Source organism: Oncorhynchus mykiss, chromosome 19 (assembly GCF_013265735.2).
Source record: "Oncorhynchus mykiss isolate Arlee chromosome 19, USDA_OmykA_1.1, whole genome shotgun sequence".
Classification (NCBI taxonomy): domain Eukaryota; kingdom Metazoa; phylum Chordata; class Actinopteri; order Salmoniformes; family Salmonidae; genus Oncorhynchus; species Oncorhynchus mykiss.
The window spans coordinates 35437748-35542413 of NC_048583.1; the positions used below are offsets into that span (position 1 = coordinate 35437748).

Here is a 104666-nt window from a genome sequence, read left to right on the forward strand (position 1 = left end):
ATCTCTACTTGCATTTTCATTTTCTGCACATCTATCACTCTTGTGTTTAATTGCTAAAATGTTATTTTGCCACAATGGCCTATTTATTGCCTTACCCCCCTAATCGTACTACATTTGCACCCACTGTATATAGATTCTTCTATTGTGTTTTTGACTATACATTTGTTTATCCCATGTGTAACTCTGTCGCACTGCTTTGCTTTATCTTGGCCAGGTTGCAGTTGTTCTCAACTGGCCTAACTGGTTAAATAAAGGGGAAATCAAATAAATAATTCAGTCTCATAGCAAAGGGTTTGAATAGTTATGTAAGTAAGGTATTTTATTTTTAATACATTTGCAAACATTTCTAAAAACTTGTTCTCTCTTTGTCATTATGGTGTATTGTGTGTAGATTGAGGGAAAACATTTTAGGCTGTAACAAAATGTTGAAAAAGTGGAAGGGGTCTGAATACTGTATATTCCCCTTCATGAAGACAGTCCGGATTTTCCATCCGAAGGCTTTGTCATTTCTCCTTGTCATGCTGAGTCATACGAGTCCCTCTTAACCCCCATTGGGGCGCTTTTCTGAATTGCCTGACTGCCCCTCTGTGTTTCCTGCTCACTTAGGGCTTTGAGGGAGTATGCTATGACTAAATCATTTGCCTTCACTTGCAGAGGTTTCTTTGAGAATATACCACTGAAAAGTAGAGCGACGGGGGCAAAATTACTCATCTTTGTAGTATCAACACTAGTAGCTCTATGGTAGAATCCCGTGAGAATTTTAGCATGTACAACCACACTGGCACTAGTATCAGATTTCTAGCAGTTTGTTCAAACACGCAGTTAGTTATGCTGTATCTTCCTCATCACGTGACCATAATTACATTGGAGAATCCCTTCTGACTAATTGTAAGAGAGGAATTCCGTGAAGTTCCTCATGTCTGGAATAGCGTGTCTGGGAACTATGACTCCCCAGCGGAATTTTCAACGCTGCCCATCTTGGCCCTTCCCTTACAGGAAATTCCATTTTACTCCGCTATAATAATAATAATAATATAGATACAGACCTCTACAAGTCTATGAATATATGTTACGGCTCTTCCTGCCTGCGACTCATTCTGAAGCCTGATCACCAGCATCCTTACACTTCAGTCCCTTATTCTGTTCAGGCATTTGTGGTTTGCCATTATATCTTCATAATAATGTGTGTCTTGAACACTAACTTTTCAGGATCTGTTTGATATATTTAACATAATTAAATAATTCAGTCTCAGAGTTGGTCACATTCCAAATAGTCCATTGGGCATGTTGCCTGCACTTTCAAGTACTGGAAAAATAAAAAAGCTTTTTTTTTTCATCACTATCTCCCACACTGATGGAAAAACACCAGAAATCAAGGCGAAGTTAAATGTCATGTTTTAATTTACTGGAGTTTGTGGTTTGCTTTACCTTTCCTCACGCAATGGATAACATTTACAGTAATGTCAAACTTTATACATTTACAGTTATAAAAAAATATATGTATTTGTATTCACAGCCATTTACAATATAATACATGCTGATGCTATTACATCGTTGGTTGGATGTAAGCTTTGTGATAATGAGTATCTATCAGAGAGCCATAAAGACCATTATTTATTGGCATCCATTTAGTTTATTTGGCATCTTCCATTGGTTCACACTGTCCATCATCACTATGTCAGTCCTAGCGTGTACCCCAGCCTTCTGCCATCCTCAACCTCTGAGGTTGGCACCACTGCTGGGCATGCCACTGTACCATAGCTAGAGCCTGTGGGCAGCAGAGCTTCTCCCTGTCTGTACTACTGTTCTCTACAGGTTCTTCGGTCGACTTCCTACTTGTGCATATTCCATTGAATGTCATCATACCAACATGTTACCTGCGAAAGGAAAGAAGGTGGATTAGAGCCAAAGTTTATGACTGTCTAAAACATCCAATCTGCTAGGTTCACTCATGATGTACAGTTAGATATGCTGAACCGTTTTCACAGCCATTTCACCAGAGAATATGGAAAAACCCTACGCTGCATAAACAATCACACACAGTAGAGATGCCTCACACACCTACAGTCCACATACTCGCATCAGTTCAGTCACACTCACCTCTTCCTCATCAGACTGTCCCTCTTCTTCACTGTCCTCAGACTCACTGTCTGGCAGTTCTCTCAACTCCTGAGCCGTCAGCTCATACAGTTCCCTTTGGATGGCGGCGTTCTGGCGACCGTAGGTCAAGTGGTACGGCGTGTGACCTCCATAGGTCAGGCTGTTGACGTTAGCACCGTTATTGACCAGGAGCCGTACCAAGTCCAGGTTCTGTAGGTCCACAGCCAGATGAAGAGGGCTGCGGCCATTACACTGCTCCTGGAATGCCAAATAAGTTAATGGGAAATACACAGCATTTGGGTGCTTTTTTAGGAAATGTGAATGACATAATCAAATGGACTATTGTGAGGGTGGGGTTGAAAAAAGGCTAACTTGCTGCATAGCCTACCTGTGCATCGATGTCAGCTCCGAGAGCAACAAGGCTCTCCACAAGCGAGAGAAAGCCATGGATAGAGACCAGATGCAAACAGTTCTGACCTGAATCAGAGAAAGACCAATGGTCAGAGAACAGGGTAATACTTTACATTAAGTTGCTCTTATACCTGTGTAATTACTACAGTAACATTGTTAAACATTTTTGTAATTGTTTAGTTCCAGTAATGGCCACAGGTTCCCCACAAGCTGAAATAAGTAACAGAAAATAAACTGTTTTTCAGTGTCTTACCACTGTAGTTTGGTGTGGCCATGATGGCTGGGAGCTGGGTAGAGCAGCCCTGGGTCTGGGTGAGTACACTGAAGCAGGTGAGAGAGCCCTTCCTACAGGCGATGTGGAGGGCTGTATTGCCACTGTCGTCCACTAGCATTGGGTCACAGCCAGCCCTCAGCAGACGCTCCACTATCTCAGCCTGCTCTGTGATCACAGCCAGATGGAGCGGAGTCTGTATAGGGGAGCAGGACGGGTATGGTTAGGAACTGGAAGTACGAGTCTCTCGCTGCCCCACTCTCGATCTCTCGCACACACACCTTTTACTGTATTTGTGCATCTACTTCATTCCCTCTCATACACACACCTTGTATTCTATCTAAGCATTTACTGTACTTGTGCAGGTCTTAACTATATGTACCTGTCTCTGGTAGTTCTGTTGATTGAGGAAAGGCTCATTGCAGGACAGCTCTATCAACTTCCTTGCACAGTCCTTGGCTTCATGGATAATGGCAAGGTGGAGAAGCCTGATTAGAAGAAAAGGGGGAATTATTAACTGCTCAGACTACTCAAAAATAAGTGAACATGATTCATGAATACGACATAAGGTTAAAACTTGGAATGAAAAACAGGCAGCACTTCATAGTCGTCACACCTTTCCCTCAAGCTATTTCTACTAGTGGTGGCTTGAGGCACTGGCGCACGTTGCAGCGTATCTGGTTTCTGGCACGAGGCCCGGGACTTTCCAGACCAGCGGAGTGTGAGCGCCGCCTACTTTGACCCCCAGCCATAGTACATTCCGTTCTGAAAGGTTTGTTTACGTAAAGCCCACAATGGCCATAATCACTCTCCCCCAAATACCTTCCTTGTGCATTGTTTAGATTGCAAATGCAACTTTTGCACACAGGAAGACAACCATAATTGCGCTATAATTAGTCGACTACAAAAATGAGCTTATTATGTAACCGAGAAATAACAGTCGATTTAACTCGAAACAAAACTTGAATGTCTTGATTTGATTAAAGTATCTCAACATACGTGTCTCCGTCCTCTAAAACGTGTTCCTTCCAAGGTTCATTGCCGTATTCGTCTCTCTGCGGTGAGGAACAATCCACACGAAGACACTCGAGCTCACTGGCGACAACTTCATATTCCTCGTCTTTGAGAGAGTCAAGGCCGCTGTCCAGCCGCTCTTCGTTGATAGATTGCACTTTCCTATCCTTAGAATGTCGAGCATCAGTGTTATAATCCATGTGGTTGAGGATACTAGCTCGATGAAGGTCCATTGTTGACACTGGCTGCAGTGCTGGTAGTAATTCGGATCTTGACATACACCAGCTTTAAATTCTCAGTAGTGCCGGAGGGGGAGGAGTCAACACAGGGTGGGGGATTTCCAGGCGGTACGCAGGACTCCAAACGGTCTCCATGGGGAAATTTGGGCCCCACATATTTCAATTCTGCATTTTCATACTTGTGGCCTCAACAGATTAGGTTTATGTTAGAACACTGCAAAGGGGATTGGATATTTTTGCATAATCCTACATAAAAGCAAAGAATAGCGAAAAAGTGAAGTGAAAAACAAAACAAATACATTCACTCATGAAATTAAATTGTGTCAAGAAAACAAAATACGATTTTGTGCATAGAGATTATAGGCTATGATCTAGTCGGCTAGTAGCCTACTGGCTGAGTAGACCTATCAAATGTTTTTATTTTTAAATATTTTGTCCCTTTGCAATGATATATATATATATATATATATAGCTCAAAAAAATAAAGGGAACACTTAAACAACACAATGTAACTCCAAGTCAATCACACATCTGTGAAATCAAACTGTCCACTTAGGAAGCAACACTGATTGACAATAGATTTCACATGCTGTTGTGCAAATGGAATAGACAACAGGTGGAAATTATAGGCAATTAGCAAGACACCCCCAATAAAGGAGTGGTTCTGCAGGTGGTGACCACAGACCACCTCTCAGTTCCTATGCTTCCTGGCTGATGTTTTGGTCACTTTTGAATGCTGGCGGTGCTTTCACTCTAGTGGTAGCATGAGACGATGAGTCTACAACCCACACAAGTGGCTCAGGTAGTGCAGCTCATCCAGGATGGCACATCAATGCGAGCTGTGGCAAGAAGCTTTGCTGTGTCTGTCAGCGTAGTGTCCAGAGCATGGAGGCGCTACCAGGAGACAGGCCAGTACATCAGGAGACGTGGAGGAGGCCGTAGGAGGGCAACAACCCAGCAGCAGGACCACTACCTCCGCCTTTGTGCAAGGAGGAGCAGGAGGAGCCCTGCAAAATGACCTCCAGCAGGCCACAAATGTGCATGTGTCTGCTCAAACGGTCAGAAACAGACTCCATGAGTGGGGGTTGTGCTTACAGCCCAACACCGTGCAGGACGTTTGGCATTTGCCAGAGAACACCAAGATTGGCAAATTCGCCATTGGCGCCCTGTGCTCTTCACAGATGAAAGCACGCTCACACTGACCACGTGACTGACATGACAGAGTCTGGAGACGCCGTGGAGAACGTTCTGCTGCCTGCAACATCCTCCAGCATGAACGGTTTGGCGGTGGGTCAGTCATGGTGTGGGGTGGCATTTCTTTGGGGGGGGGCGCACAGCCCTCCATGTGCTCGCCAAAGGTAGCCTAACTGCCATTAGGTACCGAGATGAGATCCTCAGACCCCTTGTGAGACCATGTGCTGGTGCGGTTGGCCCTGGATTCCTCCTAATGCAAGACCTCATGTGGCTGGAGTGTGTCAGCAGTTCCTGCAAGAGGAAGGCATTGATGCTATGGACTGGCCCGCCCGTTCCACAGACCTGAATCCAATTGAGCACATCATGTCTCGCTCCATCCACCAACACCACGTTGCACCACAGACTGTCCAGGAGTTGGCGGATGCTTTAGTCCAGGTCTGGGAGGAGATCCCTCAGGAGACCATCCGTCACCTCATCAGGAGCATGCCCAGGCGTTGTAGGGAGGTCATACAGGCACGTGGAGGCCACACACACTACTGAGCCTCATTTTGACTTGTTTTAAGGACATTACATCAAAGTTGGATCAGCCTGTAGTGTGGTTTTCCACTATAATTTTGAGTGTGACTCCAAATCCAGACCTCCATGGGTTGATACATTTGATTTCCATTGATCATTTGTGTGATTGTTGTCAGCACATTCAACTATGTAAAGAAAAAAGTATTTAATAAGAATATTTCATTCATTCAGATCTAGGATGTGTTATTTTAGTGTTCCCTTTTTTTTTGAGCAGTGTATAATATTTCCTAATTGTAATGCAGTTCTAAGGGAAAGTCCTGTGTTTGCTTATTTATCCTGGGTGCCAATTTACTTTACTGTTCAAATTGTGCGGTTCTGAACAACACAGGGTATTCTAGGGGTCTTCCTATTTGCATAACACAGGGGATGAAACGCAATCACACATATCAAGGTACATTTCTCTTCAAAGCAACAGAAACACAGCAACTATCTCCATGTTACCAGACCACACTGGCAGGAACATACGCACTCTAGTGGTAACCACTGTTCATCTGACTTCATAGACTGACAAAACATGACTAATACCTCTGATAGGACCCAACTGAACTGGGGGAAGAAAAGAAGAAGAACCATTTGTTGACATTCTAGCCCTGTGTATACCTGGTGCTAACATGGGTCCTGATCTACTCTACATTCTGATCGTGCCCACATTTCCAGAAATGTGTCTACATATGGTATTAAAATGTGTCTTATCTACTGGGTCTGCATTGTGACCCGGTTTCCTGGTTCATTCCTTTATGCAAATTATTTCACAACTATTCTTTCTAAATCCTATTTATTGTAAGACGCATTTATGTTATCAATGGTGCCACCTGTCAATGATTTTAGAGAACCGAATAATGATGATTTAAATATTCTCTGTTCAGTTCTGTCTACACTTGTAAGATATCCAGACACAATGAGTGTCTGACTACTGTACCTCGGGAGGTGGGAAAGATGAACATTTCACAATCAGATCACAATGTTCCTTTTGATTGTCTCCACCTGTCTAAAAACGTGGGCACAATCAGAATGTCGACAAGATCAGGACAAAAGACACAACCAGGTATAAATGGTGCTTTTGAGTCTGTCTGTTTGACTAGGGTTGACCCAGGATTTGATCAATAACCAGTATAACAAAACAACTAATCATTTGACAAGGCAGGTGGCAGAAAAATACCTGATTTGCAATAAAGGAAATAAGTCATGTTTACTTCCCTGTAACACAAGACTTAAATCTGACTTTAAAGTCTAGGTACGGGAGGCCATCACGTTTTTTATCTCCTATTATGAGAGGCCTTGTATGGAATGTTCTCTTGAGATATTCTATTGAGACACATGACTGGGTGGACCAGACGTGGTAGGAAACTCCCGGGACATGGAGTACTTTTTGAGGAACAACAAGAATGTCTGTCTCTTGCTAACTGTGTGTAAACAACAAGGGGGATGGGAGACTCTCTTGTTACACTAATGAGTGTGCACGCAGAAACACACACACTAAGTATAAGAAATGCAGTATATTCATTTTCAAGAGAAAATGTCTCACCTGACATTGTAATAGAAACACTTAACAACAAGCATTGCTGCAGGAATAATGTGTGATGGGTGGATGGGAGTTTCCAAGGAAACTCAACCTTGTAAAAAACAATGACATAAAATACACTTAATATACCAAGGAAGGAGACAGAACGCGTCTCCTTCCTGAGCGGCATGACGGCTGCGTGGTCCCACGGTGTTTATACTTGCGTACTATTGTTTATACAGATGAATGTGGTACCTTCCGGCGTTTGGAAATTGCTCCCAAGGATGAACCAGACTTGTGGAGGTCTACAATTTTATTTTTTTTTTCCCCATGAAGTCTAGCAAAGAGGCACTGCATTTGAAGGTAGGCCTTGAAATACATCCACAGGTACACCTCCAATTGTCTCAAATTATGTCAATTAGCCTATCAGAAGCTTCTAAAGCCATGACATAATTTTCTGGAATTTTCCAAGCTGTTTAAAGGCACAGTCAACTTAGTGTATGTAAACTTCTGACCCACAATTGTGATACAGTGAATTATAAATGAAATTATCTGTCTGAGAACAATTGTTGGAAACATTACTTGTGTCATGCACAAAGTAGATGTCCTAACCGACTTGCCAAAACTATAGTTTGTTAACAATAAATGTGTGGAGTGGTTGAAAAACGAGTTTTAATGACTCCAACCTAAGTGTATGTAAACTTCTGACTGCAGTGTATCACTGCATCACAGTGCTAGCTGTGCCACGAGGGATCCTGGTTCAAGTCCTGGCTCCGTCGCAGCCAGCCGCGACCGGGAGACCCATGGGATGGCGCACAATAATTGTCAATTATTGGCCCAGCATTGTCTGGGTTAGGGGAGGGTTTGGCCAGCAGGGATATTCTTGCAGTGACTCCTGTGGTGGGCCGGGCACAATGCACACTGACACAGTGGCCAGGTGTACAGTGTTTCCTCAGACACATTGGGGTGGCTGGCTACTGGGTTAAGCAGCATTGTGTCAAGAAGCAATGCGGCTTGGCTGGTTTGTGTTTCAGAGGATGCATGCCTCTTCCGAGTCCGTATGGGAGTTGTATCGATGAGACAAGACTGTAACTACCAATTTGATACCACAAAATTTCAGAGAAAAATGGGTAAAAGTAAAAAATTAAATACAAATACACACTGTTCAGAGGAGATTGTCTGAATCAGGCCTTCATGGTCGAATTGCTGCAAAGAAACCACTACTAAAAGACGGCAATAAAAAGACGGCCAAGAAACACGAGCAATTAGACCAGTTGAAATCTGTCCTTTAGTCTGATGATTCCAAATTTGAGATTTGTGGTTTCAACCGCCATGTCTTTGTGAGATGCAGAGTAGGTGAACGGATGATCTTCGCATGTGTGGTTCCCACTGTGAAGCATGGAGGAGGAGGTGAGATCGTGTGGGGTTGCTTTGCTGGACATTGTTGGTGATTTATTTAGAATTCAAGGCACATTTAACCAGCATAGCTACCACAGCATTCTGCAGCGATACGCCATTCCATCTGGTTTGCGCTTAGTGGGACAATCATTTGTTTTTCAAAACACATCTCCAGGCTGTGCAATTGGCTATTTGACCAAGAAGGAGAGTGATTGTGCTGTATCAGATAACCTGGCCTCCACAATCAGCTGACCTCAACCCAATTGAGATGGTTTGGGATGAGTTGGACAACAGAGTGAAGGAAAAGCAGCCATCAAGTGCTCAGCATATGTGGGAACTCCTTCAAGACTGTTGGAAAAGCATTCCTCATGAAGCTGGTTGAGAGAATACCAAGAGTGTACAAAGTGGCATCAAGGCAAAGGGTGACTACTTTGAAGAATCTAAAATAGTTGTGATGTCTTCACTATTATTCTACAATGTAGAAAATAGTAAAAATAAAGAAAAACCATTGAATGAGTAGGTGTGTCCAAACGTTTGACTGGTAATGTAAGTATCGCAATTAATAGTGTAGAAAATGTACTTTTTTGGTCTATCTTGAGACAGACCGCTCTGAACTCCTGACGGCGTGTGGTACTGTGTAACCATAGCAACGCATGTAAGCAAATGTCCATGTATGCTATTCTAGTTTACAAAATGATAGCCCATTGTTGATATGATTAAGCCTGGATGAAGTGGTGATACATAACAACAGAACTGTTCTTATGGATTTTGTAATAGTCCTTTCACAACTGTTGGAACAAATAGTGCATTGGCAATGAATGTACTGTAGTTAACGTTAGCAGCAACCTAGCATGAAATTATGTATACAAAAAGGCCATCAGTGAAGTAAGTGTTTTTTACAGTCTGAGTGAACAGTTTATTGTATTAAGAGTCGTTTATTGATCGTAACTAATGCAATTAATGTTTTACTGGCTTCACGGGGGAGTAACAATATGGATCTTAAATTGGTCAGCAATATTAAAAACATATTATTTTGGTATAATGCAAGAACTTCTCCACCTGTACATGACAGTAATCTACATTGTGTTGCTTTGTAGTGTATAGAGATGAGCTACATGTTTTCGTTTCAACAGCTACAGGTTTTGGAAGAGGAATACGTTGTTTTGTTTTTAAATTCATTACAGACACTGTAATACGTATTTCTTAAACAATACACAGTACTGTATGAACTGAATAGAAGCAAATATTGTATGAGCTGAATAGAAGCCAATCCTTTCTCAAAATAAAATAGTTTTATTTTTATATAGTTCTTATGTTGCAGTCCAAACTAGATCAAAAGAAATGCATGTATTTTTGTCCTTGAAACACTACGTTGAAATACTGTAAAATCCCATAAAACCTATGGAGGTTGTTCCTTATGAAGAGTTTCGTAATGGTGGATGGCGTCTTCGAACAGCGCCCCCTGTCAGTCATCTAGTGAATACATATCATTGGTAAGAACCTATAATCTGCATCTCACTGGTAGAGGAGGAAAATTATGGGGGTGGGCATTGATGGAAATACCTAAAACTCCGCAAGACAAGAGTTTCTGAAACACTGAGCAAAGGCCGAGAGCAGACAAGAATGGTGACTCATAGTTAATACTAGTGAATTACTGAATCAAAATACAAAGCAAATTGTACAGTCGTGATGAGTGTGCTGCCTTGTCAAACATTAACCCAATACAACCCAATGCAAAACAATAAAGTGTGTTAATGAAATGGATGACTGTGTATTTTGTGTGAACTTTGTCTTTACAGCTTGCATTGCTTTCTGATATAATTGTGGCATGTTAACAACAGTGACCAAACATTTTCATACCATCAGCTCTCAAGTCAGACATGGAATAAGTGGAAATGCTTCATTTTCTTAATTAAACTTTATTTTAACAGGGAGGACATATTGAGACCTAGGTCTCTTTTCAAATGTTTCCTGTATAATACAACATACATATGCACATTATAACCAAAATATATACAGTGCCTTGCGAAAGTATTTGGCCCCCTTGAACTTTGCGACCTTTTGCCACATTTCAGGCTTCAAACATAAAGATATAAAACTGTATTTTTTCGTGAAGAATCAACAACAAGTGGGACACAATCATGAAGTGGAACGACATTTATTGGATATTTCAAACTTTTTTAACAAATCAAAAACTGAAAAATTGGGCGTGCAAAATTATTCAGCCCCTTTACTTTCAGTGCAGCAAACTCTCTCCAGAAGATCTCTGAATGATCCAATGTTGACCTAAATGACTAATGATGATAAATACAATCCACCTGTGTGTAATCAAGTCTCCGTATAAATGCACCTGCACTGTGATAGTCTCAGAGGTCCGTTAAAAGCGCAGAGAGCATCATGAAGAACAAGGAACACACCAGGCAGGTCCGAGATACTGTTGTGAAGAAGTTTAAAGCCGGATTTGGATACAAAAAGATTTCCCAAGCTTTAAACATCCCAAGGAGCACTGTGCAAGCGATAATATTGAAATGGAAGGAGTATCAGACCACTGCAAATCTACCAAGACCTGGCCGTCCCTCTAAACTTTCAGCTCAAACAAGGAGAAGACTGATCAGAGATGCAGCCAAGAGGCCCATGATCACTCTGGATGAACTGCAGAGATCTACAGCTGAGGTGGGAGACTCTGTCCATAGGACAACAATCAGTCGTAAATTGCACAAATCTGGCCTTTATGGAAGAGTGGCAAGAAGAAAGCCATTTCTTAAAGATATCCATAAAAAGTGTCGTTTAAAGTTTGCCACAAGCCACCTGGGAGACACACCAAACATGTGGAAGAAGGTGCTCTGGTCAGATGAAACCAAAATTGACATTTTTGGCAACAATGCAAAACGTTATGTTTGGCGTAAAAGCAACACAGCTGAACACACCATCCCCACTGTCAAACATGGTGGTGGCAGCATCATGGTTTGGGCCTGCTTTTCTTCAGCAGGGACAGGGAAGATGGTTAAAATTGATGGGAAGATGGATGGAGCCAAATACAGGACCATTCTGGAAGAAAACCTGATGGAGTCTGCAAAAGACCTGAGACTGGGACGGAGATTTGTCTTCCAACAAGACAATGATCCAAAACATAAAGCAACATCTACAATGGAATGGTTCAAAAATAAACATATCCAGGTGTTAGAATGGCCAAGTCAAAGTCCAGACCTGAATCCAATCGAGAATCTGTGGAAAGAACTGAAAACTGCTGTTCACAAATGCTCTCCATCCAACCTCACTGAGCTCGAGCTGTTTTGCAAGGAGGAATGGGAAAAAATTTCAGTCTCTCGATGTGCAAAACTGATAGCGACTTACAGCTGTAATCGCAGCAAAAGGTGGCGCTACAAAGTATTAACTTAAGGGGGCTGAATAATTTTGCACGCCCAATTTTTCAGTTTTTGATTTGTTAAAAAAGTTTGAAATATCCAATAAATGTCGTTCCACTTCATGATTGTGTCCCACTTGTTGTTGGTTTTCTTCCAGAATGGTCCTGTATTTGGCTCCATCCATCTTCCCATCAATTTTAACCATCTTCCCTGTCCCTGCTGAAGAAAAGCAGGCCCAAACCATGATGCTGCCACCACCATGTTTGACAGTGGGGATGGTGTGTTCAGCTGTGTTGCTTTTACGCCAAACATAACGGTTTGCATTGTTGCCAAAAAGTTCAATTTTGGTTTCATCTGACCAGAGCACCTTCTTCCACATGTTTGGTGTGTCTCCCAGGTGGCTTGTGGCAAACTTTAACCGACACTTTTTATGGATATCTTTAAGAAATGGCTTTCTTCTTGCCACTCTTCCATAAAGGCCAGATTTGTGCAATATACGACTGATTGTTGTCCTATGGACAGCATCTCCCACCTCAGCTGTAGATCTCTGCAGTTCATCCAGAGTGATCATGGGCCTCTTGGCTGCATCTCTGATCAGTCTTCTCCTTGTATGAGCTGAAAGTTTAGAGGGATGGCCAGGTCTTGGTAGATTTGCAGTGGTCTGATACTCCTTCCATTTCAATATTATCGCTTGCACAGTGCTCCTTGGGATGTTTAAAGCTTGGGAAATCTTTTTGTATCCAAATCCGGCTTTAAACTTCTTCACAACAGTATCTCGGACCTGCCTGGTGTGTTCCTTGTTCTTCATGATGCTCTCTGCGCTTTTAACGGACCTCTGAGACTATCACAGTGCAGGTGCATTTATACGGAGACTTGATTACACACAGGTGGATTGTATTTATCATCATTAGTCATTTAGGTCAACATTGGATCATTCAGAGATCCTCACTGAACTTCTGGAGAGAGTTTGCTGCACTGAAAGTAAAGGGGCTGAATAATTTTGCACGCCCAATTTTTCATTTGTTAAAAAAGTTTGAAATATACAATAAATGTCATTCCACTTCATGATTGTGTCCCACTTGTTGTTGATTCTTCACAAAAAAATACAGTTTTATATCTTTATGTTTGAAGCCTGAAATGTGGCAAAAGGTCGCAAAGTTAAAGGGGGCCGAATACTTTCGCAAGGCACTGTACAGTGCCTTCAGAAAGTATTCACACTCCTTGACTTTGTCCAAACTTTGTGTTACAAAGTGGGATGATAATGGATTTAATTTTCATTTTTTGTCAATGATCTATGCACAATACTCTAATAAGTCAAAGTGGGAGAGAAATTCTAATGTAAAAAATGGATGAATAATAACCCATACAGTGGGTGGTTTAAACCATACAATTGATTACATACAGTGGGGCAAAAAAGTATTTATTCAGCCACCAATTGTGCAAGTTATCCAACTTAAAAAGATGAGAGAGGCCTGTAATTGTCATCATAGGTACACTTCAACTATGACAGACAAAATGAGGAAAAAAAATCCAGAAAATCACATTGTAGGATTTTTAATGAATTTATTTGCAAATTATGGTGGAAATTAAGTATTTGGTCAATAACAAAAGTTTATCTCAATACTTTGTTATATACCCTTTGTTGGCAATGACAGAGGTCAAACGTTTTCTGTAAGTCTTCACAAGGTTTTCACACACTGTTGCTGGTATTTTGGCCCATTCCCCCATGCAGATCTCCTCTAGAGCAGTGATGTTTTGGGGCTGTTGCTGGGCAACACGGACTTTCAACTCCCTCCAAAGATGTTCTATGGGGTTGAGATATGGAGACTGGCTAGGCCATTCCAGGACCTTGAAATGCTTCTTACGAAGCCACTCCTTTGTTTCCCGGGCGGTGTGTTTGGGATCATTGTCATGCTGAAAGACCCAGCCACGTTTCATCTTCAATGCCCTTGCTGATGGAAGGAGGTTTTCACTCAAAATCTCACGATACATGGCCCCATTCATTCTTTCCTTTACATGGATCAGTCGTCCTGGTCCCTTTGCAGAAAAACAGCCCCGAAGCATGATGTTTCCACCCCCATGCTTCACAGTAGGTATGGTGTTCTTTGGATGCAACTCAGCATTCTTTGCCCTCCAAACACGACGAGTTGAGTTTTTCCCAAAAAGTTATATTTTGGTTTCATCTGACCATATGACATTCTCTCAATCTTCTTCTGGATCATCCAAATGCTCTCTAGCAAATTTCAGACGGGCCTGGACATATACTGGCTTAAGCAGGGGGACACGTCTGGCACTGCAGGACTATCCCTGGCGGCGTAGTGTGTTACTGATGGTAGGCTTTGTTACTTTGGTCCCAGCTCTCTGCAGGTCATTCACTAGGTCCCCCCGTGTGGTTCTGGGATTTTTGCTCACCGTTCTTGTGATCATTTTGACCCCACGGGGTGAGATCTTGCGCGGAGCCCCAGATGGAGGGAGATTATCAGTGGTCTTATATGTCTTCCCTTTCCTAATAATTGCTCCCACAGTTGATTTCTTCAAACCAAGCTGCTTATCTATTGCAGATTCAGTCTTCCCAGCCTGGTGCAGGTCTACAATTTTGTTTCTGGTGTCCTTTGACAGCTCTTTGGTCTTGGCCATAGTGGAGTTTGGAGTATGACTGTTTGAGGTTGTGGACAGGTGTCTTTTATACTGATAACAAGTTCAAACAGGTGCCATTAATATAGGTAACGAGTGGAGGACAGAGGAGCCTCTTAAAGAAGAAGTTACAGGTCTGTGAGAGCCAGAAATCTTGCTTGTTTGTAGGTGACCAAATACTTAATTTCCACCATAATTTGCAAATAAATTCATTAAAAATCCTACAATGTGATTTTCTGGATTTTTTTTCTCATTTTGTCTGTCATAGTTGAAATGTACCCATGATGAAAATTACAGGCCTCTCTCATCTTTTAAAGTCGGAGAACTTGCACAATTGGTGGCTGACTAAATACTTTTTTGCCCCACTGTAAGTATTCAACTCCCTAAATCACATTTAGCGACCATTACAGCTGTGAGTCTTTCTGGGTAAGTCTCTAAGCTTTCCACACCTGGATTGTGCAAAGTTTTCCCATTCTTCTTTAAGCTCTATCAAATTGGTTGTTCATCATTGCTGAAGAAACATTTTCAGGTCTTCAAATAGATTTTCAAGCAGATTTGAGTCAAATCTGTAACTCGGCCATTTAGGAACATTCACGGTCTTCTTGGTAAGCAACTCCAGTGTAGATTTGCTGAAAGGTGAATTAATCTTGCAGTGTCTGGTGGAAAGCAGACTGAACCAGGTTTTCCTCTAGGCTATTGCCTGTGCTTAGCTCCATTCTGTTTATTTTTTTATTCTGAAACACTCCACAGTCCTTAATGATTACAAGCATACCCATAACATGATGTAGCCACCACTATGGTCAAAAATATGGAGAGTGGTACTCAGTAATGTGTTGTATTGGATTTGCTCCAAACATAACACTTTGCATTAAGGATAAAAAGTGAATTGCTTTACCACATTTTTTTTTATTGCAAACATGATGCATGTTTTGGAATATTTGTATTCTGTACAGGCTTCCTTCTTTTCCCTCTGTCAAGTAGGTTAGAATTGTGGCGTAACTAAAATGTTGTTGATCCATCCTCAGTTTAATGGCTACGATAGGAGAAAACTATGTAACTGGTTAAAAGTCACAAATGGGCTCATGGTGAAATCCCTGAGTGGTTTCCTTACTCTCCGGCAACTGAGTTAGGAAGAACACCTGTACAGTTGAAGTCTGAAGTTTACATACACCTTAGCCAAATACATTTAAACTCAGTTTTTCAGAAGTTTACATATACTAAGTTGACTGTGCCTTTAAACAGCTTGGAAATTCCAGAAAATTATGTCATGGCTTTATAAGCTTCTGATAGGCTAATTAACATAATTTGAGTCAATTGGAGGTGTACCTGTGGATGTATTTCAAGGCCTACCTTCAAACTCAGTGCTTCTTTGCATGACATCATGGGAAAATGGTCCCACCATGTCAAGTGAACAAATAATCTGTTTGCATTTATAAACTCCTACCGAAATGTTATTTATTTTTTTAATGTTTTTTTTTTTATCACAGCTGTCGTCATTTTTTTTTTTTTTTTTACAGGTATGACTGTACTCGCATTAAAAAAAACTGTGGATGGAAACATGGTTTACGTCTCAGCTTGGCAACCCTTTAAGCCCAATGATGCGTTTTTACAACACTTACCTCTCTAGCTGTAGCTCAGAATGTTTGTTTCTCCATCTCTTCATCCATCTCTTTAAGTCATGTACTTGGCATGGATGGCTTACAACATATGCTTGTGTAGGGGACCAATGTGGTGTCAGACAAGTGGACAGGTTCTAATGTTTCAGAGGCTACTGATGCCACAATAATCATATTGACACACAACAAATATTACTAAGAGATACATCTGGGTCAGAAGAGATGCACTATGTAGTGTTTGACATAATTTTTTAGTTTAGGACCTGTACGGAATGCAGTTTAGGACAAATGCAACCGTGGGTCACACAGGGTTAAAGGCAGTCTGAAAACACCTGATTTGGATACATGTGATGTATTGGGTTGAAACGATATCACTAGCTACACAACAGCAACATCCCAGTTCAAGCACAGCACAAGAAACATAAGAATCTGACATTCTGAAATAAAGTGAAAAATGTAACCTACATGCACTAATTTGAGCACGAACTAATCACAAGGCACCAGAAGATGGCGACAGAGGACAGACATATTCCTTTAGTTCATGAAGAAGAAAAAAAGCCTATGCATGTTCTGAAGACTTTGATTTACCAGTCGACCTTTACAGCAGTAGGCCTATATTATTCTAGCTAGGTAGGACTGCATGTAGACAGAGATAAATAATGTAATCATGAAAAGAAAGAAAGAACGAAAGATGTTTCCATTTAAGTCATAAACAAGGTTGTCCATGTCTTCTTTCTAGCGGGCTGGGCAGAACATGAGTGCTAATTAAGAACAATCAAAAATGTAATTACTGAGCAATCTGTCGGTCAGGGAGCTGCCAAATCTTGCAGGGCTGAAGCTGAGGCTGGAGCTGTCCGTCTCCCGCGGTGCTGAAACACCACCGCACCACGCACTAACAAGAGAGCCGACCCTGAATCCAACACACACACTTAAACATCATATAATGCTTAGTAGTACGAGGTCCCCAACATCGATTAAATAAAAACAAAGAGCATAAGAAAAAAATGCATATTATTATAAGGACTAAGCGATTATAGGCCACTGTGACCACATGCCAGGCTGTAGTCCAGGCTGTAGTCCAGTAATACTTTAAAACGGATGAAAAAGAAAAATCAATAAATTCATTTTCAGCAGTCTGTGGGATTAGAGGAAGGCATTGATCACACAGATGACATCTCAATAATCTGACATCGGGGCTAATCTTGTCAAAGCCGTAAGTCTATCTAGCAAGAAGAAACGTTCAAAAATCCGGCCAAGGTCGAAACAAATGTTGTTTACATTTTGACAATGAAAAATATTTCAAAAGTTCAATTTCTGAACGAAGTAGCATAGGCCTATGAGTGCCATGAACAAATAGTGTTGTAAATGTTTCCCTAATGTTGATTAGATTTATTTCATTAAACAGGACGTAGGCTATGCATGACATAGCCTGCTAAAATAGACTAGAATAAATAATGCAAGCGTAGGCCCACAATTAAAATATATTAGATGTTTTTAATACTACTTGGTGCAAAGCCTAATTGTGATTTCTACTGAATTCGCATCGGATGTTATAACACTCTGTACAGGGACACCTCTTAATTCCCCAGGTGGCCCTTGTCAAGCGCACGTCAAAAGGAAGTGCCGGTTCTCACGCTCATCCGCTTTGATTAATTTCCAGGGACGCCCCCTAACCACGAACCAACTCGGCACAACATATTGTAAACCACCAGGGCCAGAGCGATACGCTCCCCCGGGATAAAAATGTATTTGCTTCTCTGATCTCTTATCTGCGTTCCCAGCTTCGCAACGAGGGCAGGAGAAACGTAAATGCCCTCTTTCCCGCTGGCAGGTTATCGGTGGGTTGGGTCTCCGCCACCAATTATCTTCTCTTGTCAGTGCCGTGAGCATCACTACTTCTGCAGCGGAGATAGCGCGTTGGTCTCACTAGGGAAAACGGACACGGAGATATTCTGTTAGATATCTGATAGATCCCATCGATAACGCAACAAAGAGAGAACAGATAGGGTGCTACGTCCCTAATGAAAAAAGCAATGGCACATCTCATTATCTTATGACCTTAACTGATAAAATAGCCTACAGGTTTATATAGGCTGGTTCTGAATGCTGACAAATTAGGATGGCCATCTGTAAAAGCACAGTAGACCTAAAGGCTGAATAAATGAACATGAAGGACAGGCCTATCGATAAACGTAGGTATACTTACCATCTTAGGCACTACCTAGGCTATATCATTCTGATAAGGGGATCTGTTTGAATCAAAACCATCTGCATTCAGGCGACAGATTAAAAGGTGTGGAGAGATAACATCTGTGTTTTATTGTTGATAGGCCTAATTGGGCTCCTCCAATCCGTGTCACTGTACCCAGTTTTAATGACAGTTGGTAAAATCACGCACACATGTAAAACATGAAGATGTCTGTCAAGGAGACGTACATAGGCTACTCAAGGGGAGCATTCGTAAATCTAATGGATGTTTCTGTAACATTGTTGGCTTAGGTTAGGTCCTACTAATGGCTGTTGAAAGATTGCATCTGGAAGAGCTGCCTCTCAATTTAAACGGCTTAATCGCGCGGTTTACATTCGTTACTGCGCGCACAGCTTGCAGCCCCACAAAACAAATGAGAAAGCAGGTAAAGTGCATCAAATGGACAGATTAAGACAACAGACTTTTCATAAATGCTATAAATTACGCGGCATGCCAACAGAACAGAAAACCAAAACAATCATGTCATCTTAATTGCTAGTCGCTTATCAACAGCAGGATAATTCAAATCCGAATAAAGAATTCCCAGAAAGGTTAGGCGCGTGAGGAAGCAGATCATTCATTCATTACGCACTTTGCTTGGAGAGAGGGAGTCACTCTATTATAATCAACATGATTTAGGAAATAACGACCTATCCTTGTTGTATTTGTGGCATAATATTAATATTAGTCATATGCAATGACATTATTAGGATTAAATAAAAATGTTATGGGCTATTTTTTATTTTTTGTCATTTTCAACAAATATTTGATCAAATTCTGGAGGTCAGTCTGCTTTTTCTTGCATTTGATTAGTTTATTAAATACATGCTGTCCATAAAGGACATTAATTAATGTATTTGCATAAACTTGACTGTCTACGAGATAGGATCTAGTATTACGCATCTCGATATCACAGAGAAAACATTGAAAAATCACAAAACATATCGTAATTGCATGGTCAGTTTTATAAATTGTTATACATTACTATTGTCAATGTAATATGGATAGCGTAACATTTAAGGTTTTAGGACATCTTCTGATTCGATCTTGCAAATCGTGAATCACTAGACAAGTTGTAACGTTATTGATGGGTTATTAAGGAGAACATGGAAAACCAATGGGATGATAAAAGGTTAAGTGTGTAACTGATTTATAATAATCCACTCCACATTAGTAATGCCTTTGTAACTGGATAGTCTCTTAAACGCTCGAGCGTCGCCCACTCCACTGTCCGTGCTGATTGGACAGGGCTTGGCCACAAACAGTGACTTCACAAAAAAACAGAAGGCGACCCCAAAGATAAAAAACAAGCCACGCTCATCGATGTGGCAGTGTCCTCCGTCCCTTTCACCGGTCAGTAGTCACCTCGCCTATCAGAAAGCGACCGCGAGCGCTCCTTCACGAGTAACGGCACTTCAAAGTTGACCCAGGAACCGTTCCGTTCCGGCGTTAAGATGCCCAGAGGATTTTTAGTGAAGAGGAGTAAACGCGGCTCAGCGGCTTCTTACAGAACTCGTAATGACAACGAACTGCCAAAAGTGGACATGCCTGTGCATACACCGGAGGAGCGAACTGGGGTGCCAAATGCGTGCCCAATTGTGCCGTTATCCGAGGATGGTACATTTGGAGAGCCATGGACCAGCGACCCGGCTGAAGCGGATCAGGTTCAGCTGCCGGAGAGCGCAGGCAAGGTGGAGATCAGGGAGGACTTTGGGAAATACCCCCTACACTATCCCCTCACTGAACCGGACCATGACGGGTCTCCTGGCCGGGCTGACCTCTCCTATAGCCCGATAAAACCAGTTGGCACCGAGCTGGAAAAATCTTTCTTCGACCGGTGTATGAGTTCACCAACCGTGACAGAGACGTTCCCGATGAGCACGCCCGTGTCCTCAATAGAGAGACTTCTACTAAATCACGCGCCCTTTGGACACTCTGATATGAAATTCGACCCACCTGTGCACCTCTACCCATCTCTCCATCATGCTATGAAACGCACGTACATGGAGCCGGAGCGAAAGACCAAGCCAACATCCAAAAAGCCTAAAGTGATTAGGAAGCTCAGTTTAGAGGATGAAATCTCCACCTCACCAGTGCTTGGGCTGAGAATTAAGAAGGAGACCCCTGAATTTAAAGCAGCAACAGCATCTTCTGGTAATAAGAAACCGTTGGGAGAATTCATCTGCCAGCTCTGCAAAGAGGAATATCCTGACCCTTTCTCCCTCGCGCAACACAAGTGCTCCAGGATTGTGCGCATAGAGTACCGCTGTCCCGAGTGCGACAAAGTTTTCAGCTGTCCTGCCAACCTGGCCTCTCATCGCAGGTGGCATAAGCCTCGTCCTGTTACCAACGGAGAGGCACAGAGCGCAAAAAAGTCACAACCAGAGGCACAGTTGCACGAGAGGACATCCGTGGAAGGGAAAGAGAATGCGAGCGAGTTGAGAGTTAACAATCAGCACCACGTCTCTCCGGACAGCTCCATTTGTCAGCGGTCCATCACGGTGGACAGCTCCCACAGACAAGAGCAGCTACTCAGAAGGGCACAGGAGAGCCCGCCGCCCTTCGACCCGCGCTACCGGGTCACAGAGAAAAGCATTGACCTGCACATCAGAGCGGGTGACAGCTCAAGCACAATGCATTGTCCGGAGACTGACGTTGCCTCTCCCTTCTTACAGAACTCCGTGACAGTTGAGGAGATTTACGAATGTCGCTATTGCAGCAAGAAGTTCCGAAGACAAGCGTATCTGAGGAAACATCTTGCGGCGCACGAGACAATAAAAGTCTCGCCCTATAACCAGATAGAGAGTGGGCAAATCACGTTTCCCTGTCACTTGTGCGGTGCCCATTTCCCATCCGCTGAAATTCGGGACAAGCACAGAGTTTGGCATGCAATGAGAGACGACATTCTAATGAATCCAGGGAAGAGTGCGGGTAGACCAGAATTAATAAGACCAGACCTCACACAGGGAGATCAACAGATATTCACCTGTAAGCACTGCCCCTCTACCTTCTTCAGTTCTCCTGGGCTCACGAGGCATATCAACAAGTCTCACCCTACAGAGAACCGGCAGGTGATGCTGCTACAGATGGCAGTCCGGCCCGGCTGCTAGTAGCCTAGTCTACTGTAACACTGTAACCCATGAGCAACAAGTGGATTCATTCATTACTACATATGAAAGTATGAATGCGTTTTCTTTGTACTACATGTGATTGTATTGTAACTTATTATACTACCTGATCAGGTCAAAAACATTAGCCTATTTTCATCACAAGATAGTATTTTTTTGTTTGTTGCAATGACAGATGAGCCTACAGCCCACTAGGACCACATTTTAACACTTGCTTTTGGCCTATATTCACTAATGTACATTATTGATTGATTTACAGTGTAATGATTGTTGAAACATTTAACAGTGAAAATGGGTATATAAAATGTTTTAAATAGTCAAGAGCTGTCATTTTAAGCATGTAATGAAGAGGTTGATCTTGTGAATGGGCCATCTGAAGTGTACCAGACCTCACCACCTTTATGTTAATGTAGTTCCTATGGAAATTGAATGTGCTTGTTCAGTATAGTTGTGGAATTGATTTCTAAACCAGCAAGGCTATCAAGATGTATTTTCCTACAGAAAATCAAGCTTACCTGTTAGAGTATAAAACTGTTTTAGTGAGTTTAAAAGTGTATTTATTCTATAAAATGTAATTGCTCAATAAATTCCTTCATGGCGACGATGGTTACAATTACATTGTATTTTGATATGTAGCCTAGTGAACATGGAAAAAAAAAAAAAAACTTACTTTGATTGTCAATAAACACAAGTCTGTGTGCATACTAATGATGGCTACTATACAGTATTTGATGAGATTTTCACAAGAGCTATTCCAATAACAAGCAGGTGGTAAGAATACTTTTTATTGTCAAATTCCATTGCACACCCACTCTCTTTCTGGACAGCCATTACAAACGTATAGATAGATACAAGTATGCCAATACCATTTCATTTTGTGTGATTGTGTGTGCGCGTGTGTGTAGATGTTATACCAACACATGCAGTTAGTAGGCTTACTGGCATCATGCAGTATTTGGTCAGTAGTAACATACAGTATAACTCCATAAATGAGCAAGTCATTTTTTAAAAAACTTTACAGTATGTACACGTTTCAGTCCGGTCTGAGTGTAGGGAGAGAGCAAACCAATCTTATCCAATCTCCTCAGCTTTAAGTAAGGATGCAGCATGATTTCCTCACTCTCTCTGGCAAGTTTTTATTTCTCATCCTTGGTCATCTTATAATAATAATAACTATCGGAACGGACTTCAAGCTCATATATTCAAACGTAACACAAAAATAACATGAATTTGACCTTAGACATGGCAGCAGTTTTTAAAAGATATTACAACCAAAAAGGTCCAAAAAAGGTATTTACAATCCCTTTCCTCTCTAGCAGAGAACCTATAGCTGAAAGCAAATAACGATAAAGTATAACAAAAAATAATAGCAGAATTCAAAGATAAAAATGCAGTGTTTGCTCTGTTAGTGTGTCGTAAAGTTGGACACAGTTGGCAACTGGAGTGACAAAGGGGTGGGTCGTTCTTGAATTGCAGTGGGATTTGCCTCCCTTGCCTTCGCAACCACGAAACACACTTTAAAATGACAAAAAGTTACACATCATACATGTTTTTTTGTTTATAGGGAACAGTTCATCAATACTAAAACATAATGTAAGTCCTTTATACTGCAAAACGTTATGTTTATGCATTGTTTAAAGTACAAAGGATAAGCTAATGGGCTTTTTCCAGTAGTGATGTAGAGTTGTATTGACATGTTTTGGGGATTTAGTGATCGATTATTTTGAATACTAGATAGTGAACAAAAGTATTTAATAGATTGTATAGATCAGGGATAGGCAACTCCAGTCCTCGGGGGCTGGAGTGCTGTCACACTTTTTCCCCCATCCCTATACCTAACATCTGATTGAACTAATTGCATTCTAAACTGAAGATCATGATTCTTTGATTAATGGAGTTAGGGGTGGGGGCAAAAGTGTGACACCAATCAGGCCCCCGAGGACTGGAGTTGCCCATCCCGGGTATAGATCAATAAAAACAGGCTATTTAAAAATAAACTGTCCATCAGTTTTATGTCATTGGTGTTACCGCCTTGAAAATCACTCATTGCAAAGATATACAACGACCTTGAGCATTCCCTCCAGTGGCAAACTTATCAGGGAGGGGTCTGTATTAAAGAAAATGTTTAGCTAATCACACCCTTTAAGTATGTCATACATTTGAGGATTTCAGTGATAATTTGGTGTTTAAATCCAACAGGTGTTACTCAATTTAAATGAAAGGAAATTACATTGTGAGCAAAATTATTAATCATATCACTTTAGTAAATTATTTATATTTTTAATGACTTTACAAGAAAATCCTCAACCTAAAATGTCTCATCAGTGCTACTACTCCTACGGGTGGCACAATGCTATCATAATGGTAAACATGATTTAAAGTCATTAAGCTGCCATATTAGCTGATTTAGACAGGAAGATGTACCCAAATACATGTAAATAAAAAATATAAAAAATGATTCCCCCCCAAAACGCCATCGGAACTCAAGAACGACCCAGGTACAGGTGTTGTTGGAGAAGCAGGCCAGGGTGGAAGACCACGATGAAGACCTGCTACAATACATGAAGGGGACAGTAGAGGAGTGTTCACGACAAATTGGCTTGCTGTGAAGCCCACCCGCAGAGACCCTAGCGTGAGTTTCAGTAGAACCCAAATAAATAACAGTGGTGTCAAACTCATTTTGCCCCAGGGACGGCATTCGGTCTTCAACGAGGTCCAGAGGGCCACACTGAAAATGTTTTATATTTCCTCAAAGTCCAAATTTGCAAAAAATAGACAACCGTCTTGCTAATTGTTTCGATACTTCCTGACTGTCTAGATTTAATTTAGGTGATTATTGGCGAGCTGGACAGTGAAGAAACGGTATATGGTTGTTTAAGCTCCTATACAGTACATACTGTGTTAATACCAATACTTTACAGGAGGGAATGTCTCCATATCATAGGAGATGGTCCTCTTTCATTTGTGTTGTTGCACAGACAGACACACGAACCTTAACAGCAATGAGCTTTTTCTAGCTGTGGACAAAGCTACAGTACAGTGTTGTATTGGCCAACTTCAGCAGGCAAGCTTTGTGATGATGTCCGAGTCAGAAGACCTCTTATATGAAACACAAGCAGAAGATCTGATCACACATCCAACCGTTGGTCTACGTATCTTAAAGTTAATAGACATCTAGTTTTTTTTTTGTTGGCAGCTATATTCAAATCTGTACACAGACCAGATATGGTCCTCAACACTATACACCTTAAATATGTATTCTCATATATATAATATAGTCATCATAAGTGAAAAAAGGGCTGGTTCAATACAACACATTGTATATGAACAAAAGTAAATCATCAGTAACATTCTTTATCAGGTGAAAAACTACTTTACAATCTCGATTCAAAAAAAAAAAAAATACACGTGACCCTCAAAAGAACTCAGAAAGTCAAACTCAGTCGCACGTTTAGCGTGAAAACCAAAAACCAAAATGTAAGTGCTTCACTTTAACCAAACAATTTCCATCTCAGAATTCTAGAAACAAACTTTTCCAACTTCAAAACGTTCATCTCATCTTTGAACACTGGCTGACATTGCTTCAGTCCAAGCATAAAGAAAGTGACAACTCCTGTATATACAGAATATAATACAAATATATATATAAATTTGTCTCACGGTGGACACAGTGACCAAATATGACAAATTAGCTTCTTACTTTGTGTTTCTTTGTTTTTTCTTAGAAACTCTTACAATCCCTTTCCTAGTGGGTGCAGAGTCAGGTGCCCAGAGAGCAGGGAGGACAGGATATTAGCCACTCTGCTCAGCTACAACAGCAGAGAAAGACCACACTATAGTTCATCATCTCAGTCTAATATCAAGTGATTTCAACCATCAACAATGCTACTTACAATGAACACACATCTCTCATGTTGCCTTTATGCTTTCTGTACAAAACCAAACCGATGCTGCTTCTTTTATATATCTAAGTATATTATATTTTGTGTAAAGTTTGAGGTGGTAGTGAGCATAGTTAGCTAACCTTGCCCAGGGGACTTGTTTATTCTGTTGGAGGCCCTGCTACCACAAGCTGAGTCCTGGGTGCCCCTGGGCTGGCCCCTGAGGGTCTGGCTCTGTTGAAGGCCTTATCCTGCATCTTGGAAGGGTGGTGCAGTAGGGTTGATGCTGATTCTGACCCTGCAGGGCAGGCGTGTCCATGTCCATATAGTGGGGGTACATAACATGCGATGCAGCGCTGTTAGCAGGTAAAGGCTGGTAGTTGCAGTGCAGTCCTTTGCTATACAGTACAGAGAGTCAGTCGGTTTGTCTGAAGGCTGTGACCTCATGCAGGGCGTTGCATGGAGGACGATCAGCGGAGGGAAAGTCCGATCAGGTCTTATTGGCCGAGCCGGAGGAGCGTCGGAGCTTCATGGACATGCGGCTCTTGCTAGTACGAGGGGACATTGGCGAGGCTAACTGGTCGGCCCCGTCTAGCTGCAGTGCTGCTGGACTTTCTCCCTCCTGACTCTCGAGGCATGAGCCTTTGGAAGGAGAGAGAGGGAGGGATGAAGGATAGGGGAAGAAACAGAGGGAGGGAAGGAGAGCACAGATATTAGAGTCCCCTGCCCAGCCAACCCACTACATTCAATAATAAAACAGCAATGCTGAAGGCCCCCCCCCCCCCAATACTACTGGATCTTACTCCTCCAGTCTACACCCTGCCTTTCTGAGGTTAGTCCCCAGCTCATATTAGCCTTAGTCTAAGGAAAGCGAGGGGAAAGTCAGTACATGCACTTCAATTTCTACTATAGTGGTAGAGGTGTTACATCTCTTTGAAAATCATTGTTTTGACTTGTGTTTTAGTGACTGTATTATACAGAGAATACAGTTAGCTCTTTTTTAACCGTGATGAATCAAAGCATCAATGTGCATGAAATGAATCCAAACAACTATGGTGGTAATATTAAAACACAGGGATATGACACCTAGACCGTCAGAGAACAATGCACAGGACACTAAAGAAGATGGAAACAGGTTAAGAAGGAACAAGAAAAAAGGTACTTTGCCGTGTTCATGTTTCAGCGTACCATTCACAGCTAGCATGAAAGACCTTCCGTTTCAAGCCTTTGCCCTTTACCTTGCCGAGCCCAATGTTTTCTAGTGGAGTTTTGGGAAGGAGCAGAAATATCAAGCTCTCTTTGGTGGGGAAGATGAAGAGAAGCCACAAAGCCACAGGGGAGAGAGAGGGGAGGAGAATAAAGTAGAAGAGGAGACAACAGGACAAAGGAGGTCAGTAGAGGTGAATTGGAAAATGGGTAAGGAGAGGAAAAGGGAAGAGGAAGTAATGAAGCAGTTTGAAGGAGTAGGCAGGGAAGGAGCGGTACAGCGGGGTAGAGCAAGCAAGGAAAGGATTGGAAAAACGCAAAAAGAAGAAGACAAAGACCACAGGAGAGAGAAAAGATAAGAGGTGTGAGCAGAGGGGGAATCAATAGAAGGTGCACAGAGAACAAAGACAGCAGAAGCACCACCTAAACATCATCACACACACACACACGTTTGACTGGCGCATTAATGCAATGATTACACTTACTTACCAACGTTTATGCTGTTTAAATATTGATCTTCAGGGCCAGCCATCTTCAATGGCTACATAACGTGTGTGCGTCTGTCAGTCCATGAGTAAAGAGAGCAACTGTACTGTGCTCTGACTGGGCTCATAAAACAGACTTGACTGCCTAACATTTACTGAACACATGTAAAGAGGTAAAGAAGCAGAGCTCCAGTAAATTCATGCTCAGGAACACACAGAGGAAGATGGTGGTTAGAATCAAACACAGGATTGAGAGTGGGAGTGATGAGGAACAGAGGACAACACGAGAAAAGGCCTGTTATGGTGGAAGCATGCAAGGTCTGAGGTTCAACGTTAAAGTTAAGACACTCATCTGACAACATGATGGAGAAGAAACAAGAAACGGGGAACGATTGAAATCAGCAGATTTGGTCAGTGGAGAGAGAGAGTGACAGATAGGTATGGGTGCTCATAACATTGTTACACGTGAATCAGAAGGGAGCGGGGGTTTCAAGGAGTCTTACCTTTAGATATACACAAGTGATAGATTATGATCTAAAGGGGGAAACAAAGGAAAATAAAACAAAAAAATAAAAATGGAAAAAAGGGGAAAAAAAATAAAACAGAAACAAAACAGAAATATGATCATTTGGGGTTAAGAGGAACAGAGTCCATCGTGGACTGGTGTTATCAACACAAAGGCAAGAATTAAGGCAAGGTTTTAGGGCTGAAAGATACTCATCACATTCTGTACTAGGAGGCTAATGTTTGCTGAAGCACAGGTCAATGACATAATTACATTACCATAATATTATTGGGGTATTTTTCAGCCACAAAACATGCTTATGTTTCTCACTGTGCGGAACAAAAACCATGTACAATACACATGCATCTTTTTACAAATGAAAGGGTCACAAATTCAAACTGTCAAAAAGCAACGTCATGGACAGATTGAAAATCTTTAGGGATTTTTGAAAAAAATTCTAGATTGTATTTATTTTACTCTCTTAATGTAAGCTACTGCTTTTAATAAGCACACACCTTCTTACATCTGCGACTAACATTAGAAAGAAGAGGACAGAGAGAACTGCTCTGTGTCACAGTAGAATGCCCTCCTTTAAGATTGGATATAAGGACAAGTCTTCCGGGTGACTGACCCTTTCATTTCCGGCATGCATGTGATGTAGCCTGTCGCCACAGAGCAGAGACAATGAAGCTGGAGAGATAATCAATGTGATGTAGCCTGTTGCCACAGAGAAGAGACAATGAAGCTGGAGAGAGAATCAATGTGATGTAGCCTGTCGCCACAGAGCAGAGACAATGATGCTGGAGAGAGAATCAATGTGATGTAGCCTGTCGCCACAGAGCAGAGACGATGAAGCTGGAGAGAGAATCAATGTGATGTTGGACCATGAGACCAGGTGTGTCAGCCAAACAAGCCCAGGTCCTGGCAGAGCACTTATCACTCCATGAGGGGCCCTAACTGGGGAGGGAGAGAGGGCACTACACTATGGAGGGGAGTGTGAGACGTGGCTAACTGCTCCATATGCGTGTGTGTGTGTGTGTGTGTGGGGGGGGGGGTCTATCCAGGGGAAACACAGTGTGCATTGTTACAAGAATACAGAAAGAAACAACAGGTGCATCGACAGAACTAGTTAAGGTTATTGCAGTAAGTGAAGGAGGTTTTCAACGCCAATACCTCCTAACTCGTAACTACACAGAAGAATTTGCTGATAATTTCTCAAACAGGCCAAACTTCTCTACTGCTAACTGACACTACAAGAGTACTTAAGTAAAAACACTTTAGTATGTATATTTTTCACAACTTTTACTTCACTACCTTCCTAAAAAAGATTGTACTTTTTACTCCATACATTTTCCCTGACAACCAAAAGTACTCGTTACATTTTGAATGCTTAGCAGGACAGGAAAATGGTACAATTCACACACTTGTAAATTATGTCTGAGTGTTGGAGAGTGTCCCTGCTATCCGTACAATAAAAATAAAAATAAAACACGGAAATGATGCTGTCTGGTTCGCTTAATATACGTAATCAGAAATTATTTATACTTTCACTTCTGATGCTTAAGCATATTCAAAACCAAATACTTTAAGACTTTTATTCAAGTAGTATTTTACTGGGTGACTCACTTTTACTTCAGTCATTTTCTAGTAAGGTATCTTTACTTTTACTGCAGTATGACATTTGGGTACTTTTTCCACCACTGGTTGCAGTATATGAAAGATGGACTGTGATGGGCTACAGACCGAGTAGAGAGTGTGTCATACCTGGGTCTGAGAGGTGGTGGTGGTAGGGGGCGGGGCAGAAGACCCTCGCTGCATAGTCCTCGAAGGTGGTTGGCTCCAGGTGGTGCTGGACGATGGTCTCCAGGTAACGGGCTCTCTCCTCGTAGCTGGTCCACAGGTCAAGGGTGAAATGTCATTCAGTATGGAAGACATTAGGGCACAGGACCTCTCTCTCTCAAAAGGGTGGTACAATCTTATAGAAAATGTGAAACTGACCAGGAGGAAAAAATAAGGAGGTTGGCAATAATGCCCTTCGGGACTGCATTACCTGCGCAGCATTGTACCCACATACTTATTCGACAGAGTTGTGATCAAATCTTCCCCTCTCTACCAGTGTGTGTGAACCAAATAAGTCTCCCTAATCAGACTCTCGGGTCATAATGACAACCATCCACTGCTATTAGAAGCTCCTAGGTAAAAAGAGACGAAAGACACAACCATCTCCATCCAACACAAATTATCAAAAGTGTGTTAGGAACCCAACATCGGCTTTTCAATATCATGACATTTGGCAACAGTGGCCTTTTTACTGTCTCTATTATCCAGTTAGGTAAAAATGATGATATTCTGTTAATGGATAGGATTGGATTAGTTAGGATGTTGCATATGGCTTTCCCACATGAATATGGCAGGCAGAGGGGCTAGAGAGAAGTGGAGAGAGAGGGAGATAAAGACAACCAGAGAGAAAGAGAGAACATGGGAGAGAGAGCATGTGACAGAGAGAGACAGAAAGGGTGAGGACCCTCTCCTGCTGGAGTGAGGAAGGGGAGAGGATATTTTGGGAGCAGCCGAGTGTTTCACTGCGCAGGGTGAGGAGCCACCTGGCAAACGCTGACACAAGGAACAGCAGCAAAACATTGTTAAACGGTAACACACACACAGTTTGACGTCTAACATGGTAAAGTGTGATAGGCTGCACAGCAGGGGGAGGACAGCACTCCAGTGGATCTGCCACCTGCCTTTCCCAGAACCCCACTTCCTGCTCACAGTTAAAGCTATCAAAGATGCCGCTCAGGGCTGTGAGAAGGCCTTGGAGCAGGGTGTGTGTTCTGTGTGAGTGCCTGTGTGTGTGTGTCACAATAGAATAGGAACAAGTTAATGCAGCCAGCAGCCACCAGATGAGACGTCAACACCTCACCTCTTCATGCCACTTAAGAGAGAAAGAAGCCCCACACGGCTCCAACACAACACGTCACTCTGCACCAGGGCACACAAACACGGAGGAAAACAACACAACCAATCACCACTCTGGATGGATGTCTGAGATGGAGGGAAAAGGCAGATTCTGCAACACAGTGCTTCATCAAGTCAACAGGTTTTCTACAGTTTACCTGCTCCAATGAAATGAAAAACAGTGTGTGTGTGTGTGTCAATTGGGTCTTGACATCAGTGCATCATCCTTCATTCAACGACACCCAGGCAGGTTACTGTATGAAGTACGTTCCAACCCAGTAGCAGAGCCTGTGTTTAGTATCAGTACTGTACATAACCCTCATTCACTGCACACACGTTACAGTGTGAAGTGCTGCGTTGGGGGACCTGTATGTAGCTAGCCCAACATGCATCGTCAGACAACAGTAGCTGTGGCTGACCTCAGTTTTGAGAAGAGGAGCGAGCCATAGAAGCGCCACTGCTGCGTTATTTAATGGTAATCATTTCAGCCTCCTTGTCTCCTCTTCGCCTGTCCCTGCTCTGCGTGTGTCCGCCAACTCACCCTGGTGTTGCGTCACTAATGCCACCCTGTCACCACGACAACTAATCCTCTGCACTGTTGACTTGGAGATGCTCTTTTGTGTCTTCAAAAAAAAAAAAAACGAGGTGAAGAGAAAAACAGATTTTTGCATTACACATCTTTCAACCATCAAACATGCCCTGGCCGCCTACAAATATACTGTAATTGAATTTGATGGGCATTACTTTTAACAGCTTGTTAAAGAAGAAAAGTGTCTTTAGAGAATGTGCATGGTTCTCTCTCCAGCCTTCCAGTCTCTCGAGAGGGGAGTGGAGCAGGAGAGGAGAGAGTGGGAAAAGAAAGGGGGCTTTTGTGTATCACCAGAAACTCATTTTCCCTGTGGATGAAAGGCAAAAAGGCAACAAGGGAAAAATGCACCTGGCTTCTCCCCCCCCTCCTACCGAGCTTGTCATTGTCACCGCGCTCAACTCCCGGCTCTCGGAGGAAAGAGGACAAATTGCCAGTGAAGAGACACCAGAAGCGAGCTTGTTAGCACATTATCAGTGGTGGAGAGTGTGTGTGTGCGTGCGTGGAGGAGGCTGTGTGTGTGTGTGGGGGGGGGGGCGTGGTGGGCTACAGGAACAGTTCCCTGGCGTTGTGTTAATTCAGCACACAGAACATGCTGCTGCTGATAGCCTCCAAATTGATCACTTTTTGTTGTTGTTGTTGTGCCCTGCCTCCCTCCCCCTCTGTTATGAAGGAGTGAGTGTGCCAGGAGGAGGAGAGAGCTGCCAGCCTCCCCAGAGCACTGTGTTGCTCTAAACAAGCTGCTGCTCTCCTCTCCGCTCCATTTGGAGATTCAGGCCAAGAGCGTCGGTCTCTCCACTGAGCAGAGCAGAGCAGCACTCCAATCACTGACCTGCTACAGAGAGAACTCAGGCCCATCATTGACCTGCTACACAGAGAGAACTCAGGCTCATCACTGACCTGCTACACAGAGCGAACTCAGGCTCATCACTGACCTGCTACACAGAGCAAACTCAGGCCCATCACTGACCTGCTACACAGAGAGAACTCAGGCCCATCACTGACCTGCTACACAGAGATAACTCAGGCTCATCACTGACCTGCTACACAGAGAGAACTCAGGCCCATCCCTGACCTGCTACACAGAGAGAACTCAGGCTCATCACTGACCTGCTACACAGAGCGAACTCAGGCTCATCACTGACCTGCTACACAGAGCAAACTCAGGCCCATCACTGACCTGCTACACAGAGAGAACTCAGGCCCATCACTGACCTGCTACACAGAGAGAACTCAGGCCCATCACTGACCTGCTACACAGAGATAACTCAGGCTCATCACTGACCTGCTACACAGAGAGAACTCAGGCCCATCCCTGACCTGCTACACAGAGAGAACTCAGGCTCATCACTGACCTGCTACACAGAGAGAACTCAGGCCCATCACTGACCTGCTACAAACCTCAGAGCTCACACACAATGACAATTGAACATGAAAAAAAGAAGAAGAATCCAAAACACACACTTCATCTGTAAAAAAGAAGAGGAGGAGTCGGGAGAATTGACCCATCAGTTAATGCAGACAATACGCATGAGCTGTACAGAGGGCACATATCAGATGTTCGTGCCCAATGAGTCAAATAGCTAACATTGAATTGTTTTAACGCGGCACTATTCCAAACCGCATGGACCCGAGAGGGGAGAGGTGTACGCCTAGCTAGGGGACAGAACTGACACCTACAGGGTGTCAGACACACACCAGCTGAGAGAGGATTTTTTAAATTGTACACTTGCTCATTCCTCTTCTCACACCACATCTAGCTCTATTATTTTAACCTAGCAGTCCTCAGCGGGGTGTTGCACTGCTGGCATCTTCAGAAAGAAAATGCATGCAGAATGTGGAGAGCCCACTGCTCTATTGTGAGACGAGAGCATAGCTACAGAGAGAGAGAGGACACATTTCCCAATGTCTCAGTGACTGTCCCTCTACACTGCCTCAATACAGCTCTGCAATGTGCCAGCCAGGCCACTGGGGCCCCACTAGAATAGAAGAGAGACAATATGGACATGATCATCAACCCAGTTTAGAACGCACATTACATTCAACATCGACTAACAATTAGGCTCATTGACTGAAGCATCCCGAACAGTAAAACGGCCCAACAATAGGGTTTTGGTGAAGGTCGGGGTTAATGACACTACATTTCCTCTGGGCTCTGGTCAAAAGTAGTGTACTATATAGGGTATGCCATTTTGGACGTAGCTCCGGTACTTTGAAATAACCACAGACACCTGCGTGACTAGCGTTAGTCATCGGACCAGCGACTACAAGAATCCTAGGACTCCAATGCTTATCTCACAGCACGAGAATTATCAAATTGAATGATGGTAAAAAATGATAATATGGGGTAGCAGAAATGGGCCCAACATCAGTGATTCTGACTGGCAGCGTTCGATTAGCTACCTGCTTCATTCTGCGCTACAGGGCAACGGTAGAGAGAACAGAGCAGAAGAAAAAAACACATCAATAATTTAATTTAAGGACTTTTACAGACTATGATTACAGAAATCTGTGTGTGCCCTGAAGTGCAGGGTAATCGGTTTATTCCCCCATCTGATGGCTGTGATATCGAAGCCCTAACAGTGATTTTATTACTGGGAGGAGGACGGAGGGAGCTGCGGCTGGCTGCCATAGCTCTCCTTGTCATTACAGCCAATGCACCCCTCGCTCCACCCCCAGCCACCAGATGAGAGGAGAGATAGCCCAGCTAATGCTTCTCCGCCTGGGGCCACACAGACATAGATCTGGGGCCCTCTGGAGTCAGATCCACTCCTATTAATCTCCTACCAAACCCAATTGGAGGCCTGGCCTGCCTGTGAAATATTGCTTGCGGACCTGACCCGCAGCCCTGATTTATCTGTCGCCCGTTCTGCCCCTCTCTCTCCCCCCCGTCCGATGGTGAGACGGTGCTCACTGCTCGCACAGTGTGCCTGCTGACGCAAATTCAACGATTATGTAACATTTAAGGGCACAGAGGGAGTGTTAATGTTATCCCGGGCATGAACAAATGCATATACACGCACAAACCTGGAAATTATGATTCATGAATTGCAGAAAGCGGGGCAGTTTACATGCTTTTCTGTCAACCCCCCCCCCCCCCGGACTGTGCTCTGTATGTAGGAGAATCAGTTATATATCGTTTTATACAGCCAATACATGTATATATTCTATTCATTTGAACTGTACAGCCACAGATCAGATGATACATTTCATTATTATAGTGCAGTTCTCTATTGGTTTAAAAACACATTCCTAAAGGATACAACAGTGAGGACTCAACAGCGTCACGTTAACCTTTTGAATTATTTTTGTTGTTTGGGTTTGAAAGAAACTAAGAGGAGATGTGTGCTCTTAAAAAGCCAGTCTTTATAATGATATAGGACAGTCAGCTCTATAGTAGCAACAACAGCTACTGGGTGAAGACTGGTTCTGTTCTGATGTGGTTCTAGTGTGTTTATCCAGGCAGCTGGTGGTCTTGGGCCTAGATGGGTCACAGGTAGTTTGCATTGATTCAGGCTGTGGGCTACCAGTCAGACAGCTCATCTACGAGCATACAGCATGCAACTGACCCGTGGCCAACACACACACACACACACACACACACACACACACACACACACACACACCTCATCTCGGCGCCTGTAGCCAACCTGCGGCGAATCCTAAACACCTTGTCAGAGAGCCCGCTCTCCACATCCGTGCCTCCCAGCCCCCCGAGGGGTTAGCTTGTTTACCCACTTTCCCCAACAAGGAGGGGGGGCTGAAAGAACAAACCTTCTTATAAAAACAATCCCCATTATGCCTCTAGCTTATGTGTGAGCACAGTTCTGATGCTGAGGCACGAAAGAGACAACACAACAACATAGCTGGAAAACCAGAAAATGATTAACTAGGAGATAAAACAACAAGGTTGAAGACGTTCCATAAACACTGACTGATATCAACTGTATAAATAGTACGGCATTAAGAAAATAATTATGCATAGGAAAATAATAATGTGCTCATGGATGCATCTTGATATATAATTTCACATTAGAATGCAATTAGATCGATAACCAGATCTACTTCTTATCTAAATTCAATTGGCTGACAATGTACGAGAGAGCACGGTAGTCGAGAGATATATTTGAATTAGTGTACAGATTATGTTGTCTGTGCTAAATTAATAAATAAGTAGATTTCCATGCAGCCAGAGTCATCATCAGCATCACAGAGGTCAGGAGGACAGAGCAGCTAGGGTCAAAGCCAGTCAGAAAATAAACAAAATCGGAGAAGAGGAGTGGGAGAAAGCGATTAGTTGTGACCCTGCCTATGTTTCTTTATTTACTCCCCCCTTTTATACTTCGACAGGAAACAATTAGCGAGTAGCTAACCCCCTCCCCCCATCACACACACAGTCCAGCAGGCCGCAGTGCTACTGGGACACAATGGGGCCCATTGTGGGAGCTAGCTGTGTGTGGCTGCGCTGCTCGTTAGGCGTTTGGCTGGGCCTGGTTGTGTGTGGGGGAGAGTGAAGGGACAAAAGGAGCCCAAGCCCAAAGCTTTCATCAGCTCGGTTGCCTTTGGAAAAGGCAGAGTCAGAGCAAAAGGAGGAAGGCACTGACCCAACGCTCCCTCTATCCCACCACTATCACGATCCACCATATGCTGACCCCAGCAGCAGGGCAGTGATTGCTGCCAATCAGAAGCCAGTGTGTGTGTGTGTGTGTGTGGCTGTCCCTACCGCCATACTCTCACTGGCTCGCACACAAACCACTGGACTGGCAGGGCCAATGGGGAAGCCGCTTAGCAACTCTCCTCTCTCCCCTCCTCCTCCACAACCAACATTGTCTCCCCGGCTACACAATCGGCCACTGACAGATGGAAGATGGCCGTGGCTCACACAGTTAAATTTTAGTCTGCCTTCCAAACAGCTTGACAGTCCCCTATTCTCCTAAACACACATACCAGATAGGCAAAAACAGAGGGAGACCAGAGGCTGTGTTGTTGAACGTTATCAAGGGGCCTTACCTCGGACAGACCACATGGTCCACTGGCTGTAGAGGTGGTCTAGAGGGGAGATGGTCGAGCCCCTGGCCCTACGGCCAGAGAGGTCAACCTAGCTCTAATCACACCCAAACATTCAAAAAACTAACCAACCAGCATGGTCACGCGGTTTGCCGCGCCGCTCAGGCATATGGTTAACTTATCCTGTGCAATGCGAGCTAACAACTTTCCAAGCCGGTACGCTAAAAGCATTTTATTGCACTGCCCCCAAACACACTGGGAGGGAGTGCATTTGTGTGTGTGTGAGACTGCCACAGAACAGATCTCCAAACTGGCTGTTTGAATGACCCTTGGATTACTCTTAGCGATGTAGCAACAAAAGCCTGATATCTGCGATAGGATAGAGGCCTGGGTTATGCTGCCTGTGTTACCCTGAGCCTCTCTCTGGCTGTGTTTGCCCAGCAGCTCCATGACGTGCCATGATTCGCAGCGCTGCCTGACGCCAGGTACTGTAGCAGCTATCTGCTATTTGAGTCCACCAGACATTAAGACCAGCAGCAGAGAAAGGGGGCCATTTTTTCCCTTCCAAGCACTGATTTCACAGTCATGGCAAATGAGGGATCAGTGAGTGGAGGCAGATGGACGAGCCCCGGGGCCAAGAGCATGAACTGAAACTTAGTGTGGAGGAGAGCGGGGTCGACGGGCACGTGCAGGAGGAGGGGAGAAGAGGCAGAGGAGAGAGAGAGAAAAAAAGAGGTAAAGGGATAGATGGCGGACAGAGAGTGTTCGCAACATCTAAAACCACAACTCAAACAAAAAGGCAGGCTTCATCGCCTGGCGCTGCTCCGTTCAGTAAAAGGTACGCAGAGGACGAAGAGGAGAAGAATAAGAGGAGAAAAGGCTCTTTTGATGTGGTTTCACAAAGCAAGGCGGTCGGCAGGCGGGCAGCCTCTGGAGGAGATAAAGAACCCAGTGTTCTCCTTTATGAACAGGATCACTTAGCCGCTCCGGGGTTGGGCACCGCTGCACTCCAGGGGGATTGTGGGGGAACTAACCTACGTCACACCATCACTACCAGCTCCAGTTTGCTGCTGTAACGCAGTTTGACCTGATTTCGAGTCCACTCACAGAGATCATACATTATTAAATAGGGACTCAATATGTAATTCTATGAGTCCACTATTCAATAGTATATCAGTCGAGTCTTCAATTTCCAATCCGCGGCACCCTGTTTCCTAATCGAAAAAGGAAAATGACATCACTGAATGCTAAATTTGTTCCATAAAACAAAACAAGGACTCATTCCAGAACACAGGAAATAACCAATCATCCTTAGAGGAAGACAGGAAATCCTTTGCTCCAGTGGATTTCACTAATAATCCCATTACAATCATCATAATCAATCATGATGTTTGGTCACATTGTACAAGAACGATCAGTCAGAGGTGGTGGTGTGGGGGGTGTTGTTGCAGAACCATTGTACACCTACTGTTGAGGAATGAAAGGAGAGAATAGCCCGCCCACCCACCCTCCCACCGACCGTTTACTGGCTGTGCTCTGCTGCTCTATCAACAGGTAACTAAGTACTGCTCAGTGACACAGTGTTGCTGGTCCAGTGGGGCCACTCAATTTTTTCTGCCTCAGTGCTCCCTAAAAGCCCCTCAGTGGAAGGCATTTAGAGAACATCTCCCTTAACACGCAAACACGAAAGCAGCAACCGCGGGCGCACACACACACAGGCTTAAAACATCGCTATGAATCATCCCTTACACAGACTTCAATTAGCTGCCTGCTGAAAGACAAGATCTCTCTGTCCCCCTCTCTCACACATTTCGTCAAAAGAGTAAGAAAACCTGAAGTAAAAAGAAAATAAAAAAAAGAGTGGAAAGAAACAAAACAAAGAGTGTCTGGAGGCAGATAGAGAGATAGTCTGGAAAGACATCCGTCGATAATGACAGATTACTGTAATTCTGGCTGTCAGGCCCATCGACCGGTGCAACTCACGCCAATCAATAGCCCAGTCCAGTATCGAGCCCTGCTCTGCCACCCCCTCCACACACACGGGTGAGATTGCTGCGAGCAGTCTCAAGCCGAGCCAAACAATCATTCGCTCCGAGGACATGGCAGATGCGAATGGCTTTTCACCCCCTTATTTTTTGCTTTGTTTTCGAGCAGTATTATCCTTTTTTGAAAAGAGGAGAGCTTGAAAAGAGGGGTTAGAGGGTTGAGATATTTAGAGGTGGGGATTGAAGCATGCGAGCTTGAGTGGTCAACATAGTAGCACTTTCCAGGGAGGAATAAAATAAATGACAAATGGGGAAGAAAGTATAGGTGAAATTACACATTCACCTCAGTACCTAGAAGCAAACTGGACTGGAGGGCAAAGTGGTATTTGGTTATAGATTTGAGTTTATTTCTACATTGCATAGAAACTGCTGGAGGCTTTTCCTATTGAGTCAAGGTATAATATACTGAAGCATTAACGTTCATACTGACATTACATACATTGTTACAGCGATATTATTATTGGACAATATTGACACTATTTGGCAAAAATATGCTACTATTCAAAAGGATCAACATTAGTGACCGAGTTTAAAAGCCATGTTATTAGTGATGGACTGAGTTTAAAAGCCATGTTATTAGTGATGGACTGAGTTTAAAAGCCATGTTATTAGTGATGGACTGAGTTTAAAAGCCATGTTATTAGTGATGGACTGAGTTTAAAAGCCATGTTATTAGTGATGGACTGAGTTTAAAAGCCATGTTATTAGTGATGGACTGAGTTTAAAAGCCATGTTATTAGTGATGGACTGAGTTTAAAAGCCATGTTATTAGTGATGGACTGAGTTTAAAAGCCATGTTATTAGTGATGGACTGAGTTTAAAAGCCATGTTATTAGTGATGGACTGAGTTTAAAAGCCATGTTATTAGTGATGGACTGAGTTTAAAAGCCATGTTATTAGTGATGGACTGAGTTTAAAAGCCATGTTATTAGTGATGGACTGAGTTTAAAAGCCATGTTATTAGTGATGGACTGAGTTTAAAAGCCATGTTATTAGTGATGGACTGAGTTTAAAAGCCATGTTATTAGTGATGGACTGAGTTTAAAAGCCATGTTATTAGTGATGGACTGAGTTTAAAAGCCATGTTATTAGTGATGGACTGAGTTTAAAAGCCATGTTATTAGTGAGAAGAAAGAGGAGAGGCCACGCAAAATAAATTGCTACTGAAGCATTTCATTATTGGAAAACATTGAAACAATTGGGCAAAAATTAAGCTACGTAATCACCCCAAAAATGTGCCATTCAAAGGGATCAAGTAAAATTCATGTTTTTAAGAGTAGCCATGATATTGGCGCTGGTGTGAGTCAAAGTAGAGGAGGCAAAATAGAAATCACTAGCAAACCATTTCAAAAGCAAATTGCTCTGAATCATCGTTAGGAGACGATGGGCAATGATCAGAGGCTCCTGCGGTCTATTGGAGAAAAATGCTGTCACCTCTTTGCACCAAGCAGAATGTGAAGCTCTACATGTTGAAAATACAGTGCAGAAGGGGATGAGACATCGATAATTATCGAGCGAGAGAGCCGCTGTTCTATCATTACGTCTCTTTAGCTTGCAGTGCAGTCAGGAGCTGGTCTGTCTGTCAACCTATTTCCTTTGCCCGTCGCTACAGCAAGTTGACACACACACACACTCTACTGATTTCCCTTGCTAGTGAAAAATTACAAGCTCAACAAACAACACGTTAACGTGACAGCACTAGCCACAGGCGAGGATAGGCGTAACAGATCACGCAGTGTATTGTGGTTTTATCTCCCCCCTACAGGCAGTGTGCTGGACGGCTGAGGTAGGCAGAGTCAGGGTAGAGATGGGGAAGGATACAAGTTCTGGTAGAGGGGGATGAGGGATTTTAGAGCCCTGCTGGCATTGAGGGCTGTAGCCCGGACCATGGTGGGAAGGATCTTCTCATCCACTATGGCTCCATCAAACAGCGGCCCGAAAAATGGGACCTAGAGCGGGGATGGGATAGAGTGAGAAAGAGGGACGAAGAGAGGGCAAGGGAAAACAACTATGGAAGTTACCATTGATTAGATAAAGTCAAAATGATATAAGAAACTTTATAAACCAATAACAGTAAATAGTGGTCTTCATCTATCAGATCCCAGGGAATGCAATGTTCATTTGATAAAATAACATAAAAGCACTTTATGGCTGATTTCGTTTCAGTGCCAGAATTGACTTTCATGAAAGCCAGACCTCTTTTTTGTCCTTATCTGGCCATCTTTCCACATTTCCCCAGACTCTGAAGGGACAGACCCATCTTCTAGCCATATCCATACCGCAATTTAATTCTAAGAATCATGTTGACCCGATTAGTCCGGACATAACTGAGCAGGAAGCAGGAGTGCCGCGAGACATGTTAATTTGGTTTTTATATATATATATATATATATATGGAATAGCTGTTATTGTCCATTGTCATTTTTCAGACCAAAGACATTTGTATTTTTTTGCTTTTAACCCAACCCCCCATGAGGAACACACAAAAAAGAGAGTTTGGAAGCCAGGGTCAGTCAAGATGCAGCGCCCCTGGAGCAATTTAGCAGTTAATTAAATGCCTTGCTCCAGGGCAATGACAGGAAATGGAATCTAGGATACCTTAATGTTAATGTGATGAAAACATCTACAGACATGGGAGTTTCGGGTGGATCTGGGACAGATCTGAACCCACCTCTGGCTTCTTGAGGATATGGATGCTGTACATGCGGTTCTTCATGGGGTAGATGATGATGAGGACGTCTCCAAACTCCGTGGGGATGATGCCTCTCCTGTAGTCTCGGGAGTGCTCCGACCAAACGATGTGCACCTCGTCATTCCCAAGATGGCGTAGCTAGGAGGAAATAGGTGAGAGGAGGAGAGGGGAAGAGGAGAGAGCAACAGGGTGAGTGTCCCCGTCTAGTCAATGTCAACGTTTTCAAAAATAGTGTTGAAGTTCATGTAATTCATACACATGGCAGAGGACGATTGGATGCAGTCACACTTTAAGTGAGAGCCTGGAGCTCGGCATCCCCGATGAATGTCAAATCTTAGGCCGTCTTTGTCTGATACTCATTCTCTCAGGGCCCCCTATTCAAAAAGCATCTCAGAGTAGGGGTGCTGATCTAGGATCAGTTTCCGCCCCCTGTTCATATAATCTTTTTCATTGTGTTCTAAAAAGCAACTGAATACAGTGTCTAAGGCTCCTTCATTCATCCAGGATCTTCTAACACATTGTGTCCTGTGTGGGGCAGGCAGAGAGGTCGCTGGATGCCTAAGACTCATCTATCATTAACCTTGAAGAGTGACAGGAGCCGCCCCCCGCCACTTTAGACCACAGCTCCCTCCATCTTTCCAACGTTTTCTCCATCTTACCGTTCACTCAATCACTGAGGGCCACAGTGTGTTCACTAGGTACAAAAACTGACAAAAACAGGAGGGACTACATGGACTTATCTAATAAGAAAAGCTCATAAAATGTTTATGTTGTTGTGTGCCCTAATGAACATGACCCTGGCCTGTATAGCACCTTGTTCTCATCCTCTGCTCTCAATAAATAGGAAACTCTTTTTCCTCCCAGCAATTCATAAAATGTCATCCTCATCCATTGCAGAGCAGATCGCTGTTAGCTGCTGCATGAAACATCTCCCTCTTCACATATCACATCAGCAGTCCTCATTCATAAATCTTAAGACCCAGAGGGTGTGGATGTATTCTCAGCCTTCAACCTTCAATACGCCTGTCACTGTCTGTGGGGAGATGGGGGAACGATACTAGTCAAAACAACAAACAAATAAATATGCGGGGCTGGAGTGTGTATGTGTGTGAGACTGACTGTGTGTGTGTGTGTATGTGTGTGTGTGTGTGTGTGTGTGTGCGCCTGCTGGCCGCTCTCTTGCTGGCTGAGCTGACACGCTTTAGTGTCTGGTTAACATGGTTTAGTGTCTAGCTGCAGATTGCTCTGTTGGATAGCATCTCCTCCAGCCTCTCCAAATCCAATCAGCTGCTGAGGAGTCATGATATGAGTTTAACCAGGGGGACAGCAACGGCCAGATCTAATTTGGCTACATTATGGCCATGTGCAGCGTGGACTGCCGGGTGAAGGAGGAGCAGGAGCGAGAGCTACGCTCCAGGCCCCTCAGTATGACAGACATGTTATGGGTCCAAAATGGTACCCTATTCCCTATACTGGGCTCTGGTCAAAAGTAGTGCACTACATAGGAAATGGGGTGCAATTTGGGACAAACAAGGGGGTTTGGGGGGGGGGGGGGCCCACCACCCACACATACACTACATGACCAAAAGTATGTGGACACCTGCTCATCGAATACCTCATTCCAAATCATGTGCATTAAGAGAGAGTTGGTCCCCCCTTTTTTGACATAACAGCTTCCACTCTTTTAGGAAGGCTTTCCACTAGATGTTGGAACATTTCTGCGGGAATTTACTTCCATTCAGTCACAAGAGCATTAGTGAAGTCAGGCACGGATGTTGGGCAACTAGGTCTGGCTCGAGGTCGGCGTTCCAATTTATCTCAAAGGTGTTCGATGGGGTTGAGATCTGGGCTCTGTGCAAGCCAGTCAAGTTCTTCCACAACGATCTCGACAAACCATTTCTGTATGGACATCGCTTTGTGCACTGGGGCATTGTCATGCTGAAACAGGAAAGGGCTTTCCCTAAACTGTTGCCACAAATTTGGAAGCACAGAATCGTCTAGAATGCTGTAGCGTCATTATATGCTGTAGCGTTAAAATGTCCCTTCACTGGAACTAAGGGGCCTAGCCCGAACCATTAAAAACAACCCCAAACCATTATTCCTCTTCCACCAAACTTTACAGTTGGCACAATGTATTGGGGTAGGTAGCATACTCCTGGCATCCCAATAACCCAGATTTGTTCATCGCAATGCCAGATGAAGAGTGATTCATCACTTCAGAGCTCGTTTTTCCACTGCTCCAGAGCCCAATGGCGGCGAGCTTTACACCATTCCAGCCAATGCTTGGCATTGCACATGGTGATGGTGATCTTAGGCTTGTGTGTGGCTGCTTGGCCATGGAAGCCAATTTCATGAAGCTCCCGACAAACAGTTATTGTGCTGACGTTGCTTCCAGAGGCAGTTTGGAACTCTGTAGTGAGTGTTGCAACAGAGGACAGACGATTTTTACGTGTAACGTGCTTCAGCACACGGCGGTGACATTCTGTGAGCTTGTGTGGCCTACCACTTCATGGTTGTGCCGTTGTTGCTCCTAGGCATTATCACTTCACAATAAAAGCACTTACAGTTGAAAGGGCAGCTCTAGCAGGGCAGACATTTGACGAACTAACTTGTGGGAAAGGTGGCATCGTATGACGGTGCCACGTTGAAAGTCACTGAGCTCTTCAGTAAGGCCATTCTACTGCCAATGTTTGTCAATGGAGATTGCATGGCTGTGTGCTCGATTTGTCTGAAATAGACGAATCTACTAATTTGAAAGGGTGTCACATACTTCTGGCCATGTAGTGTACAAACCTTGCTTTGCTGCCATACATACCCACCTAAATTGCAGCAACGAATTATGAGTAGAGCGGTGAGGACTGGTGCAGTACATGAAGACAGACAGGCATTTTGGGGGCTGGAGGATGGAATGAGTGATTTGAGCAATGAAATGGGAGGCTCTTACGTGAGATACGGTGGTTAGAATTTTCCTTCATTTTAGGGTCAAATCTTAGAGGTCATCTGACGGACTGGATGCATGTTAGTTCACATTATCCGCAGTGTGAGTGAGGAACCAGACAGTGCTCACAGGAAGCAAGCAATCAGTGGTGTTTCAGGTCGTTATTCAACCCCTCAAATCAGACTGTGATAAAAGACACTCCTCCTCTCTCTAAACCGCTCATCTAAGCCACTGCAGAACAAAAGGAAGAAAATTAAAACTCACAGCTAACGATCCATCTGCTTATTACAGGTCATTATACACCACAATGTTCCTCTGGTACAATCCCAATCCTCTCATCTACTATACTCAATATGAAAACACTGCAGCTATGCGTGTGTATTATTGGCCATCACTGTAAACCAATTAGAACCCCCCCCCCACCCCCCACCCCCCACATGAACGTCTTTCTCAGGTCAAACCAAGTTCCTCCCAAAACACACACACCCCATTTCAATATTCCCCTCCTGTCGGTCTGCGTTCATTAATGAGTCTGTTGTTGGTATTAGCAGCACCTTAGTGTCTGGCCAGGGCTGTGTGTGTAATGCCACTGTTGAAGACGAATGCTAGGGGAAGTGAGGGGACAGCTCTAAGAGATACTTCATTGTTCATCCTGCATCGCTGCGGCCATCTATGGCTACAGGCTGTATCATGAGCCGGCCTCACAGACAAACTCATTTACAGCCCAAGCCCTCTGCGCTCTTATTCCATTTCTGCCTGCTGAAAAATAATACCAATGCAGATGGACTTTCATAGAAGAGGACAAAAACAACGGAGAGAGGTGAAGTCTGAGGTAAAAGTGACGGAGGGGGAAAGAGAGAGAAACGCTGCCGTGTTCCAACGGGAAGGAGAAAATATAGATAATTAGGTGAGTGAGGTAAAGGGATAGGAGGCTAGACGGAAGGAGAAAGGGCTTCATGAGGACATTTAGGTGAGAATATTGTTTCTCCCCCATTCCCCCTGTTGCTAGAAGGACATTTCATTTCCTCTACTCTTCTGTTGCAAAACATGGCATGTTTCTCTGTGGGGCTCAAGTTCACACAGAAACAGCTCTCTGCAGGTAGAAATGTGAGCCACCTGAGAGAGCTGGTCATATAATGGTTAGTAGCGGACTACGAACAGCGCCGTCTGAGACTGTCTTTTGTTCCGCATTGTAGGAGTCGGGTGGCTCAGACAAGCACTACAGAGTGATGTCTGTGTAAGAGACACAGAGCAGACATTGGGTCTCTCTCTCTGGTCATCTATCAGTGGTCATCAGTGGTCATCCAGCCTGCTGACTGGGTGAAAAGGGAGTGAGCGGTACAGACAGATTGTGTGCATCTCAATAAGAGAGCATAACAGGGTTGCAGTCGACATGACTTTTTTCCACAAAGACATTAACTGGTATTTCCTGGAACATCATAACAGACCTTTTTGGTGAGTGAGTCGTCAGAGTCGGGAGGCATGCGTGTGGAGACGTGGAACATGACCTCGACGGTAGAGGTGGCGAAGTAAGGCGTGGTCAGACCCGTGCTCTTGTTCCTCTGAAGACCTCCCATGAAGCCACAATGACTGGTCAGATTCACCTGTTACACACACACACACACACAGGACCATCAGCACTGGACACAACCAAACATAAACCCTAACGAACCACGTCAAAGTCCCTCCAAGAGGCAGAAAACAATACAACGTAATATTAATATAACTCACTATTAATGATACATATAAGGCTTATATAAAGTGATGCTGAAAGGTTGTAGTGCAGAGAGCAGGGGTCTGTCTGTCTTACCTCCCAGCCCAGCCCAGAGACAAAGTCCTCGTAGGCCTGACTACCACTGGTGTTAGACAGGATAGAGTGCTTGTCCTCTTGCCCCTCCGCCACGTAAAACACGGCTATCTTGTGAGTCTCTCGACTAGAGGAAAAGAGGGGCATTGGAAGAAAAGACGAACAAGAGAAAGATAAGGACATATTTTTGTTGTTCCCTAAAAGTAAAACAGTCACTTTTTTAGTCTGAAAGAGAAACAGTAACTTACCACTGCCTGGAGTCGAGGTTCTTCAGCTCTCTAAGCAGTTTCTCGTTCTTCTTCAGGAGATGGAAGTTGCTCCTATGACCGAAAACAAGTGTATATGCCATTGGCATAAATAATTGTGGCATAGATTCTACATAGCCTACAGATTATATTTACAACACCGTGAGGTCTTGGTATAGATTCTAAAGATTATCAAGCTTGACTGCAACAACAACAGAGTATGGACAAAGTATCTATTCTAGTCTATTCTACAACAACAAGGACCTGCACCCTCACTCCCTACAGGCAGACAGTGATTAGGTGATTAGGGCTGTAGTCCACATACATTCACTAAGTAGCCCCAGACCTCTCCCTCCAGACTCTCTCTCCAACATTAACAGGCCCACACTCCTAAATGGCCACCACTTTGTTTTAGTCACAGTATTTCCTGGAAAATCTGACCAATCGAGTCAAACCACAGCCAAACAAGACACATGCAGTGGTGAGAACCCCCCCCACCCCCCAAAAAATCATCACTCACAATATTTTAGCTAAAAACACAACTACTCTGCTACTTTATAGCAAGCAACGCACAGATGATCCTGAGAAATCAATAAGCTTAGATCTTGGTTACCAGCGTCACAACATGAGATATGGAGTTTTTAAGATTGTGCATTATGTTCTCCCATCTGGAGCTTGAACATTAGCAGCTTAGTGTAGGCGAGAGGTCCTCAAGTGGGGGGTGTAAAAGCCACGACTACTTTCATGAAAGGACTTTGTTTCGTGGTGTTTTTCCTCCTCCCATCCTTTCACCATTTGAGTATGGGCCTCTTTATTAGCTTGTTACAACGTAATGGTCTTCATTTTCTCCATTGAAAGTGAGCCATTTCAGAGGCGGCAAGCGAGAACAGCATGAAAGGCCGTTCTTGCAGGCTGTGTAATCTCGCTACCCCCAAGAGTGAATTGCAATATATTAGTCTAACGAGGAATAAACGGCAGTGTTTCCACTATAGTCAAAATAATTTTCAGGACGGAAAATGCTGTCAGTGTAAACTTTATCTGGTTTTAGTAGTTTAAGTATGTAGAAAAGATAAAAGGGAGCAATATATTTTTGATACGATCATCTTTGAAAACTAACAAATCACCAATAAAAACTAGACAGAGTCTAAAGGAGCTAACAGACAGCGGCCACTAGAAAGGCTGGCCCATTAATTTTCAATGAAGCCTAGACGGGGGCAAAATTCTACCCAGGCGGAGCGGTCAGTGGTGCTCATGCCCATGGAAGCAAAGCAGCCGAGGGGGAGAAAATAGGATTCTGCTCTATTTTTGAAGCAGTGCTGTCGTTGTTGACCAATCCCAGTAGAAAACGTTGCCTGCGTGGTAATACGCATGTCCAACAGCAGCACCAGCTCACTTACCCACTCTAGCTAGCTAACACTATCAGTTTACAGAGTCACGTTTGAACAAAAATAATTGTTTTCTAATCCATTTGGGATGAATAATTTATGTTGCATGTAAATACGTTTTCATGCATTCTTATAGTCTTATACCGATGATTTATTCGCACGTTGATAATGTTTGTTGCTATGTTCACCGGTGGCTGTCGCCCTCGTGTGTGAAGGCACTAGCAGCTTTGACTAGAGGCACAAGTGGTGTACTACGCGGGGTACTATAGGTGATATTCCGCTGGCTGTCTGAAAAGGGTTAAAAAACGATTTATTTTTATTTTTAAATAATGCTTGAGCCACTCATTTTTCAGGAGATTAGCTTTAAAACAGAAAATAACAAAATATCTGCAGCCAAGAGGGCGTTTAAAAACTTTAGTTAAGACCCCGCAATTGGCCACGCCCACTACCGCCCCTACGCTAACCTTTTTTATTTTACCTATATTTAACTAGGCAAGTCAGTGAAGAACAAATTCGTATTTACAATGACAGCCTTGGAACAGTGGGTTAACTGCTTTGTTCATGGGCAGAAAGACAGATTTTTTCCTTGTCAGCACAAGGATTCGATCTTGCAACCTTTCGGTTACTCGTTCAACACTCTAACCACTAGGCAACCTGCCACCCCAACATTGCCACAGCTGCTGAAAACAACCCAAGGGGAAACACTGAATGTGGTATGAATGCCAGGAGAAGGAAAGTGATGCATTTTTTTCTCCATTTAAAATCATGATTTAATAAAATATTTTTTTAAAGGAGAGAGAGGCAGGGTCTGTGTCCTTTTATTCTCCCTTTGTATGATGGGAGTACGCTAATAAATGTATATGTTAAGATGAGATCTTTCATATAAACCCCCCCATCACACTCATAAAACCCCCCTCCCCCATTCAAAACACAAACCTGTTAAAGATATATTTTCGGACGAGTAATGAAGGGGAGAAATTAATGGAAGGGGCTATTTTTATGTCGAGCACTGCTCCTGGATAGATGGATGGAGAAAACATGTGTTCACTGATAAACACGGCCATTAGGGCTCGATGTGATGCGCAGTTTCCATTTAGCCCAATTAGTTCTCATCAATAAAGACCCAGCATCCATCTCTCGTAATACAATGAGATAATACTTCAAAGACATCAATGCAATGGGAAAAGCCATCAGAAAAAGCTGCTTCGGAAATGAATCTAAGTAAAGTAATTTAAGTGAAGTGTTGTGAAAATGAGGTGGATGAGATTATAGAGAGAGAAACAGAGAGACAGACAAACGGACACAGAGACAGAGAGAGAGAGATGAACAGAGAAAGACAGAGAGAGAGGGAGATAAACAGAAAGACAAAGAGAGAGAGTGCGAGAGAGAGAGTGAGATAGCTGGACTATCTAGTCTAAGCTGATTATACTAAATCTGACGGGCTGAGAGACAAACAAGGCTTGTGGTAGCAGTGACACAGAATGCAGTTTCCCACTATCTGAATTTAGCACAGTACCTAGAACAAGCTAGGAAAACAAGCCAAAGCCGACAACAAGCTAAAGTTAAATCATCACATACCCATCCTCTACCTGAATCTACTGGATCTCTAAAACATTGTCATCAAATGTCACAGTTCTCTAAAGTAATACCTACAGAATAAAGCTATTTCATTATAAAAACTTAAAATCAACTGTAAACTATGATTTTGGTTGTTCAGTAGGGCACACTGTAGCAAAACTTTTTGAAACGGTTTGAAATGGAAACTGAAAATGGGCTTTTCATCTTGGACAAGGTAGTACAGCACCTCGCTTTCACTCAGTTTCAAAAAGTTATCTCCTGCTTCATGCCCTACTGAAAGGACCCTAGTTTGTGGTGTGGTTGGTCTTTCTTTCACCTCTTCTCCCAGGAGTTCATGCCCAGGATGTTGAGTAGCAGCCTGCAGTAGTAAAAGGCGGACTGGGGCCTGTGGGGCTCCGGCTCCCCCTGCTCCACAGCCCTCATGTTCAGCCCATTCCCCCTGTGCACCGCAAAATCCCTCTCCTCAGCACACTGCTTCAGGATGGCATTGATCACGTCGTTCTCCTGCTTCTCCGAGACGCAGACAGGGGGCGGGGCGGGGATGTTGAGGGGGGCACCGGCACGCTGCAGACACTCGGGGCTGGAGTAGCCCAGGTACTGCAGCATCTCATCTAGAACGTCATCTTCTAGTAGGGAGTCCCACGACGGAACCACCTCCCGACACACACGCTTGGCCTGCGGGGCCATCAGCTCCAAGGCACCTTCCTCCTCCCCCTCTTCTTCCTCCTCCACAGCCTCCCCCTGCTCCTCCTCTCCCAGTTCATCCTCTCCCAGCACCACAACCACCTCTTCTTCTTCCTCCTCCTCCTCCAGTGCAGCCCCCTCTTCCCTCTCTCCAAGCTCCCCTGCTCGGTTCTTCTCCCCATCTGTATTTGTTCTCTCTGTAGGTCTTTTACTGTAGAGGTGCAGGGGCTGGTTAGGAGCACCACAGTGAGGCGGGCCGTACAGTACAGCCGAGTCCCACGAGTGTTTGCCGGAGATATCCCTAACAATAACCCTCACACAGGCGCTGGTCGTGGTGAGGCCTGCAGACATCCCACCTCCGGGCACACCGTCCTCAGCCCGGATCTGGAGACAGGACAGGAGGGTGGTACCATTCAGGACAAAGAACTGTAGGTTGGGCCCATCGAAGAGCTCTGGGGCGAGGTCAGGGCTCTCGCTGTAGGGGTTGTCCATGTTCTCACAGACATGGCTGGTCAAGGTGGCAGGGCCTCCAGACATGGGGTAGTGGCCAAGGTGGTTGACGAGGTGGGTGATGACTGTCCTGGCTGCGATGGAGATCAGACCATGCTGGATACGGCTCCGCACTACAGGGAGAGAGGAAGAATAAGGAGATAAAGAGAGGAAGAGCTCCACAATTAGAACAAGGGGTATGTATTGGAATCTGTTTGATGTTGACATTTCAAGGCCAGTGTCAATAAACAGAAGAGATAGAAAAAGAGAAGTCAGCCAGTCAGTCAGCCAGTCAATAACATGTAGGTATCAGCTCATCCCAGTGGGACCAGGTATTTGTAGTGTCAGAGTTTATCTCCAACAGAGTGTAGAGGGATGAGGGAGAGGACTCTGTCTGTGGAATCTAGCCAATCAAAGCGCATTTAGGGTATGATGAAGAAATCAAGGTCTGTGTAGTAGAGCGCTAGATTCCAGTTAGAACACTAGATACCTCAATGGCGCCAACTGTGTGGCACCATGCAGAGAACAAGCCAATGCCATCACACTCAGTGTGCTAGCAGCCATCCCTTTGCAATAAGCATAATTACAGTCCCACAGAGCTGCACAAACCCTGAGCGAGCCATTACAGGGAAAAAAAGAATGTGCCTATCGACAGAACATGATGATAGGTTTCTCTCCAACAAAATCGAAGGTGCCCTTTCAGGTACAGGTCTCTCTTGCATAAGCTATTTTGATCTCAATGGAGGCAAACCTGTATAAATAAAAAGGTAACATCTTCCCTTCCCTCTCTCCATCCAGCCATCCTCGGCCACACCAAAAGAAAAGGAGTGAAATAAACAAATAAATGGATAGATAGAGGACCGGAGAGAAAGACAGTTAGTTGCTAACAACTTTGGAAGGAAAGCAGCATGCCTCACAAAGTGCTCCAATGATTAGTCATTTTCTACTGATGGAAAAAGCTGCAGGTGCCCAGGTACAGAGGCTCCCTGCTGCTCTGAATCTAACACAGGAGTCAGGACACAGAGGAACCTAGCTGCATTCACATCACATTCAGTCCTTAGCACCGCTACCTTTAACAAGCCAGGCCACACCTAGCACTGATATAGTGGTACCCTCCATTAGTCACCATGATGAAGAAGGCTACAGACATAACAGGGCTAGGCCAGATCTGAGGCAGAGCAGCCACACTGACTGGACTCAGGTCATCCATTTTCCCTCTCCTCATCAGATAGTTGGTACGATTTCAGTGGGGCGACAAAAATGTCAGGATCGGAATAATGGTAATAACATGGTTATAGTTACTTTGTAGTGTAAAGTGCAACCAAGACATTTCTAAAAAGGGGCTTTTGAATATCCACGAGGTTATATGGACTAAAACACGAGTAGGATATGTAGAGATGACAATGTGACTGAGAAAAGGAGAAATAGCAACAGAACAGGTAGTGTTCTTACCCTCGGTGACCGGCTGTAGTTTGGAGGAGCGTTCTGAGTCAGGGGAGTGGAGGGGCTCTGGTTCCTTCAGACTCTCCAGCAGCAGGAAGGGGTCGTAGTCAGGACTGGTCAGGTCTGACAGGTTCATGGGGAAATACCTGGGGCTGTTGAAGTTCTGGGCCCCATACACACAGCCATGCAGCACCTGAGTAGAGAAGGGAAGAAAGGGGAGATTGGAGAAAGCCCCAAGAAATCAATCAATTAACACTACCGTATTTCACACGACTGTAGTATTCTATAGAGAGAAAAAGAAAGAGAGAAAGTAATTAAATTATCTGCCAATCCCGTGCGTTTCCATGGAGACAGAGAGGGTGGTAATGGGAAGAGAGAATGCTGTGATTGAGTGCTGACTACCGAGGACTGACTACTGAGCAGTGAGTGAGTCTGGGTGCACTGAGTGCCAGCTGTGGCATGCATTAGGAAGGAGTCCCCCCAGTCTGTATTAAAGATGTAACGAAGCAGTCCTGAACTGTTCCACCATTAATGACTTCAGAGAAAGACAGACACCCTGCCACAGAAAGCCTCTGCTAATAGCTCCATTACTAAAAAAAAAAAAAAAAAACTAAACACAGAGAAATACTACTACATGGTTTGTGTTCAACACCCCCACTATATGCTGCTGTCAAAGTGAAGCAGAGATCCCTGCTAGCATATGTACAAATCAAATCGAATACGTCAACATTACAGTTGAAGTCGGAGGTTTACATGCACTTAGGTTGGAGTCATTAAAACTTGTTTTTCGACCATTCCACAAATTTCTTGTTAACAAACTATAGTTTTGGGAAGTCGGTTAGGACATCTACTTTGTGCATGACAATTGTTCTCAGACAGATTATTTCACTTATAATTCACTGCATCACAATTCCAGTGGGTCAGAAGTTTACATACACTAAGTTGACTGTGTCTTTAAACAGCTTGGAAAATTCCAGAAAATAATGTCATGGCTTTAGAAGCTTCTAATTTACATAATTGGAGTCAATTGGAGGTGCCTCTTTGCTTGACATCATGGGAAAATCAAAAGAAAATCAGCCAAGACCTCACAAGTCTGGTTCATCCTTGGGAGCAATTTCCAAGTGCCTGAAGGTACCACGTTCATCTGTACAAACAATAGTACGCAAGAATAAACACCATGGGACCACGCTGCCGTCAGACCGCTCAGGAAGGAGACGCGTTCTGTCTCCTCGAGATGAACGTACTTGGTACAAAAAGTGCCTTGTGAAGATGCCGGAGGAAAACAGGTACAAAAGTATCTATATCCACAGGAAAACGAGTCCTATATCAACATAACCTGAAAGGCCGTTCAGCAAGGAAGAAGCCACTGCTCCAAAACCGCCATAAAAAAGTCAGACAATGGTTTGCAACTGCACATGGGGACAAAGATAGTACTTTTTGGAGAAATGTCCTCTGGTCTGATGAAACAAAAATAGAACTGTTTGGCCATAATGACCATCATTATGTTTGGAGGAAAAAGGGGGAGGCTTGCAAGCTTAAAAACACCATCCCAACCATGAAGCACAGGGGTGGCAGCATCACGTAGTGGGGGTGCTTTGCTGCAGGAGGGACTGGTGCACTTCACAAAATAGATTGCATCATGAGAAGGAAAATTGTGGATATATTGAAGCAATATTTCAAGACATCAATCAGGAAGCTTGGTCGCAAATGGGTCTTCCAAATTAACAATGACCCCAAGCATACTTCCAAAGTTGTGGCAAAATGGCTTAAGGACAACAAAGTCAAGGTATTGGAATGGCCATCACAAAAGCCCTTACCTCAATCCTATATAAAATGTGTGGGCAGAACTGAAAAAGCATGTGCGAGCAAGGAGGCCTACAAACCTGACTCAGTTACACCCGCTCTGTCAGGAGGAATGGGCCAAAATTCACCCAACTTATTGTGGGAAGCTTGTGGAAGGCTACCCGCAACGTTTGACCCAAGTTAAACAATTTAAAGGCAATGCGACAAAAGAAATAAAAGCTGAAATAAATCACTCTACTATTATTTTGAAATTTCACATTCTTAAAATAAAGTGGTGATCCTAACTGACCTAAGACAGGGAATTTTTACGAGGATTAAATGTCAGGAATTGTGGAAAAACTACGTTTAAATGTACTTGGCTAAGGTGTATGTAAACTTCCGACTTAAATTGTATATATTGTCTTGAAGTCAATCAATTCACAACGCTACTTCAGAAAGCTCACATAGAAAGTTCAATTTTTGGATTGGGCATACCTTATAGATACAGCTGAGGACAGACTTGTCTGGCTTGTCCTTGTGAGGGCTGAGTGTTTGGACTGGCTGCAGCAGAGTCTTAGGAGGCAGGGCCATCACCCAATCCAGGAGGCACAACAGCAGAGACACCACCAACTAGGGACAGACAGGCCACAACAAATACAGTTTGATTACATCAATAAACAGAGAACAAAATACTGGATCATGACAGAAAATGAATTGTGCTTCTGCAAAAAAACATGTCAGGCCAGTGCTGTAAACAGAAAACTAGCAGTAACGTTGTATTATTAATAGGTCTCCTTTTGACTAGGAGAGTTGTGTATGAGGTGAGGTGACATACCCTCTTGTCTGGTTCATGAGGTGAAGATTCTGTGGTGGGGAGCAGGTGAGTGACGGTCGCTATGAGGATCTGAAACAAGAGTTAAAACAAAATTGAAAGCAAAAAGATACGGTATTGTTTTGTAATTTAAGAAGGATACTCTTGAAAAGCTCCAGGAATAATTTCCATATCTTAACGCATAAATAAAATGGACACGCAAATTTACCTCAACTATTTTCTTTGGAGTGTCTGGGGGGAATTTCTGAAGGTCATCGACATAGTTTATGAGCAAGTGCAGAATGTCGGAGGCCACCAGCGCAACAGTTTTATTTGGAAACTGAAAAACAAAAAACAGACAAAAACACACTGACTACTCTCAGCAGATGTAGTGTGGGATGGGCAACTTGCGGTCCGCGGGCACCCCCCCCCCCCTTTTGTAGGTCTGCGGATCAATCTCCCCCTGCCAAAAACACATAAAAAACATCTCAACTTACTGTTGAGAGTTAGAATAGTAGAATACACAATGTGCCATTTCGAAATGTGGCTGCATCAGCATTTTCTCACTTGTTTTGTCAGTAAATGACAGCCACTTAATAAGCCCTTGTCAGCTAACATTTTGTAGATTGTAGTGAAAATGGTTGAATTAGTGAACCAGCAGCCATTGATTTTGTTAAGTCACTCACTTAGATATCATATTAAAAACTGCAAACATTTCTCTCCACCCTATGGCATAATTTCTAGAATTGCATGAAATTAGTTATAAAACTGCTAAATCTTCTCTCCGCTCATTGGCAAAATGGTAGAATTGCAGCAAACTTGCTATAAAACTGCCTCCCCCAACACAACTTGACTTAGGGCCCCCAAAAGTCTAAGGCTCTGACTGCATATGTGGGTATGGATGTGGGTACGCAGACCCACGAGCCACTGCAGCCCCTCATGATGAGTTAGATTTTTTTGTGGCCCCCACCCCCCATCAAAGTTGCCCATCCCTGGTGTAGAGCCAAGCTGACAGGAGAAAAACAGCACATTGTGTCAGAGACTGTCTTGATCTGTGATCAGGATTAAGGTGTGGATGAGCCTAATTCTGCTGACTGGAAGAGGCCCAAACACTCATTGAGAGGAAGGGTGGGGGACTCGACCCTCCTCTCACTGTGAGAGGTGTAGGCTGAAGAGGCTCTGCTATTCCCTCCTCCTCTTTCTGGCACCATCTTAATTGCTTAAAAATCTCCTCCCTTTCATCTTCACCAATTGGAAAAGACTTGATAGGTGAAAAGGTGACAGGCTTTCACCTGGTCAGTTATTTCAGATCAGTGCAATAAAGGAAAGGAGGTGGAGAGGACAGACATTTTAGACAATTGAGCAAGAGCCATTGTGACTGTGTGAGGGTGTGTGAGGGGCTCAGGGAGACGACCCTCCTTTCCTTCTCATTGTGACCCTGGCTCAGGAAGACTGCAGAGTGCTTCTCCAGACCAGCAGTGCCAATGCCCACACAAAACAATGGGCCGGATCACCAGCCATCCCATTTGATTGGATAACAGTATGGACAGGAGGAGGGAGAGAAGGGGGGGCCGTTTGGCAAGCGCCCTCATTTCAGACGATAGAAATATAATAATTCCTTGAGGTCGGTGGAGCATGCATTCTTCACTGGATTAGCCTTCTGTCTGAGGAGAGTGGAGCGCAGTGGAGAAGCCAAACATGTTGACAGTCGGGCCAGATTTAGCTGGGTTAGAGTTGGGTGGTGTGAGTGTGTGGGGGGGCCCAGACCAGACGGTAGTGTCAGTAAGCTTCTTCTGGCTACTCAGTGCAGCCCATCGCTCTCTCTCTCCAGGCAGGCTAAAACTAAGTGTGCCAGTAAACACCACACAGACCAGGGCAGGCCACAGGGAGACTGCTGCTGCTGTGCTACTTCTAACCAGGGACTGCAACAGAACACTTCCCATGGCAAGGGATGAAGGCAAGGCAACACATTTCAAAATTCAAGTCATTGTGCATGGCAGATGATGCCAAAAGCACCAAGGTTATGGGTTCAATTCCTGCAGCGATCACATCACAGAACTATTAGTCACTTTAGACAACAGCGTCTGCTAAGTAAAGTGGCATATTATATATAGCTACCTTCAGAGTGACACAGATGACGTTGAGGGCTTCTTTGATCTGAGTGTGTTGGGTGCCGTGGACCAATTCCTCACACAGCCAGATACCCAGACTGCACAGGGCCACACACCTGACGGGGGCAAACAACATGACAACTATTCATTTCCTATTGGGCTGTTTTTTTTAAACAGACATCTTAGCCCATTATAAATTATGTCACATGTTAAAGTTGGTAACCCATAAACCCACATTAACACATACATACAGTGCATTTGGAAAGTATTCAGACTTCTTGACTTTGTCCACATTTTGTTACGTTACAGTCTTATTCTAAAATTGATTAAATCATTTTTTTCCTCTCAATCTACAGACAATAATGACATGTTTTAGAAATGTTAGCAAAATGTATAAAACATTTTTAAATATCACATTTACATAACTATTCAGACCCTTTACTTGGCACAACTTCTCCGCAGATCCTCTCCAGCTCTGTCAGGTTGGATGGGGAGCTTCACTGCACAGCTATTTTCAGGTCTCTCCAGAGATGTTCGATCGGGTTCAAGGCTGGGCCACTCAAGGACATTCAGAGACTTGTCGCGAAGCCACTCCTGCGCTGTCTTGGCTGTGTGTTTAGGGTCGTTGTCCTGTTGGAAGGTGAACCTTCGCCCCAGTCTGAGGTCCTGAGTGTTCTGGAGCAGGTTTTCATCAAGGATCTCTCTGTACTTTGCTCCGTTCATCTTTCCCTCGATCCTGACTAGTCTCCCAGTCCCTGCCGCTGAAAACATCCCCACAGCATGATGCTGCCACCACCATGCTTTACCGTAGGGATGGTGCCAGGTTTCCTCCAGATGTGACGCTTGGCAATCAGGCCAAAGAGTTAAATCTTGGTTTCATCAAACCAAAGAATCGTGTTTCTCATGGTCTGAGAGTCCTCTAGTGCCTTTTGGCAAACTCCAAGCGGGACATCATGTGCCTTTTACTGAGGTGTGGCTTCCATCTGGCCACTCGACCATGAAGGCCTGATTGGTGGAGTGCTGCAGAGATGGTTGTCCTTCTGGAAGGTTCTTACATCACCAAAGAGGAACTCTGGAGCTCTGTCAAAGTGAACATCAGGTTCTTGGTCACCTCCATGACCAAGGTCCTTCTCCCCCGATTTCTCAGTCTGGCCGTGCAGCAAGCTCCAGAAATTGTATTGGTGGTTCCAAACTTCTTCCATTTAAGAATGATGGATGCCACTGTGTTCTTGGGGACCTTCAATACGGCAAACGAAATGTGGTACCCTTCCCCAGATCTGTGCCTCAACACATTCCTGTCTCGAAGCTCTACGGACCATTCCTTGGACCTCATGGATTGGTTTTTGATCTGACATGCAATGTCAACTGTGGGACCTTATGTAGACAGGTGTGTGGCTTTCCAAATCATGTCCAACCAATTGAATATATAAGGTGGACTCCTGTCAAGTTGTAGAAATATTTCAAGGATGATCAATGGAAACAGGATGCACCTGAGCTCAATTTCAAGTCACATAGCAAAGGGTCTGAATGCTTATGTAAATAAGGTATCCGTTTATTTTTAATACATTTGCAAACATTTCTAAAAACCTGTTTTTACAGTCATTAAGGGGTATTGTGTGTAGATTGATGAGGAAAAACATTAATTTAATCAATTTTAGAATAAGGCTGTAACGTAACAAAACGTGGAAAAGGGGAAGTGGTCTGAATACATTCCAAATGCAATGTAAACGCTTAATCAACTGGTAATGTCATTGTCAGTCTGACCTTGTATGAGACGAACAGGGACAATATGCTATGTAGACTACAGTATAACCAAGGACTGTTTTAAATGTCACCACAGACAAAACAGTGACACCCTCCTCCCCATTCCCTCACGTCCAGCCCCCCAGGTCTCTCAGTATTTAGCTGTCTAACACCGTGGCACTGACACCCAAACTAGCACCTCTTTCACCAAGGGGGCCAGGTCCTGCAGAAGACAGAGACTGTCCACCAAATAGAACCCTACTCCATAGAAAAGTGTCAAATTTCTGACCAGGGCCCATAGGGATCTGGTCAAAAGTAGTGCACTATATAGAGAATAGGGTTCCATTTGGGACACAGAAGGCGGCAAGGGGAGAACACTACTACTCACTCCCCCATAAGCCTACAGTCAGTGGATTACTTCAGATGACACTTGGCTTAATCTGTCTGTCTGGCTAGGTTATAGTATGGATGACCAGACAAATCTGACAGCATTGATTATTTCCCCCTCCAAAACCCGAGCTCTCATGGCCTATTGTCTGCCACAACCATTATCACCATTATTATTACATTAATCTACTGGGCAGATGTCTTCCTCAGGTCAGAGAGACAAACACTGCTTTACTGTCATATGCTAGTAACCTACCTCACAACTGTCTATGTATGTTTTCGTATAATCTATGTCAGTGATGTAAATGTTGATTGTCGTTTAATTCAAGAGCTCGAGACGTGAGAAAAAATACCTGGCTGGGGCTGAAGGCTCATCTCTTGCTGAACTCAGGATGTGTTTGATGATGTGTTCCTAAAACAGAGAACAGAGTCAATCAATCGACAGATGAATGTACGAATCAGACGGTTTTATTCCCCGGGCTCCAGCAAAATCTGTAGGTCTGCTGAAAACACAGATGCACACACATACAAAAGAGACTCCCTATTGGCTGAATTAACCAGTGCTTTGTCATTCATAGCCAGACCCAGGCTATCAGATGCCATCGTGTGAAAGTCTCTGTCCAAATATGAAACGCTCTCATGCATGGAATTAGCTCTTTAACCAGCAATCAACCAAAAGCGGCCCAATAACAACAAGGTCCTGTGAATGGGCGCCTGTGGCATAGCTAATCACCCATTAGAGAGTTAGCTAGGCTGGCGTTGATGCTCCCTCAGCACCACAGGGATAGAAAAAAAAAAAAAAAAAAGGTAATTAGGTTTAATGTGTGTTTGATACAACATCAAACAGTATGTGGGTTAGGTGGTCTAACGGTTACTGGTGATTAGTGATGCCACCTCCAGGTCATTAATGCCCCTGTCAGTATTGGTAATAAACTCAACGCCCACTGCCCTTTGACAAACTCTGTCCCCCTCCTATCTTTTCAATATACCCCTCTCTCTGACCATCTTGTAAAATGGTACAAAATGACCACTTCTCTGGAACCGGTTACTACAGGTTGAAGACCAGAGTTAAGCAACCACCCCACATGAGGACAGTTACCTTGACGTCTCTGAACTTGGTCATGACCACGTCAGCGGTGGTGGGGTGCAGGGCGGGCAGCTCCTCATACAGGTTAGGGAAACACACCAGAGAACCCAGCAGGATCTGAGCCTCCACCCGCGGGGCCTGACAGACGGACAGACGGGGTGTCAACTCACATCCACAGTTTAAATCCATATCACAACACTATCCTTTGCAATCCAGTCATGGGCAAACAGAAGATGACGGTGTTGAAACAGACTATCGAACTGTACTGGGGGGGGGGGGGGGGGGTCAGTGTAGCGTGGTGCATTCAGAAGTGTGTCCAGATCACTTTTGCAGTCAAAAAGCAAGCCGAGATCTACCACTCAGATTTATATATTTTTTCATATATACTTAAAAGAAATGTAACATGAACCTAATAGAAACAGTTCTGTAGGAATGAGGTTTGGGCAGTAGGCCAAATAGATTATCACAGCATATTGGCTATACGCCTGGCCTGACAATATTGTTATTCTCAAACCATATTATATTTAAAAACTAGAGCTTCGATAGCAACATATAATTCCCAGTTGGATCTCATCACTAGCCTATGTCAATCTACTATCACCAATCTACCATGCTGAAGACAGCCTACGGTTTCCTATGCACTTGAATGAGAAGCGCGCTTCAATTACCAAAAATTGCTCTATTTAATTGTGACCATCAAAACTGTTTTTAACACGCGATTGCATTTAGAATTGTTGCGCAATGAGTGGGCTTATAAAAGTACGTTTCACTTCACAATAACAGCACTTACAGTTGACCGAGGCAGCTCTAGCAAGGCAGAAATTTGACAAACTGACTTGTTGGAAAGGTGGCATCCCATGACGGTGCCATGTTGAAAATCACCGCGCTCTTCAGTAAGGCCATTCTACTGCCAATGTTTGTCTACGGAGATTGCATGGCTGTGCGCTTGATTTTATACACCTGTCAGCAAGAGGTGTGGCTGAAATAGCCGAATCCACTCATTTGAAGGGCTGCCCACATACTTTTGTATAAATAGTGTACTACATAGCCTACTCCGGCTGTAAAGTGGTGCCATTAACTCAAAATTGAGATGTGATAAATTATATATTCACAGACAGCTGTAACTCCCCTCTGTCAGAATGTCATAATAATAATGTTTTGTATTTTTATTGTGAACCAAAAACTAAAGTGACCAACTAAAAAAAACAATTCATTGGCGCCCAAGCTAAGACTTAAAAATTGGTGTCGCACTGCCAAGTCAAAGGGTCGCAAATGAGTATGTTTTGGTGACAGTTTTGAGCCCTGATCATTTGTGTGTATATGGAATCAGAGAGGGTGAATGGTGGTGATGTTCTCACGTTGAGCGAAGAGCAGGCTGTGACTCTGCTGGCTGCGATGATAAAGTCCAGGATGAGCATGGTGGCCCCAGGAAGGCCGACGCAGAAGAACCGAGGAGAACAGTGCTTAATGATGGTATTCACTATGTCCTGAGAAACACAGAGTGAGAGTGTTACAGAGAGAGAGGGAGACCAATATTCACCATGACGCGAGGAGATTGGCAGATTGCCACACACACACACACACACCTGGTCGACATGCATGAGGCCACAGTGCATGATGTTGTAGAAGTGTGTGAGGAAGTCAGAGTTGGGCGATACGTCCTGCCTCCTCTTCATGATCTTACAGATGAGCTTGTAGGCGTGCAGCTTTCCCTGTTTGTACCTCTCAGTCAGCATGGTCGCCTGTACAGTGAACAACAAGCAGTCACAGATACAAAAGTAGAAGTATAACTTTGTTCACTTTTACATCAGGGTCATGGTAAAAAGAATGCTCGCTTGCATCTGCGCATTTGTTTCCCTGAAATTCAGAGGATAACGCGTGAAGAAGTGAAGTGACTTTTCCAGAACGGATTATATAAGGGAACGGTGAGAGGTACGAACTTTGAAGAGCCAGGGGGTGAGGATCCGAAGGGGAGGGATGAGGACCGGGGGAGGAGGAGACGACTGGTTGTCCAGAGAGATCCCCAGATTATCTCTGATCTGATGCGAGAGAGAGAGAGAGACACAATGAATGATAAGAGGCGGAGAGAGAGAGGGGAGAGAGAGAGTGTGAGTGTCTTGTGTGAACCAGTCTGATGTGTGACGCGATCTAAGGGCCTGTCAATGTATGGAGTACACAGTCGGATTGGTACCCATATGATTCCCTACCTTGGCCAGGTTCTGCCACAGCTCACAGAGGTAGTCAAAGACCTGCGCGTGGATCTCTGGGTCCTTAATGGTGTTCACATCTCCCAGAATGCCTAGCATTCTCCGCCACATCACCGTGGCAACATCAGCGTGCCAACCGGTCAGCGAGCCACCAGCCATCACACTGGAGTCCTCTGTAGGGAACTCACTGGTTTCTGAGAGGATAGAAGAGGGATGGTACTTTTAGTATCCAAAAAGGCTGAGTGTGTTGTGCGTTAGGTGATGAGAGCAGTGTGTATGTGTATTACCCAGGTCATCTGGAGTCTGTACTACAGAGCGATGTAGTTTCTCATCCAGCTGCAGGTCCTTGTGCTGCAGAGCTACATGTTCAGAGGTCAGCGTGGCTGGGGACGGGGTCTGAGAGCGGGAACCCCCCAGGGAATGCATCGGGGACGCACTCTCTGAACCTGGAGGGAGTCAAAAACAAAGGAATGTAATTAATTAGGTAGTAATAATAGTTGATTGGATTTAATCCATATTTTTCCAGATGATTCAAGTGATTTTGTTAAGTAGGAAAGTCACTAAGATGTAGAAAAGGATGAGAGATGTGGACATTGAAAGGTGATGTATTCTGATTTGTTGATCTGCAGCTCTGACCTGTGATGGTGACGGTATCTGCAGACAGGCCAAGCTGGCTCAGACTACTGGTCTCTGAGTCAATGTGCAGGGTGGTGAGGCTGGACAGCTCCTGTTCCTCTGCAGTCTGGGGTACTCCTGCCAGGCTAGTGTTATCCTGGTCCAACGACCCCGCACCAACGCCATCTGGACCAAAGCTGAAATCTAACAGCGCCACAACGGTCAGAGAAAGTAGTCCTCCTCCAGCATGTCAAGAGCAAGCTACAATCCACTGCTATGTTACTTAGTTACACCGCCATGTTTTTTTACACTGTGAGCGAGCAGCAGCCGTGGTGATGTCAGACTTACTTTCAAACTTGCAGTTGGCATACTGGAAGGCGCTAAATGAGTCCGATTGGCTGTCGGAGCTGATTAAGTCGCTGCTGCTGCCACTGGCGGGGGAGGTCCACTCGGAGGGCACGCCGGGGTCGTCCACGGGTCGTGTGGAGTTTTGACGGTTCAGGAGTTCTGGCAGGTCCTTAGGGATCTCCAGACTACCGGGGCTGCTGCCACGCCTGGTCATACCCTGCAAAGAGAGGTAGATAGGACATGTGAGTGAGAGAAAGGGGTAGAGAGAAGATAGTACTCTGATGTTAGGAATAAAGTTAACACTCAGGGAGTATGAGCTGAGGACATTCACTTGCTCACTCAGCTGATAAACTAAGTGTGCGTGTGTGAGAGCATGAGATAAATAGAGAAAATAGAGAATAGAACGGCGACTTTACAGAGGTGCCTCCCGCTCGCAGACGCTCTTGGATAAACTCGTCCATCAGGTCGCCAAAGTTTTGGCTGCTGTTGCCTGCGTCACTGGACACAGGCCGCATCTTCTGACAAGTTTCCTCTTTGTTGGCTGTGTTCAGGCAGAGAGCAAAGGACATGCACGTCACCCCACCGTTCTAGATACTGACACACACAGCACGACAACTACTAGCATCTTCATCTCACTAGCATACAGATCAACACAATAGCATTGGGGAAACAAATCTTGAACGCATGTCCTTCCTATAGGCTGTGGAGAATGTTAAGTTCAGAAATGTGTGCCTGTGTAAAAGTATCGGTCCATACAGTAAGGTGACGGTGGTGTTGTATGTGATGTTATATAGAGAATAAGAATTAAGGTAACTGATGCACAAAGCTCAACAGAACAACCTTAAAGAAAAGCCAACCAACACAACAGGGTACAACCAGTGAAGCAATGCAGGAGTTACTCACATGCATTCCCAGAGAGAGGCCATGAGTACAGCACACCACAGAACAGAGATTAGTCAAGCTACGTTAACTCAACTGTGGTTAGGTGAGAGGGTAGCCAGTGTGTTAACTGGGTAGCCAAGAGGTACTGAAAGATGAGGCAGCATACACAAAAAAAAAGCCATGACACATTATTAAAACAGAGTGGTAGTGGTTATTATATGTACTTTTTCTCTCCGTTGGGCTGGATTGTCAGAGAGAAGCAGAGAGCAAAGAGTTTGTCCCCATCACGCCCTGAGACTTTCTCTGGTTAGTCTGAGCTTCCAAATTGGTTTTAGTTCTAGTGACCTGCCATTTTTTTTAAAAAGTGTCTACTGCCCTAAGAAGCCACTAAATCTTTCCGTTAACTGTTAAAATAGTATCAGTAAAACCAAGGGGAAGAAAAAAGAAGAGACATGGTACTTTGCAGTAGTGTGTCATTGAGGTGACTCAAGAGGACCCAGCTTAAAGCTTTCCTGCCAGTTGGTGGTGCTGAAATCCTATTCTCCATCAGAAGGGCTATACTGCCTCCACCTGGTTGGAGGTATAATGACATGTCAGAGCATCAGCGCAGACTAGAGGACAGACACATTTCCCAGGCTAATGTTCCTGTATAAATGAAAGAAATGACTTCAGAGGACATTATAATGCTACACTGTGTGTGTTATATGTCAATGTATTATTGTAAATTAGTTAGCCTGTTTTGGCCTGATGAGATTGTAGAATTGACCAGTGTGTGTGCGCAGTGAATGTGTTGTGCTGTATGGTGTTGTGTGATCTGAGGAGGCTGAGGGGGACGTGTGAGGCCGCATGCAGCATCCAGGGAGGGAAGGGGAGGGGCAGCAGAGATTTAGTCCCAGAAGCTGGAGGAAGAAGAGGAGGAGGGGGGAGCCGTCCCAGGAGGAGAGGAAGGGGGGCCTTCGGCCGGGCTTTGGTTCTTTTTTTGGATTGTGTCAGCTACAGTACTTTAAAACAGGAAACACAAAAAAAAGCTTCAATTCAATCCACATTCAGCAAAAAACTGTTAATTAAAAACGGAAAAGACGGAGGAGATAGAACGGTGGTGCTTTGTGTTTTTGTTTTGTCGTTTTGTTTTCCATGTTGTGGTAGTGCCTTGGAGCACAGCAACGCAACTGAAGTCTCACCTGGTGCTTTTCTTCCAAAATAGCCCAATACATGAGTGTACAGGTCCCTCAGGGGCGCCTCTGTGGCCCCGCCGGGGGCTTTGCTGTGCCGCTGGGGAGACGCTGAGCCGGAGGCGTGGGCCTTGGGCTTGGAGAGAGCATGGACCACAGATTTATACACACCGCCCAACAGAGCCCCCTGCTGCTGTCGAGAGGGACTGATCCCCGATTCCGCATCCTGGGATCTGGACCGGGTCCCACGGGGCCGAAGGGCAGAGCGCCCAAGACGGACACGCCCTTGCCCTGTCGCATGACCCCCCACTCCACTGGCCTCCCCATCAGGCTGCTCCCCGTTTCCGCTCACCCCCTCCCCTCCTGACCTCTCTTTACCCTTTGACCCACCCACTCCTGCCCCTCCAGACCCCCCCACTCCTACAGAGTGGCTGCTGAAGTGGCTGAGGCGGCGCAGCCTGGTCCTCCAGTGGGCCTCCTTGGAGTCTAGAGGGTTGTGGAACTGGACAGACTCTGTGGAGGGCCGGAAACTGACGTGCACCCCTCCCCCGTGGTGCTTTTTGAGCCTGCCCCGGACCAACCTGGGCTTGAGGGCATGGTGGAGAGAATGGGACTGCTGCAGGGGCTGAGGGGCTTGTAGGCCTGAACCTCCTGTCTCGTTATTATACTCACACTCTGTGGCATTCTGCCTGACCAAGTGGGGCTCCCCCCTATTCTCTGTGCCCTGAGGAGTTACCTGCTGGTCTAGACTAGAGCACCCCCTGCTGGCCAGCTCCCAGTCATCACTCTGCTCCAGACACTCATAAATGCTCCTCTCAGGAGGCTGCGGCTCTGCCTCTGCACTGTCCTCCTCTGCTGAGTCCAAGCTGCTCTGCTGCCTTACCTGGACCTGTCTCCTGACCTGCTGTGACCCTGACTGTACCGTCACAGCCACAGTGCTACCTTCCACAGCCTCACTAGGACCACCCCTCTCCCCCCCTCCACCTCCCTCCTCCAGGCTTCTTTGCATCAGATACTCCCTGAGAGAGCTAAGCAGGTCCTCCTCACCCTCAGTCCCCCCGCCCTCCTCTCTCTCGGAGGACTGGGTGAGGGTGGAGGAGAAGGAGGTTCCACCACACGTCCAGTCAGGGGCAAGGGGGCGGGGGCCTATCATCTGCCACAGGTGGTCATAGATGCTATCCCCCACCTCCAGAGAGGCCACGCTGCTACCTAGGGTAGTGGGGGGTTTGGGGGGGTGCAGGGCGTGGTGGTGGGGGACAGAGACAGCAGTGGTGGGGTGAGAGGGGGGGCTGTCAGGGACAGGAAGTGCACCTTTGACCCTCTCGGCGATGAAGGGCTCCATGATGTCGGAGGCGCTGCTGCTGCGGGGGAGCGTGGACCCCTGGGGGTCCAGGTCGCCAGACGCCGAAAACAACTCTGAGGCCGGGGTATCCTCGCTCTGGGAGCAGTGGCGGATCCTGGGGGTCCGAGAGGCCATCGGGGGATCGTCCATGTCTGGACAGAGAGGGGGGGGGGGGGGGGGGGGCACAGAGAACAGCTCACTGGAGATGGGTCCTACTAACTCTACATGCAGGAAATACAGCGATGGGAATGGAAACAGTAACATACACAACAATGTGGTCCAGCGATATGATCTTATATAGTTTGCAGACATGTCCATATGCAGCTTCTGTGGGCATTGCCAAATCAAATCAATTGCATGTCTATAATTGCCTATACATCTAATATATGTGTATAGGATTAGAGGATCAGGTGGTAGAAGGTAGGTGAGCTTGTATCAATGGTTTATTCTAACCCAATATCGCTGGAACCAGGAGCATCAAACGTGTTATGTATGCATGTTCACGGATACAAAAACAATGGTACACAAAATATGGCAAAAACAGCATTCCTTTTCATGGTTACTAAATGAATTTTTCAGTTGCATCAAATAATATCCATATCAAAAGACAAAACAGCTGCCACAGAGGAAAAAGACTAATTAGAATACATCAATAATAGCAAATGAGAATTCATCCAAAAAAATCAGCTCTGGGTTGACAATATCTGTCATTTGGAGCAGATGTCATCAAAACCATACAATGATAGGGAATAGGGAGGCACACCAAACCACATGCAGGACAAACACTTACAAAAAAAACACCCCCAGAGTCTTGGCCTGAGAGAAATATCCTTTCAGTTGTTTATGAAATGGTGTGGCAGCAAACAAGAGCCCCCCCCCCCCCCCCCCCCCCCCCCTCAAGACGAGCAGGCTGTGTGGAGTCGCAAGCATAGAAAACATTGCATACACACATATGCAAAGACAGACAAGAAGTACACACAGATAGTGAGTGAAGAAGTGAAGTTGGTGGAGATACAGATAGAGACACAGGTACAGGCGTAGAGTAGTGGGCTCTACCTGCCAGCTTGTCAGCTAGGGGAGTGAGGACAGAGTCAGGCAGGAGAGGGTGGTGGTGATGGACGAGGACAGGGGCACTTTTAGCGCTGCGGATAAAGGCTTGGGACAGGAGGCTGTCGCCCGTAGAGCAGCTACGCAGGGCTGAGGGACGGATGGCCGCCAATAGAGAGGAGAGAGAAGGGAGGGGAGGAAGGAGAGAAAGGAGGAGAGGAAGGAGAGAAAGGAGGGAGGAGAGGTGAAGGACCGGGGGGAAGGAAGAGAATAAAAGAACGGTAGGGGTCATCAAATAGAGGGACAGAGGAAATGGATAGAAAAGGGTGGAGTTTAGAAACAAGGGGAAGTTAAAAAGGGGGAAAGGAGAAGGAGAGAAGGTGAGAAAGTGAGGGGAAAAAGTGAAGACGGTGACAGCAAGGTAGAGAGCAGTGACCTTCAGAGAGAGGAGGACAAGGAAAAGGCAAAGGTGACAAGCTGCTGTGTGGAGGCAGGTGGCTGTCTGTCTGTGTGGTTGTCTGTGTGGTTGTCTGTCTCTCAGGAGCCAGGTAACAGAGCCCTCCGTAAGCCAACGCAATCCTCCTGCTCAGTTTAACGATTCTTCACTGGAGGACGCCTACACAGTACCGATTTCCCATTTCAATGATTATGTATAAATATCTAAAATAGGAATAACTTGCCTTGGTCAATTTGACGACAGTTAAATGGCAACATTGATCATCCCACCAAAATCTTACAATGTACCATGTATAGATATACTGGAACCATTACATACAGTATTTTAAACATAAACACCTTGACATGAGGTTAAGACAACCAACCCTCCAGTATATAGACATGTAGTATGATAAATATGATGGCTGTGAAACTAACCCCCAGTCTTCTGGCGTATGGTGTTCCTGGCCTTCTCCATGCCCGGAGAGCCAGCGGTGGTGGCACTGCGCTGCCTCATGGCTGCTGCCTGGCCGCTCCCACTCCCAGGCTGGTCCCTGCTCCAGCCCTTAGAGAACGAACGGTCCACAGCCATTTTCTGGCCCTCGTGAGCTCCCCCTAGTGACCAACACAGAGAAGGGAAAGATCGGGTACAGGTTGGTTCGTCTCTGTGGTGTTCAATAGAAAGGGAAAGAGAGGAAGAGCCAGAGAGAGTGGAAGCAGTGATAGAGTTGTACCTTTCCCTTTGTGTTTCTTCTGTTTCTGTTCGCTCAGCTTGTCCAGCGGCAGCTCGTTGAGGTCCAGACTGCAACATTTAAAAGGGGCCAGCACTCACTTAGATTCGGTTACAATTTCAACCTCTATTTAATATTATTTTATTTTCAACATGTCATAACAAAACCCTTTGGCTTTTGCCTTCCTCAGTGCGTGTGTGCGAGCACACGTTCTCTTCTGTTTTTACCTGTACAGGTTGCGGGCCAGAACCTTGGTGAGTGTCTCCATGGTGAGGGACCACTCTGTGACCAGCTCCTCCCAGCAGGTGAGCGAGGACAGCACGGCCAGCAGGTCGTCCCACAGCTCCCTGGAGATGTACACGTTCAGGTTCCCCTTGATCCACGCCACTATCAGGGTCTACCAGAGGAAGAGGCAGAAAGACTAGCATGAAAAGGAGAAACGTAATTTACAAACTTCCCTTTGTTAGGTTTCATGCGGAGGAAGTTTGTTGAGGTACCATGGCTCTTTCTCAAGTCTTTGCTCGATTCCTTGTGTCCTCCTCTTCCGTCATTTCCACAATTATTTTCAAATTGTCAGTGGGAAGCAAGGAGAGGATTCAAGGAATCAAGAGAAGACCATTGAGAAAGCACCCTCATGTGGTTAGTCACAGTATGTGTCCCGAATGGTTCCGTCTTCCCAATATGGTGCACTAGTTTTGACATCAGCCCCATGGGCCCTGGTGAAAAGTAGTGCACTATATAGGGAGTCATTTAGGGCACACAACTGTATGTTGTGAGTGCTACGCTGGGTACCTGAAAGACTGCCCCGGCCAGTCTCCCTGAGAGGGTCATGTTCTTCTTGCCGTGGGGCATGATTGAGGGAGGTCTCTTCATCACACATTCGGTTACCCTCAGCAGGACCAGCAGTATCTGCTCCCTGCACAGACAGACAGTCAGACGCACAGACAAGCAGATGCACCACAAGTGAGAAGTGGTCACATAAGGATATGTTGCACAAAAAGTAGAAAGGCCCTACCTCTCCACCTTGGCCCTAACCCTTCTGTAGGTATAAGGAAAAACATTTAAGCTCCCCCACTACACTGCTTATACCTGTCTAGTCCCCTCAGATCTGCAAACATTGAAGGGTTAGGGCTAATGGGAGTTGTGGGGAACAAATTGGGTCTGGCTGTAAATGTATGCTATGCTTCCTCATTAAAACCCATGGGCTGCTCAGTTAGTGTTGTGCTATACCATGTCTTCTGGTCCATGGTTTCATGCATGACCAGGCTGCGGTAGATGTTAAGGACTCTCTTGCACATGTCAACATGTTCCTCTAGCAGCATCTTCAGCTCGTTGGCTGGTTCCAGCAGAAACACATTGGCCGAGTTGGTGACAAACACCTGGGGTGGAAGAGAGAGGGAGATGGTGTTGAAGAAAGGCATGGAACTGGACAGTACCGGATGGAAGTTAGTGATCGTTACATAATTACTTAATATGGTTGCCTATTGTGCATAATGTGTGAGTTGGCCAATAGAACATACCTGAAGAGTGGGCTGAACACCTGCATGCACACTGTACTCCAGCAGCTCTTTCTCAGACACTTTATTCACCCTCTGAGAGGACACAGAAAGACGCGCAAAGACACAACATGTTAGACTGAGAGACCATGAAGACATGATGTAGCCTGTCTCCTCCTTTGTCTTGAGGGTCGTGTTCATTACCAAATGTAAGAAAACGGACTGAAACTGACTACCTGGACTCATTTTTGTCTTTAGTGTGCCCTAATGAATAGGTCCCTGGTGCATCCATCCTCACCCACCCATAGCCCTAGCTCCAGCCCTCACCTCTTCCTTCTCTGGGCCCTGCTGGGTTACAGGCTCCAGGTTAACCTCTCCGGCGGTGGAAAATATCCTCTCCTCCTCCGGCTCCCTCATAAACAAAGGTTTGTCCTCCTGGGCAAACCACTCCTGGTACACACGCACCACCTTCCTCATGGCTGCAGCCTCACACATTGGCAACAGGAAGGCCTGACGACAACACAACAACGTCACTGTGCTGGATTCAAATAGAGCAGACTTGTTTATCCTAGTGGCTCTCTGTGGAGCATACAGACCCACAATAACAGACCTTTACAGGGATATTTAGTGTGTAGAAGTACTAGTATATGTAGGGTCGTTCCATGAAATGAGTCCCTTTTGTGTAGTGTAACTTGGTGAAAACTTTGATTTCACCTAATTTCAACATTGTCATGAACAGCACGTTCAACTTATTAAGAAAACATGTTGATTTCCCAATCTCAAGGAGGTTAAATAAATACAAAAATATAATATGTGCCTATTAAGTGTTAAATAAAGTAACCGGGTTGGCGATTTCATCTTAAATCTGCCATAAACCCCCTTGTGACATGGAAAGGAAGCTTGTGTGCAACAGGGAGGGGCAATTGAATGCAAGCTTCACAATAGCTTTTATTTAATTATTTTTTTTTACATTTCTAGCCTGTCTATCTATGAGTAATAGAGTTTACATTTTATGCTCGACCCACTCAGTTTTCCACCACCAAGAAAAAAACAAAGAGTAGAACCAGCTAACCTGCTTTTACACTATGATTTGACTATTAATGTTCAATGTTTTTTTGAAAACATATTTTTTTTAAAAATAAAAAAAAATGTTTTAATCAGTTCACGTGACCTTAAAATGAGGGACAGGTTTTTGTGACCCTCCGATGAAGCACGAATCACATGAAATAAATCTTTAGAAATGACTTTGTCAAAGCAACAAACAAGGGCTTTCCACTAACCTCGTTTCCATCCAGTTTTTATGCGAATAAAGTCATACCGAAAAAAGAAACAAATCTGTGATGGAAACAGGAAGAGAAAGTTAACTTGGAGTCACGCGATATGGTGTGTGTGGTCCTCCCACTACAACTTGGGGAAACCATGCAGTTTATTCGGCTACAGAAGAAATAATTTATGATGAACTTCACAGTGTGGTGAAAGTGCACAGTGATCTTGATGCTCATTTGCAAAAGAATATTGAGGGTCTGATTCTGGTGACATGCTTGACTGACGATTGACAAATAAAACCCTATAATAATATAATAATCTCATTATGGAGACAAGCCTACCTGCACAGCATTCTCACACTGCATCTGCGAGCTGAGCGCACATACCAAGACCAAAGCAGGCACATTTGCTATATGCAGATTGACAAAAAAAGTAAATTTTGTGTGCACTACGTAATCACGTACAGATTTTTCTTCTGCAGCAAGTCAGTTTGGTGGAAACAAACCACTGGTGGGAAAATGCACATATTTTCTTTATTTGGATTTTAGAATAGTTGCATGAAACCTAGCTAATGGTGGTGAACATTAAGACATCTGGGGGTTAAGTATCTTAAAACCTTTCTAGAAGTCACAGAAAGGGCACAGAGGTACATGTCAAACTGCTGAATTTTGGCACTTTCGCAAATCCTCATTCATATAAAGAAATCTGACCTACTGAATTTTCCATGTGGTTCATATTAAACGGCACTTCATTTAAAGCTGCAACATCTAACGTTTTGGGTGACATGAACAAATTCACATAGAAATGTGAGTAAAAGATCTGTCGTTCGCATTGATAGCAGGTCTAAGAAGCAGTAAATCTATTCCTATGCTTCCCGTTCATAAATAGATTTTTTACAATTCAATATTGGTGCACAATTTCTACTTAAAATATAACAAGGGACCAAAAGGGGATTTTGTTGGAATGACCCAGTAGTAGAAGAAGAAAGGTATTGATCCAAAGGACTAAAATGTATTTTTTACAAACAGCACCAGCCAAACACAATGTACTGTGTGAGTAGGTGTGCTGTACCTGTCGGAAAATCTCAGTGATGAAGTTGACATTGGTCCTGGAGGAACAGAGGACTCTTCTCACAACCTCCATGTCAGTGAGGTGCTCCTCGTCCATACTACACAGGCTGGAGGAGCTGGGCTCCCTCTCTGTCAGGGTGGAGGTGTTGGAGTGGGACTGCTCCTTCTCACAACCTATCCCTCCATCCAGGCTGTCTGCCCTGGGGCCCAAGTCATCCCCTAGCCCATGTCCCCGCCCTGCCAGCCCAGCTGCTGCCCTCTGGGAGACAACCAGAGAAACACAATCATCAGTGAACACCGTACAGCTTCGATAAGGCCTGGCAAATATATATGTAACAATGCATGTGTTGGAGATTCACTAGTATAACCCACAGACCGAGCAATATCACAACTCATAAGCTGTCCCAGAGCCCGCGTTTAATGTGAAGATTTAATTATGCTAACTCTTCATACCTCTTAACTTCCCTCAAGTGTGATGCCGGCATGACCTACATAGACGTTTTTTGGCACGCTCTCTCTATGATAACTAGACAGGGATGGAAAATATCGCATGGCATCAATTGTGGACCCGGGCTAGTAGAAATTGTTGTCCAATAGCCCGGCTGCCATGTGCCCAAACGTTCCATCCATGTACCTACTATACATTGTGCTAACCCTGGCGAACTCTCCCCTCGGGTGTGTATATATAGTGATTACCTGGATGTTCTTTGGCACGCTCTCCCTCTCTCCGTCCACCCCGGGGATGTGTGTTCCAGTGTTGGAGCGTGGCTCCAGCCAGAAGGACACCAGCCAGCGGATGAAGATGACCCGGGCGTTGAGGAGGCTCTCCTTGGTACAGTACACTGCCTCGTTGGTCTCTGGGTCTTTCTTCACCACACTGTAGTAAGGCTTTGGTCTCATTGATGGAACCTCTGGGGGGGGGGGGGGGGGGGGGGGGACAGACAGACAGAGAGGGTGAATAGAGAATAAGGATGTAACGCTAGTCCCCTTCTCACACCATTGTGCCACCCGTACTGTGCTGGCACTGATATTTTCTTTCCAGCATGGTTTAAGCATATGGTCATATCAAATTGTATTGGTCGCATACACATATTTAGCAGATGTTATTGCGGTTGTCGCAAAATGCTTGTGTTCCTAGCTCCAAAGGTGCAGTCATATCTAACACACAACACAAAGCTAAAATGAAAAGAATGAAGATATGTATTAGGACGAGCTACATTGAAGAATGTATGTATAACAAGGCTCAGTAGTGTCAAAAAGGGTATCAATGGACTTTTATGCACACTGCACCACTATAGTATAATGCAAAACTAAAAATAAGCTTCTGTTTGTTTATCTCATACTAATGCAGATATTCTCCTCACCCAGTATGGGATGGTACAAACTGGTCTCCTTGGAAAAGTTAGGGAATATGTGCGGCAGGTAATATTTCTTGAAGTTTCCAAACAGGAATGCGAAGCCCTTCTCGTGGTTATCTTTGCACTTCCACTCCAGACTTTTGGCCTGCAGGATGTAAGACAACAGGGTGATTCTCATGAAATTGGCACTTGACAACAAAAAAAAACAAAAAAAAATTCCTACCATAATACCTCGTGGATCACGATCTGTATTTATCGAATTCATAACTATGGTTGTTTGCTGATCAGATATTATGCATTTTACAACAATTTCTACAACTACCGACGCCAAAATTATCATTACCACAACAGTTTTTGAAGTCCAAAAAAGTTATCCGAATCAATTTCTAATATTTTTAACATTGCTCACCTTATGAAAATGCCTGAGTTAAACAAAAGTGAAAACAAATATACTGAACAAAAATATAAATGAAACATGTAGTGTTGGTCCATACTACCAAATATTATTTCTCTCAAATGCACAAATTTGTTTACATCCCTGTTAGTGAGTATTTCTACTTTGCAAAGATAATCCATTCACCTGACAGGTGTGGCATATCAAGAAGCTGATAAAACAGCATGATCATTACACAGGTGCAGCTTGTGATGGGGAAAATAAAAGGCCAATAAAATGTGCAGTTGTCACACAGTATACTGAGGAGTATTTCTGTCTGTAATAAAGCCCTTTTGTGGGGAAAACCTTGTTATTGGCTGGGCCTGTCTCCCCAGTGGGTGGGCCTGGCTCCCCAGCGGGTGGGTCTATGCCCTCCCAGGCCCAGTCATGTGAAATCCATAGTGCATTCGGAAAGTATTCAGACCTGGACTTTTTCCACATTTTGTTACATTACAGACTAATTCTAAAATGGATTAAAGACAAACATTTCTTCATCAATTTACATACAGTACCCCAAAAAGACAAAGCGAAAAAAGGTTTAGAAATCTTCGCAAATTATTAAAAAATAAGAAGCAGAAATACCTTATCTACATAAGTATTCAGACCCTTTGCAAAGAGACTTGAAATTGAGGTCAGGTGCATCCTGTTTCCAATGACCAACCTTGAGATGTTTCTACAACTTGATTGGAGTCCACATGTGGTATATTCAATGGATTGGACATGATTTAGAAAGGCACACACCAGTCGATAAGGTCCCCCCAGTTGACATTGCATGTCAGAGCAAAAACCAAGCCACCGAGACAGGTTTGTGTCGAGGCACAGATCTGGGGAAGGTTACCAAAAAATGTCTGCAGCATTGATGGTCCCCAAGAACACAGTGGCCTCCATCACTTACATGGAAGAAGATTGGAACCACCAAGACTCTTCCTAGAGCTGGCTGCCTGGCCAAACTGAGCAATCAGGGAAGAAGGGCCTTGGACAGGGAGGTGACCGAGAACCCGATGGTCACTCAAACAGAGCTCCAGAGTTCCTCTGTGGAGATGGGAGAACCTTCCAGAAGGACAACCATCTCTGCAGCACTCCACCAATCAGACCTAAATGGTAGAGTGGCCAGACGGAAGCCACTCCTCAGTAAAAAAAAAAAAAAAAAAAAACCTCTGACCATGAGAGACAAGATTCTCTAGTCAGATGAAACCAAGATTTAACTCTTTGGCCTGAATGCCAAGTGTCACGCCTGGAGAAAACCTGGCATCATCCAAAAGGTGAAGCATGGTAGTGGCAGCATCATGCTGTGGGGATGTTTCTCAGCGGCAGGGACTGGGAGACTAGTCAGGACCAAGGGAAAGATGAACGGAGCAATGTACAGAGAGTTCCTTGATGAAAATCTGCTCCAGAGCACTCAGGATCTGCAGAGAAGAATGTGAGAAACTCCCCAAATACAGGTGTGCCAAGTTTGTAGGATCATACCCAAGAAGACTCAAGGCTGTAATCACTGCCAAAGGTGCTTCAACAAAGTACTTAGTAAAGGGCATGAATACTTATATAAATGTGATATTTCCGGGTTTATGATTTGTCATTATGGGGTATTGTGTGTAGATTGATGACAGGAAAAAAATATTTAATCCATTTTAGAATAAGGCTGTAACATAAAATGTGGGAAAAGTCCAGGGGTCTGAATACATTCATTAGGCCCTAATGAATGTATTTATATTGACTAATTTCCTTAAATGAACTGTAACTCAGTTATAATTTCAAATCTTTTAAATTGTTGCATGTTGTGTTTACATTTTTGTTCAGTGTACATTTAAAATGTATTTTGCCATTTCTCCATTTACAAAAACCTTTTGTGATTCTTGTCTGTTATAATCGCTTGTGTATAGATGTCATTTTTAATGGTGGGGTTGCTCTTTGCTGAAAACACAAACTCTAGATTGTGGCTTTATGTCAATTAAAATGGGGTTTAAATACCCATACTTATTGACAACCCTTACTTAATCAAATGATTTTTTACAAAAAAATCTATACAATAGGTGTAAGCAGTTCTTGTAAATAATTGAGGTGACCAGCACAGTACACCCACTGACTATACCTTATTAGAATTAGCTTATGGACCTAAAAATTATCCAGTAATGAGAAAGTTGTGTTTCAGTAATGAGAGGCCCTTAGCTCAATCTGAAAGTAACAGGAGACAGCCATTATCAGTCAGCAAACAGTTGACCACATTACTAAAGCCCATTCTGTTGGTAAGGTAATGGTTCTCTTTTTCCCCAAGTGGGTGTTTGAGAATAAGATACTCATTCTGGAGACATAAGTGAAGAAATGACATTAACTTGTGCTCATCTAAGGACTATTTCTCTAGAAGATGCATCATGGATAAAACTTTATTTTAAAAAATAAAGCAACTTGAAAAAGTGTTACGGTATTGAGAAACACGACCAGACTTTTTTTACTTAAAAATTATAGTTAATGTAAACTTCAACTAGTATACAATTTGTATGATTTATGGACAAAACACAGCAACATTGTGTTTTTCTAAAGTAAAATTGTGTAAAATAACTGAAGAATTTAATCAGGACACATTTCGGTAATGAGAATTTGGGGTGGAAATTTACAAAATTGGTGTATTTAAAATAAGACACTGTACCATAAACTAAGCATCTTAGCCTTCAGAATGATAGTTGATTGTTGCAGATGCATCATGGTTTTCTAAATCTATTTGCTACTGCCATGGTTACAACTGGTTTCATGAGAACACCCTCAACACAACAAGAGACTACTGTAAACAAAGAATAACAGACAGGATAAGAGACATGCAGGGAGAGGAGGCATTGTCTGGGAAAGCCACGGAGAGAGAAAGCAGCACAGCCATTAGCTCAGTGAGTGTGTGTCAGCGTACAGTACACTGCAGCGAAAGCATGCAGATGCAAAATGTAATGGCGGTCAGTGTGTTGCTTATTCCACTGTCCAACCTCCCCAAACTGAGGTTGAACCAGTGATCCTCTGCTTCGCAACACACGTGACCGTGCTCCTTGACAACGTTGTAATGGGTTGAGCCACCCAAAACGGTACTGATTGGATGGCTCCATCCGCAACATTTCCAGCTAGCAGTAGCGGGCCTTTACGGCACGTTCTTAACTCCGTTACACAAGCTTATTTAAAATGACGTAAGCCACTTTTCAGGGGGTTACCACCGTTTGCGCTTGCAAACAGACAGAAGGCCATGTCAAAAGGCTTGCCGGTCGGTAGTAGGTAATGCTGCATCCACGCCAAGCATGTTAGCAGTGTTAGTAATAAAGGGAGGAGTACCTGGTTTACCATGTATTTCAGAAGAGCCTCCAGAAAGTATCCTGTGAGGTCTTCCTGGCCCTTATCCCCTGACTGTGGAGGAACCAGGGGACTGATCTCTTCTGGAGTCACTTGAGCTGAAGGAATGGAAGAAGGGAAGAGAAAGGAACAAATGCAGCAGAATCAACACCTTGAGAGGTACACCCACAGTTACGTGTTCAATAATTTGGTACCTGTATGACCATTACATTTGAAATTGGCCATATCAGTTTGAATATGAAGTACTTGTTGGGTTGCCCTCAAGCTTCTTCCTAATAACATGTCACGAACAAGGTAACAGGTTTAGAAACAAAGCATTAATACTGACTCTCCTGAAGGCTGAGAGGAGGGTTCACCAGGTTGTCCAGGGTACGGGGTCCCAGCTCTGACTGAGGGGATGGGAAGCCTGGGATCAGACAGGCAAATATCCATAGCTGCTCTCTCAGTGCGTTACCCTGCAGGGCCTGCATCCATAACAGGAACAGACGCACACCCTCCCTTCGGATCTACAGGGGAGAAAGAGAGAGACAGTCAGGGACATACTCATAGAAATCGACTCTAGCCAGTCTATTTCTATGAGCATACCATTACCAAATGCCCACAGCAGTCAACACCATTGCAAAATAGGAAGAGAACAGAAAAACAGGAAGACTATTACAAAAACAAAAGTTGTACATCAATCAGAGGCAAGTTGGCTACTGGCTATGCTACTGACGAGTGAAGGACCAATCTGATATACCTTTAAAGAGTTCCCAGTGTGCAACAGCTTCTTTAGGATGAGGCCTGTGAGGGAAGAACAATTCACATCAACCAGAATATGAATAACCAGCAAGCCCCCCCCCAGTACTACAGCACATGTCAGAGTACTCGGTCAGACCTAGGAGACCCTAATCCCCAGGTCCATGGCATTCTCTGTCTTTCTCTGGGTGGCCTTTGTATCCAACTGCACAGTGGTCTCAGTGCAGTGGAAAAGGAGAGACCACCTAGTGGAGGGGTGAGGAGAGGGCAGCGCTGCTCTCTACTCTCCTTCCGTTCTCACTCCAAACGCATGTTACAAATCATGTAGGAAATCAATTTGCTACAGCCAGAACTAAGAGACATTGGCAAGGGAGGAGTGCGTGGGCCCAATACCCATGTAACTGGCCTAACCTGATTTCAAACACATGGGACAAAATGTCTGATTAGGTCAAATCTAGAGACAAAAAAAACCACGCACTCCCACACGCGGTAGCTGATAAAAACGTCCACACTCACAATGGCACAACATGTACAAGGGCCTAGTATAAATGTACCTATGCTGTGGAACTGCCATCGTCCGTGTATTCGCTCTGGTAGGAGTTGCAGAATCTTCTGTAAACAGAACATAAATTACAACAGTCAGAAACGGTATTTAGGCCAGTGTCGGTATTACTATCGTGTTGAAACAAAAATAATCTATCTTCGTTGTGGAATATATGGGCAATTATCCAAGTAGTCTGTCAGACGCCTCGCCTCTGTTATGGATGAGGTAACCAGCTAAGCGGTAGATATCTCAAGAAGAAGACCATGAGGCAACCTGGGAGAGGTGAGTTGAAGACACACCTTCCCATGGACATCTTTGAAAGAAAGACGAGGGAGGGGTGAACATAAACCTACATTACAATAGTTTGTCTAATCCCACACATTGCAACACCCGAAACAGGCAGCCTAACGGTTAAGAGGCCAGGACAGTAACTGAAAGGTTGCTGGTTCGAATCCCAGAGCCGACTAGGGGACACATCTGCTGATGTGCCCTTGAGCAAGGCACTTAACCATAATTGCTCCTGTAAGTCGCTCTGGATAAGAGCGTCTGCTAAAAGACTACAATGTAAATGTACTTTTAGCCCTGTCACTCTGACACTCAATTCTCTCAGGGAATTGGCAGTGATCTTAGTTGTGAGGTTTATTTGTCATGTGCACATGATACAGCAGGTGTAAAACAGCACAGTGAAATGCTTACATGCAACTGCAGCATGTGGACTTGGCCCTCCCTGTAATGGCACTATGAAGATGTAATGCCACATGACTCATTCACACCCCATGTCAACTGATAAAAGGACATTCGATGTTTGGCAAACAGACCCATTTTGTTTGGACCAAACACCAGCCTCTCAGTTCAACGCATGTGTCTATAAATATCACACACGTGCCTTAAACAACGAAGTCATCTTAAATACTTATTGTCAAAGTGTGAGTGAGAGATGTGAGATCATGTAGATCCTTGAAATCTAAATAGAACATCTCGCTACAAGCCTCGAGGCCTCAGTGAATGTAGCTTCCAGTCTAATAACATCCCGTGGCCAGGCATATGCCTGTATGTGTGTGTGTTTCAATGGCTCCACACTCAAGGTCTGGGGGAGATTTCACACATGGGGATTGAGGAGTTGACAAACCAACTTTAGAAAACATTCAGAAGCACCCTAATCTCTGATTTACAGTAGCCTACACACTAACCTGCTTAGTCTAACCCTCCGTTACACCTACTCCATTCTACTTTCTAGGAATTCTGTGTATTATCGACCAATCAAATCAAATGCCATCACTCAAGAATTGTGACATTTAAAACAACCCCTCAATATTTCAGAAGTAACAGTCTTACCTCAAATATGAATAGAATGGAGTCAAGTTCTTCCCTTTGCGATTTGTGACCTACAAAAGAGATGTGAATGTGAGGAAGTGGCTTAAACAATACCGGTGTCAGGCCAACAAACCACAGTATTCTTGACCTTGTATTCTCACCTTTTTGTTTGAGACTGACTTCAATGGTGACAAAGTTCTCAAAGAACACATAGTAGATGTGAGAGTAGTACTGGTCAAAGAAGTGCTTCAGATCCCCCGACTCAGCATTTTCTGCAGAGAAAGTGAGAGAAAAAGCAAGAGAGCGCGAGAGGGGTCAGGTCACATGGTCAGAACAAGCTTGTGGCCCTACTGTAGCTATAACTGTACTTCGAAGTGGAGTCAGCCAGTCACTGCTTATTCTCAGTCATTTTCCCGCCCATTATCAATTACGTCAGAGCTATCCGCCTCGAGGGGCTATTAACCCAAATAAAGAACACAACACTTCCACAACAACGGTAGTGGTGGACAAACACTTAGCAATGTGACCTTGACATCGTAAGCCAAGGCTCAGAGAATACTGACTGACCGACGAATGTTTATGGTCTCATGTGACACACACAGACGGTGTTAATAGGGGTGAACGCTCAGAGGCACCGGACCCCTGGCACTGTCCTGGCTGAGTGGGCACGCGCACACACACACACACACACACACACACACACACGCACACACACACACACACAAGGGTTTCCGTTAGCCGGTAATAGCTGGCTTTTGGACAATATTTTTTATAGAAAAGACGATAAATAAAATTGCGGCCAGCCAATTGTCTGAGAGAAGAAAAACAACATTAAATTGCGAAATAATATTTTTTTGACCTATTCATTGATGGAAATACATTTGACTGATCATGCTTATCAGTCTATAGGTTCATTTGCATAATTTGGGGGAATTAAATTGCCGTGTCTATAGACTGCATATTTGTTATTCAGGCCATTTATCACATTTGTATGGCATACAGATAGTCTTTGAGTGGAAAATCTGTCAGACAGCGCGAGAGCTGCTGCTACAGCATTTTAAACAGCAAATGCACAGGCAAAGGAAGGCAGGCTTCATTAGTGCGTCACACACCACTTTGCAATGAGCTGGAGGCCGTATGCATTTTGAAAACATGTATTTAATTGTTTGAATCCTGAACGTTTTACTACATATGAGGCATTTCTTACCTTGCTTCAAAGTAGCCTAGCCAAAATCAGACAATTTCCATGGAGGCAATTATTTTACCATCCAGTAGCCAAATGCACAATCCTAGTCATATTAGCAACCCATGCTAGTTGTTACATACTGTATCTCACTTCTTTCTAAATTACTACAACATACTATTGGATGTTTTCATCTCTGTCACAGGAAACCGCTGGCATGTGCCGTGCGCTTTGACAACTGTGTTTTGCCATTCATTGCATTATGGAACAAACATTCATGCAAAGCCTACTGCCTTGTGCGCTTATGTGAAGAAATAATTTATCAACATTTTAAGCTAAATGTTCCAATCTTGTGCATCCGACTCGTCACTTTTTAACTTCTCTTTATGTAGCCTAGGCCTACTGGTTGTATGCTTTTGGTATCTAGGCTATCGTCCCACAACTGTCCCAGAGTCTGTTTGGTACACTTTTCTACTATGGGGGATAGTACATTGACAGAGGCTAGAGGTCGACCGATTATGATTTTTCAATATACCGATTATTGGAGGACCAAATAAGCCAATACCGATTAATTCAGACGATTTTTTAAACTTGTAATAATGACAATTACAACAATACTGAATGAACACTTATTTTAACGTAATATAATACATCAACAAAATCCATTTAGCCTCAAATAAGTAATGAAACATGTTCAATTTGGTTTTAATAATGCAAAAACAAAGTGTTGGAGAAGAAAGTAATATGTGCCATGTAAAAATGTGTGCCATGTAAAAAAGCTAACGTTTAAGTTCCTTACTCAGAAGATGAGAACATATGAAAGTTGGTGGTTCCTTTTAACATGAGACTTCAATATTCCAAGGTAAGAGGTTTTAGGTTGTAGTTAATATAGTATTTATAGGAGTATTTCTATACCATTTGTATTTCATATACCTTTGACCGTTTGGACGTTCTTATGGGCACTATAGTATTGCCAGTGTAACAGTATAGCTTCCGTCCACCGCTCCACAAAAGCTGTGGCCCTTGCAGCGCAAGGGGAATACCTACTCCAAATCTAAAAGCGAGTGACGTTTGAAACAGTATTACCGCACACCCTGCTAACTAGCTAGCCATTTCACATTGGTTACACCAGCCATTAGGCTGATAGGCTTGAAGTCATAAACAGCGCTGTGCTTGCGAAGAGCTGCTGGCAAAACGCACAAAAGTGCTGTTTGAATGAATGATTACGGGCCTGCTGCTGCTCAGTCAGACTGCTCTATCAAATCATAGACTTAATTATAACATAATAACACACAGAAATACGAGCTTTTGGTCATTAATACAATTGAATCCGGAAACTATCATTTCGAAAACAAAACATTTATTATTTCAGTGAAATACGGAACCGTTCAGTATTTTATCTAACGGGTGGCATCCCTAAGTCTAAATGTTCTTGTTACATTGCACAACCTTCAATGCATGTCATAATTCCGTAAAATTCTATCAAATTAGTTCGCAATGAGCCAGGCAGCCCAAACTGTTGCATATACCCTGACTCTGCGTGCAATGAACGCAAGAGAAATGACACAATTTCACCTGGTTAATATTGCCTGCTAAACTGGATTAGTAGTTATAACTAGTGATTATGATTGATTGTTTTTTATAAGATAAGTTTAATGCTAGCTAGCAATTTACCTTGGCTTCTACTGCATTCGCGTAACAGGCAGGCTACTCGTGGAGTGCAATGGTTAGAGCGTTGGACTAGTTAACTGTGCGGTTGCAAGATTGTAACCCCTGAGCTGACAAGGTGATAATCTGTCGTTCTGCCCCTGAACAAGGAAGTTAACCCACAGTTCCTAGGCAGTCATTGAAAATAAGAATGTGTTCTTAACTGACTTGCCTAGTTAAAAGGTATAATTATTATTTTTTAAACCATTAAAAAAAAATAAGAAATCGGCGCCCAAAAATACCGATTTCCAAATGTTATAAAAACTTGAAATCGGCCCCAATTAATCGGCCATTCCGATTAATCGTTCGAACTCTAACAGAGGCTACTTATTTTTCTGTTCGTTACTCATCTTGTTGGCTGAGAAAAAGTTAATGTGGACAGTTATTCTATTACCTTCAAAGTGCGCATCAGAATTCGGTAAGACGGACCGAACATTGTTGCATTCTCGACTTGTATGTTCTGTTAATATGAATTACTATAATCTAAATGTGATTTCTGCCATTCTGAGTACAGTTGGTGGATGCCGTAATCTGGTTATGCACCCAATGCATATGGGGTCAGGTACATTTTTAAAAATGTCCAGTAAATTAAAATGCTGTCAGTCAAATGTCCGGTGCCACATTTTGCCAACGGAAACCCTGGCACACACATACACACAGATCATAGGGAGAGAAGCCCAGAGGCTTCTGACCCCTGGCTGAGTGTCAGATGGTCAGTATAACAACAAATTAGCCTTGAGGATCTGCCTGCTGCCTATCCAAAATTAATTTACACACTAATCAGTCAGGGAGGGTCTTGTGGAAGACGTTGCCAGGACAGTGTTGAGAAGCTTGCCACTGGAAAAACACTACAGGAAAAGGGAGACACAGGAAAAAGCATCCATCCTCCCTTTCCAGTCTTACGGAACACTGGAGAATCTCAGCGAAGAGGCTTTTAAATCCGCCGTGACATGATTTTCCCCTGTAATCCTGAACAGACCCAGAGAGGAGAGGATGCATGAATCAGGAAGAGAGGATGTGTGATTTAGCTAACCTTTTGTAAAAATGCTTCCAACAGTCATTTTTTTCCTCGTCTGAATAATTAGAAAAATACTAGGCCTACAGCAGTGACTCAGGAGTTGAGAACCTATTTTTCTTGAGGACAGATTTTGGAAACGCTCTCACTGGTGCCACACGCACAGACACATCAACAGGCTCCAAGAGCTCTTCTCTGACCTCTAAGGGATATATGGCGCATATCTCACATAACTGATGGGACAGACTCTGAACTGAACAAGTTAATATGTGAAGGCTACCATTATAGTAACATTACACAGAGCTCAGACACTTCTCCTAAACAACCTAACCCCAACGCCACTCTCTATGACAGTCCATCTCCATCCCTGCAACACCTCTCCGCGCATCCCATGACCAGCCTGCTGTCGCTTCCTCTGGGCCATAAGCCTTCCGTTACTTCAGAGAAAAGCCAGGACAGACGGAGGTCCAGCTTGAGACGGGTGCAGGGCAATGAACTAGAGGTCGACCGATTAATCGGAATGGCCGATTAATTAGGACCGATTTCAAGTTATAACAATTGGAAATTGGTATTTTTGGGCGCCGATTTTATACCTTTATTTAACTAGGCAAGTCAGTTAAGAACACATTCTTATTTTCAATGGACGGCCTAGGAACGGTAGGTTAACTGCCTTGTTCAGGGACAGAACGACAGATTTTCACCTTGTCAGCTCGGGGGATCCAATCTTGCAACCTTACAGTGCTGCCTCTCTCTCGTTGCACTCCACAAGGAGACTGCCTGTTACGCGAATGCAGTAAGCCAAGGTAAGTTGCTAGCTAGCATTAAACTTATCTTTAAAAAAACAATCAATCATAATCACTAGTTAACTACCCATGGTTGATATTACTAGATATTATCTAGCGTGTCCTAGGTTGCATGTAATCTGACTGAGCACACAAGCATACAAGTATCTAAGTATCTGACTGAGCGGTGGTAGGCAGATACAGGTGCGTAAAAATTAATTCAGACAGCACTTTCATGAGTTTTGCCAGCAGCTCTTCGTTGTGCGTCAAGCATTGCGCTGTTTAACCGAAGTGAAATGGCTAGCTAGTTAGCGCGCGCTAATAGTGTTTCAAACGTCATTCGCTCTGAGCCTTCTAGTAGTTGTTCCCCTTGCTCTGCATGGGTAATGTTGCTTCGAGGGTGGCTGTTGTCGTTGTGTTGCTGGTTTGAGCCCAGGGAGGAGCGAGGAGAGGGACGGAAGCTATACTGATACACTGGCAATACTAAAGTGCCTATAAGAACATCTAATAGTCAGAGGTACAGTGAGGCAAAAAAAAGTATTTAGTCAGCCACCAATTGTGCAAGTTCACCCACTTAAAAAGATGAGGCCTGTAATTTTCATCATAGGTACAATTCAACTATGACAGAAACAACGAGAAAAAATAACCCAGAAAATCACATTGTAGGATTTTTTATGAATTTATTTGCAAATTATGGTGGAAAATAAGTATTTGGTCAATAACAAAAGTTTCTCTCAATACTTTGTTGTTATATACCCTTTGTTGGCAATGACAGAGGTCAAACGTTTTCTGTAAGTCTTCACAATGTTTTCACACACTGTTGCTGGTATTTTGGCCCATTCCTCCATGCAGATCTCAGTGATGTTTTGGGGCTGTTGTTGGGCAACACGGACTTTCAACTCCCTCCAAAGATTTTCTATTGGGTTGCAATCTGGAGACTGGCTAGGCCACTCCAGGACCTTGAAATGCTTCTTACAAAGCCACTCCTTCGTTGCCCGGGCGGTGTGTTTGGGATCATCGTCATGCTGAAAGACCCAGCCACGTTTCATCTTCAATGCCCTTGCTGATGGAAGGAGGTTTTCACTCAAAATCTCACGATACATGGCCCCATTCATTCTTTCCTTTACACGGATCAGTCGTTCTGGTCCCTTTGCAGAAAAACAGCCCCAAAGCATGATGTTTCCACCCCATATGCTTCACAGTAGGTATGGTGTTCTTTGGATGCAACTCAGCATTCTTTGTCCTCCAAACACGACGAGTAAGGTTTTACCAAAAAGTTATATTTTGGTTTCATCTGACCATATGACATTCTCCCAATCTTCTTCTGGATCATCCAAATGCTCTCTAGCAAACTTCAGACGGGCCTGGACATGTACTGGCTTAAGCAGGGGGACAAGTCTGGCACTGCAGGATTTGAGTCCCTGGCGGCGTAGTGTGTTACTGATGGTAGGCTTTGTTACTTTGGTCCCAGCTCTCTGCAGGTCATTCACTAGGTCCCCCCGTGTGGTTCTGGGATTTTTGCTCACCGTTCTTGCGATCATTTTGATCCCACGGGGTGAGATCTTGCGTGGAGCCCCAGATCGAGAGAGATTATCAGTGGTCTTGTATGTCTTCCATTTCCTAATAATGATTGATGTATTATATTAAGTTAAAATAAGTGTTCATTCAGTATTGTTGTAATTGTCATTATTACAAATACATGTATTTTTTAAAGATCGTCAGATTAATCGGTATCGGCTTTTTTGGTCCTCCAATAAATCGGTATCGGCGTCGAAAAATCATAAAATCGGTCGACCTCTACAAAGAACGGCTGAGACATATCCAACATGGAGGAAAAAAAACATCTTGGCCCAAAGGTGACACCAGTAACTCATTTTGACATGACCTGGCTGAAGAGCTACACTTGTCAGAAAGTATTCTTGTTAATAGGAATATTAACTATCTTCCAAATTGAAGTTCACACACACACAATCATTAAAACATCACATCTCTAAATAGGGCTACTTAATGTTAGATCCCTCACTTCCAAGGCAGTTATTGTCAATTAACTAATCACTGATCATAATCTTGATGTGATTGGGCTGACTGAACCATGCCTTAAGACTGATGAATTTACTGTGTTAAATGAGGCCTCACCTCCTAGGTACACTAGTGACCATATACCCTGCGCATCCCGCAAATGCGGAGGTGTTGCTAACATATAGGATAGCAAATGTCAATTTACAGAAAAAAACACAATGTTTTCATCTTTTGAGCTTCTAGTCATGAAATCTATGCGCCCTACTCAATCACTTTTTTTTAGCTACTGTTTACAGGCCTTCTGGGCCATAGGCCTCACTGAGGAACTGTTTTGTCCAACATGTCTACGGCCCTACTCACTGCCACAGTCATACTCTGGACCCAGTTTTGTCCCATGGAATAAATGTTGTGAATCTTAATGTTTTTCCTCATAATCCTGGACTATCAGACCACCATTTTATTAAGTTTACAATCGCAACAAATAATCTGCTCAGTCCCCAACCAAGGAGCATCAAAAGTCGTGCTATAAATTCTCAGACAACCCAAAGATTCCTTGATGCCCTTCCAGACTCCCTCCATCTACCCAAGGACATCCGAGGACAAAAATCAGTTGACCGCCTAACTGAGGAACTCAATTTAACCTTGCGCAATAGCCTAGATGCAGTCACACCCCTAAAAACCAAAAACATTTGTCATAAGAAACTTGCTCCCTGGTATACAGAAAATACCCGTGCTCTGAAGCAAGCTTCCAGAAAATTGGAACGGAAATGGCGCCACACCAAACTGGAAGTCTTCCGACTAGCTTGGAAAGACAGTACCATGGAGTATCGATGAGCCCTTACTGCTCCTCGATCGTCCTATTTTTCCAACTTAATTGAGGAAAATAAGAACAATCCGAAATGTATTTTTGATACTGTCACAAAGCTAACTAGAAAGCAGCATTCCCCAGTGAGGATGGCTTTCACTTAAGCAGTAATAAATTAATGAACTTCTTTGAGGAAAAGATCATGATTATTAGAAAGCAAATTACGGACTCCTTTTTAAATCTAGGTATTCCTTCAAAGCTCAGTTGTCCTGAGTCTGCACAACTCTGCCAGGACCTAGGATCAAGAGAGACGCTCAAGTGTTTTGGTACTATATCTCTTGACACAATGATGAAAATAATCATATAACCTTCAAGCTGCATACTGGACCCTATTCCAACTAAACTACTGAAAGAGCTGCTTCCTGTGCTTGGCCCTCCTATGTTGAACATAATAAACGGCTCTCTATCCACCGGATGTGTACCAAACTCACTAAAAGTGGCAGTAATAAAGCCTCTCTTGAAAAAGCCAAACCTTGACACAGAAAATATAAAAAACTAGCGGCCTATATCGAATCTTCCATTCCTCTCAAAAAGTTTAGAAAAGACTGTTGCGCAGCAACTCACTGCCTTCCTGAAGACAAACAATGTATACGAAATGCTTCAGTCTGGTTTTAGACCCCATCATAGCACTGAGACTGCACTTGTGAAGGTGGTAAATAACCTTTTAATGGCATCTGTCCTCGTGCTCCTAGACCTTAGTGCTGCTTTTGATACCGTCGATCACCACATTCTTTTGGAGAGATTGGAAACCCAAATTGGTCTACACGGACAAGTTCTGGCCTGGTTTAGATCTTATCTGTCAGAAAGATATCAGTTTGTCTCTGTGAAATCTCTGACAAATCAACTGTAAATTTCGGTGTTCCTCAAGGTTCCGTTTTAGGACCACTATTGTTTTCACTATATATTTTACTTCTTGGGGATGTCATTCGAAAACATAATGTTAACCTTCACTGCTATGCGAATGACACACAGCTGTACATTTCAATGAAACATGGTGAAGCCCCAAAATTGCCCTCGCTGGAAGCCTGTGTTTCAGACATAAGGAAGTGGATGGCTGCAAATTTCTACTTTTAAACTCGGACAAAACGGAGATGCTTGTTCTAGGTCCCAAGAAAAAGACATCTTCTGTTGAATCTGACAATTAATCTTGATGGTTCTACAATCGTCTCAAATAAAACTGTGAAGGACCTCAGCGTTACTCTGGACCCTGATCTCTCTTTTGACGAACATATCAAGACTGTTTCAAGGACAGCTTTTTTCCATCTACGTAACATTGCAAAAATCTGAAATTTGATGCAAAAATTATACAGAAAAATTAACCCATGCTTTTGTTACTTCTTGGTTAGACTACTGCAATGCTCTACTTTCCAGCTACCCGGATAAAGCAATAAATATACCTCAGTTAGTGCTAAATACGGCTGCTAGAATCCTGACTAGAACCAAAAAATTTGATCATATTACTCCAGTGCTAGCCTCCCTACACTGGCTTCCTGTTAAGGCAAGGGCTGATTTCAAGGTTTTACTGCTAACCTAAAAAGCATTACATGGGCTTGCTCCTACCCATCTTTCTGATTTGGTCCTGCCGTAACATACCTACACGTACGCTACGGTCACAAGACGCAGGCCTCCTAATTGTCCCTAGAATTTCTAAGCAAACAGCTGGAGGCAGGGCTTTCTCCTATAGAGCTCAAATTTTATGGAATGGTCTGCCTACCCATGTGAGAGATGCAGACTCGGTCTCAACCTTTGAGTCGTTATTAAAGACTCATCTCTTCAGTAGGTCCTATTTTATTTATTTTTTCCACCTTTATTTAACCAGGTAGGCAAGTTTAGAACAAGTTCTCATTTACAATTGTGACCTGGCCAAGATAAAGCAAAGCAGTTCGACACATACAACGACACAGAGTTACACATGGAGTAAAACAAACATACAGTCAATAATACAGTATAAACAAGTCTATATACGATGTGAGCAAATGAGGTGAGATAAGGGAGGTAAAGGCAAAAAAGGCCATGGTGGCAAAGTAAATACAATATAGCAAGTAAAACACTGGAATGGTAGATTTGCATTTGAAGAATGTGCAAAGTAGAAATAAAAATAATGGGGTGCAAAGGAGCAAAATAAATAAAGTAGGGAAAGAGGTAGTTGTTTGGGCTAAATTATATGTGGGCTATGTACAGGTGCAGTAATCTGTGAGCTGCTCTGACAGTTGGTGCTTAAAGCTAGTGAGGGAGATAAGTGTTTCCAGTTTCAGAGATTTTTGTAGTTTGTTCCAGTCATTGGCAGCAGAGAAAGGAAAGGAGAGGCAGCCAAAGGAAGAATTGGTTTTGAGAGATATACCTGCTGGGGCGCGTGCTACAGGTGGGTGATGCTATGGTGACCAGCGAGCTGAGATAAGGGTAGTCTGGCCCAGGAGTGTGAAGGTGAACAGAAAGGCACTGGAGCAACGAATCGCCCTTGCTGTCTCTGCCTGGCCGGTTCCCCTCTCTCCACTGGGATTCTCTGCCTCTAACCCTATTACAGGGGCTGAGTCACTGGCTTACTGGTGCTTTTCCATGCCGTCCCTAGGAGGGGTGCGTCACTTGAGTGGGTTGAGTCACTGATGGTCTTCCTGTCTGGGTTGGCGCCCCCCTTGGGGTGTGCCGTGGCGGAGATCTTTATGGGTGATACTCGGCCTCGTCTCAGGATGATAAGTTGGTGGTTGAAGATATCCCTCTAGTGGTGTGGGGGCTGTGCTTTGGCAAAGTGGGTAGGATTATATCCTGCCTGATTGGCCCTGTCCGGGGGTATCATCGGATGGGGCCACAGTGTCTCCTGACCCCTCCGGTCTCAGCCTCCAGTATTTATGCTGCAGTAGTTTGTGTGTGTGGAGTATTTCTAGTGTCTTATCATGTGTCCTGTGTGAATTTAAGTATGCTCTCTCTAATTCTCTCTTTCTTTCTCTCTCGGAGGACCTGAGCCCTAGGACCATGCCTCAGGACTACCTGGCATGATGAGTCCTTGCTGTCCCCAGTCCACCTGGCCGTGCTGCTGCTCCAGTTTCAACTGTTCTGCCTGCGGCTATGGAACCATTGTCCTGTTCACTGATATTACTATTATTTGACCATGCTGGTCATTTATGAACATTTGAACATCTTGCCCATGTTCTGTTATAATCTCCACCCCGCACAGCCAGAAGCGGACTGGCCACACCTCATAGCCTGGTTCCTCTCTAGGTTTCTTCCTAGGTTTTGGCCTTTCTAGGGAGTTTTTCCTGGCCACCGTGCTTCTACACCTGCATTGCTTGCTGTTTAGGGTTTTAGGCTGGGTTTCTGTACAGCACTTACAGATATCAGCTGATGTAAGAAGGGCTATTAAATACATTTGGTTTGATTTGATTTAAAACGGAACCCCACTCTCAAAATCCAGCTTCCTCAGCTGGCCCAGTTGTGTGCCAGAACTGTTCCGCCCTGAACAATAGCCAAGCTTGGGGAAGGAAGGGGACATGTTCTTGTTGACTTTCTCTGCTGAGATAGCAACAGGCAGAACCACTATTCCACCTCCAAAATAGAACACACGGAAGAGAAAAGTCTCCTTATCAGATAGGCTAGTGACTGCATCTAAAATGGCACCCTATTCATAACTTTTGACCTAGAACTCTGGTCAAAAGTAGTGCACAATAGGGAATAGTGTGCCATTTGGGAAGCACACAGTTTGTGGAAGAGAGCAGCGTCAGGCGGGTAAGAACACTTCGGAGAGACTAATGGCCCACTCTCTCCCTGGTCATGTTTACATGAAGGATGTAGTCAGCAGCACTAAGCTATGCCAAGCCTTTGTCTATAGCACACAGATATACTACTGCGATTAGGAACATTGACTAGGTCCAACCATACACATTGTCTGTCTGGATTTGTTCTTTTGACATGGTGGTAGTACTAGTACCCTGGGCCATTCAAACCTAAATGATGCATTCAGACCAGTGCCTGGCTCCGACAACACTATGGGTGCACCCAAATGCCCCCCTATTGCCTATACAGTGAACTACTTTGACCAGAGGCCATATGGTTCTGCACTGTATAGGGTGACATTTGGGACACAGATTATGGTAGTTACATATACAACAGAAGAGGGCCCCATTCATTTTATGAAATAGCAAAACTTCAAGATATCCTAATAATAATACTCTTGAGCTCATTGGATTGTTTGTTATAGCCTCAATTTGGTAGCGTGATGTCCACTGTTGTCTAGAGCTGCTGGCTGATAGGCTAATAGAATTAAACAGCATCTGACTGTAAATAAAAGGAAATAAAGGACAGGGCATTGACTTGACATGATCAACTCCTCATTCCCAAAGACACAGACAGGCAGATGTTGTTCTGAGTTAGGCTACCACTTGCAAGTTGCCATAATGTTTAGCCTGCTGCTGCTTGAAATTATCGACATTTAATAACTATCCCCCCACCCCTCTATTAGTTTCTTTCTATTGAAGATTTTGGTTAAAGAAACTGTCTTGTGAAAATCTCACTTTTAAAAAGTTTATACTTTGTTAACGCATACCCGAATGTTGTTGACTCATCCCATACGCATGTGGCCAAAGCATGAATTCGAGAACAAAAAAAACACTTAAAGTTCCTCACCTCAAATTTGTATCTCAAACAGAGAGATTCTAAAAAAGCTTGCTATTTCCTAAAAGGATGATGTCATCCTCCTGAGGAGGATGCAGTCTGATTAGCAGTCCACTTGCACAAATATTTTCAATGGCTGATATACACCCTAACCATTCTATTGTTGGGGTACACCAACACCATTCCAACACAGAAAAGCTCATTTTTAAACATAGTTAATTACAATAATTTGGAAGGAAAACAATTTCACTCACATTGTTATTTATTGTAGGTTCATATTTCATAGAAATCAGGAAACACTGGACAGTTACTTTAAAGAAGCACTGAATGTGGATTAAGCTACAGGAAACACTGACATAGGTTACACATTGTGTGGCGTCATGCCTGAAGCTTGTCCTCTGTTGCTCAGCTGCCATTATGGTCAGGTAGCCACACTTCTCTCTATTAGGCCGAGCCTATATCCTCAACATGATTGCGTGATTCTTATCTGGGCCTGAAATTCCCCATGGATAGTGTGCGTGTCAGGGCACACAAATCCCACTTTCCAGAGTGCAGTTCCTAGCCTACTCCCTCCTCCTTGGCAAACTGAAGCCACTGAAGGTGTACACTGTGTGCAGCACAAAAAAAAAAAACAGGGAACAATACCTCTACTTTCTAAATAAAATGTGCATTTACAGTTCCCTAGCTAAAGCACAGCACTCAAGTAATGTCTTTAGACTGTCACAATTAACGTATTTTTGCTAGATACTACAGTTGTGATATTAGCCTATAGTCTTACATGAATTAACCGACACACTTTTCTTAATTCATCAACAACCAATAAGATGAAACACTAGGCCTAACATCTCATTTAAAACATTACATTATTACACAGCATGTGGCTGTTGTTTCTCAGCAGCACACACGCCTCTCCAACCTCTGCTATTGGCACAGCAGCACAGTGACACGATGACAGTCTGTGCTCCCACAGTAGTTGCTGTACTGGGGGACAATGGAAACAGGAAACCTGGTAACGGCATTGAATACAATAGAGGAAATGGGTTCATGAGATGGAACTGCAATGTTTCACTCACAAGTCACAATGCCATGAAGCTTTCATCATTTTCAGAGCTACTGCAAAACCAACATCATTCAACCATCTACTCATTTCCACTCAAGAGCATATCAAAAAAGGCCTTGGAACATGCCATGCAACAAAGGGGATTGTGGCTTTAAACTCAGGACCCTTTGAGAATATAGTATTGCAATTCCATGATAAGAGTGATTATGGGACTTGAGCTGTGTTTGAATACTCATACTAACTGCACTAACTGTACTATTTGTGACGTGGATTGAGTACATGGTATGCTTATTGATCATAGTATGTCAAAAGTTCCCGGATGTCATACTAAATTAGTCAAAATATGAAGTATACACGCAGGCTTCACATTGTTTTTAGATTTGAAATTGGTGGAAAATATGCAGCCGAAGTACAACAAGACTAGATACAATTACTTAAAGCAATGAATTTGTGACAAATGTTAAGAAAATATTGAGTAATGTAATGACGTTACGTTGGCTTACAATTGGTTTGCAACGTCGTCTTTACGAACCACATAACATATCATTACAGCAGTATGTACCGTTTGCTAGCTAGCTACCTAACGGTAATGTTAGTTGGCTACTTATACATCAAACTTGCCAGTATATTAACTATAGGCTAACTAACTACTTAACGTTTATTGACTTGATTATTCCCATCATTCTTAGCTTAGCTAAATGGTATAGTCGTTGTGCGTTCTCAATGGACATTCAGGTGCTTTCGTAAATTCATTCTGGCTATCTACTCCGATTTCAGTGCACTCGTCAGAGTACAAGAGCGCAGAATAATTAATTTACGAGCGCTGAACACCCGTTGAATATGGCTGGGGTCAGTAAACTTTGCCAAAAATAATAATTAAATGGTTGCAAGCAGCACAGTTACAGTCATCAACGCTCTGGATAACATGAAAACTGCTTAACTAGCTCTGCTAGGGCGAGTAACATGATCAGTGTTCCCCTTGTGTTCTCATTGTGTACCTCCTGATTCATGCTTACAAGCAAAAATTAAAGCAGGAAGCACCAGTGACTCAGTCTATAAAAAAAGTGGTCAGATGAAACAGATGCTAAACCACAGGACTGTTTTGCTAGCACAGGCTGGAATATGTTCCGGGATTCTTCCGATGGCATTGAGGAGTACACCACATCAGTCATTGGCTTAATCAATAAGTGCATCATTGACGTCGTCCCCACAGTGACTGTACGTACATACCCAAAAGAGAAGCCATGGATTACAGGCTAAAAGGTAGAGCTGACGCTTTGAAGGAGCGGGACTCTAACCCAGAAGCTTATAAGAAATCCCGCAATGCCCTCCGACAAACCATCAAACAGGCACAGCGTCAATACAAGAATAACATTGAATCGTACTACACTGGCTCCGACGCTTGTCGGATGTGGCAGGGCTTGCAAACTATTACAGACTACAAGGGGAAGCACAGCCGAGAGCTGCCCAGTGACACAAGCCTACCAGACAAGCTAAATAACTTCTATGCTCGCTTTGAGGCAAGTAACACTGAAACATACATGAGAGCATGAGCTGTTCTGGACAACCGTGTGATCACGCTCTCTGCAGTTGATGTGAGTAAGACCTTTAAACAAGTCAACATTCACAAGGCCGCAGGGCGACGGATTACCAGGACATGTACTCCGAGCATGCGCTGACCAACTTGCAAGTGTCTTCACTGACATTTTCAACCTCTCCCTGTCTGAGTCCGTAATACCAACATGTTTTAAGCAGACCACCATAGTGCCTGTGCCCAAGAACACTAAGGTAACCTGCCTAAATGACTACCAACCCATAGCACTCACATCTGTAACCATGAAGTGCTTTGAAAGGCTGGTCATGGCTCACAACACCATTATCCTAGAAACCCTAGACCCACTCCAATTTGCATACAGCCCCAACTAATCCACAGATGATGCAATCTCTATTGCACTCCACGCTGCCCTTTCCCACCTGGACAAAAGGAACACTTAAGTGAGAATGCTAGTAATAACTGACTACAGCTCAACACCATAGTGCCCTCAAAGCTCATCACTGAGCTAAGGACCATGGGACTAAACACCTCCCTCTGCAACTGGATCCTGGACTTCCTGGCGGGCCGCCCCCAGGTGGTAAGGGTAGGTAACAACTAGAGGTCGACCGATTAATCGGAATGGCCGATTTCAAGTTTTCATAACAATCGGAAATCGGTATTCTTGGGTGGCGATTTGCCGATTTAAAAAAATTAATCTTATACCTTTATTTAACTAGGCAAGTCAGTTAAGAACACATTCTTATTTTCAATGACGGCCTAGGAACGGTGGGTTAACTGCCTTGTTCAGGGACAGAATGACAGATTTTCACCTTGTCAGCTCAATCGTTGGACGACTGTACCTAACCATAAACACCAATGCCTTTCTTAAAATGAATACACAGAAGTATATATTTTTAAACCTGCATATTTAGCTAAAAGAAATCCAGGTTAGCAGGCAATATTAACTAGGTGAAATTGTGTCACTTCTCTTGCGTTCATTGCACGCAGAGTCAGGGTATATGCAACAGTTTGGGCAGCCTGGCTCATAGAGAACTAATTTGCCAGAATTTAATGTAATTATGACATAACATTGAAGGTTGTGCAATGTAACAAGAATATTTACACTTTGGGATGACACCCATTTGCTAAAATACCGAACGGTTCTGTATTTCACTGAAATAATGTTTTGTTTTTGAAATGAGTTTCCGGCTTTTGTGGAGCGATGGGTAACGCTGCTTCGAGTGTGGCTGTTGTCGATGTGTTCCTGGTTTGAGCCCAGGTAGAGGCGAGGAGAGGGACGGAAGCTATACTGTTACACTGGCAATACTATAGTGCCTATAAGAACATCCAATAGTCAAAGGTATATGAAATACAAATACAAATGGTAGAGAGAGAAATAGTCCTATAAATACTATATTAACTACAACCTAAAACCTCTTACCTTGGAATATTGAAGTTTCACGTTAAAAGGAACCACCAACTTTCAGATGTTCTCATGTTCTGAGCAAGGAACTTAAACGTTAGCTTTTTTACATGTCACATATTGCACTTTTACTTCTCCAACACTTAGTTTTTGCATTATTTAAACCAAATTGAACATGTTTCATTATTTATTTGAGGCTAAATAGATTTTTATTGATGTATTATATTAAGTGTTCATTCAGTATTGTTGTAATTGTCATTATTTCAAATAAATAAAAAGAAAAATTGGCCGATTAATCGGTATCAGCTTTTTTTTGGTCCTCCAATAAATCGGTATCGGTGTTGAAAAATCATAAAATCGGTCGACCGCTAGTATATACTCATTAAGTATGTAGTACACAGTATGTTAGCATGGGTATACAAACACAGCTTCAGACTTTTCACCTTAAAATGCATACCAAACAAAAACCTGATTGTGCTGTTGGTGCCATCATATGCTAAACCAAACTTTTGATCTGCACTGTTCAAGTAAATGCGTTTTAGTAAAATTGTGTGGAAATTGTTGAAAGTAGTCCTTGTGCATAGAATTGTATGGTTTGTTTAACTTTGTAATCATTGGTTTTTGTTTGACAGCATCACTGTTACCGTGGAATTTCCCAGTTGGATTCTGCACTCTCGAGCTGTGTTCGAATACTCATACTAACAGCACTATGTAGTATGAGTATGCAGTATGATTACAGGTCATAGTATGGATATATGCAAAAAGTTCCCAGATTTCACACTACGTTTGCCAAAATACGAAGTATACAAGCAGTGGAAACTATTTCCGTGCAGCAGTCACCAACGCTCTAGATAACACGAAAACAGCCTAACCAGCTCTGCTTGGCCAAGTAAAATGGTCAGAGAGAGGTGTTCTCTCATTTGTGTCTGGAAGTAGCTGGCAAGCTAGTCAACATTAGCAAGTTAGCTTCGATGTTTGACTGCCGTCGTGGGGTCACTTTACTGACAAATCCCAAAGGCAGACCCAGTTTAAATTAGCTGTTTTTCACAGGGTCCACCCAATGTCACTGACAGAGCTAAGACCATCTTCCAAACAGACCCCTATTGACCTGACTCTCATGCAGGCAGCTCTTTGATGAACTCCCTCAATGAATTGAATGAGATCTCCAATCTGGTTTTATTATACAGTGCCTTCATAAAGTATTCATGCCCCTTGACTTATTTTTTTCTACAAATGATTGAAAATTAAACAAATCTAATTAACATACAGGGCCAGTCAAAAGATTGGACACACCTCCTCAAATGAGCTCAGGTGCATCCAATTTCCTTTGATCACCCTTGAGATGTCACTACAACTTGATTGGGATCTACCTGTGGCCAATTCAATAGTTTGGACTTGACTTACACTGAACAAAAATATAAAACGTAACATGTAAAATGTAGGCTCCGTGAAATAAAAATTATCCCAGAAATGTTCCATATGCACGAAAAGCTTATTTCTCAAATGTTGTGCACGTTATTACCTTCCTGTTAGTGAGCATTTCTTCTTTGCCAAGATAATCCATCCACCTGACAGGTGGGGAATATCAAGAAGCTGATTAAATAGTATGATAATTACACAGGTGCAACTTGTGTTGGGGACAATAAAAGGTCACTAAAATGTGCAGTTTTGTCATACAACGCCACAGACGTCTCAAGCTGAGGGAGTGTGCAATTGGCATGCTGACTGCAAGAATGTCCACCAGAGCCGTTTCCAGAGAATTTAATGTTCATATCTTTACCATAAGCCGCCTCGATTGTCATTGTAGAGAATTTGTCAGAATGTCCAACCAGCATAACAACCGCAGACCACGTGTAACCACACCAGCTCAGGTCCTCCACCTTGGTCTGAGGGGGGAGGAATCTTTGAAATTGTTGACCGTTGCATTCATATTTTTGTTCCGTATAGAAAGAAACACACCTGTCTATATAAGATCCCACAGTTGACAGTGCATGTCAGAGCAGAAACTATACAATGAAGTCCAAGGAACTGTCTAGAAGATTATTATTATGATGAGGCATATATCCGGGGAAGGGTATAAAACAATTTGAGTGTTGACAGTTTCCAAGAGCACAGTCGTCTCCACCATTGGGAAATTGGAAAAAAATATGTTACTACCCAGACTCTGCCTAGAGCTGGCAGTCAAACCAAACTGAGCAACCATTCAAGAAGAATCTTGGTCAAATCAAATTGTATTTGTCACATGCGCCAAATAGAACAGGTGTTGACCTTACAGTGAAATACTTACTTATAAGCCCTTAAGCAACAATGCAGTTCAGAAAAAAAAAAAAAAAAAAAAAGACAACAGTCTATGACTAGTGCGGCTGGAGTCTTTGACAATTTTTAAGGCCTTCCTCTGACACCGCCTGCTATAGAGGTCCTGGATGGCAGGAAGCTCAGCCCCGGTGATGTACTGGGCCGTACGCACTACACTCTGTAGTGCCTTGCGGTCGGAGGCCGAGCAGTTGCCATATTGGGCAGTGATGCAACCCGTCACAATGGTGTTGGAGTCGTGCCTGGCCGTGCAAAGCTTAAGTAGGCTACGCTGTTAGCTAGAAGAGTCCGCTGTTTCAGCCTCTGTAAGTGTCTATTGTATTTCTTTGCAGCGCATACATCATTTCAGATTTTCAAAATGTATGAAATCTCAAATCTACTGCAAAGCCATAGCTAATACCGGACACTCATTCTTCTAAACTCCCAACTCCATTTAATGGCAAGATTTTTATATTCATTTTTGATTATACTTTTGTAATGCTTTTTGTGACATGGATCATAATTACAGTTACAGTCTACCAGGTTGTGTGATCCTTGTAATGTTACATGGAAAATACAACCAATGGGACGCAGAATTAAATGTATATCACACTCGCACAAATGCGACCAGTTATTTTTCGTATTTGCATTAAAAAAAATCACTAGCAAATGCAAGTGAACTGTTGGCACTTTAGAGCCCACTGAATGTCCATCTTATGTTCGCTAACGTTAGCTTAAAACAATTAGTGTTTACCTTTCCACAACAACACAGAGTCGAAAAGGGATTTGTCCATGTGTTAACGTACAGCTGACAGTCAGCAAACTCAGCATCACAACAAACAGGAGGAGGGACAGACATTGGGTAGCTACGTCAAATAATAATGCATTAATCTCCTTTAAATCTTGACACAAACTCCGTAAATGTCTGTGTGTTGCAGCTCGAGAATCAGGATGTTAGATTTACTCAGTGGATGTATTTTTTATTACAAATGGTTTAAAAAAGAATAATAATCAGGCCTTCTTCATTTCTGCATACTTTTAACTCGGATCTCATACCTGCGTACATAGACAGAGAATTGCGTAGTTGGTACACAAAATGCATGCATGTTGGCAGGTCTGCTGTATTGACGCTGTGCCTGTTTGATGGTTCGTCGGAGGGCATTGCGGGATTTCTTATAAGCTTCCGGGTTAGAGTCCCGCTCCTTCAAAGCATCAGCTCTACCTTTTAGCCTGTAATCCATGGCTTCTGGTTGGGGTATGTGCGTACAGTCACTGTGGGGACAACGTCCTCGATGCACTTATTGATAAAGCCAGTGACTGATGTGGTGCTCCTCAATGCCATTGGAAAAATAAAGGGAAATATTCCAATTTGTGCTAGCAAAACAGTCCTGTAGTTTAGCATGTGCTTCATCTGACCACTTTTTTACAGACACTGTCGCTTCCTATGGGGATGCTTTTCCCACAGCAGGGACAGAGACAGGTAAGGATAAAGGGAACAAAATGAATGGAACCAAATGCAGGCAAATCCTCGATGAGAACCTGCTTCAGAATGCAAACAACCTTAGACTGGGGCAAATATTGAAGAGGACAATGACCCCAAGCTTACAGCCAACGCAACACTGGAATGGATTCAGAACTAGAATTTACAAGTCCTTGAGTGGCCGAGCCAAAACCCAGACTTGAATCCCATTGAAAGTTCGAAAAATTCTAAAAACATGTTTTCACTTATCCATTATGGGGTAGTGTAAGAAACATAAATGTAATACATTTTGAATTCAGGCTGTAACAACAAAATGTGGAATAAGTCAAGGGGTATTAATCATTTCTGAAGGCACTGTATGTCCCATCTTTAGTCCACAAATAGAGAATAAGACAAGTGGCAAAACAGAAATCAAGGACTGCTGACAAATGTGATTAACGTATATCAAAACATGGATGACGTCTCGATTCCTATCCTAAACCACTGATTACAATTGGTATGCAACCATATTGTTTTGACATAACTTGTACTGTTTGCCACACATTTCAGCACAGCAAATTCATTTCAAGCGTTGCAATACAATAAAATATGATATTATATAATGGCTAGCTACAACTGTACGCTTCCAATCTGTCCAATGATGCGAGTAGAAACAAGCCAAGGCATGTTAGCTACTCTGCATCAACAGAAAAAGTCGCGAGCTCGCTTCGGTAGCTTTGGTTTAGCTGTAGCATCAAGCTACTGTATAGCCTAGCTAGCTAGCCGACCAAAATGTCTCATTTCGACTTACCACTAACAATCCGCAAGTGTTTCAGACGTGTCAGGACATCTTTTTTTGGATCCAACACTTTCAGTGTAGATTTTTTGACGTCCCCATGAGGCTTTTTGGAAAACATTCCGAAAGCAGGAGACGAAAGAATTTGTAGGGAGCAAGCCCCTTCTAATCTTCTTCAAACGATAGCTAACCACAAGTGAGCTGTGGGACCGTTGTCATTTGATGTAACGTTACTGCGACCTAACAGTCTTATGGACGATAAAAATGTATATAAATAGATAAAATTAGTTGAGAGGTGTGCATTTTCCAGAAGAAAAGCGTATGTAAAATGTTGCTACCCTCTCCGTAACCCAACCAACACACCTCTCCGCAAAATCTCAAAACATGGCGGAGTTTGAGAAATGAAAAACAAGGTAATGGAAATCAGAGCAATTCAACTACGTAATAGGGTAGTGAAATAATGTAGTGGCTGGTTTGATTCATTAAAACATTGTACATGACATTCAGAACCTAATAAATGGCGTAATGTTGCCCAAGCAAGAAAGCAATCTGTAATTGTAATTGCAAAGACCACTCAATGAAAATGCTAAAGTTTCACATTATATGGAAAAGTGAATCGATGGCTTTTTCTCCAAGTGTTTATCATGTTGATCTGTCAGACTTCTGTCTGTGTTCTAACAAGAGGCAGAGAGAGATCTATGTCTCAGAGAGAGATATATTATATATTTCACTTGCTTTGGCAATGTTAACATGTTTCCCATGCCAATAAAGCCCTTGAATTTAATTGAGTTCAGAGAGAGAGAGTTGTTGCTTTCATATTTTTATGTGTATCATTCCGCTTTGACAACATTGACCGTCATTCGTGCCATTAAAGCATATTGAATTTGATAGAGAAAGAGTGACCAAAGTGGTGCCAAAAGCTTGACAGTGGAGGCAACAGTAATTAGGAGGTGAGGGAGTGGATGGAAGAGGGTCCCTGACTCCCTTTCTCCAAATGCACTGATTTGATTGGAACTGGACAGGTAACAACAGCACATTACTGAAGCCATGCAACACTTTGCTTTCCCTGTTCTGTGATTTCAGTGGTGATCTGAAAGCTAATTTAGCAAAGTGAAAGTAGTGTAACTAGATATTTACTTACATCAGGTTTCGCGTAGGCTTGAATTATCAGCATATTATTTGAAAAGTCGAGACAATTTTCTCATCTAAACTTTTCTTGATTTGATTTGTATGGTCTAACGAGGTGCGCTGCTTTGTCAAACCCTGCGGAGTGTAGTTTGATTTCTCCCTTTTTGTTCGATTACTTAATGGTGAAGTCGTTGGAAAAAAAACTACAATTCCCTAGCATCGCAGTATACGTCGATTACTTTAGGGGGGAAATCGTTTTAAAGAAACTACAATTCCCTAGCATCGAAATCTCCGTCAACCACAGCGACCGTAAAAAGAATATGATCATGTCATATTCTTTGTTGTTTAATTAGTTAAAACCTGCATTTCCCCCTAGCAGGGATTTTTTTTGCATGTTATAGTGCAACAACAAAAAAGTGTCACCTTTTTGGGCCCTCACCAGTTTGCATCATGAGATGGGTTCGGGTCCTCTTAACTGTATCATGTCACGTGTGTGTCTGTAGGTGTAACTACAACTAGAGTGAGCTCCAAAAGTATTGGGAAGGTGATACATTTTTTGTTGTTTTGACTCTGTACTCCATCACTTTGGATTCAAATCAAATCAAATGTATTTATATAGCCCTTTTACATCAGCTGATATATCAAAGTGCTGTACAGAAACCCAGCCTAGAACCCCAAACAGCAAGCAATGCAGGTGTAGAAGCACGATGGCTAGGAAAAACTCCCTAGAAAGGCCAAAACCTAGGAAGAAACCAGGCTATAAGGGGTGGCCAAGTCCTCTTCTGGCTGTGCCGGGTGGAGATTATAACAGAACATGGCCAAGATGTTCAAATGTTCATAAATGACCAGCATGGTCAAATAATAATAATCACAGTAGTTGTCGAGGGTGCAACAAGTCAGCACCTCAGGAGTAAATGTCAGTTGGCTTTTCATAGCCGATCATTGAGAGTATCTCTACCGCTCCTGCTGTCTCTAGAGAGTTGAAAACAGCAGGTCTGGGACAGGTAGCACGTCCGGTGAACAGGTCAGGGTTCTATAGCCGCAGGCAGAACAGTTGAAACTGGAGCAGCAGCACGGCCAGGTGGACTGGGGACAACAAGGAGTCATCAAGCCAGGTAGTCCTGAGGCATGGTCCTAGGGCTCAGGTCCTCCGAGAGAGAGAAAGAAAGAGTGAATTAGAGAGAGCATACTTAAATTCACACAGGACACCGGATAAGACAGGAGAAATACTCCAGATATAACAGACTGACCCTATCCCCCCGACACACAAACTACTGCAGCATAAACACTGGAGGCTGAGACAGGAGGGGTTACAATTTAACATTATACAATGAGGTGCTGACTGTCAGATTTAATTTGATGGTATGTTCATCCATATCGGGTGAACAGTCTAGAAATTACAGCACTTTTTGTACACAGTCCCCCCATTTTAAGGGACCAAAGGCATTGTGACAAATTCACTTGTGTATTAAAGTAGTCAAAATGTTTGTATTTTATCCCATATTCCTAGCATGCAATTATTACATCAAGCTTGGGAATTTACGAGCTTTTTGGATGCATTTGCTGTTTGTTTTGGTTATGTTTCAGATAAATTATGTGCCCAACAGAAATCAATGGTAAATCATGTATTGTGTCATTTTGGAGTCACTTTTATTGTAAATAAGAATTGAATGTTTATAAACACTTCTACATTAATGTTGACTCTACCATGATTACGGATAGTCGTGAATGATGAGAATGTTAGATGAACAAACATACATGCTAACCTCTCACCATTACAATAACTGGAGGTTAGCATTTCATGGGGGGGGTTATGATATTTCTCCTCATCATTATTCACGATTGATTCAGGACTATCTGTAACTAAATTAAAGCTGAAAGTCTGCACTTTAACCTCATAGTCATTGTATAATTTAATTTAATGTAATTTAATTTAAAATCCAAAGTGCTGGAGTACAGAGCTAAAACAACAACAAAAATGGTCACTGTTCCAATACTTTTGGAGCTCACTGTATGTTCCAATACCATTTTTGTGGGCAATATAAAAACAGATATGGAGAAAATGAATTTCCAGACTGATTTTCTACAGGTTTGCCTTAACAATAGCTCAAAGCCATAGGATAAATGTACAATATAAATGGACCAACACTGTTAGATATATATAAAGTTACAATATATCAGCCTCCAATGTACTGTAACCTTGCCAAATATCCATTATTCTCTCTTGCCATACCTGTCTCTGCCAGTTCTACTTCTTGTATTTTTTTATCACCTATTATATTACTGGTAGGGTACCTGAAATGACTGTCTATATCTTTAAGTTGGCTAAATGTCTTACACCTTCCAATGTAGTATTAATTTTTTTCTTGCTGTCTGTCTTAATGACACTCATACTGCACTTCCAGATGCTGTGTGTTGCCTAGAGCAGAACCAACATGTGTCTTAAAGATGTAGTCCGGGATCTTAAGTGGATGACGTAACATACAATTGTGCACAATTTTCAGGGACCTGTTGGGTTCATGAGAACTACTTTTAAAACTACTGGCTCAAATTATAGAAAAGCTCTGGAGCATCATTTTAATGTACAAAATAAAGTGGGACTGCATGTTTTAACCTTTAAATTGAGCAGGTTTTTACTAAAGATATGCTCCTAAACCATAGAGAGCTGGAGTAGTAGCTGGAGTAGTTTGGAGATTCAAATAGATAAAGGTTCTAGCAATACCATCACCATCTACCACAGCCAGTTTCTTCTACCTAAACAGCCAAGTGTTATTATTCATATGACTTGGGTTAGAAAGCTTTTTTACTTGCCCAAACTCTACTGCCAAGAATAAGCTCAATATTTTAAATGTGAATTGTAGGGCACCAATGTGAATGTCGGTGTGAAAAGAATGAAGTGTTTTGTTCTTAAAACTGACTTGGAAGGGAT

The 104666-nt window shown here is 43.6% G+C and overlaps 3 protein-coding genes across 12 annotated transcripts; 1 reads left to right on the forward strand and 2 right to left on the reverse strand.

Moving 5' to 3' along the window:
- Window positions 1-1378: 1378 nt before the first annotated feature.
- On the reverse strand, window positions 1379-4140 carry LOC110497729 (NF-kappa-B inhibitor alpha). The gene is made up of 6 exons (XM_021574049.2): window positions 3782-4140; window positions 3165-3270; window positions 2765-2978; window positions 2489-2577; window positions 2101-2358; window positions 1379-1877 (listed from the first exon to the last, which is right to left on the reverse strand). Exons 1-6 carry the CDS (start codon window positions 4072-4074, stop codon window positions 1833-1835), a joined length of 1005 nt encoding a protein of 334 aa, XP_021429724.2. The 5' UTR covers window positions 4075-4140; the 3' UTR covers window positions 1379-1832.
- A 15615-nt stretch (window positions 4141-19755) lies between these two features.
- LOC110497731 (insulinoma-associated protein 2-like) lies at window positions 19756-22311 on the forward strand. Its single transcript, XM_021574052.2, has one exon. The coding sequence runs from the start codon at window positions 20022-20024 to the stop codon at window positions 21675-21677; it is 1656 nt and encodes a 551-aa protein (XP_021429727.2). The 5' UTR covers window positions 19756-20021; the 3' UTR covers window positions 21678-22311.
- Window positions 22312-22464: 153 nt separating this feature from the next.
- On the reverse strand, window positions 22465-101015 carry ralgapa1 (Ral GTPase activating protein catalytic subunit alpha 1). Of its 10 annotated transcripts, XR_005037706.1 has the most exons (44): window positions 100625-101015; window positions 80031-80141; window positions 79891-79940; window positions 78566-78623; window positions 78013-78056; window positions 77602-77779; window positions 77256-77371; window positions 73523-73661; window positions 72855-73069; window positions 72160-72417; window positions 70150-70332; window positions 69847-69918; window positions 69557-69705; window positions 69119-69242; window positions 68554-68723; window positions 68330-68397; window positions 68034-68210; window positions 67170-67310; window positions 64781-66265; window positions 63134-63258; window positions 62718-62934; window positions 62391-62573; window positions 62042-62200; window positions 61755-61948; window positions 61488-61586; window positions 61134-61289; window positions 60906-61034; window positions 59560-59685; window positions 58814-58872; window positions 56338-56446; window positions 54449-54559; window positions 54244-54312; window positions 53904-54038; window positions 51636-51819; window positions 49327-50317; window positions 46051-46122; window positions 45806-45929; window positions 45444-45599; window positions 41037-41195; window positions 40187-40314; window positions 29537-29661; window positions 27771-27801; window positions 26765-26873; window positions 26082-26218 (listed from the first exon to the last, which is right to left on the reverse strand). XR_005037706.1 is itself a non-coding variant. In XM_036954706.1 (43 exons), the coding sequence occupies exons 1-42, from the start codon at window positions 100728-100730 to the stop codon at window positions 27773-27775; spliced, it is 7683 nt and encodes a 2560-aa protein (XP_036810601.1). In that variant the 5' UTR covers window positions 100731-101015; the 3' UTR covers window positions 22465-26873; window positions 27771-27772. The 10 variants fall into 10 exon arrangements, 8 of the variants coding, with proteins under 8 accessions (XP_036810601.1, XP_036810600.1, XP_036810599.1 ...); XM_036954706.1 differs by having other exon boundaries at window positions 22465-26873; XM_036954707.1 differs by lacking the exon at window positions 26765-26873 and having other exon boundaries at window positions 26005-26218.
- Between the last annotated feature and the right edge of the window lie 3651 nt (window positions 101016-104666).

Coding starts and splice junctions, on each gene's coding strand:
- LOC110497731 (XM_021574052.2), top strand. CDS start 20,022: ATGCCCAGAGGATTTTTAGTGAAGAGGAGTAAACGCGGCTCAGCGGCT.
- ralgapa1 (XM_036954704.1), bottom strand. CDS start 100,730: ATGTTTTCCAAAAAGCCTCATGGGGACGTCAAAAAATCTACACTGAAA. Junction 69,243..69,556: donor ACCATGGACCAGAAGACATG/GTATAGCACAAC, acceptor CTGTCTGTGCAG/GGAGCAGATACTGCTGGTCC. Junction 62,201..62,390: donor AGATACCGTCACCATCACAG/GTCAGAGCTGCA, acceptor GACTCCCTCCAG/GTTCAGAGAGTGCGTCCCCG.
- LOC110497729 (XM_021574049.2), bottom strand. CDS start 4,074: ATGTCAAGATCCGAATTACTACCAGCACTGCAGCCAGTGTCAACAATG. Junction 2,359..2,488: donor GAGCTGACATCGATGCACAG/GTAGGCTATGCA, acceptor TTGGCATTCCAG/GAGCAGTGTAATGGCCGCAG. Junction 1,878..2,100: donor GACAGTCTGATGAGGAAGAG/GTGAGTGTGACT, acceptor TTCCTTTCGCAG/GTAACATGTTGGTATGATGA.